The sequence below is a fragment of the Cupressus sempervirens genome, chromosome 3, assembly GCF_028749045.1.
Source record: "Cupressus sempervirens isolate cs-2001-9-10 chromosome 3, ASM2874904v1, whole genome shotgun sequence".
In the NCBI taxonomy this organism is placed as follows: domain Eukaryota; kingdom Viridiplantae; phylum Streptophyta; class Pinopsida; order Cupressales; family Cupressaceae; genus Cupressus; species Cupressus sempervirens.
In genome coordinates, this window is record NC_143120.1 from 907,338,204 (window position 1) to 907,482,382 (window position 144,179).

General features: G+C 34.9%; 1 protein-coding gene across 10 annotated transcripts; it reads left to right on the plus strand.

Annotated features, from left to right (window-relative positions):
- Window positions 1-30,569: 30,569 nt before the first annotated feature.
- Window positions 30,570-106,272, plus strand: LOC149569727 (katanin p80 WD40 repeat-containing subunit B1 homolog KTN80.4-like). 10 transcript variants are annotated; one of them, XR_016362796.1, is made up of 19 exons: window positions 30,570-30,806; window positions 31,022-31,410; window positions 32,387-32,517; window positions 32,798-32,915; window positions 33,042-33,268; window positions 33,454-33,556; window positions 47,402-47,472; window positions 70,527-70,601; window positions 70,722-70,865; window positions 70,979-71,168; window positions 71,436-72,377; window positions 83,986-84,045; window positions 84,163-84,299; window positions 84,492-84,621; window positions 104,698-104,772; window positions 104,996-105,108; window positions 105,389-105,505; window positions 105,592-105,660; window positions 105,781-106,272. XR_016362796.1 is itself a non-coding variant. In XM_089822449.1 (19 exons), the coding sequence occupies exons 2-19, from the start codon at window positions 31,389-31,391 to the stop codon at window positions 105,842-105,844; spliced, it is 2,784 nt and encodes a 927-aa protein (XP_089678575.1). In that variant the 5' UTR covers window positions 30,570-30,806; window positions 31,022-31,388; the 3' UTR covers window positions 105,845-106,272. The 10 variants fall into 10 exon arrangements, 8 of the variants coding, with proteins under 8 accessions (XP_089678575.1, XP_089678578.1, XP_089678580.1 ...); XM_089822449.1 differs by having other exon boundaries at window positions 84,496-84,621; XM_089822452.1 differs by having other exon boundaries at window positions 84,166-84,299; window positions 84,496-84,621.
- The last annotated feature ends 37,907 nt before the right edge of the window (window positions 106,273-144,179 follow it).

A 144,179-nucleotide genomic window follows, 5' to 3' on the forward strand; every position in this document is an offset into this window, starting at 1 on the left:
GCTACGAGAGAAGAATTAGATCAGATTAAGAAGAATGATACATAGGAATTGGTTATGCATTGGTCCAATGGTACAAAGCCCTATTATTCATCTAGAATGGATGCTAGATGATTCCTCTATGGGGGAGTGTCTGTGCTTTAGCTAAGTCATGAAGGACTCTTGGTAGTTGGTATTTAACAATGTCTTTGAACACTTGAGCTTGTTGAAGATATTTTATAGTAGAATTGACATAATGATGCCTTTTTTATTGATGTCAATGGGGGAGAAGATGTACATGAAAAACATATTGTGGTACATTGAATGGGGGAGAAGATGTTTACATGAAAAAACTAGAGAATTATATCTACGGGGAAGCAAAAAAATTGATGAAGAGTTGTTCCTGAGATTTTGATTTGATTGATGAAGAGGATTTGAAAAGAAAAAGCACAACAGTAGAGTTATACATTTGGTATTCATGGAACTTAGATTCTTTTCATCTATGTTGCTATCAATGCCAGGGGGAATTATTAGTATGAATGTTGATGATATTCCTATGGGGGAGTATCCTAGCATTGCTAGAGCATTTGGGAAACTGTTGATATGACCACATGTTGCATTCATGGCAATATTTATCATTCATGTCAACATACTAGTTATTTTTTGAAAACTAACAAAGCAGTATATAGAGTTTGAGATCATGAAGTTTGAGGATTGAAGATGAGGTTAAGCACAGTATAGGACATGTTCTGCAGATTGTCCTAACGATTTGGCTATAGGTGCATATATAAATTTGAATATTGGTGATGGTTATTGAAGATATATATAGGCAGAGTTTTTGAGAAGTGATTTCTGGTAATTGGATTGTATCCCCTAACAAAGATAGGCTATAGTTAAGTGTAGTTAGATAGAGGTAGAAGACACCACGATGATGATGTGAGTGAATGTGCAAAGTATGAGGTTGTACATGTCAGGATTTGTGAAGACTATGAGCCGACAATGTTATGTAATCATGAAATGAGTGTTACTCTATCTTAATGAGGTCCTATTGTAATTATAAATTGAGAAAGCCTCAAGATTGACTCAATAAATTAATTTAAGGAGTTTGTATAAAGCAAATTTGTCTTCCTTGTGATTAAGGACGTACATGATATTGAAGTAAGTGAATGCAAGCAAATTGTAAGTACGAGTAAGTGACCTAAGGGAATTGTCTGATGCAAGTTTGTGGATCTGGTACTGAGATCTAAGAAGTGTTTGGTGCAACAGAAGCATAGTGAATGAGCAAAGTGATTATATTTGGTAGAGAATGCTAGTGGACAGTTGATCATTTGGTATTGTTCCGGCAAGAATAATACTAAGGTCAGTTGGATAGTGAGCTTGGTGGTCTTTCCCTTAAATTTGTTTGGATAGTGAGTCCTTTTGTGTTCCACAAATCCTAAAAGGGTTGGAATATCCTCACATGGATTCGAAGTCTCCTAATAGGGACTGATGTATACTGAATGTATTTCATTGACTTCTAATAGGGTCCATCCTCCAACAAGGAACATTTATATTAGAACATTTAACAAATCTAGTGGTATTGTGTATGGGTGTCTTCTTTTGGTTATTCCATTTGTTGATTACATATTTTAGAGTTGATAAGGTTAATAAAATTTGTTTTGATTGGATAACTGATCCCCCCCACTCATCTCAGTGGACTTTACTTTCTAACAAATTGAACGATCACTCACATCATAAGTCATATAATAAAAAATGTATCATAATTCAAATGCCTTCAATACCACAATAACAATTTCATATTGAACATAAGAAATACCACAATAACAATTTCATATTAAACACAAGTATAAACTAAGCTAGGTGCATCTTACAATGCCAGTGTAAAATCATAACACAAGAATTGTCATCTAATCAAGTAGAACACAATTAGCCTTCAAAACCTATGACAAAAGCCTCAAAAGGTCTAGAATAAAAATTTCATGTCTAGAACTAGCCACAATACAATAATTCTCATAGCCAGGTATAGGGCATAAATAACTTATCAATGCAAACACATAAATAAGATCCTCCTAAAGGTACAAACCTCTCATATGTCCAACCAAAACATACTATACAAACAAATATCAAACCAGACATAAGGTAACAAAGAGAACATCCCAAGCCAAAAGAAGGCATCACGAGGGATCTTATCTAAAAACATAAAAGCACAACTAATATAATGTTAAAGACACATCCATCGGTATATCGTGCAAAAAGAAAATGGGAGAGGAACTATAATTCATCTTCATCTTCTATACATAGAGGATTACAAAAATGATTTCCTTCATTCCCACTTTGGTTTGCATCGTTTGAGCATCCTTTTTCTTTCACACCTTTTTTAATAAGTACCACACACACACACACACACACACACATATATATATATCAACAACCATAACAAGATGCTCATGCACAATAACACTGAATATGTTAATTAGAGAAACCCTTGATCAAAGGGAAAACCTTAGTGGGGATGGTACCCACAAAATGAGGCACTAATATAAATGTTCCTTGTTAGAAGATGGACCCTGTTACAAGTGAATGGAATACATTTAGTACATATTAGTCCCTTCTAGTAAATTCCAACCCTATTAGGATTTGTGTCAACCCTGTTAGGAGTTGTAGAAGCTAGATTGACCCATCGTCCAAAAAACTTCAAGGGAAAGATCACTGAACTCATTATCCAATTGATCTCTATATTATTCCTTTCAGGATAATAGAAATGAATTGTACTTGTACTTCCTCTTCCTCTGTCATGTCAACTGGACTTCTCTTCTTATTCTGATCTCTATACTAGATCACCAATTTCACATCTAATAATCCCTTGGATCGCTTACTCGCATTTACTAAATAATCTACTCTTGCTCGCTTGATCTCAATCACAATGCATACTTACAATCAAAGAAAATACCTTCCTTTATACCATGTCCTCAAAATATTTCCTTGAGTTGGCCTTGAGGTTTTCCCAATTAATACAATAGGACCACATTAAGATAATATAATTACATTACAATTACACAACACCATCAACTCACAGTCTTTACAACTTCTCACACATGCAACCTCAGACCTTGCGCACTCACTGACATCATCATTAGACTATCTAATATCACTATCTAATCTCACATAACATAATTCTATCTCTATTAGGGAATACAATCTATTCATTAGAAAATTGCTTCTCAAATACTTTGTCTATATACTGCTCTCTATAAATCAAGCATATCTTTTGCATGTCTTCTATTGGAATAATTTAGAATAACTAAGAGGGGGGTGAATCAATTATCCAAGGTCCAAATATACAAATAAAACTTTTTAGTACTTAACAAATACATGTGCATGCACTGATCATCCAATATCTCAAACCATAGTATATTACTATCCTAGGTCAAATGAACTTTGTAAAAATGTAAACATGAAATACCACAAAATCATTCACACAATTTGACACAAAGATTTTACATGGTAACCCAATTTGGGAAAAACTACTAGTAACATGCTACCAATTTTCACTCTTCTAAAGTGAACTCTATGAGGAACCAACTCTTTTAAAGGTTATAATGCACACTATTAAATGTGACCTTGACTAAAGGATTTCAATCACCCTGTTAGGAGTGAGCCTTGTTGAGAACTTTGGAACATTCCATTAGAATGTCACCCTGTTAAAGGATTTACTCATGACTGTTAGGTCAACCTTAATCCAAAGGATTTATCCAGACTGATACAGTTGTTAGAAAGTAACAATAGGACTTGATCTGATAACAAAACAACTCACTTGCAAATTACAGATCTCTTATTCAATCCTCCATATTTCTTGGCATTCAATCATCTTCATCTCTGGTAGCTTGTTCACCCTTTAAACGTTCACCTCCTTAAGCCTTCTTGCTCAGTATGCCAAATGCGGATTCATTCCTTTAGCCACCAAATGAAGAAACAACTCAAGACTCCTTGTCTCTCTCTGGTTTGTACTATGACACTTTGCTTCTGGCTTGTTATCTCCTTATATAAAGAATTTTGATCTTTTTTCACTTCACCACAATCGTCCATCTTAGGGTTGGGTTAGATTCATCGAATCTACCCTCTATTCCATTTTTTCCCTCTAGAAACTTGCCTTACAATCCTCTTCAAGTTCATCTTCAAAAAAATTATATTGAATTTTGTGCCACCATCTCATCATACTTATCTTCCACACACTCCACACAATTCAAGAAATCAACTTTGTCAGCTCATATTCGTCAAATCTTTGATCAAACTCATTTTACTTCCACTCAACAATAACATTTTATTTGCTTGGCAATAACTGTCTTCTGATGCTCAATCAACACTAGGTTACTCAGCATACACTGAGTTTTACTAGTGTTCAAGATGTACTAAACTTCCTTCGCTTGGCACCTACTAGATTTCTCTTTGCTTGACACATACTGAATTTCCTCAGTCGCAACTAACATTTTGGTTGGCCTGCACTGACTTGTTGACTTCCATTGTTTGCTCGGTTGGGCTTGGTAGAAACATTTCTTTTCTTAGCCTTCTTCTTATCTTTGCTCAAGTATCCTTTCATTGTAGCCTTAAGTAGATAAACAATACACTATTTCATCAAAGTCTTACTTGGTCTTAGTGCTTCTTTTATACACCATATAACTCAACCTTTCTCTTGTTACTCGTGTTGTCCTTTCTTTTCAAATCCTCTTCATCAATCAATCAAATGATAGCATTCAGACCAAATTAGCAATTATCTCACTAGCAATTAGTAGGTTTGACGTCAATGACAAAATAATGATTGTTCCATGATATGTTACATTAGTCTCCTCATTTCTATACTTCAATAATCTTCTTCATTTCAACAGTCTTTGACTTATTTGATGTACACTTAATGTCATCATCATGACATAGTGTAAAACACGTCCTTCAGTACGCTTGACCCGATCATCAATTTGTTGTTTGCATGACCTTGTTCTTTGTCTGCTACTCTACTAGTCTTCACAAAAATGTTGCTATGTTGACATCAATGACAAATATAGTCATGAATGCAACATGTCAATCATGATAACAATCTTCCACGTGCTCTAGCAATCCTTAGGATACTCCCCCAAAGGAATAGCACCATCATTCATGCTAACAATCTCCCCCTTTAGCATTGATGGCAACATAGATAAAAAAACATCAAAGTCCCAAGAATACCAAACTAAACTTTATTGCTGTTATTGCTGCTCTTTTCTTTTCAAATCCTGTTCTTCAATCAAATCTGAAATTCTCTGGAGCACAGCTCTGTTTGCATCTCTTTCTTTAGGATTGGCATCAGTTGTTCATGCTCTAACTCTTAAGAACTCTCAATCTTGACATTAACAACTCAATCTCTCCCTTATCCATACATAGGATATCTCAATCTCTCCCCCATTCATGATACTTCTCTGTTCAATCTCTCCCCCATTGTACTAAGGAGATGTTTTTCATGCATTCTCTCCCCGACATCAATGACAAAGGCTTCATTCTGTCAATCATCTGCTCCAAGTCTTCAATCAACTCGACTGTCCAGAGAGATTATTCTAGACCAACTACAAAGAGTCCTAGATGACTCTTCTCATCTCATATACTCCCCTGTACATGAAGCATCGGCATTCAATCCAGTCAAATAATAGTTCTTTGTACCACTAGACTGATGTGATATCTACATCATCTACTCAGAAGTAGGCAGGGCATATCCCCAAGCATACCTCGTAAGTACTCAAATGTATCTTTAGGTTAGGGCTTCGTAAAGATATCTGCAATCTAATCTTTTGTACTTACATATTCCAATGTGATTTATTTCTTTGTAAATTTCTCTCTCAAAACATGATACTTGATGGATATATGGTTAGTCTTAGAATGCAACAAATGATTCATAGACATACTCACTATACTTGTGTTATTGCAATGTATGATAATAGGTTCTAAAAATTCTATCCCAATGTCCTTCAACATATGTTTCATCCACATCATCTGATTACAATTGTTTGTTTTTGCTACATACTCTACTCTAGTTTTACTTTGTGAAATACAATCTTATTTCTTGCTTAGCCAAGAAACCAATCTTCCTCCAAGGAAAAATGTTCCAGCACTAGTGCTTTTTGGTTGTCCATACTGCTTGTCCAATCCACATTAGTATAAGCACACAAAGTGAAATCACTTTATCTATCATACCATAATCCATAATCAGGTATACCCTTTAGATATCAAAATATATCCTCTTTACTACTACATAATGAGATTCCTTGGGATCATCTTGAAATCTTTCTACTATCCCAACTACGTTTGCCATATCTGATTTGGTGTGAGTGAGACATTGCAAATCTCCAATCATAGGCCTATACTTCTTCTGCTCAACTGTAGGTGTCTCATCCTTGATAAATAACTTATGACCAGTTATCATTGGTGTACCAACAAGCTTACAATTTTCTAAGCCAAATCTCTTCAACAAGTTTTTTAAGTACTTAGCTTGTGATACGAAAATACCATCTATGTTTTGCACAATCTGTAAACCCAAAATTTTTTTTATCTCTCTAATCATACTCATCTCAAACTCATTCTTCATATCTTCAACAAACTTATCACTTGCTTCATTGTTACCTCCAAAAATTATGTCATCGACAAATATTACAATGATCAATAAACCATTTTTTATTTCTTTCAAGTATAAGTTACTGTCTATTGTACCTTTAGCAAATTCTAGTTTTGCCAAATACTTATCCAATCTTGCATACCAAGTTTTAGGTGCTTGCTTTAGACCATACAATGTTTTCTTTAATCTACATACCATATCCTTTTCTTTTGTTAAAGGAAATCCACTAGATTGGTCAATGTAAACCTCTTCTTCAACTTCTACATTCAGAAATGTTGACTTTACATCCATCTGATACACTTTGAATTTCTTACTTGCTGCATAAGCCAAGAACATTCTTACTACTTCCATTCTAGCTATAAGGGCATATGTTTCTTCATAATCTATACCTTCTTGGTGTAAATATCCTTTGTATACCAATCTAGCTTTTTTCCTCACAACTTCACCTTGTTCATTCATCTTATTTCCAAATACCCATTTAGTTCCTATAATATTCTTGTATTTAGGCCTAGGAACCAATTCCCATGTCTCATTCTTCATAATTTGATCTAGTTCTTCCTTTATTTCTTGAATCCAATGATCATCCTTGCATGCCTCATCAACACTCTTAGGTTCAACTTGAGAAATCAAACATAATTCCTCGTGCACTTTGTTTCTTGTCATTACTCCTTTGTCTTTGCTTCCAAGAATTTGTTTCGTAGGGTGGTTCTTTGCCAAATTCATGTTTAGTGTAGGAATCTATATCTCTTCTCTTGGTTCTATTGTGTGTTCTTCTCTTTGCTCAACAATTTGTACACCATTCTGCAAATCATTGTTAGTCTCAAAGAAACTTCAAAATTTTCATGGTTAGCCTTTGGATCGACAATAGTCACTAAAGCTATCTCTTATTTTACTTCCTCTTTCTTAACCAATTCAAGCTCATTATCTATATCATCACTATCATTCAAGAAGTTTATATACTTGCTTTAAATTCTTCAGCATCATCGGACAGTGAATTCTTTCTATTTTTTCTCACTCTCTTAGGACATCTGGATGAAAAAAGACCAAATTCTTTACATGTCCAACAAACAAAAAATTTCATACATTTTGGTTCTCTTTTCATAAGAAGATCAATACCTTACTTGATCTTCTCGTCTTCTTCAAATCTAGATTTGTCTTTACTTGTGATTCTATTCTTTTGTATGTAACAAAAAAAGGTTCTCGATTTGGATACTCAATGCTTTTATCTGTACATAATAATGATATCTCACCAAGAAGCTCCATCTTCTAAATATTAAAATTACCTCTATATGATTTAGGAATTTCATTTTTGAAGTGATCCACCATTGATCTCCCAAAGCTATTAAGCTTTTATTTTCAAGGACCTGATGCTCTTATACCAATTATTAGAAAGTAAAGTCCAATAGTATAACTGAGGGGAGGTGAATCAGTTATCCAACTATTATAACATTTATCAACCTTATTAATCCTTAACCATATGAACAATATAATCAACAATTGTAACAAGATATTCATATACAATAACACTATATATGTTAACTAGGGAAACACTTGATTAGAGGGAAAACCTCGATGGGGATGGTACCCACAAAATGATGTATTAATTTAAATGTTCCTTGTTAGATAATGGACCCTATTAGAAGTCAATAAAATACATTTAGTACATGTAAATCCCTATTAGGAGACTTTGAATCCCTATTAGGAGATTCCAACCTTGTTAGGAGTTGTAAAAGGCAGATGGACCCACTATCCAAACAACTTCAAGGGAAAGATCACTAAACTCACTATCCAACTAATCTCTGTATTATTTCTTGCTAAATAATGGAAATGAATTGTACTTGTACTTCCTCTTCCTCTGTCCTATTAACTAGAATTATCTTCTTCTTTTGATCTCTATACCAGATCACCAATTTCATATCCAATAATCCCTTGGATCGCTTACTCGCATTTACCAAATACTTTGCTCTTGCTCGCTTGATCTCAATCACAATACATACTTACAATCAAGGAAAATACCTTCCCTTATACCATGTCCTCAAAACAATTCCTTGAGTTGGCCTTGAGGCTTTCCCAATTAATTATAATAGGACCACATTAAGATAATATAATTACATTACAATTACACAATATCGTCATCTTACAATCTTTACAACTTCTCACACATGTGACCTCAAACATTGTGCACTCATTGACACCATCATTAGACTATATACTATCACTGTCTAATCTCACATTACATGATTCTATCTTTGCTAGGAGATACAATCCATTAATCAAAAACTACTTCTCAGATACTCTATCTGTATATTTCTCTCTATAAATCAAGAATATCTTATGCATGCCTTTGACTTACTTGATGCACACTTAACCTCATAATTAGGACACAGTGTAGAACACATCCTTAACCATGCTTGACCTGATCATCAATTCACTATCTGTAAAGTAGCAAAATATTGGTACTTCAGAGAAGACAAAATGCATGGCTCACAAAGTTGTGATGACTTCACTATTTCATAAGGTAATTTTTTAGAAGCTCGCGATATAGACATTTATCACTAATGACAAAAAAAGGAAGGTTTGAAATTGTGATTTCAGAGGACCATTTGAAGGCACCTTGCAAGATTCTAAAAATTTATAACTTTGGCAATGGTTTCAAATGTGATGCGAAAAGGAGACAATCACTTTTTGGGATTTTAAAGGTCAAACCATTAATTTGAGCACTTGACGTACAAAATAAAGTATGTGAAGATGTGACAACTTGGGAAAATTATGAGGTGGATGTGTGTGCAAAAAGTAATAGACCATAAATGAAGAATGTAATGAATTAAAGTCTTGGCAAAAATGAGTTTTTCATACTAAGAAAATGAATAAAGTTGAATAAGAAGTTAGTGGCAAAAGCTCAAAAGTTTTCTCGGCAAAGTGCAGAAAAAATAGTAAGTTCAAATCTTCTCTTATCTTAGTCCAAATTTCTAGAGAAAAATGTTAGTTAAAAGGGATACTAGTGTTAAATAATGTAAAGAAGAATCACTGAGAAGTTAATACATAAAATATTGTTGGAAATATTTCTTGGTTCATCTTCTATTGGTCAAATATCTATCTTTTTAGATGAACTCAAAGACTATAGGGATGCCAACCTTTTATTGCATGGTAGATCTTTATTATGGTATTTTTATACAAACAAGGATAGAAAGGAACCAAGAAACAACCCATGGAGGCTAGACCTAGGAAAAATTGTAGTCCCTAATGTATTTATAGACATAGAGCTCATAGATGCTCTAGCCAATCATTATGAGCCTACTATTGGAACTTTGAGAAAGATGGATGCTATGTTGTTACTAGTCATCAAAAAATCTTGTATTAAAGAGTGTTTTGGGCTTAGTACTCAATCCCTTACAAAAATTTATAGGGAACAAAATGAATATCATAAAATGATCATATTTTGCAAATACAAAGAGATTGCACATTTCATGTATAGAGGCTATATTAACAAGATGATGTAAGTTGATCATATCGGGCCTCATCCTGTTGAATCTTTTATGAATTTTTTCAAGTATACTTTTAATGCGTGGTTGCAACTATTTCGAGCAGATGAGAAATAGAAAATTCTACTAGATTACATATACATGTTTATGAAGATTCAAAACCCTCACACTTATCTAGAATTTGACTTTGCTATTGAAATTGACAAAGCCTTTCGCAATCAATTGGTTAGAAGGAAGACTTCTAAGTATTTTAAGAATTACTCTTTGATTTTCTTCTTATTTATCTATTAGAACACTAGTCAATATATGAATTCTATGAAATTAGCTACAATTGATGAGGAAGGTAACAAACAACCCATCTAGTGCTGGTGTCCACTCTAGGATACACATGCAAAGGATGGTGATTTCATAGTGTTCAAAGATGTATTTGTACACTGGATAGTAAGGATGCCTAGAGGTACTATCACAAGGTTACACAACAAATCAAGGACATACTAAGACCCACAGAACATCTAACTGTTAAAGGTTATGAGTATAACTTGGGTGATTGGATTTTCAAATCAAATTACACATTAATAAGATTGTATGGGTGAAGGCAGTCACCTCATAAACTCCCTTTTCTTGTCCCGGAGAAATTAGGTTTATTAGAATTCATATGGCAATTGTTGTGGGTTGAGAAAGGAATAGCTCAACCAAGAAGGAAAGATAATATGATGCCTCATTTTATAAAATTTGATGGTTATATATAGTTCGGTACAATATGATCTAGGAAGTTCAATATTACATCATGAACATGTACTCGTTAGTCAATGACAAAGGTAGGATTATGATCCCGAAGGACAATTAGGAACATGAAAGCAAAATATACTCAAAAGTATGTGAAGACAAGAAGATTGGAGAAGGATTTGAGTGAGTTAAAACCTACTAAAAATACTCATACCATTGTGGTTCACAAAACTCTAGTTGTTGACATTGAAGAAGATTAGAACAAAGAGGTGACTCTAGAGGTTGATCATAAGGACTATGTTTTTAAAACTACAGATGAGATTCTTGCCTACAGAATGAATCCTATTTTGGCCAAATATGACAAGGTATTTGAAGGGTTCAATAATATTTGCAATATGTTGGATTTCTTTGCAAAAGGAAAAAACACACTTTTAGACATAAAGAGGAAATGGGACCTCTCTAGACATGAGTTAAATAAGCTCTTTGAGGACAGTAAAAGAGATCCAGATGCCCCTTCGCAAATGAAAGCCACCATTGATTTCATTGATGATGTAAAAAGGAATCTGAGTTACACAAATCAAGAGCAACAAAATTTGGAAGAAAAATTAAGGGCAATCGCTTTTGTTGATCATTCATGTTTTCCTACCATTAAAGATGAAGAGGGTAAGATCAAACAATTGGAGAATTGGAAACATGAACTTATAGTATTACCCCAAGAAGTGATAACTAGGTTTGAGGGGGAACTAAATTTCCAATTGGACTCATTTCACATGTTGTTGAACAAAGTGATTATTATGGAAACAAAATTTACAAAATTCATAATAGATGCTAAAATTGCTCAAGGGAAGAAATTAGTTGATCTGCAAGCCTTTTCTCTACTAGACTCAAAGTTTGTATGGCCTACACATGCTCAAATTGCCAAGTAGATTGATGTTTATTTGGAAGTCCCTGAGGATGTAGCTACCACTAGAGATGAAGAAATTGAAGAAGTTTGAAACAACTTCCAAGTTTTAAGCTATTGTTTTTCTATGCATTCAATTATTATTTAGTTAAAAGTTATGAAAAGGTCTAAAGCTATGCTACACCTTTTCATTTTTTGAGAAAAAGGTACCAAGACCTCTATTTAAGAATCAAATATTTTTAGCAGATAAAAGGGGAATATAAGTTTTTTCATACAAGATGGTATATTAATTTTAAAAAAATACATTATGAAGTAATTTATATTTTTATGCAATTACTTGCTTGGATATGCAACTAAACCACTTTGTTGTATTTCCTTATAAATGAATTTAATACAACAATGCTTTCTTTACATCTATTTTGGCATATGGTTTTCTAATTTCTCATGTTCTTCATTTTCCCTTTGGATATATGGTATTGTTATGGTGGATTAGACTAATGCATGATCTTGATTATCATATATTCTCATATTGCTCTATAGTATCTATATAATTGGTCTCTTTTGGTTGGGGTTAAATTCATTTAGACTAGGGATTGCATTTTTATCTTCTTTGTCTAATAGTTGATGGGATTCACACTGTCTCTAAAGGTTTGATGATATGATTATGTGGGGGTTGAATCTATTCCATCCAATTGGATTAAGTACTAATCTTTGCATACTTCTTATAAGTTGATATATACATTTGTAGATCAGTGAATTTCCATCCGCAAGTATTGTACAAGTTTATTTTCAATATTTTATACACATTCAAATCATTCACACATTTGATTTCCCCTTGAGAATACACTTTTATAGTCAAGAGTACCAGTTATAAGGTCTATATTAGTAATACTTAACTCATCTCAAGAAATAAAAAGATAAGTACAACCACCTAGGTTCTGCAGAGCCCAAAGTGTGGAGATTGAATAATTGAGTTTTAGCCTCCAACGTTGGCCAACATTGTGTTGGAATTCCCAACATTAAGCAAGCAAGGCTTGTAGGAATTCAACCAGCAATTTTGAGAACCAACATATTAAAGACTCTACTGGGGAGAGTTGCTCACAATTCAGATTGTGAGGCTAGGTTTAGAAATTTCAATTCCACATACCAAAGAGAGAATTTTTTCCCACTCTACTAGAGAGAAGAACCCAAAAGATCTAGTTGAGTTTTCCTTCAAAAAAGGTGGTGACTCTATTCAAGGAATTCAATGAATTTATTAGAAATTGAAAGAAGTAGAATTAGAAGTTTTAATTATGTACACAATACAAAGAAAATCACTAATTCCTAATGGTATTAGACCATAAGATCTTAGAAATTTTATTTACAAACGGGATGGTTTGTGTTCAACCTTGATCAATGATGTACCAAAGTTTTATGGAAGATGACAATAATCAATAGTTAACCATCTGAATGCATTCTATGCTTTCATAAATGAAAATTAGATATACAAGGAAGGCAAAATAATAACACTTCTTTCTAAATCATTGAGAGGTGATGCAAGGAATGAAATAAAAATCTTTAGTTTCTTGAAGTATCTCATCATGGATGTAGCTGGAAAATTGTTTCTTTATACTTTTCAAGATGTTAACATATAATATTGGAGCTATGAACAAGATAGCCTAGATGATTCTCAAATTGAGCAAACCTAGGAAAGAAATCAATTCATGGAAAAAGAAGATGAAACTCTTGACAAAGATGAAAGTTTAATGTTAGTAGAGGAAGAAAATAAGAAGAATGTCCCAAAAATTGATGTTTTTTTTTCACAAATGAATTGTCCAATATATGATTAGCTAGCCTTTCGTAATGAAAAGAATGAATACATTGGTGACCCAATATATGATAAAATTGACTTTGATAATGATAACTCAGAACAACATGACCTCTATATAGATGAAGTTCATCATCCTAGCTACTTTAGAACTGACAGTCAAGATCAAACAAGAATTACTGTGAGAGAAAATCATCACAACGAACAAGATTGTTAGAAGAAAGTATGTATGATTGTGTGAAAGAGACAATCTAAAATTAGTGAACATAAGAAAAGAAGACAACAAAGTGTTGAAAAAGAATGTTATTTCTAGCAAATAATACTTGTTGAATATTTCTCATATTTGAAGTACATTTGTGAATAAGAAAACATTAACATTAAGAATATATTATCAAAATGGAGATAGTGAAATGTTGAAGATTATCAAAAAATTTGAATTATGCCATTCATATAATGGCATGCCCTATAATTTTAAAGATTTGCTAAGTAACCAAACCATACTCACGAGATACATAAAAAGGAGATGTCGAAGCAATATACTAAAGAAAGGAATGATTTTATATAAACAACACAAAATCTTTAATTGAGGTAGAAATTAAAGATCATGGTCTGCTCCTCCAGAAGATAATTGGGATCTCATCATGCCCCAAGTAGAGATGTGTTGCTAGAAAGAGCCACTAGTAGACCCTAGAAAAAATTTTGCTCAAAAGGAAGTGATTTAATGCATTTTTTGCCATCTCGGAGAAAGAAGTCAAGATATCCACAAAGTATCAAAATATCGATACTTTGGAGAAGAAAAAATGAATGGCTCACAAAGTTGTGATAACTTCACTATTTCGGAAGGTAATTTGTTGGAAGCTTGCAGGATAGCGATTTATGACCATTTCGCTAACAACTAAAAAAGACAATTCCAAAATCATGATTTCAAATGACCATTTGGAGACACCTTGCGAGATTCCAAAAATTTACAATTTTTGAGATGGTTTCAAATGTGATATGTGAAAAGGCAAAAATTACTTTTCAGGATTTTAAAGGATGAAGCATTAATTTGATAACTTAAAGTACAAAATAAAGTACATAAAGATGTGACAACTTGGGAAAATTATGAGGTGGATGTCTGTACAAAAAGTAATAGACCATAAATGAAGAGTGTAATGAATTAAAGTCTTGGCAAAAATGAGTTTTTCATACTGAGCATATGAACAAAGCTAAATGAGAAGTTGGTGGTGAAAGTTTGAAAGTGTTCTCGATGAAGTGTAGAAAAAATAGTAAGTTTAAATCTTTTCTTATCTTAGTCTGAATTTGTAGAGCAAAATGCCAGTAAAAAGGGACACTCATGTTAAAGAATCTAAGGAAGAACACACTGAGAAGTTAATACATAAAATATTGTCGAAATATTTCCTGGTTCTTTTGGTGGTCAAATGTTTGTGTTTTTTGATGAATTCAAAGACTGTAGGGATGCTAACCTTCCACTGCATGGTAGATCTTTGTTTTGGTATTTTTATGCAAGCAATGCTATAAAGGAACCTATAAATAACCCATGGAGGCTAGACCTAGGTAAAATTGTAGTCCCTAATGTGTTTGTAAACATAGAGCTTATAGGCACTATAGCCAATCATTGTGTGCTTGCTACCAAAATTGTGACAAATATGGATGGTATGTTGTTACTTGTAATCACAAAATTTTGTATTGAAGAGGGTTTGGGGCTTAGTAATCAAGCCCTTAGAAAACTTTATAGGGAACATTTAAAGAATGAATATCAGAAAATGGTAAAATTTGGAAAATGCAAAGAGATTGCACATTTCATGTATGGAGGCCATAATAACAAGATGATGTATGTTGATCATATGGGTCCTCGCTCTATTTAATCTTTTATGAATTTTTTCAAGTATATTTTTTATGCTTGGTTGCAATTGTTTGGAGAAGATGAGAAATAAAATTTTCTACTAGATTACATGTACATCTGTATGAAGATTCAAAAGCCTCACACTTATTTGGAATTTGACATTGCCAGTGAAATTGAGAAAACCCTTCACAATCAATTGGTCAAAAGGAAGACTTCTAAGCCTTTTACGAATTACTCTTTGCTTTGCATCTTAATTATTTATCAAAACACCAACCAATTTAGGAATTTTATGAAGTTGGCTACAATTGATGAGGAAGGTAACAAACAGCCCATCTAGATCTAGTGTCCACTCTAGGATACACATGCAAAGGATGGTGATATCATAGTGTTCAAAGATATATTTCTACAGTGGATAGTAAGGATTCTTGGAGGTACTATTACAAGGCTACCACAACAAACAAAGGACATGTTAAGACCCAAATAACATTTAATTGATAAATGTTATAATTTTAAGTTGGGTGATTGGATTTTCAAATCAAAGTACACATTAATAAGATTGTATGAGTGTAGGGAATCGCCTCATAAACTCCCTTTGTTTGTCCTTGAGAGATTAGGTTTCTTAGAATTTATATGGAAATAATTGTGGGTTGAGAAAGAAGTAACTCAACCAAGAAGGAAATGTAATATGATGCCTCATTTCATAAAATTTAGTGGTTATATAGTTGGGTATAATATGATCCATGAATTTTAGGATTGCATTGTAAATAGTTACTAGTGTTGTCTAGTGTGGAGTATGATCAGTCCCCGAGTGGGAGATTGTTAGTTTGTGGTGACTGATTAGGAAAGTACTGTACATACTTCATAATTTTTTTTCTGGGACTAAGGAGATGTGTCCCAAGACACAAGAAGAGGAGGATAAGATGTCCAAGGTACCCTATGCTTTCGTTGTAGGAAGCTTGATGTATGCTATGGTATGTACAAGGCCAAATATTGCACATGCAGTGGGAATCATTAGCAAGTATACGAGTCATCCCAAAATTGAGCTTTGGAATGTAGTTAAATGGATTCTCGAATATTTGAGAGGAACATCCAATAAGTGTTTACACTTTGGGGGCTCTACTATTGATTTACATGGCTATGTTGACTTAGATTTGGTAGGGGATATAATACCAGGTGGAGTACTACAGATTATGTCTTTACTATTGGTGGGGCAGTTGTGAGCTAGGTTTCTTGGTTATAGAAGGTTAATGCTTTATCCACTACAGAGGCAGAGTATGTTGCTGCTATAGAGGTAGCTAAGGAGATGATATGGCTTCAGTTCTTCTTGGAAGAATTGGGACACCCTCAGAAGGATAATTATTTGTTTACAGATAGTTAGAGTGTCATTCATCTTGCAAAGAATTTAGCTCTACATTCAAAGACAAAACACATATAGTTGTGATACCATTTTATTTGGTCACTTTTGGAGGATGGACAATTAAAGCTAGACAAGATGCATACAGATGACAATCCAACATATATGTTTACAAAGGTAGTAACAAGGGAGAAGATGAACTCCTCTTCAACTTCGGTTGGTCTTCTAGACTGGACATGAATAAAAGAACAACAATGTTTGGGCTAGTTTGATCCAGTGGGAGCCCCATGTAGTAGTAGTATTGCTACAAGATTAGTCTCCAAGTGGGAGATTGTTGTCTACTATGGATTCTAATCAGTCCCCAAGTGGGGGATTGTTAGCTTGTGGTGACTAATGAGGAAAGTACTGTACATACTTCATAAATTCTTTGGGGCTTGGGGCCTCACCTTGAAAAAAAAAATTGGGCTACTATTCGTCATTTGCCAATGACACAAAAATTTGGGCTACTATTTGCCATTCGCCAATGGCACAAAATTTTGGGCTACAATTTGCCAATTGGTTATTATTTATATTCACTAATGTATGGCCGACATGTTGTAACTAATTTTAACCCTAAAGTGGGAAAATACTTGTATAAAAGGGGTTAGGGTTAGGGATTATTTCATTGTTGTGATGCAAAAATTGGTTCTTGCGGCGGTGTTGAGCTGTAAGGGATTACAGATTGTAATTGGGTTGTAACCATTGGATCATAATAATATCAAACTTGTTGTTTGGTGGACGTAGCCCAAGGATTGGCTGAACCACATTAAATCTTGGTGTCTTGTGTTCTTTTCTATGTGATCATTTATTTTTTGATATTGGTTATATTTGCATGTAATTGTTATTTATGTTTGTGGTTTAATCCTAACAACTAGTTGGTCAGTGACAAAGGCAAGGTTACGATCCCGAAGGACACATCAACTTCATAAAGGCTAGATATGTGTTAATTGATGGAGGAATAAACATTATAAACTAGATACTGAGAGGGGAGGCGTGAATCATAATCTAAAACACTTTTCATTTTCACAGATTCATCCGCATCTATCAATAACTTGTGCATGTAAAACTAGTAATGAAAATCTATTGTAACATATAAGTTTGATCAATCACATGCATTAAAGTAAAACACATAACATTGTATTTGTTACCCAGAAACCCTCCAAGGTGAAGGTAAAATTGGGGTGGGGATGACACCCACAAATCTTCACTATTGTAGTAATAAAGTTAACCAATTAAGGTTACAATGTTTGACCATAAAATATGGTCTACCCTATGAGGGGTTTCCCTCATTAAAAGCTTAAGAGACTGCTAGGTCTCACCTTGTGAGATAATTTAACACTTGCAACAAAGTAAGGACTCTATTAGGAGATTTACAAAGATATGTTAAGACCACTTTGTTAAGAGATTTGCCTTGATTCAAGTCTATTGAAACTAATTTGGTACCTGACTCTCAATTTTCCCTTTCATTTCACTGTAATGACTAGGTCACTTGACCAGTTAGATGATAACAAAACCCTTCAATGACTTCTTATCTAATCTCAATCCTTTTCGCACATAAACTCTTTCATCTCCTTCTCTCCTGGCATGTATATGATCTAGGTTAAGAGCATTGCTATATAAATATTTATGTAAAGAGTTTTCTAGATGATTCCATGTTTTGCCTCTTTATCCTAATTGTCGAACACACAACACAGGGATCTGTGATCCACAACATGTAAATATTTTGTAATAACCTCTGACAGTATTAACTATTTTATAACAACCTCTTCAAAAAATAAAAATATCCCTTCCAAGTCAGTCTGATAATCATTTTGCCTAAAACTATGTTCCATTCCTGACTTTCATGTAAACTCAGTGTAGCTCGGCCTTTACTATTTCATGATGCTTGGCATTGTTGTTGCTTAACCTTCATTGTGCTCGGTATATACTAGGTAACACGACACGTATATTCTCAAAACTTTCTCAGTCATTGATGACTTGCTTGGTCGTTGATGAACTTGACTCGTATGCAAAAATACTCTGCGACCCAAAAACTTACTTGGCTCCTATAGAGCTAGGTACATATGTACGTGACTTGGCCTATATAGAGTAGCTTGGGTGTAGTGATGATCGTCTAAATCTGCCTTGTAAATGACTAAGTGATTAACACTAATAGACAACAATGGTCAAAGATACCAACAATATGCTCATCAATTAAACAAGAGAGATAATATTATCAGAAACTCTAATGATATACAAGGAGCATATTAGAGGTTAAAAAAATGGAGTGTCTTATTAAAGGTACAAGGACAAGGATTAATAAGGGTTTAGCTCAATTTTAACCCAGAGAGGACCTAGAAATAATTAGGATTGAGAAATGTATTAAAGATCTCGATAAATTACATCAGGAATATGTTGACTAGGAGAAAGGTGAGAAGGTCAAATATACACCTCCTCCTCCTCAAGCCAAAAAGAGAAAATTGACTATTATAGGATCAAGTCTTAGTCCCTCTACCCCTATGCCTCAACAAGAAGAAAGGACTAATACTCCTTAGGTGTCATATGAAGATTTAGATGATGAAGGGTGAACTTAAATCAATAGTATTTTGAAAAACCTAAAGGAAGACAAAAAAGTTGAATCATCAGAGTCACCTCCAAAGTCTTACGAGGAGAAACATGACTACTATGCTCAAAATATGGAACTTGATGACCCAGTTAATATGAAGAATGAGAGGGAGGTTATTTCTCTTATATTCATTGAACAAGAGAACTTGATGGAAACAAAAGAATTCAAGGACTTTTGGATAAGGTATAAGATGAGGGATTTTCAAGAAAGAAAGAGCAAAAGACTTGAAGGTGTTGATGAATCCCAACATGTTGCAGTTCTTTAGCAAATGATGGATGAATTACATTTGGATGATATTTTAGGTAGCGAGGAACAAGCAAGGAAAATGGTAAGGAAGAGTGGCATATTAATTCTTCTGTTTTTATTAGATCAAGTTAAGAAGCAAGAAGAATCAACCTTTGTATCAAAGTTTGAATCACTTGACAAAGTTGAATGGACTAGATATGATCCAAAGATACAAAATCTTGCTGCTTGGGTTACATTTAAAGGAAATAAGCCCAAAATTATTTATATATCCAAGGGAGAGGAAGGAATGACCCTATTACAAACTGTAGATAGCATAGACCTTGTGCTTGTTGCAACTCAATTGACACATGAATCCATGCTCAATCAAGCCCAGATTAGACACATGCAAGAAATGATTAAAGAATTGTTAAACAAGAAATTGAAATGAATTAAATAATAATAATAAAGTATGTAAAGACAAGACTATTGGAGAAGGACTTGAGTGAGTTAAAACCTACTGAAAATACTCATGCCATTGTGGTTCATAAAACTCCAGTTGTTGACATTGAAGTAGATTAGAACAAAGAGGTGACTCCAGAGGTTGATCATAAGGATTGTGTTTTTAAAACCCTAGAAGAGATTCTTGCCTACATAATGAATCTTATTTTGGCAAAATATGATGAGGTATTTGAAGGGTTCAATAATATTTGCAACATGTTGGATTTCTTTGCAAAAGGAAAAAACATACTTTCAGAAATAAATAGCAAATGGGACCTCTCTAGATATGAGTTGAATAAGCTCTTTAAAGTCACTAAAAGAGATCTAGAGGCCCCAACACAGATGAAAGCCACCATTGATTTCATTGATGTTGTAACAAGGAATTTGAGTTACATAAATCAACATCAACAAAAGTTGGAAGAAAATTTAAGGCAACCGCTTTTGTTGATCATCCATGTTTTCCTACCATTAAAGATAAAGAGGGTAAGATCAAAAAATTGGAGGATTGGAGACATGAACTTGCAGCATTACCCCAAGCAGTGATAACCAAGTTCAAGGAGGAACTAAATTTCCAGTTGGACTTATTTCATAGGTTGTTGAACAAAGTGATTATTATGGAGACAAAATTTTAAAAATTCATAATAGATGTTAAAATTGCTTGAGGGGACAAATGGGTTGATTTGTAAGCCTTTGCTCCAGCAGTCTCAAAGTTTTTATGGCCTACACATGCTCAAATTTACAAATGGATTGATCTTTATTTGGAAGTCCTTGAAGATGTAGTTGGCACTAGAGATGAAGAAATTGAAGAAGTTTGAAATAATTTTCAAGCTTTAAGTTATTTTTTTGTTATGCATTCAATTACTAGTTAGTTAAAATTTATGAAAAGATATAAAGCTATACTACACCTTTTCATTTTTCTGAGAAAAGGTACCAAGACCTCTATTTAAGAATCAATTTTTTTTAGGAGACAAAAGGGGAAGATAAGTTTTTTGATACAAGACTATATGTTAATTTACAATAAATACATTATGAAGTAATTCGTATTTTTATGTAGTTACTTGCATGGATATGCAACTAAATTACTCTGTTGCATATCCTTATAAATGAAGTTAATACACTAATGCTTTCTTTACATTTATTTTGGCATATGGTTTTCTAATTGCTCATGTTCTTCATTGTCCCTTTGGATCTATGGTATTGTTATGGTGGATTAGAGTAATGCATGATCTTGATTATCAAATATTCTCATGTTGCTCTATGGTATTTGTCTAGTTGGTCTCCTTTGTTTGGTGTTAAATTCATTTAGACCAGGGATTGCATTTATATCTTCTCTATCCAGTAGTTGATGGAGTGCACATTGTCTCTAAAGGTTTGATGATAATATTATGTGGGGGATGAATCTATTATGCCCAATTGGATTAAGTAGTGATCTTTGCATACTTCTTGTAAGTTGATATATATAGTTATAGATTGATGAAGTTGTGTCCACAAGTACTGAATAAGTTTATTTTCAATATTTTATACACATTCAAAGAATTCACACATTTGATTTCTCCTTAAGAATATACTTGTTGACTCAAGAGTATCAATTATAAAGTCTACATTAGTAATACTTAGCTCGTCTTAACAAATAGAAATATAAGTACAACCACCTAGGTTTTGCAGAGCCCAAAGTGTGGAGATTGAATAATTGAGTTTCGATCTTCAACATTGGCTAAGATTGTGTTGGAATTCCCAACATTAACCAAACAAGGCTTGTAGGAATTTGACCAACAATTATGAACCAACACACCCTTCTTTATCATTGACAGTATTGTGTCAATAGTTATTATCACAATTGTCCCATCTATGTTTGTGAAGTAAACCTTATATGTGATACCCATAGTAGCAAAGATAACATCTATATATCTAATTCTATCTAGAGTCAGACCCATTGCTAACTTTTTCTCTAGTTAGCTTCATGACCTCATAGTTTTAAGTGACATTTATAGCATAGGTATCTCCATCATTACACGTTTATAATAGCTCAAAATAATTATCTTGTAATGAGATGTAGTTTGTCTAGCCACAAGTAATCACAATGAACTATTCTTAATCCCATTCTTATGACTTATTCTTGATAGAACAAGGGAAATCTACACTACACATCCATTCTCTTCTCTCTCAAAGTAGAGAGTTCTACCTTTATGTTTGACTAATTATATATAAGATGTCCTTTCAAAACCCCCCCAACTTATGATGATAACATTCTTTCAAAAAAAGCATAATATATCCATGTAAATCTTTTATTTGAATCACACTTGATGTATCATGAGATAATGTACCGACATTGTTAACATTGCTAGATATGAATGGCCTTTTTTCTGAATGCAAGATGAGTTTTATCCATCACATTTACAAGCTTATGTGTTTCCATAATTCTCTTCAAGGGATTCCAATAATTGGTTAAAACAAAAAATCTTCACTTGGGTTTCCCTACATTAAGCTCTTCACACTTCACTAGAGTTCATTCCACATTGGGAGCCAAATCAAGGTAGCTAGAGAGACTTGGGATGATAAGAATAGTTCCTAGAGGTTGCATATACCTTTTCAAAAAAATAAGTTTTTATTGAAACCAATGACCAAAAAATGAATCCAATCATTAGTCTTATACTTTTTCAACATTCATGAAATGGTTATGTCCACTTCTAAACAAATGCCACCACTGTGAAATGTTTTCCCATCTTATCGATAATCGATTAACTTGTATTTAGTGTGTCATGAAAATTTAAAAATACACTAGATGATATTTTACAATGCTTGTACAACTAATAACCAACCTCTATATTATAGGGGGGACTTAGGATCTTATATTGAATTTCCCCCTCGATGCATGCATTCAAATTTCTAAAGAGTTATGTATACCATTAGAGAGTACAAATGTATCTACTATTTTTTCTTTTGTGATGTAATCATATTTTTGAGCCCAAACCTTATTGTTAAAGTATCAGATTGTATGATTTGTATTATTTAGAATAACTTCTCAAGATACAGGTAGAATATAATATGGAACAAAATTCTCTGGAGGGTGATTATAATTACTGAGATGTTTTAGATGAAATTACTGATCTATCAAAGCATCCACTTGAAGACTTGTAATTATGTGTTTGATGTGTGTTTGAAGATCCACGAAGGTAATGGTATAAGTATGCGGGAGGACAAAATAAAGAGTCACGACTGATAGGCGTGACTTACTATTAACTTGATACATTAGTTCATTGCTACCAGAATATGTTAAGTCGCTAATACAAGTTAGCAAGGGTAACGATCTCATTCACTTTAATTATTATATATTATTTTGTTCACTTTATTAAAATATATTTGTAAGTTGAATTTGCGTGCGCGCGCGCACACACACACATGTATGATTATATTTTAATATCTAAACATAAATAATAATAAGATAAGTATACACATGATTCATAATTAGATCCTTATAACTAATCTATACATTAACACTCCTTCTTAGATTAGTAATAAAAAATACATAGAAGAAGTCTTTGATCAGAAGACTTCTTAATGTCAGATAAGGTTGATTCATCGATGAAATGATATTCATCAACTTATATTTGACATCATATAACACGAGAACTGATCCATTAGAATATCTACAATATGATATTCACCAAGCTCTCGAGAGTAATGGCCTATTAGAAACATCAATTTAATGATGATCACCAAGTACTTAGTGTGGTATTGGCCTATCAAAATATTAGCGCAAGATATTTACCAAGTACTAAAAATATATCTATACAAGCAACTTGTAGATAATCAAATTAATGATATCAAAAGCCTAGTTGTTGATTTATAAGATAAAGCCTTTACATGAAACAATTTCACAAAATGAATCATGCTACAAGTTATTGTAAGGACATCACTTTACAACAACTTCTCCCGATACAAGTGAAATCATTTTGAAGTCATCACTTCTTAATGATTAACATAGGATTTATAAATTTATAATATATAAAATGTACAATAATCAATTTCTCTAAGACATTTTCTCAGATTTTACAATCATACCAAGTTCTTTATGAAAATGCTCCACTTTTGTTTTAGCAAGTGGTTTGGTAAGAGTGTCTGCAATTTGATCCTCTGTACTAATATATTCCAACTTGATTACATCCTTCTCAACCATGTCTCAAACATAGTGGTATGGTATCTCAATGTGCTTTGATCTTTTATGAAACACTGGATTAAGAGATAGCTTGATGTAGCTCTGGTTATCACAATAAATAGTAGAAGGTGGAAGTGGCTTCCCAAATAATCCAAATAGAAGTTTCCTCAACCATACAGCTTCTCTTGCTCCCATAGATGCAACTATGTACTTGGCTTCTGTAGAACTCTGTGCTACTAAAGACTGCTTTCGACTAAACCAAGATATCATTGCTGAACCCAAGGTGAAACAACATCCTAAAGTGCTCTTACGATTCTTTGAATTTCCTGCCCAATCAGAATCTGTATATCCTCTTAGATTTAGTTCAGTTTTAGTGTATTTGAGACCAAATCCAATTGTACCACTGAGATATCTAAGAACGTGTTTTGTTGCTACTAAATGAGTTTGTTTAGGTTTGCACATGAATTAACTAAGAACATTTACAACGTAACAAATGTCAGGTCTTGTGTTTACCAAATACATTAAAGAACCAATTATTTGTCTATATAGAGTAGGATCAACACTTTCAGAATCTTCAGTTGCTTCTTTTAGTCTTTCGAGGTTTGTTTCCACAGGAGTTTTCATTACCTTGCTGTCCAATGTGCCAAATCTATTGAGAAGATCCAGAGTATACTTCCTTTGGTTTAAGAAGATTCCTTTTGAATGTTACCATACTTCTAGTCCCAAGAAGTAGTGCAGTATTCCTAGGTCTTTCATTCCAAATTCAGATATGAGATCTTGTTTACATTTTTCAATTAGATGATCTTCTCCTATAATCAAAAGATCATCAACATATAGAACCATAATTAACATATCCCCCTGTAGTACCTTGTAATATAAATTTGGATCTGCAATTTTTCTAGAGAAATCAAGTTTAGTTAGATGATGATCTTTCCATTCATACAAAGCTCGGGGAGCTTGTTTGAATCCATATAAAGCATTTTTTAATTTGCATACATGAGATTGTTTATTTTGTACTTCAAATCCTTCTAGCTATTCAAGATAAACTTCCTCTTCTATAACACCATTCAAAAATGCAGTCTTTACATCCATTTGATGAATTTTCCATCCCTTGGATGCAGTAATGGCTAAGACGGTTCTGACTAAAGTGTATCTGGCTACTAGAGCAAAAGTTTCCTCATAGTCTATTCCTTCCTTTTGAGAAAATCCTCTTGCTACAAACCTTGCTTTGTACTTGTCAATACTTCCATCTGTAGCATGTTTAATTTTAAATAGCCATTTTGAGGAGACAACTGATTTATCTTTGGGTTAAGTAACAATATCCCAAACATCATTTTTAAGTATGGATTTGTATTATTCTGTCATGGCATCTTTCCAATGTTGATGTTTTATTGCTTCTTTTAAATTAGATGGTTCAAATTTGGAGATTTCACTCATTAATGAAATGTAACTTGAGTATATGTGAGGACTTTTTCTTTCCCTGATGAAATTTGAGGGAATGGAATTGTTTTCTTCAATTAGCTTTCTGGCCCATAGTGGTCTTTTCTTTTCCTCAGAGGTGTGATTAATGTCCATGGGTTCAATTGTTTTATCTTCCTCCATTACAGACTTTCTCTCATTATTAGAGTTTTGTTCTTCTAGAGTTTCTTCTAGGGTTTCTTCTAAATTTGATTCATTTTCATCTTTAGATCTTCTAAAGGCCAAACCTTCATCAAATATTACATCTCGACTTAGTTCAATATTTCTTTGTCTAGGGATATAGATATAATAAGCTTTGGAAGTTTCATTATAACCTACAAAGTTTCCTTTCTTTCCTAAGGGCTCTAATTTGGTTCTCTTCTCTTTAGGAATGTGTGCATAGATAGGGCAACCAAAAATTCTCAAGTATTTAAGATCAGGTTTCTTCTCAGTAAATGCCTCTTTAGGGGTCTTGAATTCAAGATGAGAGCGAGGAAATCTATTTCGAAGGAAAACAATAGTAGATGAAGCTTCTCCCCAAAGAAAAGTTTCAAGATTTTGATCATGAAGCATTGCTTTAGCAGAATGAACTATTGATCGATTCTTTCTCTCATCTATTGCATTTTGTTGAGGATTATAAGGAACAAAACAATCCCTCTTGATCCCAATAGTTTTATAGTAATTTATAAAGATATCAGAAATGTACTCTTTACTATTATCTGTTCTTAAGACTTTTATTTTCTTTCCATAAAGGTTTTGTACAAGGGCTTTAAACTCTTTAAATTTTGTTAGGATTTCTTTAGATTCTTCACTTTTAAGAAAATAGATCCATGTCTTCCCAGAGAAATCATCCACAAATATGATAAAGTATAGAGAACCTCCTAGAGAAGGAACTGACATATGACCACATAAGTATGACTGAATAAGTTCTAGAACTTCTTTGGATTTGGTTTGTAGTTTTAATATTCTTCCTTGGAGCACAACCTTTACAGGTTCCTTCATGGTATGGATAAAGTTTGGATATACCTGTTACCATTTTTTCTAGAGAAGGTAATCCTCGAAAATGAAGATGACCTAGTCTCCTATGCCATATCTCATTTTCTTTGAAAGAATCATGAATTAGAGCTAAATGAGTGAGAGAGTTAACCTGATAAAGACATCCATGTTTGGAGCCAATCTTGTATGCATTTTTTATGTTAGAATTCTTAGGCCAAGCTAAGACCTTTCCTTCCATAAATGTAACTCTGAATCCTTCACCTTCAAGAGCAGAGATAGAAAGCAAGTTTCTTTTTATATGAGGTACATATAGTACCTTAGTAAATTCAATTGTTTTCCCTAATTTTAGATGAATAGTACATGTTCCTATTCCCATTACGGGATAGCTTGTATCATCTCCAATGGTTACTTCATCAACATAGTCTTCTTTGATAGAGTCTAACTATCCTTTAAAACCTATAATATGTCGAGAGGCTCCATTATCAATTACCCAAGTACTTGATTTGGTTGACGCTTCACTGGAGAGAGCTAAATAGAAAGCATTGTGTTCAGAATTTCCATTTGAGTTTTGAGTGGTTGCAAATGAAGCTCGTGGTTTAATTCTACTAGGACATCTAGATGTTAGATGTCCAATTTTATCACATCTAAATCATATCATTTTGGAGAAATTAGGTAGCTTTCTCTTTCCTTTGAATTTTCTTTTCTTGTTATTTACTTGAGTGGAGAGAACTTGTAACTCTTCTTTTGAGGAGAAAACGTTTTGGCCTCAAGCTACTTGCATACACTCTTTCTTGTATACAGTTAGCTTCAAGTCTTTCAAATTTAGGTAGTTTTGACCGAGAGCATACCCCTTGTCTGAAGGTATCCCATGATGATGGAAGGCCTTTTAGAGCCATTATTGTTAACTCCTTTCCATCAGAGATGTGTCCTATGGAAGAGAGTTGATTTCAAAGTTCAATTATTCTCATAAAGTAAGAGGAAATTTTCTCTCCTTCATTCATTTTAATATTTGACATTCTATCCTTTAATGTGATGATCCAAACAACATTATTTATCTCAAACATATTTCCAAGAGCATTGTACATCTCATGTGCAGTGTCCAGTTCTGAGAGTACAAGTAGAAGATGAGTTTTAACACCGTCCACAATAAGTTTCATAGCTTTATTATTGTCACTCTCCCATTTTTCCAATTCATCAATTCCTTTAGGTGGTGGGTTAGAATTTTCAATAAACTTATTTAGACCACGTTCTTTTAGTATAAGTTTTAGTTGTAATTTCCAGCCTGCAAAATCTGAATCACCTTCTAATCTGTCTTCCAGCCTCATATTGTTCACCATATATATATTTTTTATAGTTATTATTTGATTAAGGTTTGATTTCAAGATCACTTTTTTAAAAATCTGCTCTAATACCATGTTAAAGTATTTGACAATATGATTTGTATTATTCATAGCAACTTCTCAAGATACAGGTAGAATATAATATGGAACAAAATTCTCTGGAGGGTGATTATAATTACTAAGATGTTTTAGATGAAATTGCTGATCTGTCAAAGCATCCACTTGAAGACTTATGCAATTCTGTGTTTGCTATGCGTTTGAAGATTTGCGGAGCTAATGGTATAAGTATGTGGGAGGACAAAATAAAGAGTCACAACCAATAGGCATGACTCATGTTTGAGTCACGTCTATCGGGCGTGACTTACTATTAACCTGATACGTTAGTTCATTGTTGTCAGAATATGTTAAGTCACTAATACAAGTTAGCAAGGGTAACGATCTCATTCACTTTAATTATTATATATTATTCTATTCACTTTATTAAAATATATTTGTAAGTTGAATCTGTATATATATATATATATATATATATATATATATATATATATATATATATATATATATATATATATATATATATATATATATATATATATATATATATATATATATATATATATATATATATATATATATATATATATATATATATATATATATATATATATCCTATGTATACTTATGTTATTATTATTAATGTTTAGATATTAAAATATAATCTCTCACACACACACACACATGTATGTGATTATATTTTAATTATATAGTGTGTGTGTGTGTGTGTGTGAGAGAGAGAGAGAGAGAGAGAGAGAGAGAGAGAGAGAGAGAGAGAGAGAGAGAGATTATGTTTTAATATCTAAACATAAATAATAATAACATAAGTATACACAGGATTCATAATTATATCTTTATAACTAATCTATACATTAACACTTTTTAATTTTTTCTCTTTCTTTATTCACATTAACTTTCCTTTTCTCTAGTGTAGATCCCTTTATATTCCTTCCTTTGTTTTCGAGGTAGTGTTTCCATATTCATTACAACTAAAGCATGTCGGCCCATAATATAGTGTATTCTAACTCCTCTTGACACTAGATCCACATTCAACATATTTGTGTCCATACTTGATGCATTAACAATAGTACCAATTGAAATGTTGAACATTCCTTGTATTGTTTGCATCCACGAATCATGTTCTTATAGTTCTACTTTTTCATTCATTTGCCTTGTGATCAAACTTCTAGTAACCATTACATATATTTTTATTAGAAGTTTGTAATCTAAATTAACTTCTATATTCACTAGCTCTGTAACCAAACTTGTAGCATGAAAAATACCTACCATCAAAGGATGACGAGTACGTGCTCGAGTATGGCTAAATCTTTTGACGTTTCTCTTGTTCCATTTAGGATAAAACATTATTTTATCTCCTCTATTCCTACTAGATCCATCTTTAGTAATTTGTTGTTCTTTATCTAAAGATTTAAAACTTTCTTCTTTGTCAAATCCAAACCTCCCTTGGTCTTTAGAAAGTTTCTAGAAACTAAGCATCTTGTAAAGAATCTCATTGCCACTTTTGAACTTTTGAACTTTTTCTACTTATTCATATAACACTAAAGTTATTATTATTATTATTATTAGTATACTGACCTCTTCTTCATGCTTGATGTAGTTAATTAATTTGCACAAAACACACACAAAATAGTTAAATTTATAAGCTCAAGTTCAAAATAACATTGCAATTTAAAACTGAAAGTCAATTCATATCCTCAATTGACTTGTATCATTGCAATATTTAGAAAACTGACTTAAAAAGATAATCTAATAATGTAAAAACAAAAAATTATTTAAATAGAAACTCTATTTTTATAAATGAAAGAATACAAATTAAGTTCAATAAAGTTGGAGTTGGAGTGCCATCTCAATCACAATCATATAAAAGGACCACGTGCTCAAAACACCCACATAAGAAATAAAATACAATCTCATTCTATTCCAAACAACTAAAACATAAAATTCAAATATACAAAACTTAATTTTCAATGCTAAACTCTATATTTGTCCTTGGAAATTATACCAAAATTTGAAATTAAGAGTACAAAAAGAAGTGGGACATCCCACATAGGGCTTGGGGATTCGGAAAAGGAGCTAACCAACTCTCAATTTTTTTACAATGCAACATTCAACCAACTAGCCAAATCAAAAAAAATATAATATCAATGATTACAATCATTCTAGTACCTCCCAATAAGGTTTACACTATTGAGTATTGTATTAGTTTTGAGATTTTCAATTTAAAAAAAAAAAAAGGTTGTTTAAATACCAAAGCGAAGTCAACATCCATTAAAAGTGTGTTACAAGATGCGTACTATTTAAAAGAAAAAAGTGTGCAACTAAGACTAATCATTACGTATGAAGCCGATATAATTTCTGATTTCTATTTGGACATAGTAAATCCAATGGAAGTTGAGAAATTCATCTATACGGCATGTGTGTATATATAGCGGAGATATATACAGACAATATACACATTTCAAAAATTGTATTTGGAAATGGCCAAAAATGTCGCCCTCTTCGATTGTAGGCTCTCCCAGTAAGCTTTCCGCTTTTACTGTGAGTATTTAAATGTATATATTAAAGCAGCGATAGACAACAAGGGGGTGAGGAGCCACAGTACACAATTCAAACATTTCAAGCCAAAAAAAGAAGATTCAGATGTTAAGGACACGGCAGTTGCAGAGAAGAATCAATTAAAAGGCTGAGGTAGGGTTTTAATCTGCACAGGCTATTTACAATGTCTTACTAGGGTTTGAATATTTGAACGTCTGCATTTTCTTGTGTTTTACCCTTTGAAAACAATCCACCAGAAAGGGACACACTGTCATGTTGCACATGCTATTGTCTTTGTGCTGTTGGATCTGTTCACAACTTCAGCCCTTCCAACCTCATTTCTTTGCATCTGCACTTTTGCCTGCCAGCCGCAATATAATTATCACTGGTAGCAGCAGAGGACGAGATTTGAAAACAATACAGTGAACTGAGGGCAATTGGAAGGGATTTGTTTTGGGTGTGCAAATGTTAGCAGTTGCTGCAGGTTTTGAGATGGGGTGGGTTTGGTGACTTGCTTTTTCGGGAATTCCCGGTGTTCGGTGAGATTTGGGCCTGTGGAGGTACATTGAACTGCATTGGCCGCTTCAGAGCTGATTGTTACGTGCCAGGGAGGACGTTTTGCGTTGGGTTTGGATTTGTGTTGGTGGGTATTAGTGACTCGGGAGAAAGTTATGCGAAACCGGAGATCACAGAGATTAGGATTGATTACAGGGCTTGTTTTTTCTGTCCCAGACAATGAAGCGGGCTTACAAGTTACGTATCCTAGGCACGGAAGACATGCCTGTAGGAAATCTACGAGTTCTTAGAAACACACTGCTTGGTACCACTATATTTTTGCTCCGTGTTGACGTGAAATTTGCACACAAAAGATTTTACATGATATCATAGTAAATGGCAGCAAAAATTTGAAGGAATATATTTTTTGTTGTTGGAAGTATTGAATAGTGATAAATTTTCTCTTTCAGAAATAAGATATATGAAACATAAGATTACATCTGGGGAGAAGCTTAGGAATACTTTAACTCCTGTACACTCTGACAGTGCCTTAATTCTATAAACATCTAGAAACTATAAGGGCAGGTTTCTACAAAAGTAATCTAATAGTCCGGTGTATTTTTTTTGAGGGCGGGGATCTTCTTACAAGCTTTAAACAGTAGCAAATGTTAATTTTAGATAATTAGGAATATTTGTAATAGTATTTTAAGCTAATGCAAATTCGCTAAGAGCATAATATTTTCTTTTAGTCTATTTATTAATGCTATGCAAACTTTGTGTGTGGAAATTATAAGCTGAATTTAATTTGAAAATTTGGGTGAAATTAGGTAACTGGGAAAAATTGAAGACTATAAGTGTTTTTGTTTACGAGCATAGACTTATTGCAGTCTTAGTTATATTAAAACTAAAAAACAATGTGCAGGCATGATTTTTGTATTGAGCTTGTCAGGTAAGCTGCTGAACAGACATCCAAGAACTTAAGTTTTTCCTGGTATATATTCATTGAGTAATTTCATCTATTTATTTGAACAGTTTTTGGGAAGAAATCAGTTTCCAGCACCATGGAAAATGTAATTTATCACTAATTTTATAGATTTCTCGTTCTTAGAGAATACTAATTGTTTAGTCCAGGAACTTGATTAAATGCTGCAGTAGCAATTTTATAACCAATCCTGTAAGTTTTCAAGTGTCATAGATGTTGGAAAATGTTTTTGTTTACCTTAACCTAGTGATTTTAGAGGAGTTTGTGGCCCATACGTCCAATGTCAACTGTCTCAAGATTGGGAAGAAGACTTCCAGAATTCTCGTGACAGGAGGAGAAGACCACAAAGTGAACATGTGGGCGATTGGAAAGCCGAATGCCCTATTGGTTTGTTGCACTTTTCTCTTTGTTTTGCTATTTATTGTTATTTTTGAAAACAATATTGATAATCATCTTTCACTTTTACACTTTATTACAAATGGTTGGGAGCAATGCGTACATGCTTACGCGGGCCTTTTTTTTGGTCTTGCTTGGTAATTGTTTAACACCAATATTTTCCAGAAAATGAAAACCAATCTAGATGTATTATTGCGAATTATGTTCAATGCTATGATAAAACCATTCTTCAATTACTCTGCAATAATTCATTTTATTGTGAATTATACAGAGTTTGTCAGGTCACACAAGTGCAGTTGAATCCGTGGCATTTGATTCCCAAGAAGATTTATTAGTTGCTGGAGCTGCAAGCGGCACAATTAAACTGTGGGATTTGGAAGAAGGAAAAAGTGAGTACATTCGACTGCCTTGTTAAGAAGATAAAGAAACACAAATCAGTGCTGGTCATGTTTTTCTGCCTTAGGTTTCTTTATAAGATCATATAATCAAATTTAATGGGTTGTATTCCTTTACAGTTGTTAGGACCCTCACCGGTCACAGATCCAATTGCATATCTGTAGACTTCCATCCATTTGGCGAATTTTTTGCATCTGGGTCCCTAGATACAAATCTTAAGATCTGGGACATTAGACGTAAGGGTTGTATCCACACTTACAAGGGGCACACTCGTGGAGTTAATTCAATCAAATTCAGTCCTGATGGTCGTTGGGTGGTTTCTGGTGGGGAGGATAATGTTGTGAAGGTATGCTTGATACTATCTTGTTATTTGCCTGAATTATAATAGTTTCTGAGGGTTTGACCTTTTTATGAAAGGAAGTATGTAAGAGCTTAAAGTATCATGTTTGTTTTAAAAATATTTATGCTTATTGAATGGCACTCATCATTGCTTATTGAATGGTACTTATCATTAGAAGATTGTTGTGGCAGTTATGGGATCTGACTGCTGGAAAGCTCATGCACGATTTTAAATGCCACGAAGGTCAGATTCAGTGCATGGATTTCCATCCTCAGGAGTTTCTTCTTGCAACTGGTGAGTAGAACAATTCCATTCCCATCTTTCTCCAATGGTTTCCATCTGTTTGATTTGCAATATTGAAATAATTTATAAACTTACGTACTTCTTTATAGCACTTAAGTACTTAGCTAAATGATATGTTTTTCTAGGGTGGCATAATCAACTCTAATATTTACAAAAATGGGCCTACAAAAAAGCTAAAGTCCTGCTTGAAGCAAATAGTTGGTTCAAACAAGGTCAAAAACATGATTACTTGGATTCATTGTTACAAATGGGAAAAATTGCAAAAAAACGTATGTTACATGGGGATACGTTCCCTACTTTGGTCGTCAGGAAACATTTTGGAAATGTGTCCACTGCTGCCCCCCTGTCCCTGTCCCCAAAACATTGTTCAACATTTTAAAAACTACCACAAGTCAATGTTTTTCTTAAGACCTCAACGTAGAAACAAATCCAAATGGCTTTTGACATTAACTACTGGCTCTAAGCTGGCGCTAAATTGAATCTATTTTCATGCATGTATCAAAGTGTTGGAATTGTAATCATATTTGTGTGTCAGACGATAGTTTTTGATTTCACCATAAATATTGTCGTTAAAGGTTATATAAAACTTAGAAAGATACACACACACTCATGCACACGCATACGCATGTGCACGCACACACACACACACATATATGAGAAAAATCACGACTTGCCCTGAAAAAGGTTTATTTGGAGTGAACAATCACAGTTTCTTGATAAACATGTGGTCAACTTTTTTGAACATAGAAAAAGCACAAGTTTGACCAGACGATTTACAGTTTGTCACCTAAAACTTTTGACTTGTGATTTTTTTGTGTTTTTGCTATGCATTGCAATTCCTGTGCTTTTTCAGATTTCTCTAGTGTTTTTTTCCTGATCTTTTGATAACCTTAACCCTAAGTCGAATTTGATTTTTTCCTTGATTAATTGAAAACGTCTTTTTTTGGTTTTCTTCTGATTTATTCCTGAGAGTGATTTTTTGCTACCATACTCAAAGAGTTTCAATGATACAATAGTTCTGGGAAGTGTATTGCTTGTTTCAGATGCTTAAACTGTGACACTGCAATGCAACAGATGCCTGTTATAGGTTGGTTTGAGTTAGATGATGATAGCTATAAACATAAATTAACTGTTTCAGCTAGCTTCATATAGAATTAACACCAGCTCTAATACAAACTGAAGGATGTGCAATGATAACACCGAATAAGCTTCCTTCTTTCTTCCTTCCTCCGTGTCCTCTTTCAAATGAAGTTCTATTCTCTGAGTCAAAACTTTTCATTTCATGACACTATTCATTGAACTTCACTAATTTTTTTTCTTTTCTTGGTAATAAGATATTTTTTATTAATAATTTAAAAAGAAAATTGCAAAGCATAAGTTCCTCATAATAGACATCGAGGTTCCTTTTTGAATGATTACAAAAAGTCTCAAAAACATTCCCACCTAACAAGTGGACACATTACTGCTTGTCAAGAATGATTTTACAATGCATTGTGAACAAGCAGCCAACTAGCTGAACCAACCCTGAACTGCAAAAGCTCAAAGCTGTAACTGTAAGATTTGGTCATCACGAATAAGGCTCCACAAGAGTTCTAAATTTGTCCTTTCTTGGCATTCCTGAGCCCTGGCTTCTAAGATGCAAAAATTCCACTAGATTTGATGGTGTCATTTCTGCCAAAAATCCCCATGGAGTCGCCCTCTGTACAATAACCATTAGTGGAAAACGAAATTTTAAAATCTAGGTGATTATGCCTCCACCCATAAGAAATTATGATGTCAGAGGGATCATCATGCTCAGCATAAACAACAAAAAGACACACAAGGCTACCTCTTTAGGTTTCAACCAGCAATTCTCTCCGCCTCCATAAAAAATTCTGTTAACATCTTGTGTTTGTTCTTCCTCTTTAACATTTTACACATACAAAACATAAGCAAAACCCAGGAACACTTTGCCTTATCCATGTCACTTGGAAGATTTTCATGGTTGTTCCTCTTTGAGCGTAGGGGGAATAAAACCCCAGATTGTCTCATACATCAATGGATTGATTTTCTATTCGGGCCAATTCTCATCTTCCCTTTGCCTGTGAGGGTCTTGGGCTCAAGCTTGCAAGCATCTAACCATGTCCGCTTCGTACTCATGCTCCAATGAACCTTGTTTTGCATGGCCTTCACATCTTCATCAAGTACATGCATCGTGACCAGCATTTTGAGCATGCAGCACCCCACCTGCGCTTGTTTGAATTGCACATGCCTTTGGCCTTCTGTAAACCGTGACACAAAGGGAACAAAATTTGTTCCTTCAATTCGCTCAATCCCCAATTTCTGCTCACCAATCCACAATCCCACTTTTGGAGTGGAGAAAAGTAGAATTTCCTCCATTCCAATCCTAGACCTGGCTGGAACCAATTTTGTCATTACATTTCTAACCCTTGTTTTTTGTTCTCCAAGTCGGAGATCCCAAGCCATAATCATGGAGTAGACATCCGTTTTTGTGTGATGTCTGTTTTTAACCTCAAAAAACATTTCACCCACCACTCATTTCACAATTCCTGAAAGGAATTCGCGCCTGAATGCGAACACACCAGCCAGTCTATTTTTTTGCTTGACCATAAAAGGGAGGTTGCTAGTTCACTTTTGTAACGGAGAAGGAAGTTTCCATTTTTTTTTTACAAACTTAGTGCCGCCCACCTCTATCTTGAGGAACAAACAAGTTAGCAAGCAAGAAAATGGAGAAAAGAGTTGTGGGAGCCTCATTATGAAATCTTAAAACAATCTGCCATCTCATTAAATGCAACACGCCTTGCTAAAATGTGCTCATCGTCTCTTGGTGGAGACCTTTATGTTTGTGTTTAAGAACAAATGAATTCAATTTGATTGTCACTTGTGAGAGGCAACCATTTTCAAACACCCTTGACAGTCAATCCAAAGTTTACAAGGTAAATAAAGCAGCCCATTGTTCAAATTATTACTTGTGGAAAGTCCATCCTTTGCAAGTAAAAGAACCTTTGTGAAATTTTCAATCTCCACTTCATTAATGCTCAAATTCAGAGCCCAGTTGGACGTTCAGTCCACTTTCTGATTGCCTTGTGTATGGATGCGTGTCCCTTTAAAATCCTCTAGAGTAGCTAGTTCGTTATTGATGTTAAGAATGTAGTTTTGGAGTTGCTAATCATCCAGTGAGGCTATTATAATTGCGTTGATTATGATGAGGAAATTCCCTTCGATATGTAGCTTATTTGCCCCTAGTTTCTTGGAGGCCTTGATGGCTAAAAGAGCTTCTTCTGCTTTTGCCACATTATTCGTACTGTCCCTTAATCTTTTGTCTCTAAGCGCAATTAAGTCTCCTAAGGCATCTTTAATGATAAATCGTGCCCTTGAAGAGCCTGGGTTACTCGTTGAGGCCCCATCAAAGTTGCATTTCCACCATCCCCTAGGAGATTTTTCCCAAACTACCACCTCTTTAGGACCATCAACAAAAGTATGATTAACCATACTGAGACCATTCACAGGGAAACTTAACTAAGTTTTAAGTTTTGTTATATTTTAATTTTATTTTGTTCTTTTATATTTTAATTAAATCCTATCTCAAAAAGGGCACATTTCAGTCTGGCTCACCGAAGATTGCTTGTCCTCAAATAATATCAATTTTAATCTTGTCAATTGGATTCTTCGCCAACATGAAGGCCAACCCTTGGAGATTTGCTATCTTTAAATTCTCCTTGTTACTAGTTTCTGGTCTGTTACTTGGATACAATTGATGTTTCTTCCTTCACTGTGTTTGTGATAGTGTTCAATCTTTTGTATGCATCCTTTATATTGCTTGGAGAACCATGTAAGATGCTGGGAGCCTTCCCTTTCCAATCAAGCCCGATAAGACTAGATGGATACACAGTCATTTGGCTTCTTGGCCCCACCTAGGGTTGGTCTATTTGCTGGGGGGACTCAATGTTGCTACCTCACTTATGAGGATCTATGGTTTCTTTTTAAAATGATTACTCGATGTTGCTAATTGATTGTATGCTCGATTTCTTTAGGGATTAATAATTAGTGGATGAATGAGGGATTTATTCTGATGGACTTATGAGTGATGATAAGTGATCCTTCAACACTTGAAATGAATTCTCCTTTATATGTTTTTGGTGAAATGGTCACCGCTTTTTGTTGTTGTTGAAGGTTTAGCTTTATGGCTTTGTCGCTTTGGTTAAGAACCAAGGATCGAGGGGTATCCATTCCACCAAATTCGCCCAGGGCACGATCCTAATGTCATCCCTTTTTGATGTTAGGGGCCTTGTATTCAGCAAGACTTGATCCCTGGTGGGATATTTGTGAGCCATCCAACTTCACCAATAGACCAAGGGCCCTTTGACGTCACCACTTTTCATAAGAGTTGAGTCAACACTTTTTGTTGTTGCTTTTGAGAATACTATATTATCCCCCAAACTTATCTCCCTTAGATGTCCTCGAATGAAACCTTCTCTCCTTTATTCCTTTCAATGAGAGGGAGAGTCACACCTCTTCATCATGTTTGCCCTTTGCAATGGCAACATCCTTTCATAATTACCATCCTTCAAAAGAGTCACTATCCTTCATCATTTTTGCCCTTCGAGAGTTCACAACCTTTCTTAAGTACCACCCTTTGAAAGAGTCACAGCCCTTCATCATTTCTGCCCTTCGAGCAATTCACAACTTTTCATTATTACCAACCTTTGAAAGAGCCACAACCCTTCGTCATTGATGCCCTTTGAAAGAGTCAGTTCCTTATTCTCTTCCTATTCCTTTCTCCTTCCCCAATTAATTCCTATGATCCCATCTTTATTCCTTCCTCCATGTCCCCTTTCGAATAAAGTCTTCTTATCCCTTTTATATCTCTTGTTTGAGGGAGTCACAACTTTTCATTTCATGCTTTTTGACTATTTATTAAACTTAACTAAATTTTAATTATGTTATTTTTAATTTAAATAATTTTTTTATTCTTCTAATTATTATTATAATCCTATCTCAAAATGGGCACATTACAATATTGCATCTAAAACAACTCAAGGGCAGCCTTCCATTATTGACATATACCTTGACATTCTTCTTCTTTTTAACAACGTGCTCCCTATCTAGCTGTGAACTTACCAATCTAGTCAACATATTTTTGAATTAAACCAAAATTCCTCATTACCAAGGGGAGTTTATATGAGGCAGGTAGATCAAGATGTGGTGATGGATTTAGTAGTAGGGTCAAAGAATAGGGAGTAGGGGCCATGAACAATCCAACCTTGCTAAAGAACAAGGGTCTATGCATTTGTGCAAAATCGCAATCTTTAACTGAACTAACCTGTAGTTAAAAAAGCAAATTCTTTGGGATGCGAAAATTAAGGGGTTTAATGTAATGACTCTTTTTGTAATATTTTAAGTATTGGCCTAAAATCACGATTCCAGTTAGAATAAGGAATGTAATACATTTATGAGTGCGCATTTACCTCTTCAAATGCCCTTTACAAGAGAATGTCAAGTCTAGGTTATGCACACAATATTAGTCACTAAAATTGACATAAATCTAAGCTAGGTACCATGATATCACATAAACATCATTCATATTAAAATCCAATTTAGGTAATATTCATGCCTATTGAATATTTTGTCATTGATGTCAAAGATCTGCATTAGCTACTTGGTACCCTGTTTGAGCTTACTTGGTTACTTGCTTGAGCTAGTTGTTTGTTTGCTTGAGCTGCTTGCTTGTCTACTTCACTTGCTTGCTGGCTTATCTTGCCAGGTCAGATTGCCAGGTCACTGTTGATTTTTTAAAAGGGTGACTACTACGGAATTTTGAATTTGGCAACTTCTATAGAATTTTAAATATGACAGCTAAATTAAATGAGCATTAGCTGTATTCACAATGTTTTGTACGACTTCAAAATTTGTATTCACAATGTTTTGTACAACTTCAAAATTTAATGATTGGCGTTTTTTTTCTCTTGGAAAAAAATCATTAATATATTCGACCTTTTTTTGGTGCAATGGCTTAAGTCCCAGCAATGGTGGCTTTTTAATGGTTTTTGCATTTAGGAGCTGTTTTTATATTCTGAAGAAAGCATATATACTTCAGCCATTTCTCCCTTGGTCAGAGGGTATAGAGCAAAGTATGATGATGAGGATTGAGTGTCTTTGACATTAGAATCATGGCTAATATTGGGAGGAATACTTTTGAGATAGGGAATACTTATGAAATAGTCCAATTTGGAGCCACGTATATTGAGTATTGTTGGTCGTAGCCCTTAGTTGAAACTGTTTGCAAGAGATTTGTGGTGATTCTATGTTTGATTCAAGCGTATACATTGGTGCCTAAGTTGACTCCTCCTTTGGTCATCTGTTTCTCTTCATTCGTCTGAATATGGCCTGAGTTGTTCGTCCTCCTTGGTGAGGATTTTGGCATGTTTGGGTTGATTATCGAGTCTATGTGTGGGAAGGAGATTAAGAAAAATGGAGGTGAAGCTTGAGACTTTATGAGTCTTTCCCTTGTGCCAATATCTTCCAATTGTTGGAATGCAGTAGTTTAGACCTGTGTAGATATTTTTGAAGTTTTTTATCTCTACTCATTTTTGCACTGTATATTATTCGACACGGGACTGGAACTCTGAGCCATTTGGTTGTTCAATGCATCTTAAAAATTTCTTAGCTCTATCACCTGATTTTCATATTGGTGTATGCATCATGAAGTCAGTGTTTGTCTCTTTGAATTCTGCAAAAGTCATTTCAGATTGGTTGGTGTAATGAAAGGGGTGTTGTGTAACTTTTGCATGGTGATTGATGTGCTGAGTGAGTTTTGAAAAAGTGATATTAAGTTTTGCATTTGAGCTTGTGTGGTAACTGAAGCTGGTTGTTCAAGAAGGGTTGGAGCTCTCATTGAGTTGGTGTTCACTTATGTAATTTGGGTTGGTGCCCATTGTGTTAATGAAAGCTCGTAATGTCCCGTGTTTTTTTTACCCAAAAGGGTTTTACACATTAAATTGGTGTTCTCCTTGTTGATTTGCGCCCTCTCTATTCTATTTTTTCTTTTATGTGGTTTCATTTGATTAAAAATTCAAAATATTGATCCTCCCCAATGTAGTATTTTCTGTGTGCTTTCCAATTGGTATCAGAGCAGGGTTCCTTCAGAAAAAGAGCTTAAATGCTTGGAGGTTGATCCTGATTGCACACATTGGTTCTCAAGAAGATTTGATGGATGCAACTATGCATTTTGGAGTGTTCGAATGCGTGCTTATTTAATGTCTCTTGGTTTTGATGTTTGAAATGGTGTGAGGATTAGTTACACAATTTGTTTAACTCCTGCAGATGTTGATGGGAAGAATGCATTTTGAAAACAATGCAAAAACCATGAATGCAATCTTATATGGTTTGTTGGAGATAGAGTTTGTGAAAAGTATGCATTGCAATAAAACTCATGAGATTTGGGAGAAACTTTAGAACACCTATGAAGGAGATGACAAGGTAAAGAAGGCAAAGATTCAGACTCAAAGAACGCATTTTGAGAATCTTAGGATGCAGGAAGAGAAAAACATTTCTGCTTATTTTCTGTGAGTAGAACTTTGTACAGGTTCATGATAAGAAGTTTATAATATGTTAGAGCTACTAGACTCAGACATTATGTAAGCAATTGGTTATGTTGATAGATTTCATGCAACTCCTAAGAACACTCATTTTCATGCAGTTAATAGGATCTTCAAGTATCTTAAGGGTATTATGGATTATGGGTTCTTAAAGGTTATGATTTCACATTCATAGCTTATGTAGATGTAGATTGGGGTGGTTCTATTGATGATATACAGAGCACAAGTAGAGGTGCATTCTTTTTAAGTGTCTGTCTTGTATCTTGTTTGAGCAAAATCAAGCTTCTATTTTATTATCTATAGCTGAAGCAAAGAACATTGCAGCAGTGTCTTGTTGTACACAAGTTCTATGGATGAAGCAAATGCTGAAAGACATTAAGGTAGAGTATGACCATCCTATATCTATCTTTTGTGACAATAGAAGTGCTATTAATATCTGCCAAGCCCCAGATTGCAATATATGACAACATAAGTGCAATATATCAACAATTTAAGTTGGAATATGTTTCTACTAAAGAATAGAGCGCAGATTTGTTTACTAAGCCTCTACTAAAGGAAATGTTTGAATTCTTGAGGGAGAAGTTGGGAGCAATTTCACTTCATCCTTAAATTGGAGTTTGACTTAGGGGGAGTTTTCATTGTCATATTATTTCACACCCATTCCAATCACGTAGGTTGGTTTCAGTCATTGATGTGAAAGGGGGAGTAGTTAGGGGAAGCAATTTTTGTTTCATTTTGGTTGCAGATAGAGTTGACATCAATGACAAAGGGGGCAATTGCTGAATTTTTTCGCTGATGTCAAAGATCTACATGAGTTGCCTGGTTACTTGCCTGAGCTACCTGGTTAGCTGTTTGAGCTATTTGGTTGCTTGCTTGGGCTACTTGGATGTGTGCTTCAGTTGCTTGAGTTGTTTGGCTGTCTGCTTGAGCTAATTATTTGTGTTCTCGAGCTGCTTAGTTGGTTGCTTGTCTACTTTACCTACTTATTAGCTTATCTTGCCAAGTTAGATTGCCATATCACTTTTGAATTTTCAAAAGGTTGACTTCTATGGAATATTAAATGTGATGACTTCTATGAAATCTTAAATGTGGCGACTTTTGTGGAATTTTAAATATGGCAGCTAAATTAAATGAACATTTACTACATAGTTACAATGTTTTAGACAATTTCAAAATTTAATGATTGACATTTTTTTCCTTGAAACACTTTTATTGATTTATTGAACCATTTTTTGAAGCGATGACCTAAGTCTGGTGATGGTGACTTTATAATGTTCTTTTTTTACAGTAAGGATCTGTTTTGTATTCTAAAGGAAACATAATTACTTCAATTGTTTCTTCTTTGGTCATAGGAGATAGAGTCTAGCATGATAATGGGGATTGAGCTACCTTTGACATTGGAATTGTGGCTAATCTTGGGAGCATTTTTTTGAAGTATTCAAACTTCTTCGTAGCCATGTACATTGAGCATTGTTAGTCGTAGCACTTAGTTGAAGTCGTTTGCCAAGAGATTTGTAGCGATTTTAAGTTGACTCCTTTGTTGGTCAACTATTTGTTTTGATTCATCTAAATGTGGCCCTTGTTGGAGCTTTTTGTAGTCTTTAGTGAGGACTTTGGTATGGTTGGGTTGATTATCGAGTCTATATGTGAGGAAGGAGATTTAAAATAATGGAGGTGAACCTTGAGATTTTACGAGTCTTGCCCTTGAGTTAGTGTCTTCTAGTTGCTGGAAGGTGTTAGCTTAGATCTATGTGGGAATTCTTGAATATTTTATCTCTATTCATTTTGGCACTGTGCATTGTTGGACGTGAAATTGGGATTCTAAGCTAGGTTGTGGTTTAATGCGTTTGAAAAATTTCTGAGCGCTATCACCAATTTTTTAGATTGATGTATGCATCATGAATTTGGTGTTTGTCTGATGTTGCAAAATTCATTTCAAACTGGTTGGTGTAATGAAAGGAGTGTTGTGTAATTTTTGCATGGTGATTGAGATGTTGAGGGAGCTTTGAAATCGTGTTATTAAGTTTCGTATTTGAGTTTGTGCGATAATTGAAGTTGGCACTTCGAGGAGGCTTGGTGCTCTCAATGAGGTGGTGCCCACTTATGTAATCTGGGTTTTTGATAATGAAAGCTATTGATGTGCCATGATTTTTTACTCGAAAGGGTTTTTCATGTGAAGGTTTGGTGCTCTCAATGAGTTGGTGCCCACTTATGTAATCTGGGTTTTTGATAATGAAAGCTATTGATGTGCCATGGTTTTTTACTCGAAAGGGTTTTTCATGTGAAGTTTGTTCTCATTGTTGATGTTTGCTTTCTCTATTCTATTTCTCTTATATGTGTTTTCATGTCATTAAAAGTCCAAAATACTAATTCACTACCCTTCAATATTTTCTACATGCTTTTCAATTCCAAATTATATTCATACAATAATCTCATTAGGATTTCATTTGAACCATTTGCAAGTTGAAATATCAAGGTTGGTCGCTTTTGTATTGCAAGAGCATGGAAGGTGGGTCGCCTCACCATCCCTTAGTTCACCTTGGAGGTTGGCTGTCCTTTTCAATGAAGCCTGAACGATTTCGGGTCCATCCCAAGTCATGAGCATGGAAAGCTAGCTGTCCATTCCATCTCAGGGTGTTAAACTTGATAAGAAGCATGAAGGCTGGTCATCTTCATCTCTTGTGAATTGGGATGCTAGCTGCCCTTCCTATCTCCATCTCACCGAAGTTCAAAATGGATTATTATATGAATCTACTATTACGTGTAAATAACAAAGAAATAAATTATGTGAGGTATATCTATGCATCTATTTATTCCTATTATAATAATACACTTGTCTCAAATTGGTATTATGGCTAAAGATAATATTTATGGCTGTTTCAATTTTGCTCATTTTCCGTTATCCCTTCATGCTTGTTGATGAGTGTTTTTGCACTCTACAACGCAAAATAAAATACATTGGCAAGATCTTTAAGTCATTCAACTATTATTAACTTTCCATTCGATCTTTAGCTCTTGATCATTTTTGTTATGACAGTATCTTTTGTAATTGCTTATATAAGGAGTATTGCTCTTCCTTGTTTAGTACAACATTCAACATTCAACTTTCATTTGGAGTTATTTACAACTAGTGAAACTGAGGGATTCACCCCCCGTCCAAATAAAACAAAGCCTCAAAGTACTTATCCCTGGGATGTTCCTGCAGCAGGTAGTTGGAGTACCAGAGTACCGCCATTTCCTAACCAGGTCGCTACCAGGACGAATACTTGAATATCTATTTGGATTGTGATTTTTGAGTGTTACTATCGTGTATGAAATATGTTGAATGTTAAATGGTTTTGGATCGTGTTACAATTTTGCAATGTTCAAGTATTTCAATTTGGTATGTTATATTGAAACATCATTTCATAACTAACATTTCAAGGTCTATATGTATAGTATACACCACCCCCCGCCGTTGTTGCGAAATTGAGGCCCTTTGTCCCGTCATCCCAGAAACTCGTCCCAGCATCCTGACATAGCCTAATGCCAGTGTTACATTGTTTACAACAACCAAACCTTTTAAACAACTTGCTGCAATAACCAAAAGAATAAAGAGTTACTTGGGGACACGTTCTCAGTTTTTTTTCAGGCTTCTTTATTTTGAGGATGATGTATAGGGTGTATCCCTATAAATTTTGCATATTGACAATGAATTCCTATAAGCAATTTGGCTTTGACTCATTTTTCATAAATTTGCCATAAGAATTCATCTAGTTCTTACATGTTAAGGTTATATAATGTATACATGCTTGCTTTATCCATGTTTTCAAACGATATATTAAATTTTCCTTTATATTTTAATTTTCCCTAATTTTATATAACTATCTCATAAATGGGCTTGAAATCAGCATCTTGAAAACGTTCCCATGTGCCACAAAAACTCAAGGTAACCTTAGAAAAAGACAACTGACATGGATCCCGATTACACATTGTTGGACAAAGTCTTATGAGGAAAGACAAAATATGAAAGAGGTGCTGTAATTGTATATTTAAAATCACCTAAGAATTTTGAAAATAGCATCATTGAGATTCTCCTTGGGTGATGTATTCTGTAGATGCTTAACTCAGTAGATTTCCTAAAAAACTTGTCCCCATCCAGGTAGGGCTCCTTGAATGCATGCATTATCATGTAAAATGCTTGAAATCTTCCATTTCAGTACGCTCCAGGTTGGTGTCTTCAACCATCATCCACATTGATAGAATATTTGTTGAATGGATGCATTATCATATAAAAACCTTGAAATCTTCCATGTTAGTATGCTCCAGGTTGGTGTCTTCAACCATTATCCACATTGATAGAACATTTGTTGAAGGGAGAGCTTCCTTAAAGTTGAACTTCATCCTTGCAATCCTTGATAAGTTCAGAGTTTTGACAAGCTGCATTTGATCTGAGGAAAAGATGAATAAAATAATAATGTCCATTAAGTGACATGTTGAAAACTTCTTTTGGAGTAATTAAATCCAAGGCTTTTTATGCATTTTCAGGAATTTGATCTCTTGGACTTTTGAGAACTTGACACGCTTTTAATATTTCAGAAGTTTGAGCTCCCCATGGATTTCATAACTTTGGAGTGGTTATGGAACTTTTTGAGATTTTATCCCTCTAAGGAATTTTAGGACATTTTGGTCTTCCAAGGAATTTGAGATTTCACCCTAGAAAGGAATGTCGGAAATTTCACCTTGTCAAGGAATGTTGGAAATTTTGAGTGGTTGGGGATTTTACGAGGTTTAGGATTTTAGTGTGATAAGGAATTTTTTTAGGAGATTTAAATTCCCATCAATTTAAAATCTCCACCCAAGACCTTTTGCACTGAATTTTTGGAAATTTGGCCCCAGTAATGATATTTCTGGTTTTTTAGCTAGAGTTGGGATCTTTTCCTTGACCAACGTAACGTATTTTCCCGACAATTTAATGTTTCAGAAATATAACTTTTGCCTGACTTAGGAGTCGTTTGCTTGATTCATTGACTATAGAAACTCATTGCTTGAGCAATAACATAACCTTTCTTAAGCCACAATAATAAAAACTTAAAAGCTCTCTAGAAAAAGCGCCCAAACGGTATAGCTGGAAATGGTAAGCCAAAAGGAAAAGCAACACACCAGAAAGCAATTACAAAGGAAGGAAGGAGGTCGCTGTTTCAAATGGATGCTTGTGCCATTCCAAGGATTGTCAGTGCTCTTTATTTTAGCAGACAACAAAATATGTGCCAAAAATTATATCTAAACTTATACAAATCTGTTATGGGGAAAGCCTGGTGTTTACTTTCATGGTCTGCCCCATGAAAAAATTGCCACATTCATGTAGCGGGTTTATTGTGTTTTTGCATTCTGTGTAAATTAGGATATCCACAGGATCGACTGTTCTTTACGTTTGAGGTGCCACAATGGAGACAGGGGGAGGGATGGAGGACAAAAAGTTTTGTCTAAGTCCACTAATGGTGACCCCATCCACTTGGGAGTCATTATCCTTTATATTGACTGAGTTCTGTCTTACTGTTGGCTTCTTCCAGCCATGGTCGACTAAAGGATTATTCTTAGAAGCCATTTCCAGCCATTTCCTTCCAGACCTTACATTTGCTCTGGTTGCCCTTTGTTGTGCACTGATTGTGCTGGTCAATATTGCGGTGATTCTTCTTCTTACGCTGTCCATGCTTCCTTGACTTTACCTTGTACACTGCTGTTACAAATGTGGCTCTTGTCGAGTTGTTATTTTTTACATAATTTACTTTTTTCTGAATAGTGATCCCTTCATGTCAAGAATTAAGTATTAAATTTTGTTCATGTCAATTTGTGCCTTTTTTTCATTACCTTTACAGTGCAACAATGTTTATGTGGAATGGGTTGCATTAATTTTACTGTTGTTATCAAATCTTGTTCAGAGTCTGTAAGTATTGACTGCATTACTGTTTAGAGAGATGTAAACTTATCATTATATTAACATGTAGAATGGGCTGCGTTAATTTATCATGTTTACTTGATATTTTTCAGAATCTGTAATTATTTTTTTGCTATGTAGAGAGATGTAAACCTAGCATTATATAATCAATATCGTGACAGGAGTTTGTTATGAATTTGAACCACCACATAGTTGTCTACTTGTACTGTATCTTATGCTCAGGATCAAATTTAGCAGCTCTTACATTTTGATAATAGATAGAACTGAAAGATACTAATGCATATTCTTTTTCATATCCAGGTTCTGCAGACAGGACTGTGAAGTTCTGGGATCTTGAGACATTTGAGCTTATTGGGTCAACCGCACCGGAGGTGATGTTTTAGAATGACTTTTATATAGTTACGCAGATGGCTTTATTGGAAAGCCAATTGTTTGAACTTCTGTGACATTAATATTTCTAGGACTTGCTTATGAAATTGTGAGCCTGCAAGCTTTCAAGCATTGCCTTGAAATAATTTTGGACTGAAATCTTTAGTATGAGATCTATGTAGCCTATCTGAATAATAGAAACTAAAAACTGCAAAGACAGCCTTTTCTGATAGTACATTAGTCCCAAAAACTCTTATAAGTCTTCTATAAATATTTTGGGGATAATGGCCTGTCACCTCAAGACGCCAACTTGTCCCCAGTTTTTGAATTGATTATGATGGTCTTCCATTATAATTGTTTTGACAGCCTTCTCTGACGTAAATTTTGTCTAGGCCTTTGCCATAACTTCTGTCTGTGAACTTGTTTGCTCCTTCAATCGGGCAATTGTCGCCCACAGTTATCATTCATTGTTCTTTGTGAAGCATTCCTGGGCAATAATCTGTCAAACTTATGATCCCAAATTAGTATTAGGTTTCGTATCTCACTTGAGTTTTGTCTGAAGCATCATGAACATCATGAATGCCTGTAATTCGTTTGATTTTATGTTCATCTGTTAGTGACGAAGTCAAAGGCGTGAACTGTTACACCTTTTTTTTATTTTAGGCCAGATGACCACTTTCTTTTAATCCGTAGGAGTTTGGTGTAATTGGCTTTTGGAAGGTCAACATTCAATTAAATGTATCTCCTTGAATATATTTCTACTTAAAGTAGTTATGTCCTCTTTGATTTTCACACTTCTAAAAAATATCTCCGTCTCAAGTTACTGATTTATATAACTAAACCTTATCTACTCGCTCAAAATTATTAGCAATTGGCTGTTTAACAAAATAAACATATACCAAGGACAAATATCTTGATCCTCCTCCATCTGAATAAATTGTTGGAATTTGGACGAGCCAATGTAATTTCTAATCAATACATTATTAGTATAATTAGTTAGGTTTGGTTAGGGTAAGTTTAATTACTAAGTTGTCGGTTTGGATTCTGGTTGGTATGTGAGTTTGACATTTGGGTTTAAAATTCGTTCAAATTTTTTTGGGCTGGGTTCGGGTTCATTTTCAGTTTGTCAGTACAAGTTTTTTTTAATAATCAATGAAAAAAAATGCTGCAGCAAATAAGTGCATACACCATATGCTAATATTAAAGCAACTTAGAAAAATACACCTCTACATATATTAATGATTTAGTTTGAATGGCATTGACAAAATGCCACAGTACACCACCATATCAATGTTTCAGTTCAAAAACAGTAATGTCAACATTATTAATCAGTCATACGTGATCAAATATCATTGAAAATCCTCAAAGAAATTATCATTATTAGGCAGTTGCTGATTAGAAGCCCATTTAGTGTCACTAGCATCAGTAATCTCAGTTGCAGCAGCCCAATTAGTGTCACTAGCATCAGTAATCTCAGCTGCAGCCTTAGGATGAGCTTCAACATCACTATGTATCTCATGATCACCATCATCAATTGCAAGTGCATCAAAGTGGGCTCCCAACTTCGGAGACTCTAGCTCAACATCCCAATGTTTTGCTTCCCCTTTTTTATAGGTGCCCTGTTTGTGAGTTGTGAGCCTAAAGTTTGAATGCACAGAGACCAAGTTATATGCCTTCTTGGACTTTAGTCAGTTGCAGTTTATTCAGTGGATTAAGGAGTATGTGCTCCAAGTCCTCTTAGATGATGATGAACTGGCAACCTATCAAGATTTACAAATTTCAAATTATAGAGTGAAGAGTTTTGAATATTTATCAATAAGAAATTAGAAATTAGAATCTTAAGATTAAAGAACTTACTTGTGATAAAGTTTTGATGGCAATGGAGTGCAAGTGCCAATACGTTTGCCCATGGAAGTACCACCGTTTATGAGCACCGACATTGTTCTTGTCATCAAGAGTTTCAAAACCAAAATCACCGGTTACGAAACTCATAAATTCAGACATTGCTCAGGTCATAGGTGCTCAAAAAAGAGTCTTCAAAGGGCTGCCTTATACCCTTGAGCAACATCAGGATCTTTGTATGGGGCAACTCTTGTGGTATGGTTTGTCTATTGTGAGAGTTTGGAGGTGGCCAAGGACAACAAGAATTTTGCATAAGAGAAGTGACAAGCCTGTAATGTACTCAAGGGAATTGGAGGTATGGGAGAATGATGTGATGCTGGAAATTATGTGCTAAGTGACTGAAAGCACAGAGAGAAATGTGGAGAGTTGAACCAGTGAAGACATATCCAGTTCAGCATACATGGTGAGGCTCCAATCAAAAAAAAAGTAGAGAAAAAGGACGTTGTAATAAGGGATGGATAAATTGGTTCAATTCTAGTCAAGTGATTGTTGAACAGAGGCTCTGAATACAACATTAGGAAGCTGTACCGCTGTGTGGCAACAAATCCCAGTAATCTATTCCCACACACAGTCATGTCTAATCCCAGCCTACCATCTCCTAGAAAGATTTTAGGCAACTAACTGAGGGTAGTATGCCTACAGTTTGACAAATGCTATGTTCATAATTATCAAGGTACGTGGGAATGTTTCAACAACAACAAGTCTTCAAATCTGCAAATAGGTGATTTAAGCAGCCCATTACAAAAGTTGCGGTTACAGTCATGGAAGATTTGAAAAGCAGTGTTTTCTTGGAGGCATTTAACAACACATTCAATAGTCCTCAGCTAAGAGACTTACGGAAAGAGAGAGATTTTGGTTGGTTATACGCCCTTGGGTTGCAATTATAACAAATAGAATCTTCAAATGATGTTTAGAAACTTATTTGACCAATGTAGAGCAGGCAGATTGTAGACTCTTAAATTGGGCATTACAACCTTTAATGGTGACTTTGGTCCAGCCTAGGTTTATGGAGCATCCAGATAAACGGGTTAACCTTGTGATTGCTTCTTGTCTCAATGATATTATATGAATATCATCTCCTATAATAGCCTACAATGATGTGGTGTTGAAGAAAGTTTTGCATCTGATAGTGAAGAACTTGAAGGATTTACAAGTTAAAAGAATCCCTTTGAGGTAGGAATAGATTTGCTCGAAATACGACGACATTGGTACGCCTGATCATGTTTGTGGGGTTCGTAAATACGAGGAGGAGGCTAAAGAAATTCAGACCAACACACGGGAAAATGTAGACAAGATAAATTCAGATGTGGATAAGGCACATACAAGTTTCTACGTTGGTGATTTGGAGGTTAGTTTTGACAAACATGTTGATGAGGCCATCTGTAGTCGAAGTAATAGCATGTCTAGAGTCTTTGTGTGATGAACCATATGTTTCTCATACACACAATATAAATTTAGAGGAATAATCCAAGATGACATTGCAAAATGATGAGCCTCTTCAACATGACAATAATGAGATGCATGCCTTAAAGAACCAGTTAAAGGTTAGTGAAGACATGGTTGTAGCATTTTTGGTACGTCATGACATCACTCACAAGATGGTTGAGGATCTCTATAGGAAGGTTCAAAAGGGAGTGGAAGGAAATTGGCTTTTTGGTGATTTGCAAGTAGTCAAAACAGCCCTTGAATCTATGAAATCATATTATTTATGTTTGCTTTTCGACAAGGATTATATTCTTAAGCTTGTTGAAATATATGTTGATTAGTTGAATAAAAGAAGGAATGAGATTTATGGAGCTCAATGGGGAGCTTAAGTATGCTCATGAGACATTGGATGATATTCAGATTCTTCTTCAGGAAGCAAAAAATTAGGTTAGGATCACAAAGCGTTTTTGGGAGCATGAGGGTAAAGAGAGGCAGGACTTTTTCCAAGAAGTAATTGATGAACTTGATAGCATTCAATAGACTTATGACTTGGATAGTTGTTCCAAAAGGCCAAGTACCAAAATTGTAGAGCACATTCAACTTGTAAGCAACCCCATGTTTGAAGTGGATGCTGATTGGACTTCTAGTAATCCCCTTTTTGAGATAAATGAGGGAACTCTTTTTGATTGTCATGAAGAGGATGATCTTGAGTTAAGAATATTGGATCTAGATATAGTTCCTAGCGGTGAATCTTGGTCATAGGATTGGTGTGGTGAATTGACTATGGTTGCTCGTCCTTTGATCAGCCCAAATATGGTTCCCGATTTCAACCCATATAAGAGTTGGATGGATTTCATACATCAGCCATTGAATAGATCTTGGTGGATTATTGATGAGACTTATGAGTAGCTTGTTTCTTACATCAACTATTTAGGTCGGGTTGTCACCATCTACTGGGTTATACATAGCGCCTTGATACATTTTTACCTCATCATATTAGCTGGTCATGACAACAAGGTTTGGGATCCAAGTGTTGACTGTATCTATCTATGGCATTTTGAGGATTTTGTTGTAGTTCTACACACTTTGAGACCGGATGCAATTATGATCATAATTGTACAGCCTACAGATGCAGCAATACTTCATAGATTAACATGGGATCCAAGGATCTGGTTGATGGATGGGTTGCAGTTTGACACTGTGATTTGAAGTGCATCAGGATTTGTTTTCAGATTGGGCTACAAAGCTACCTGCAAATTCATATGGGATCCTGTTACTAATTGCTTGAGGACAAACAATCTGGAGGAGGGAAGATTTCTAATGTCCCTTTTTTGGGCCATTAGAAAATTTAAAGACATTCATATAATATTAGAATTGACTATGAGAGCGTGGGTTCAAATTATAAAAGGTCAATTTAGTATTATAAAGTGGGCTAAAAATGACAAGGAAAGATAAGACGAAAAGACAGGAAGGGAGTCAAAGGGTGACAACTTTGAAGATTAAAAGGAGAGAGGCTCATTCAATAGGGGATGCTTGGTTTATGATTCAGATTTTAGTTGCTCTCTTGTGAGAGTTATTTCGAAAATTTCAGCTTTCATCCAGTAGGAGGACGAAAACCCTCATGCTGGAAGATAGTGGACTCAAACCCATTGTTCGTGAAGACGTCACTTCAGGGGTCTCGCATGTGCTTACATGTTCTTTTCTTAGTATTCCAATCCGACTGTAAACTTGTGTTTAAAGATTGAACTTTTGAATAATAGTTATTTTATTGCTGTTGTATAATGCAATAACATGTTTTAAGAATCTACCGGTTTAATAAAGCAACTTTGTATGTTTGAGTTATGAATATTATTTTGAGGAAGCAACCAGGTAAATATCTATTGGGGATATTTCGGTTTCTCGCATCTTTCCATCCATTCGATACTATTGTCACACCTGTTTCGGTCCATGAATCCTTGATGGGCAGCATGGCAGCCTCTACATGGGTCACGATTTCAAATCCACACATAATCTCCTCCCCTCGGCATTGGTCAAACCATTTCCACATATTTCCATAATGGGGAACATCTGTCGATTTTATAGTGGGGGTTTCCGGCGCCAAAACCACTTCCAACCATTCCCTTAAAGTTGAATCTAGAAACAAACAAAACAACAATGCAAAAAGAAACTAAACCTAGAGAAATTATTTTATTTTGTAAAAAATGCAAAAAAAAACAACTTTCATTCATACACATCAGATCAAAATGCATCTGCAATCATATTATTTTGTTACAAATTAATACATATCAAAGAACCAAAACTTGGAGTAGCCAAGACCAACTTGACTCGTGAATCAAATCAGAATCGTCTACGAATCGACAAAGTGAGAAAACCCTTGAAATTTGGAGATTTTAACGAATTAAAACTTTTTCCATGCACCCTTATTGAATATAACTTAAACACACTATAACATCATCAAATAGAAGCTAAAATACATAAACAAAGAACATGAATAATAAATCCATCACATACGTAAAATGTAAATTGTAATTTGTAGCTGAAGTAAATAGAAAACATAGCATCATATGACAGATATATAGAATTATAAATGTTGTCAAATCATAAATGTATGTAACATGAAGATCCATAAAACCAATGACATCAAATCATAAATGTATTTAAGATGAAGATCCATGAAACATGTCTATCTGTAAACTAAATGAAAAGACAAATCTATTTGCTCTAGCTCTAGCTCTAGCTTAAGCCTATTACACCTCCTCTCTTTTTGTCATACTCAACAAAAAGGTCTTTTAGGGTTATACGAAAGAGAAATGTGGAAAACAATCATTAAATAATTTGTATTTTTTTATGTTTGTAAGTTGCCCAATTGGGTTGTCCAATTTTTCTATTCGATTCATGTCGATTCATGGCAATTCATGCCAAGAAATCACCGATTTGATTCATCGATTCACAAAAAGTCGCCTGGCTTGAGTTGAGTCGTTGAATCACGTGAATTATTGTGATTCTCATTATTCTATTTGTAACATGCTAAAATTTCAGGAACTAATTAATTCTTAAATAAAGAAATCAGATCCCATTCTTAACCAAATGAAAAGAGATATAGTTAAACAGTTACTCAACTTCTTCATATGAAAAGGAAATATGAGCTAACTATATTCTATAATTTTAAAGTAATTAGAAATTAACAACCATCTAACTACTAGCTCACATGTCATTTAGATATTAACTACTATTTCACTTTCAGTGCATATTAGAAATATTCTAATGGTAGCAACATAAATTAGCAAACGAAGTACAAAAAGAAACATGAAAAGGGTTGCCAGAAATTAAGCAATTGATGTCATAGAGTTGTACAAGCCTTGGCATCTGGAAGAGAAGAGAAGCATTACCATGGGCTTAACCTCCAAACTGCGGACCCTTAGTATCCTCACACAATCTCCAATGATAAAGGCCATCCCTACCTTGGGAGTTGGCATGGCACACCCTTATTAAGCCACTGAGCATCTTGGTGTTAGAGTGTCAACTAGTCAATTGTTGAGATTGTGGACACATTCCAATCAGCCTATCTTACAATTGCTAGTACTTTGACCTTTGGTGATCATGGTGGCAAGCACACCATTAACTACCTTGGCCAAGGATTTCGAATGAGCAACTTATGTGCCCGATCACCCACCGCTTGACTTGACAACAAAAAAAATACAAGGATTTCTATGAGCTATCTTTATGCTTGATAAATATTTAAAAGACCATAGTTCAAAGTCAAGAGAATCTTAAAAAAAACAAATAAAGGTGGCAACATAAGCCTAACCCATGACTTAGTATATTAATTTCATTCCTATATATTCATGCTTGCTTGAGTAATTATGATATATATATTGAAGTTAATGAAAGATCAACCCCACAGCTCTCAAAAAACACCTACATGCAAACACTTGTCACAGAGAAAGAGAGAAGCAAAAGCTATGGAGGTTGGAATTGCTAGATCCATAGATGAGAGTCATGAGACATTCTTGATGAGCAAGAAGAGAGATAGCTATAATCAAAAGTGAATGAATAAAATTACAAAGAGATCAATCCTTATAAAAGGACATTAAAACCCTAACAGGGTAAAACCTAGGTTGCATGATAATAATTAATAAAAGAATTAATTATTATATGCCTAAAGTTTAGCTTAAGTAAACTATAGATAATAAGTGAATTAATAATTAAATCAAAATAATCTAATTAATAAGGCAATATCTTATTACTTTAACACCCCTCTTAAGATAAACTTAGGGAGTAGCCAAAAACCTTGAAACTATTGCTGAAAGCAAATTGGGTTTTGGCAATAGGGCTTGATGAGGTACCCGAGCACAACCAAATCTCTGTAAAGAGGAGAAATAGAGAAAACCACATGGGAAAAACCCTACTCCAAAAAGAGATGAAAAGAATGTTTTAGAACATAGGAACAAAAGATGATCATGAAGAACACCATTGAAGCATGAAGCTGCAAACACTACCAAACTGCTGATTAGAAGAACCTTCAATGTATAGAACATGACTAGGTAGAGAAGACTAAGTCTGAAGAGCTGATCAATCGAAGATGGAAGGTATCTTCATGGCCTCCAAAAATAGGAATGAAAGAATGTCTATATTATAAATGATCCATCTCACTGAAATGCATAGGTATCCAGTCACTGCAATTCGCTAGTACATAGGATCAAATACTGAATACGTAGCTGACTCCATTGAACCAAGAAAGAAATGGAACCAACATAACCCCCCTATAATGCTGAGAGGTTAGACATGAACAGTGAAATTGAATGCAATATCTCCTGCAAAAAGTAGCACTAGGAACATTGAGAGTGCAAAAGAAGTACAAACACCTATAATGGCACATGTCATCGACACATCATGAGACTAATGTCATGGAAGGAACACTCACTTGACAAAGGAAGATGGCGAATATGGCCAACATGAAACCCCCCAAGGCACTTTATAATGTAGTGCAAGTACAACAAAACACAAAGATGTCCAAGATTCTAAAATGCAATAGAGTGGCACTTTATCTCAGTGTGTTTGCAAAAATACTAAAAAAGGATGTCAACAAAGATAAAAAAGAGATATAAGGCTGATACAACAGATAGTACAACCCATGAAAAATCATCAGAAACAACAAAATTGATCCCTGGACCTGAAACAATCAAGATATCCATCAGAATGCAAAAAAACAAAAAAATTGAATGGGATGTGTTTGGAGTAGAATCTGGAAAATAGAATGTCTCAAAATATGTCTATTAGAGTGCAAAAAAGAACTTCTGACTTTGACAGCCAAAATAGGGCGCCAAACAACATCAACAATCTAAATAAATTGCACCATCATGATGGGCTCAGAATCAACTTTTCGACACTTCTTTCAGATCGAAAAACAGAGTCCAGATGAGCAAGTTATGGCCAAAAAGCCACATGTATGTCAAAAAAGTGTTAGAAAAACAAAAAAATTACCACCTCAGGGTTTGTGCCAAACCACATCAAAAAATGAGTTAACAATATTTGAAATTGCTTTCGGGAAGCGTGTCAGTTCTGTACCAAATTGCCTCGATTTGTGCACCAAACATCTCAATTTTTGTACCAAAATCATAAAATTACTTCTCCGAGATACATGCCAAAAAATCAGAAAATCTCCACATCGGGAAACATGCCCAAAAAAATAAAGAATCACCACCTTGGGAAACGTGCTTTATCTGGTAGCAATACTTTTTAGCCTCAAATTCCAGCTATGTCCAAATTGGACAAATTTTATGTGAAAATAGGGATTTTTGGGTGCTCTGAGCTCAATGGTGATGTCCGTTTGGGATCAAAATGTACCAAAAAATGGTGACCCCCCAGATTCAATACAAAAAAACTCTAAAAATGTAACCCTCTCAACAAAAGGCACAGATCTGAAAGCCAAGACAAATTTCTCATAAATAGAACAGGGGCATGAAGATTTGGAGCTTTGGTACCATGTTGAAGTTGATGAAAGATCAATCCCACAACTCCCAAAAATCACCTACATGCAAACACCTAAAAAGAGAGAAGTAAAAGCTATGGAGGTTGGAATTGCCAGATCCATAGATGAGACATTCTTGACGAGCAAAAAGAGAGATTGCTATAATCAAAAGTGAATGAATAAAATTACAAAGAGATCAATCCTTATAAAAGGAGATCAAAACCCTAACAGGGTAAAACCTAGGTTGCATGATAATAATTAATAAAAGTATTAACTATTATATGCCTAAAAGTTTAGCTTAAGTTAACTAGAGATAACAAGTGACTTAATAATTAAATCAAAATATTTTAATTAATAAGGCAATATCTTTATTACTCTCTATATATGTGTACATATTTCATACCCACCCAAGTATGAGTACGGACGTGATATTACTATACTAAGGCATGATAGCTTGCAAGGTATATATCTATATATATATATATATATACACACATACGTACATATTTCATACCCACCCAAGTATGATTATGGACGTGATATTACTAAGACATGATAGCTTGCAAGGTACACCAAGATCATTCCACAATGAAGGTAACATTTCTTATTTAGTTCTTTATAGTGTTTTGCTTATTTGGATGGCTCATGGTAGTCCTTGTACGTACTTGCTTGTCAAGCTGTTCTAGTCCTTGGTCTAGGTGGTTAGGCTCATACCTGTTGGCCTGTTGGTGGATTTGGATGTCCCCTTCCTAACTTACATTTTGGCAACACTTCCCTTGTCGTCATGCTCTTGCAAAATGGAAATGGTCCTATATAATAATATATTTCCAATAATTTGAAAAAAGTAATAAAAAAATGGCACAGTCATTTTAAATTTCTAAGGTGTTCATTTTCCAAATTCATCTCAGTGGTTAACTAACATGTCACATAACACACTTATAACCAAATTTACATTTCACAAAAATCAAAATATCATTAACTACTTTATTGATAAATCAATTGCACATGACCCATAACTCTTAACAAATTTACCGAATAGCTAACTTCACATGAGTTTTCCAACGGATAGAATATCATTTAATGTAGCAAGATTTGGGATGTAACACTATTATATATGCTCTCATACATCTTGCCAAAATGAACTAAGTATACAATAATAAATTAAAAAAACTAAAAATTAATCTATAAAATTTACAATTATAAAAAAAACTGTTACAAACAGTTTTTTTTTTTTGAAAACAATAAAAAACAAACAAAAATACCTGAAGCTGCTTTGAATGCCCATGTTTCTGAGTTTTTCCTTTATTGACTGCATTTTTGTGGCCTTCATTCTTGAGTTTTTTGTTTACTGACTGCATTTTTGTGCCCACATTTTTGTCTTAGCTCGTCTTTTTCTACCCGTGTATGCCTGTAACTCATCTTTTTCCTATGCTTATCCTTTTCCTCCAACATTATTTGCTATGCTTGCCGTTTTCCCGCCGAGCTTGCGTTTGCTATGTTCATTGTTTTCCTGCTGAGCCTGGGTTTTTTGCTAATTTCGGGTATTAAAAAGGAAACAAGCAAAGACAATACACGGGTGACTTTAGCCTTTAGGTTTAGCAAACTAAAGACAAACAAACAATTCATGTCACCTCAAATTTGGTCAAACAAAAAATCCATGTCAGTTTGGGTGTTAAAAACGAGATCCATGTCAGCTCAAATTCAGTCAAACAAGAAAATTTGCTCAAATGCAAACAAATTCGTCTCCAACTTGCTTGGCAATTTTAACATTTAGTCAAATTCATTGGTCATTTGACCAGGGTCCTGCTCGATGTTTTGGCAGCGAATATGTCAGAAAAAAGCGAGCTTGAGTTGAATTTGAATTAGCACCAATTTGACTTTCAAATTCAGTGCTAGACCACCAAATATGGTAACTTAGCTTTATTTTATGCAGGTACAATAATCAAAGCTTGTAACAGATTGCCTTTGTTTTGTTGAAATTGATAATGGGATGGACTATATGGTTGAAAAACTAAGAACCATAATGGAAGCCAAGGTGCCTGACCTAATATAAGCATTTTTCAAAAGGTGCAACATATCATTGTTGACTGTTGGAACGAGATGATCATGCCCTTGCAGTTGCTTGATCGTTGACGTATCAACAGAGATACTTACATTGCCAAGGTGAGTGGCACCATATAGAGATGAAGAAGTTGGTGTTGGCGAGTGTTGTCTTGATTGAGTTTGGGCACTTCATAATTTGAAAGAATTTTAATGTTTGTGCTTTTCGAGACAAGTATAAAAAACTTATTTTCTAGAGCTGAATCATGTGCATCCATTAACTCTCTGGTCTCTTCTTTGTTTGGCTGTGTTTTCTTTGAATTGTATTAGAGCATACTTTATTTTATCTGGGTACAACGATCAAATCTTGTTAGAGTTTGCCTGTGTTTTGTTGAAATTAATGATGGGATGGACTAGAGTTCAAAATCTCATTCTCGGCGAGGCTAAAAAAAAAAATATCTTGGCAAATGTCAGAGAGAAAACAACAACTTCGCGGGAAAATATCAAGAATTTTAAAAATGGCTTTAATTTAATTAAAAATGCATTTTTTTCACAAAATTAAATAAGTAGATGCATGAATTCAGTCAGTAAATGAGTAAACAAACCAAACAAGCTGATCTAGATATATATAAATGCAATAAGTAACAAAATCACATCCTCATGTGGAATGCCGATGTAGTCATAGACTCTGAACTTTGAAGCAAGCTACAAATACCAAATTGTCTTTATCAAAATATAAGAAAATACAAATGTCAAGTTCAATATGAAACTAGTCTACATCTTCCTCTTCCCCATTCCAGTAGTTCTAGTAAAAACTATGAGAGAGGGAGGGGGTCTAGCAGCTCTAGCCATAGTAGTCGTTTGTGGTAGTGCCAGTGTTGGCCCTGGCAATGACTCCTTATCATCCTTATCCTCACTATCACTGTGCTCATTCTCACTGTCCTCACTCTCATTGCCCTTCTCTTGAATGTCGTCTAGCCCCATTGCAAAACCATCCTCCTCCATAGCTTCCCTCTCCAACTCATATATCATCCTTCGTGAATAGTAAAGGTTGCTCCTGTGATGTCCAATCACCAAAAGGATCTATGTCATCCAGATCAAGTGGCTCAGTTGTTGCTGACATTACCTTTCTTATGTGCAACTTGAGGTTATAATGCACAAAGACACTATCATTTAGGCGTTTTTGTGCCAACTTGTTCCTCTTCTTTGTGTGAATAGATTTGAACGAGCTCCAATTACGCTCACAACTAGATGAGCTACAAGGCTGACATAAGATGCGAAGAGCAAGCTTTTGCAGTTTTGGGACATTATCATCCCAATTTTGCCACCAAGCATTTGGAAGATAAATACTAAGGAGTTAGAAAGCAAGATTAGGACAAGTTTTTGTAGCTTAGGATTCATCTACTTATCATGCATGTGAGAGACTCCAAATTTCAAATATTGTTCCTAGGGTCTGAGTGTTTTTGCCTCTCTTTGCCAAGGCTGAGGAGAATAGTTTTCCCGTTGCATTTTGGTATGCTTCCATCTCGAGCACAATGAGGTCTCTCACCGCAATGTTAAGTACCATCCTCTGCATGCATTTGCTAAAGCCCTCCATGACCTCTCCACTGGGATTTGCATATGATGGAGAGAAGTGGTAACAAGGGTTGAGGAAATACCTTGCTGCATGAATGGGTTGGTGGAGCCGATTTCTCCATCTCCTATCAATAATATCCCATATGGGCTGAAATTTTAGGCTCTCTCCCTTGTACTTATTTTTTATAGCTTCTTTCACCCTATCCATGGCCTCATAAAGGGACCCCATTGGGGTTTGTTCCCCATATACCAAGCGGAGAACTCTAACCAAGGGCTTCACCACCTACAATTGAAAAGTAGAAAACAATTATTAATCAGAGAGTAGGGTTATAAATTAATAATGAAAGGCTTGATTAATAAGTACAAATTTTTTTTTCCAAATTTTGAAGTTTCCAAATTACCTCCATGATTTTTGTAGCTCGATCAAAAAAATAGATGTCAAACACAATGTGTGCAACGCTCTGCCCATCAACCTTCTTTGAATAACTTGACTATAGACATTTTGGACACACAAACATTTGCCTCAAAGGATTCATATGATGAACACTATGCAACGTTGAAAAAATCATTGCAAGTCTTGTGACTGCGGGTCTAACCAACTCCTTGTCTTCGGTGTAGTCTCTCATCAAGCGAAGGACCCAAGGGTGATTTTAGATATATTTTGTTATCTTCCTTGCTTCCTCTACAACCGGTTTCACCCAATCCAATTTCCCTATATCCTCCAAAAGAAGGTCAATAACATGCGCTACACAAGGAGACCAAAAGAGTGTGTTATGCTTTTCTTGTAAGATCCTACCCGTTGCCACATATGCCATCGCATTGTCGGTTATGATTTGCACCGCATTTTCAGCTCCAACCTCCATCACAACATTCTCTAGCATTCAAGCCAAAGTCTCAACCGTCTTTATCTTGTCTGAGTTATCCAAGGATTGAAGAAGACTACTTGATCCTTGCAAGAAACTAAAAAGTTGATGATGGTACGGTTTCTTCCATCCGTCCATTCATTTGAAAGTATGGTGCAGCCATACGGTTTCCATTGTAACTTTTGCTCTTCAACCACATCTTTACCCCTAGAAACAACATCTTTCAACAATTACAAGCACAAAAAAACAAGAAGAGATTAACTTTAAGTCACAACTTTGATTAAGAAAAATTACTTCCAACAAAAACAAGTAAATTGTAAAACTGTAAAAGTATTAAAGTTTGAAACAAGTGAACTACCTCCCACTCAAGGCTGCAGGAGTAGGTGGCTTGTTGCCCTTTCCCGCTACCATACAACCAGTCACAAGATTCAGGAAATATGGACTCATTGCAGCATTGAAGGAGAGCTTGTTAAAAAACCAAAAATCATCACATTGAATGTCAAGTTGCTCATGCACATCATAGTTCCATCTAGTACCCTCCAATGATGGTTGTGCTCGAGGTGTGTTTCTATGCACAAAATAACCATCAATTGAAGAGTTTTGTGGTCTACCAGAACCAACAGATGTTGAAGTTGAGCTCGAGGCCTTGCCATAGGTAGGTGTGTTATGTACTGTAATGAGCCCAAGCTTCTGTGCGCAGATCCGTGGGCCACGAAAAGAGCCCACTATCCCCTCAAGTGCTTCTTCTTCTTCATCAAGGGTGATTGGGATACCTAGTCACATGACACAACCCGCATCATTTCATTATGAATCATGATAATTGTTTTAGCACAATCATTAGTCGTGATTAGAAAATAATAAATGAATCTTAAAAGGAAACATACCTGGCGATTCATAAATGGCTGCCCTCATGGCCAATTTTGCCTTTTCCCTTTTCAACTTCTTCTCGTCTTGGGCACTAAGCAAAGCTATCATCACCCTTTTTATTTCCTCCTTAGTCACATCACAAACCCTTGTGTCACACTTTTCTATACCAGCAAGGTGGTACTTCAAACGAGATGTGCCTCCACGGATTTGTTTTTCACATTTCATGCATATGACACTATTATACTTTGTTCCTTTAAAGGCATATTTCAATGCAAAGTCTCTAGCCCCTTTAGGTTGCGTGCCTATGAATCCAGATGGACATGCTATGGCACCATTGGGAGATGCTGCAACTGACCAGATGTAGAGGAAGCCATATTTGCTGGAAAATTAGAGAATAAAACAAAAAATGTATTAGCCTTTAGGTTTTGAAATTATTGAGAAAAACTTGATTGTTTTTGGAAAAATTACAATAAGATGGTGTTAGGTCTTTGTCATTACACTCTAAAACGTATTAGAGAACATTACAAATGGTATTTCTAGAGTTTTAATTAAGTTAGATGCAAGATATGCAAGTATGAGAAGACAAAAAGAAGTTTAACTAAAAAGAACAAAAAATTGAGAAACTTACTTGTGGATCTAGATTTGCTTGGGAAGAGCTTTGAATATGCTCCTAATCCACTAGAAATCGCTACAAATCAATGCCAAACTTTTAGGTGCTGCTCCAAAACCCTTCTCCTCCACCCAAGATGCTGAACGCAGCAAACAAAACAATAAATGATGTTTTTGCGTGCAGGACTTTATTGGCACACTGCCTGCGAGAAGACTGCAAGTTATTGTGAGAAATTGACGATATATTGCCAAGTTATTGCCAACTTCTTGCTGCGAGAAGTTCAAAATCTCAGCCCCCGAAACCGCGATAAAATCTCAAAATTTCTCGCCGCTTAGAACTTCTCACAAGAAGTTGATTTATGGCCGATATATCAGCGAGAAGTTGAACTACGGGATGGACTTTATGGTTGAAAAAACAGGAACCATGATGGAAGCCAAGGAGCTTCACATAATATAATCATTTTTCAAAAGGTGCAACATATCATTGTTGACTGTTGGAACGAGATGATCATGCCCTTGCATTTCTTTGCATTTGCTTGATCGTTAAAATATGAGCAGAGATACTTTTGTTGCCAAGGAGGGTGGCACCTTATAGAGATGAAGATGTTGCTGTTGGCTATAAGATTGCATTCATAAGAATATTCCCAAATGTAGATATGTAGAGTGTTGTATTGATTGAGTTTGGGCACTTTATATCTTGAAAGAATTATGATGTTTTTGCTTTTTGAGACAAGTATAAAAATGACAATGTTAACTATCTTTTTTCTTTTCTGACAATGCAAACAACCTCTGAAAATTCTGGTAAACGTTAACAAGAATCATGTGGTTTTATCTGACTCACAAGGTAAGGTTTTGATCCCAGTTCTCTTGTCCAGTATCCTACACCAATTGGTCATCTCACAGTTATGCTGCTTTAGGCTAGAACATTGTGTGTGATCACTCACAACCAATCATTGCATTACCCAAATTTTTTTCATAATTTATAAGCAATGTCACACTTCATTGGGCATAATCAACTCCTAGCAAATGATGGCTAATTAGTAATTACAAATAATTTCAACACTAAAGAAAATAAATTAATAATAGAACATCACAGACTGTTGGGGTTTAGGGTTTTGGTAGTGTTAGTGTTTGCTAGGCTTGTTTGGCTGCCTCTTATAATGTCAAACTTAGGCTATCACACTTGTATAAAAGTATTGTGAGTTTGAGCATGGATTCACAGTGGTTTGTTCACAAAAACTGTGAATCTTGAATGGTGATCAAACTGGTACATAAGATAATAGCTTGAGCAAGAAAGTTGGTTTATATGCTTTAATAAAAAAAAGAAAAATGGCTATGGTAATTGAGTGCATCTGAGTAAATGGGTGGTTGTAGCCTTCTTTGTCTAAAATTAAGGTGGCCACAGAATCAGTGGGAAGCTGGACAAGATGAAAAATAGTTTGGGCTTGCTTATATCATGAATAGTAGTAGCGTTTGCTATGTAGCACAAGCATGCTGACCCAGGGAGACTCACATGGGATAATGGATGCAGCAGAAACACTTAGCTGTAAATTTTTACATCTTTGATAGTTTCGTATTGTTGACACGTGGGAAACATAGTTTTTAGCATTTTTTTAATTTATGGATTGCATCTAATCTCCATGTTCTTATCAAGTATTGCAACTATTGGAAGTTATTCCTCTGACTTCTCAAGATTCTCATCGATCAATGTCTCATCATCACAAGAAATGATCAGGATTGCAAATTTGAGTTCCTACTATAGAAAATTCAGTTATTACATTAAGTGGTAGAGAGCCTTTCGACTGCTATTTACAAGAAATCCACATGTTCACTTTTCTATAAATTGCAAAAATATCATTTGGTATTATAACTTAGCTAAATTATAGCTTAGATGCCAAATATTTTGCCAATGATGCATTGATCTCCTTAAATTTGTGAACCATTTGACTTTCAGAAGTCACTAAGCTCTAGATGTTCATCCCCATTCAAATTATTTTGACCTACTCCATTTATAAATAATCGCAACACTAAAGGTAATCACATTTTTATGTCCAAATGTGGAAATCATTGAACAGTATAGGCTTTTGGACTTTAGGATTTTGGTAGGGTTATTGTTGTTCATGCAGGATGTGCTTCCAGGAAGAACTTTCTATGCACCATTAGTAAAGTATGCAAAATGCAACTTTGAAGATATCTGTTAAAGTTTTGGCATTTTTGTAATCTCTCTCTATCCAAATTGAACATTCTCGATTTTGCAGGGAGAGTTTTAGTAGTGGTGTATTGCTAGGCTTGTTTGGGTGCCTCAAATAAGTTCAAACTTAGGCAAATACACTTGTATTAAAAGCGTTCTGAGTTTGAGCAATAGATTCACAATTATTTGCTCACAAAAATTGTGAATTTTGAATGGTTAGTAAACTGGTGCATGGGATAACAGCTTGAGTAAGAAAGTTGGTTTTATGCTTGAGGAAAAAAAACAAAAATGGCTGTGGTAATTGAGTGCATCTCAGTAAAATGGGTGTTTGTAGCCTCCATTGTCGAAAATTAAGGTGGCCAAGGAATCAGTGACAGGCTGAGCAAGATAGAAAACAAGTGTGGTTTCTTTGATTATTACATGACTAGTAGTTGTATTTTTCATCTAGCACAAACATGCTGACATAGGGATATTCCCATGAGATCATGGATGCAGTAGATATTAGATAGTTTCTATTTACTCTCTCTTCCCTCTTTTTCTAGAGGTAACTCTTTTTGTAATGTTTCTATAAACTCCTTGTATTCGTTATGGAAACTTTCTTGTTCTCTCTATGAAATATTTATATTTCTCTCTTTGTTCATTATAGAAACATTCTTGTGTGTTCTTGTATATATAAATCATTTATAATCTCTATTTAATAACACATTCGTTATTTTACCATATTATGGTATCAAAGCTATTTTTTTCCGAAAAATAATTTCATTATTGAAATTTTCTAATTTATTTTTCGAAATAGGTTTTGAATATCTATAATTTTTTCTTGAAATTTTTAGTACGGGATTTTCAAAATCTTTGCCTAGGTGTGTTCATTTTTTCGTTTTTGTAGGAATTTGTTTTTTTGTGAGCCTATTTTTCTGCAATTTCTTGGCTTTTTTTTGGGCATTTTCAACCTATTATTTTTGCACAATCTTCTGCAAAGGGTGGCTTGTAGGGTGTTTTAAACCTGCTGTCTCTGATTTTTGTCCAACAATTTCATTTTCCACCACTTTTTGATAGTCAAAGCTGCCATTTTTTGGGGTTTTAAAAATGGGCCAGGGTTTCCTACGAAACTCTCATATTGTTTGTAGTTTTGAAAATCTTTTTGCAAATTCTTGGAGGGATTTTCCAAATCTCAACTGGGTTGGACTCCGTTTTTCTAGGTGCATAAATTTTTGTGCCTCGATTTTTGGGCCAACGGTTTTAGAATCGAATATTAGATTCTTTCTAGGTTTTTGAGCTCTCTTTTGGGTGTCCTTCCATTTTTTCTAGTTCTTCCGTCAATTTGCCTCAAAGTTTGTGCCTTTTCAGATATTCACGTTTTTTTGCATTAAAAATGTGTCATGGCATCTCTCACCAATCTCCTCTTAGAAGGTAGTCAACAATTCAACATAAAGCACTACTACACTTGGAAGTAGAGAATGCTTGTTTTGGGTACTAAGACTCGTTGTACCACAGTGAATGCTACTCAAGAGAAGTTTGATGAGCGTAATTGTGAAGTGGTTATGCTTATTAAGATTTTAGTTACTGATTATCAGCTACCTCAAGTGTCATTTGGCAAGATAGTTGCAAAGATTTGGACAACACTGAAGGATCTCCACAAGTCATCAGATAAAAGCAAAGCCTTCTTTCTGGAGAACTAGCTATTCTCTATTTTTTTATTGATGAGCGCATATCCTTGTAGGAACATCTTCTAAAGATTAAGGACTTCAGAGATCAACTTGAGGTCATTGGCTGTACACTGGAGGAAAAGGATATGGTGGTCATTACTTTGAAAAGTCTACCATCATCCTATGAGCACTTTGTTGAGACTCTCAACATTACTGCAATTAATGTTTACATCTAATTTCTAGATTTGTGCACCAAAGTTTTGCAGCAGGACTATTGGAAACAACAATTTGGAAGCAGTGCTCGTTCATCTTCCTTTGAACAAGCTTTTTCAGCCCAATCCTTTGACAAGGATAAAGGCCCATTTCAGTTATCTGCTTAGTCTCAAAATAGTTCCAAGAAGAAGCAAATTCGGTGCAACTATTGCCACTAATTTTGTCATGTGATCTAAGAGTGTAGCACTTGCCTTGCTTCTGACCAACGGAAGCAGGGAGGGTCTTAGACACAGACCAACATTGCAGAACATGTAGACCTCTTTGATCAACCCAAGACTACCTATAACGCTTTTTGAGGACATGCAAATTTTTTTTTTTTGAAGATAGATTGACCGTTAAGGGAGGGTATTACGATATTAGATAGTTGCTATTTACTCTCTCTTTCGTCTTTTTCTAATGGTCACTCTTTTTGTAATGTTTCCATTAACTCTTTCTGTTTGTTATGGAAACATTCTTGTGTATACTTGTATATATAGATCATTATCTTTGTTTAATAACATATTCATTATTTTACCATAATAGTAGAAACACTTAGCTATGGCATTTTTACTTCTTTGTTAGTTTCCTGTTGTTGAAACTTTGGCAAACATAGTTTTTATATATTTTTTCATTTATGTATCGCGTCTAATCTCCACATTCTCATCAAGTATTGCAAGTATTGGACGTTATTCCTTCGATCAAGGATGACTTCCCTGGAGCCTTATCGATCAATGACCCATCATTAGAAGAAATGATTTGGATTACAAATTGGAGCTCCTAATATAGAAAATTTAGTTATTACATCAAGTGGTAGAGAGCTCTTCCACTGTAATTTACAAGAAATCCACAAGTGTTCTCTTCTCCTTCAATTGCAAATATATCAGATAGTATATTGTATTATAAATTTGCTAAATTATAGATTATATGCCAAATATTTCTCCAATGATGATCATTTATCTCCCTAAGTTTGTGAATTGCCGATTTTCATGAGTCACTGAACTCTAGATCTTCATCCCCATGAAAATTATTTTGACACAGTCCAATTTTTTATTGTGTTTCATATCTTTATTTTTATGAAGTGGTTCTTTCACCAATCCCTTAGTTTTCATCGTGCAATCCTTATATGTTGTTTCTGAAGAATGTTTTGCTTGTTACAGGCTTTCGCATGGCCATATTGAATGTTTTTTGCAAATTTGTTTTCCCTTTTTTGAATCTTTCTACCACTCTCCAATGTATAAAATGTCCACATCAGCATTCACTATAATAGACTCCAGCAGATTGTTTTTGATTCAAAAGGTTCTTAGGATTCTTAAAAAAGTTTCCTAACTTTGGAAACCAGTACCTAGAATATTGTGTACGAAGACTACATGTTTCAAACATGCAACTGTCAGCAGGCTTAAGCAATTGATATCTTGGAAAATTTGAAGTCACAACAAAGTAATCTTACATAAGTTCTTGAAACGGCAATAATTTTTGCTGTCTTTGTGGGGTTTGATATAGTTCCTGGTCCATTATGAGTCTGGCCGTGGGTACACCTCTGGTTTGTCATGAAAATGCCTGTCTGGCGTCTGCAACATTGATAGGGCGTGGCTTCAGTACTTGTCAATTTGAAGAGCTAGGAGGCAATCTCCATTGCCATTTAAGGGATATGATATGTCTGAGGTTATCAATTTTTATATATTTTAGACTCTATTGTTTGGGGAAAGCAACAACAAATGTATTTCACCGGTTAGAATAATTTTAGCATAATATTTAATATTTATATAAAATATACATTTATATTATTACATATAAATATAAACTATAACACAATATATAATTAATATTATTATTCACAGTTACTGGGGGTTGAATTGCTTGGAGACACCAGAGACTTGTACTGGTAATGGTATGACTAATTTTAAAAAATAGGAGACACGGTACTTGGAGATGTTTTTAAATTTTTTTAATAGAATTTAATAATTTAAAATAAATATTATAACATAGAACTTTGAAAATAAAAATGTTAAATCAGTCACTCAAGAAAAGGTAATAGTGAAGGCAATTATCTGTAGAGCTTTACAATGACAGGAAATCAGTCATACAACTGTTATTGTCCCTTGCAAAAAGTTTACATTAGCAGTAGATCTGATTGCTATAACCTTGCATGGATTACTTGTATCATCCAAATATCACCATGAAACATCATGCAGACTTATTTTATTTATTTGCCTCCCTTTTGCCTTCAGTTTTCTTGTGGGAGATATTAATTTCCGGTCGAGGGAGACCTTAGAGGCAGATGTCGAAAGAACCCTGTGTGTTGGGAAGCTTCTGAAGGTGTCTCCAGTGCTGAACTTGAAGGCACATCTCTAACTCCGAGATGCGTCTCAAGGGGTGGGAGATGGGTCCCCGGGTAACCATGATATTTATTTATTGTTAAAATATTTTTGGCATATTGAATATTTATATATATTTAATAGATTATTAGTATAACATAATATTTTTATATGATATATATATATATATATATATATATATATATATATATATATATATATATATATATATATATATATATATATAGATTAAATGTATGATATATTTAATATTTATATTATGCATTAAAAAATATTGTATATACAAATTATATATTATGTTATTTTATATTGATATTCTAAGTTACCAGATTTGCTCCCAGACCTCTCCAAGTCAGGCTTGATTCTGAACAAATTCAGCTCACTGTCAAATTCGTTACTAATTCTTCCACAGTCACCAAAATTCACTGCAAATTCTGACAGGAGGACCCGGAAGGAATTTGGAAGAATTTGCATTAAAATTGATTTCCAGCAGACAAATCTGAGTCAAATTCTGTCCAAAACATCTTTTTTTTTGACTTTTCTAGAAAGTTTTTTTTGTTTATTTTGGTCTAAATGAATCTCAAACCCTAAAAGCAACCACTAAAAATGTCAAAAGGCTTATTTTATATGTCATTTGTGCATTTGTGAATGATAAAGAAAACTTACCTCCATTGCTAAACTTTCTTGTTTGGTTGCCATTGCTCAAGGATTGTTGATAGGTGATAATTTTTGCATGCTTTAAGCTTGTTTGCGAGCTATTTTTATCTTGCCTTAATATTAGCATAGTGGTGTTTATTTGCTGCGACATATACATATACATATAGATATACATATACATATACATATTAGAAATATATACTTTTGTATAGATGAACCCAAACCCAACCCAATTTATTTTTTATGAATTTCAAATCCTCGAATCTGAATCCATTTCCCGAAGCTGTATCAGAAGCTGAACCCATATCTGAATCAGCAACTTAGATTATATTTACTATTTATTAATACTTGTTTAATATTTATCTGTAATTATTTAAATATATGTTTACTGTTTTATATATATTTACAATATGAGACTTGAGTATTTCATTTGTGCAAATTATGAATGAGGAATTCAAATATCCTACTTATTGCCATTCTTGAGTATCATTGCACTGGGTTCCCATTCCAATACCTGCACCTTTACACAAATTAGCATCTCAGGAAAAATATGCATGTTCTGTCAGACAAGTGGAGACATGATATTTCAAGAAGCTTTATTATCACTATTGGTTCATCGAACCCTCTTGGTTATATATTTCTTTTATTTTTAACTACTCAGGCTAGATATTCAATAGTCTATAATATATATGATATAAGGCCTCACATTTATTTTATTTCAGACAACAGGGCCTCGTTCCATGATTTTCAATCCAGATGGGAGGACTCTTCTGTGCGGACTACATGAAAGTTTGAAGGTCGGGGAGTCTTTGGTGAACTCCATCAAAGTGATAGGATATTAAATGCTGTCCTCGTATCAGTATCTTTTAAATCAATGTTTAAGTTCGATTATTTTAATTATCTTAATTGGATGGCAGACATTTTCTTGGGAACCTTTAATATGTTATGATGCGGTGGATGTCGGATGGTCTAAACTGGCTGATCTCAGCATACATAAGGAAAAGCTTCTTGGTTGTTCGTACAATCAAAGTTGTGTTGGTGTGTGGGTTGTGGATATTTCGGTATGCAGTAGTCGCTTCACTTTCCAAATCCATGCATTTATTGCAGATTTTATTATTATGCCTGACATGCATTTGCACTATCATCTTGATTCATTCAATTTGTGATGCTTCAGCGAGTGGAGCCATATGCTGCTGCAAATGTATCTACAACAAATACCCGCAATGAAGGGAAGTTGAATTCCAGCAATCATCAATATGTACAGCATTCTGATCGTAATTTAAAAACTTCTGCCACAAGGCTTTCCTCAGCACAGAGTTCAGAGTCAGGAAACAAGGAACCTAAAAATGCTGTATCGGTTACTGGTATGTTATTGTGTTACACATTTTTCATGCCATTTGTACCTTTGCTTTTATGGTCTTTTCTTTTTCATTCTAAACATGCTTGTTTTGCCGTATTCAGTTTTTTCCCTGGTCTTTACAAACCCAGAGGAGATAAATGTATTTGTTGCTCTATCTATTTATATCTTGGTTTAATTCCATATTCTTTATATTAAATGGTTTTCCATGTAGTTGTTTGTTGATGACAATCTTGATGATCAAATGGATTTTTTTTCCTCCTACCATGTGTAGCTGCAGAAAGTCCTCCAAATCCATCTTCACAAGCAGGAATAACATTTGCCTCAAAGAATAATTCTGCAAATTCAGGATCATCATATGTATCTACTCCAAAGAAGACTAATGTGTCTAGGGTGCAGCCGGTGACCAGTTTTCACACATCATTAGGTAGGGCTGATGTAGCTCCTGTTGTTGTCCCCAGAAACAGTACAAAGATGGACATGGCTGCGGATTCCAAAAAAGAAACAAACACATTAGGCAAGGCTGATGTTATACCTGCCATCATTCCCAGAAATAGTGCAAGAGTGGAAACAGCAGCAGATTCCAAGAAAGAAACAAACTCGTTTGGTAGGGCTGATGTGGTGCCTGTTATTGTTCCAAGAAATAGCGCAAGAGTGGAAACATTGGCAGATAACAAGAAAGAAACAAACACATCAGGTAGGGCTGAGGTAGTGCCTGTTATCGTTCCTAGAAACAGTGTAAGAGTGGAAACAACAGCAGATTCCAAGAAAGACATGAACACATCAGATAGGGCTGATATTGTTCCTGTCATTGTCCCTAGAAACAGCGAAAGACCTGAAACATCACCATATTCCAGGAAAGAATCAAACAATGTTGGAAGAATGGCTTCCAACATGGGATCATCAAAGTCAGCTGATCTCTTGAAACCTGGTGGCAGAAGAGATGAAGCTGACAAGATAGACCCAATTGATCAATCTCAAATGGCATGTCAGAAATCAACAGTGGGCAATGAGAAAGCTGACAAGAACATTGGTAGACCTGACCAAAGCGTCACATCTAGACTTGACTCTGCTAACACTAATTCAACAGCAATCAACGTAGGAAATCCAGTAGGTCCCAGATGGATTGGATCAGCCAAATTTAGAAGAAATTCATTTATGGAATCAATTGACTTTCCGCATGATGGAATTTCAATGCATCAATGGCCAGCACCTGGTAAATAGTCTTTTCTTTAGTTGGAAGTTTGCATTTTTTCCCTCTTTGGTGAATAAATGCATTCTGCAATCCTGTATACTAGGTTATATGAAGCTGTCTCGTTTTATCATGAACATGAATGGGAAAGCTTGGTATCATTCAAAAGTGCATTTACTTTTCAGCTTTTCTTTGAGAGTCATATAGAGTTTTATTGATATGTTATGGTGTTGACTCAGTTATAGCATATGTTTATCTTATAATAGGATTGAAATTTGTGATTTAGTGTATTTAATTTTGTGTATTTAGAACTGTTAAGTCTTTTAAGGCAGCATGCTCTTTCATCATAAAAAATTGGGTAAACACTTTTCGCTTACACATATGCACAGGTCTGTACAAGAGTTAACGGCAGACAAAATTAATCGATTTATAAATGCTGTACTTAGCCAAAATGTTTCTGCAGACTGAGCCAACTGACATCAATTTTATGCATATTGGAAATTTTCTTGGTTTTCTATTTTTCAACAGAAAACTCCTGAATTATCAAGTGTAAGAGATAAATGCAGAATTCAGTTTCTATGAAACCCCTGAATCCTGATTAGATCAGTGCCTAGTTGCACTGGAAAATACAGTGGTGAAGCAACATGATAAACAAGAAACTATCTTTATTTTTATATTTAATAAGTACCTGGTAAACTTTTGAATGCGACTGGTCATGCTGGCATGACAGGCCCTTCCGGTTCCACATGAAACACTTTTTCTTTGGAGCTATGAATTGGTGAGGCCACAAATGGGAGACCTCATCCCTAGTTAACCAAGCTAAGGCTCAAATCTGCAAGCTCGTTGGATCAACGTGGTATAAACCTTCAATCTCAATGGTCCAATAGAGGTTTGAACCTTGGTGGAAACAACACTACCACCACTTAAACAACACACTAATTGGTGAGTGCCCCCTTTTTAAGACTGCATGTAACGCCTCGCAAGGGAACCCAAGAGAAATTAACCTAAAACATGCTACTAAGTTTACAGAACAATATTTTTCTCAAGAGATTACAAACAACAATGTAAAACAAAGCGGAAGCAAAGTCGTTAACGTGAGATAACACATGCACATAAAAGTAACCCCTAACATTAGAATTAAAATCCTACGGGTTCCATATGTAGAATTACATAAATAGTTAATTAATAATTAAGATAAATCATAGTACAAGGTATCACATCCATAGATGAACATTTCTATTTATAAAATTTATTTAGATAGTTTAATATTCAATGTAAAAATCTCAATCTTAAATAATAATCTCAAAATATTTATTATACCCAAATATTAACATTCAACATTTATGAAATATATATTAGAAACATTAAAAAAATCATTAATTAATAAACATCGAATCACATTTAATATTTATTAAATATAAACTAAAGTTAAAATTATATTACAAATTCCAGGGGTTCCATAACATAGAATTACTTAATGTTAATTAATGATAAAGATAAATCAGAAGTGCAAGGTCTCACATCGATAGCTGAACATTTCTATTTATAAAATTTATTGAATAGTTTAATTTTCAATGTAAATATCCCAATCCATTAATAACTATAATTTCAAATTATTTATTAAACCAAAGTCTTTTAACAAATATTAATAAATATTAATATCTAACATTTATGAAATATATGTAAAACTCATAATTAATAAATATCAATTTGTCTTCGGTACTGCGTGGGTTGGTGGGAGACTAGAGCTGTGGTATAGCTCTTGCCAATTGACCTATGCACCTAGCCCAATAAACAACAAAATTTGAAGTATAGGGACTACTACCACTAAATTTGTTTCACATAGCTTCAAATCTCTATCATCTATGATTTGATATGAATATTACTACCTGTCTAGCTGGCATTCACAGTAAAATATCATTTTCAGATTATTAGAGGTATCATGGTAAAGTCACTCTCGTTTAAACCAAGGTCAATACAAATGCTACATTGTATTATGTAATAAGATTTTACAGTAAGTCTGGAGAACCTCTTTCATGCAGTTCAACTTTTTAAGAAGAATTACTGATTACAATTCAATACATGGTTAGCTAGTGGTCATAATCCCCTGTAACATCTACTAGCTTAGGTGGCCTACTCTGACAGAGTGGTCTCGGCTTGACTATGTAACAAGTTACATTGTACCTTTGGCATCCATGATGAAACAGAGAAGGATTTGGAGCAAAGGGAAGAACTTTTTACCTATGGCAAAGAGAGCAAAGCTCAACCGATGAATGATTTGCAACCAGTACTCTTCTATATCTCTTCTACAGGCTGTCTTACCTTGCATACACAAAAAGAGTTACCATGATCCATGGTTAAGCACATGTTCCAATATTATGATGTCTGAACTGTGGGTACACATGCAGTAGAAACTTTAGACATTTTATATATGTTGTTATAAAAAACACATTGCGCATAAATGTTTAATGTCTCTGTTCAAAGCATGCAACCACTAGAAGAATGAGACAACATTTATAGAGGAATAGTGAACCAAGTAATAAATGAATAAATACATGTAGATGTGTTGGTGTGTTCATGCAAAATCTGTAACCATTTTTGCCCATTCTGCTTCTGTTAGAAAGTCAACTGCAAGATCTTCTGACAGCTACTGCAGTGAAGCTGCTGAAGGTGGCTCTGCAATATATGATATTTCGTTAACAGACGTCTCTGACTTTTACTGTGAGTGAGGTAATACAAAGCACTATTTACCGTTCCAGAAGTGGGGAAATCACACTCCATGATACTTTGCCCAAAAACATGGACTAAGGAAAGGAAACTCTGCATCCATTTGTATTTATTTCTCAAAGTATCATTACCTTCAAATGGGAAGAGTAAACAGTATTCATGTTGAAGAGCTGCAAGTGTATCTGTTACACTATTCCTCACATGGTTTATGCGGGTTTCCAATTTATTTAGAATCCTACAAATGTTATCAATCCCTTTAAAGTATTGTTGAGCTGTTTTACTGAAAATTGTTGCTTCTGTCGGGGATCATCATTGATTTGCCACATAACTGTTAGGAGTTCATGGTGTTCACGTTGGTTCAAATAATGTGTGAATAAATAGGTTTGCTATAGTTTAAATATAATCCATATTGTTAAGAGAAGGAAATAGACTAATACTTTTATGTTCTCTCTGAAGTCCAATAACAACTTCGTTGGAAACAGTTGATACCTCTCTCTCTATATAAAATACTTAACTGATGATACATAAGCAAGCCAAAGCTCATATGAAGTTTTACATGTATCATGCATGATTTGTGCTCTATTCCATGTATAGACTGTTGTGGTAACTTCTTCTATCCAATGAACATGAGATACCTTACTTTAAAGCAATATAATTATTGCAGTGTCAAGTATTATTCTATTTCTTCTTTTTGCAACCCCATTCTGCTGTGGAGTCCTAGAAGCAGACATTGACCTAAAAATTCTATGCTCTTCATAGTATGCACTAGACATGTCTGATGTGAATTATCTACCTCTATCTAACCTTAAACATTTGATCTTCAAAACTAATTCATTTTCTACTTCCATTTTGTAGATCTTGAAATTATGAAAGCCCTCATATCTCACTTTGAGAAACGTAACTCACATTGCTCTAGAGTAATCATGATCATAAAGAATGAAGTATCTCTCACCATAGTGTGTTCTTGTCTTAGTAGGACAACACATATTTGTATGTACCAGATATAATGTTCCTTTAGCTAAGTGTGTCTTTCTCTAAAATCTATTCCTGGTCTATTTATCCATCACACATTCCTTGCACATCATGTTAGTAGGCTTCACTATCTTAGATAGATCTGTGTCTTCATTTGGATTACCAATCCTTACTGTATTATCAAATTTCACATGAAAAAATCTCTTGTGCCACAACGAACAATCATAATTTTTTTCAACAAAACAACTTACTTCAATTGGATTTAACTGAAATACATACCTCTGGTATTTGCACCACATGCATTCATGTTTTCTGTTTGATCTTTGATTGTACATCTTCTATCCTTGAACTGAAAATGATAACCCCTGTCTACAAGCTGGCCAACACTTAATAAGTTATGCTTCATTCCATCAACAAATAATATGCTTCATTCCATCAACAAATAAGACACCATCAATGTTATTTTTCCCATCAAGAGTTAACAACTAACCATATTAGGATTTTGATGGGGATGCATAGTAGGATGCCTGAGGACTGTCCCCGCAACTGAGCCCAAGAGCATGGAATAATCATACAATTCAATTTGACCCCTTGGCCCACAAGAAAACCAGCTTGGGGTGGCTACTTAATTGAGGGGACTAGTACTGCTGCATCTCCCTACGAAATGTTTCACATCGATTCCACATACGATTGCTCCGTGGGAATCAGATAAGTAATTAATAATCTTATAATTCGTATAATTATAAGGATTCTTGTAAAATTTACTCACAATTTAATACAGAAGCTGATATATTACTAAATTCTTGTTAGGATACTAGGAGATTATCTTCCTCAACAAAACCCAAGGGCATGAATGAGCCTCCAAATCATAGGGGCCCTTGTCCCACAAGAAAACCAACTTGGGGTGGGGTTCCTGATATGAGAAGATCAGTACTACTGCATCTTCCTAACAGATTTATAAGTAAATAGTAAATACAATAATATTGCATTTGAATCACTTTCCTTAATATTTTAGATTGTTGTTGTTTTCCGAGTTCTATATAAATCAGTCTTGATCATTTGTGTGTTGTTGAATGATTGATAGATTGAATGAATTTCTTTGAGTGTAAATTTTTTGAGGTATTGGTGAGTGATGATTAAGTGATTGTTGATTAGATGATTGATGATGCTGGTGAATGGTGATGCAACCAATGCTGATTTGATAAAGTTGTTTGCTGATTGATTGTTTGCTTGATTTGATAAGTGATTTTTGAATGATTGGAATGATCTCCTATATATATATATATATATATTATTGAAGCTAACTCAACACATAATGTCATCTTCTTTATAATGGCAAGGCAATGAAGAGTGAAGACAACGAAGGGTCATCACTTTGTAATGACAAGACAATGAAGGGTCAAGACAATGTTATCTATTCCAGGAGGAATTTATATGATAACAGATTGACATTCTTTGATTGTTTGTATATATAATATTTATATCTAGATAGGTGCTATCATGAGGGCTGGAAGTTCGGCCTAGTGTTTGGCAAAATTGTAAATTTGTCTTCTGCTCTTTCATTAAATATAAGTGATATTTTTTTGTGGCCGGTCTTTTCTCCCTCAAGTTGGAGGGTTTTCCCAGGGTAATTACTTTGTCTTATTGTTTATTGTTTTGTTTTGCTTTGCTGCTTATCTTCATTTCTGGCATAAAACATTAACATGGTATCAGAGCAGTTATAATATTTGTGCCTGTGATTGAGGAAAGAATCAGAGTTTCTATTCTTAATATGGCATTGAGATTGGAGTCCATTTAATATATTGGAGGGTTTTTTTATGGCAAATTGACTTGCACACTTTGATCTGGAAGAGGCTCAATTTTGATTCCAGCAACACATTCACTGTTGACATTTTCTGTCAACAGTCCAAATCCACTGTGGATGGATGAGCTCAGACGATGCACCATAGGAGTTTGGAGAAGGCAGAAGTGATCTGTTGAAAGTGATGGATCAGTGATAATATCAAAGCCATTTTGACTGGGAGAAGCTTTGCATTGACTGATTCATATTAGATGTAAAGATGAAGTGTGTTGGTAAGATTGTCGCTCACAGTTGGTCATTTAAAAAAAAAATTCTTGTCATATAGAAATAGTATGACCTCTATGTGATACTAAGTGGTTGGCTATGGCATTGATGAATGGTGTAGAGTATTGGACCTGATATCAAGTATTCCTGAGAAGAAGTTCAAAAAAGAGTCTGCATATGTTGTGAATTGTAAAGATATTTTTTTTTCATGAGCCACCATCAGTTGTTGTCCCCACATGCTTCTCATGTTATTGAATTTTGTGGCTAGATGACTGTCGGCCTGTGATTCTCTTGGTGTTTGTATCTGCTTTTATTTTCTATGATAGCTGAGACTCTCAGTAGATTGTGAAATTGATTGAATTTGAGCTTGGAAAATCAAACACATCATGAGGAAAGAGGATTTCAGAGATAGAAGGTAGTTTTTTCTTGTTCATTTAAATGAAATTGTTGTCAAACAATTAGTGACTATAATGTGTGAAGCGGTCCATTCAAGGGGTCATCTAGTAGTTTGAAGGCTGCTGTTATGATTTCTTTGGAAAATTTGACAATTGTTTTCATAGAATCTGTTATATGGTGTCTTATTGAGCACAAAATTATAGATCTTGCTTCTTACAAGCCTGTGGTGTTGTGAGGTGTGCAAGATAGGAGTGTCATCCCAAGTAAGCATCATGCATTGTATTTGGTTGGCGAGATGGCTAAACAAGATATATAATGGATTGTTAGTATGTGGTGCAGAATGAATTTAATCTCAAGTTTGGGGTCTGTCATGATTTCTTGGTGTAGCAGGAAGCAGACCTCTGTAGTACAAAGCACTGCAGAAGCTGAATATATTGCAACTTGTGTAGCAGCTTAAGAAGCAGTGTGGCTTAGAAAGCACCTTTTAAGATTGTTTGGTTAAACATTGGAGCCAACTGTCATGCTGATCACAAATACCCGTTTTGATGTCACTTAAAAATATATTATCATATAGTAAACGTTTGACTGCAATATATTTTATAATGCGGTTGAAAATAAATTTAGGAAAAATGAAACCTGAATGCAATGAATGCTGTTTCTACTGTTGCTCAACACTGAATCCTGTCGCTCAAAGTCATTCACAGATCTATCACCATTCACTTTTCACAATTTCTCACCAATGCCATCGGTGAATGCCGTCACTCACTATGGTGGCTCACTAAACAAATAAAATGGAAAAAGACTGACTCGTGTCCATTTTTAGTCTTTAACTCTTTCCGGTTTTTACTTTTTTCGTTTTTCACTTTTCATGGTTTGACTTTGTTTAAAGTCTGATTGATTTATTTAAGAAAATAGGTGCGATTTCATCTAAAAACCCCCTTGTGAAAATGAAAAAAGCGGTCCAAGTATAACCATGATTTAATTGAGAGGCCTAGTGACGCCTGATATATAGCAATATTTGGGATATATCTGTGCGATTTTCAACTATGCAGCTTGATTAGATGAGCTGCAAACTAGTGTGCAAGGAGGTGTGCAGCTAGCTGGTGACCATGACAATAGTGATCAAGCACACCACAAGAGGTCATGTTAATAATGTTCCATTTTTTAGGGTTGTCTTGCGTCCAACTTTTTGCTTATCCATGCTAAACTGAGTTCCATGGAAGCATTGAAAAAGCAACTACAGCTTGTTTTTACTTGCTTTGGCTTAATCATAAAGTTACCATAATCTATTTCAGTAGCAGAGGGAGGTGGTCCAAAGCTAGTGGCTTTTGTATCCTGCTCCTTGTTTGTAGCTTTGATGATTTTCACTCCCATTTTTGCACTTTATGCAAACCATGACGCAGAGAAAAATGCTTGAATTCTTCACAGGATTGTTTATTTCATATAAGGGGCCGGGGTAGTTTAGATTCTCTCTCTTTTTCCTGGCTTCTGTAGTTTGAACAGCTCTCTTTTGTCAGGTCTAAGATCCTTAAATAATACCTAGTGATACAGCTCCTTTTCTTCCCCTTAAGCTGTGGTTGCCAGATAGGGATTGGATACGTGTATACATGATGTGGGTACGGCCATTTTTTGGGGGCAGGGGGCAAGGTACGCTTTTATATATATATATATATATATATATATATATGAGGAGTAAATGCTTTAACCTGGAGCTATGATTCCTGGACATAGCTAGAGTCTCTCAGCATGTTGGTTCTCTGACCATTCCTGATCTCCAGAAACTCTGATCAAGGTGCCCTATAGACCATAGAATGTCTAGGTTTACTCATCCTCCCTTTGGCATCAGTGATTCATGAATGCCATAACCATTAAAATAGTATCTTTCAATTTATAGTTTTCATTGGCAAAAAAACTTGATTAGAATGAGGTTATTTCTACGGTTTTAAACACTTTGACCAGAAGCTATGATTCCTGGGCAAGAACTATTCCTGAGCGTAGCAAGAGTCCCTGAGCAAATTAGTTTTCAAACCATCCCTGTTCTGCGTAGACTCTGATCAAGGCACATTATAGACCATAGAATGTCTAGGTTTACTTGTCCTTCCTTAGGTGTCGTGGATTCACTCATGCCATTGCATTTAAAATTGTATCTTTCAATTTATAGTTTTCTTCTGCAAAAAGAAAAGTTCAGGAGGTTACATTTCGGGTCTTTTTTTTGAAAAAAATATTAGGATTTATTATTTAGGGATTTGTTTGGAGGTCTGAATCTCAGGAAAATTTCGGGACAAAATTTCTAAATTTGGAAAGACACTGCTAATTTTGCACAGTTTCTGATTCTGGGATGTCGTACCCAAATTGGCCTGATTTTTTCCATGATCCGGTAACTTAGCCTTTAGCCTTTCTGACCTCCTTGCTTGAGTCAATTGAGATGTTATTTCATCAATAGCAATATTGTCCTGTACAGCTCTCTTAAGTGCCATTTTCTATAACGCAATGTTGCAATTTCACTGAATTACATGTTTAAACATTACACCCATAGGATTCTGTATGATTGGGCATGGATTAAACTAAATTACTAATTTGGAAACAGACAAATTAGAATTCAAGGTTGATATCTTTCTGGTTGCAAATCTGAACCAGTTCCTTACTAGGGCACTAGAAATATTCAGTTGATATATGGCTCACCATTCTTGCTAGATATTCAGTACAAATATTGGAGGGGTCAGAATTATAGATCCAATTTGAAAGCTTCATTCCAACCCTTTCTCAACCATCAACAATTCAATTTTGACTCAATTAAAACTAGCAAATCTCTACATTTATCCAACATACAATTTATATCTAAAACCCTTTTGACCAAAATTTTCTCAGCGTTAACCTAAAAACTTAGAACAAGTCATTGGATGCAAACTCACTGTCCAAACAAGCATGCATTTCTCTGTGATTTCCCATTCTTGAAGTGCAAATTCAGTTTCTCTGCTTAGTCTTTGGTTTGCCAAATACAATCTGGATGCGTAGATACATCGTGATGGTGAATAATGAAGTAAAGGCCTTGGATATATTGAACTTTGAAGGGAGCAAAGCTAAGTTGCTGAATCGGGATTGGGAAAGGGCACGGATACGTGGGTGCGAAATGCTGGTACGACAGTTTTTTTTTTTTTTTTGAGGTGTTTGGTATGTTTTCGGTACGTTCATATATATACATAGGCATATACATATCCATATCCACATCCATACATATATATTATACACACACTCACACACATTTACTTATCTATACATATATATGTACAAATATTCAGCTTAAAAATAGAATTAATGTCAGAATGCATATGCTAAACAAAATCATTACAAAATTCAAATTTTGAAACATATCATTCTAATTTAAATTCAGTTTTCAGTATCAAAAAGAGCAGACTAGAATCTCATGATAGATAAGTTCAGAGTTTGCTAATCAATAGTGTAGATCTTGAAAATATCTAAAAGATCAAACTAGAATCACTGAACTTTTTGATATTTAGAAACGCAAGTTCCATACAAAGGAGATTCGTTTCAGAATCCAATTCCAGTACATTTCGTACCTGGAATCACTTGAAAAGTCTCATGATTCAGCAACTAAGGAGCAAAGTGATTAGGAAGGCACACCTTGGCTTAGGTCCTTCCTTTTTGAGCTTTGCTCCATTTGCGTATTCAGACAGTTCTTAACCTTTCCTCAAAAGTTTCTGAATCTTTTTTACACTTTCCAAGCTCAACTTGTGGGTCCTGTCTCTGTGTGTGTGTGTGTGTGTGTGTGTGACACTAGACAACAACTGAAACATTTGGATCAACTAGATTGCAATAGGGCGAAGAACATCTTTTAGAATTCCCCAATACTTGATCAAATAGATTGGCTATACTTTTCTTCATGTATTTACTAATTGACTTTCATTTACTTTTTGCAAAGTTTGAACAGGTTGTCAAATGGCCCTGCCTTCTGAAGTAGGACTTTTTGGTTGATGTGGACTCGCACCATTCTTCTTTTTTGTCTAAGATCAATTTTGCTTGGAGAAATGCCCCGTGTAGTTTTTCAGCCATCCCTGTCCCAGAAATGTCCCGTGGACAGGGGATGCCTAGGGGGCTCTGACTTTGACTTCTAGAGAAACATTGACTTTGACTCTCTCAGTAACACAAATTTAACATATGAGTTCTCCTAATTCTTATATTTTAAGGTTCTATTATGTATAAGTGCATACTTTATCCATGTTTTCATATGAATATTATAAATTTCTCGACATATTTTAATTTTCCCTATTGTTATAGAGCCATCACCGTGCCGTCCCAAAATTGGCAAAAAAATTGTTGTCTCGGAAACTCATTCCCCTTTCTGCTGCCTGCTTGTCCTCAGAAACTTGGGGTAACACTTTCAAAGATCAATAGCTGTCACTGGTTCATCTTCCAAGATGTTTTACCATTCTTACAAAATTGTGAATAGCCAATCAAAAGCTTTCCCTTACAAACTGTAGGGTCCCCCATTTATTATCTGTAATCATCTGTATGTTGAGTGAAAGATCAATGGTGCACATGCACAGGATCATCAATGAGACCACCTTATTAATGCAACTTTCGATGGCCTGTTTATTTGGACTTAACCTTTCCACCCCACTGATTTGGTTTGTATCTGACATCTTGTTTCCTTCTCAACACCCGTTACATGCACATTCAGTCTTAGAAGGATGACCAACCTAACCTGTCCATGAACATGTGAATGAAGAAACTTAAAACATTTAATAAATTAATAAGCTTTGCTTGTTTTCTTTCCTTGGAGTTAGTGATGTATCTGCAAATATCCAGTTGAAAGGCTGGCTGAAAAGCATTTGTTCTTCATTTCGGTTACAAATTTTTACATTGAATCAAAGTGAGATAATTTTTAATGAGTAGCCAGAACCATTTCTGATATAACTTGAGCAAAGTATACACAGGAATTCGCAGAACACCACAATAATCCTTGAGGAGGCCTTTACAGAAACCTAATGATATCAGTTGGGTTATATTCAGGGACCTACAGAGCCAGATGAAACCAACAAGGGTTATTCATTACTCATATAGAAATTTTGCCTAAGTTGGTGTATATATTTGGTGTTTTGGTTTGTTTTCTGTTTTGTCTAATTTGTGGTCATGTCTGTGAGGAGTGTTTCTATAGGAAGAAATTATCTGTTAGGAAAATGATGTTTGTGCATGTGAGTGTAATGCATATCTACGGAGGATGCCCTTTTTTTTAGATGCAAGATATTAAATCCAGTCATTGAATTTATTATATATTTTGATATTTTTGTTTTCCCTAAGTTCAAGTTTGAAGCTACCTTGTTATAAATGTTTTCCATCTATTGTGGAGTATGTTTTTATGCCTGAAGAGTTTCAGAAAAAATAGTAATTTTGTTTATTATTTATAACTAGTATTTTGATTGCAAAATTCAACCTTTTTTTGTCACATTGTAGACAATGGCAGCCTAACCCAGGGAGTACAACAAACAGCAGGAGTTGAATTTTCGAAAAGAGGTAATAAAAAAGGTTAGCTTTGATAATATTTGCTCGCTGTTTTCTCTTGATGTCTATTCTGTGTATTTGTAGACATGGTTTGTTGATAAGCTGATGCAGTGCTTGCATATATATCAGTAGTTGAACCTGGGCGTGCACGTGCTATAGCTGCTAGCTGGGAAAAGCGACAGAGAGAAAATATTACAGATGCACATGTATTGCCCAGTAATTATTCCACCCCATCTGTGGGGTTGGATATGAATTCATTCGTCCCTGTATGTAAATTTTATCCCCAATTTGGATAATACATATACTATTAAAACATGAAAGTCAACAATTGCTTACACTCATTCTGTTAACAATAATTGTTTAGATTTTCTATTCTTCATCTGAGATGCGCTATCTTGTGACATATATTGAGATCCAGACTTTTTCTGCTTAAACTCTAATATTGATTTGTGATTAAGGCAGAGAGGAAGCTACGGGCCTTCTGAGCAGGACTGCACTGTTGGTGATGACAGTGGTGCTATTGAAGACCTTATGCAGGAACATAATGCATTTATGGGTGTACTTCATACCCGCTTGACAAAATTGCAGGTAATTGTGGCTTTATTAGCATTTTCTGGGAGATATATTTTTTTTCTTAAATAGACGATGGTAAATTATAACACTTTTATGATGGCATACCAGATAGAGATGTTGGAGAATTATATGAAACTTAGATTGAAGTTGATATTTTGCCAATGGGCCACATTTTGATTAAAACACTTTTTTCCCCGTCAATTTCCTTATTGAATTGCAGTATCTATATATGGACTGCTAGCTTTTTAATATCTGGCATGGTATTACATATATATAATATGACACATTGATATTTCTTGAAGCTATATTTAAGAAGCTCTTGGTGTTATTAAAGTGAATAATGAATTGCCCTTTAAATGTGTAGTTCATAACAGATATCAATAAGTCACAATATAAATATCGTTTTCCATTATTGTAATTATATTTTTCTTCATACTAGTTAACTTATGTCCATGTTTTGTTCCTTCCCGGGTTTACAATATGGTTTATTGTTCTACTGTTTAACTTATGAGTGGAAGGTGAGATCAGTTTATTCGCCGATGAAGATTTCAGTTGTAGTATTTCTTCTTTCTTGAGCTTGTATTTTAATTATGGTTTCAATCAACTGGATAAACATACTTCTGTCAATACTTTTTTTCATAAAGGGTTGTAGAGAGTTTACAAACATGATTCGAAGAGCATCGATCATCAGAAAACATACAAAATATCAAGTCATCATAGCCTGACAAAGCAAACATAGAGTCAGGTTAAAAAAGATGGATCACAGATTAATTACTATTAGTGACATGTCGCATACTCAATAATGTTGTATATTAATCTCAACCAAAAGTACCAGCAATATTTCACATGGAGCTCTAATAGACAGATTCCAACCCCATCTTTTTAATTTTTTAAAACTTCTTGTTCTTTTCTTCAGCATCTATAATTTAGCTTATATTCTTGGTCAGTTCCACTGCTGGGAAGGCAGATGAAGGCACATTGTCTTCTGTCAGGAGCTCGCACTTTTGTAGTCTTGCAGCCCATGAGTCACATTTGTCCAAGTCTACTTTCAACCTACGACCTGGTTACTTTCACATTTTTTCTTGTGTGACATGTTGGGTTCTTTAGCCCGTGGGACTTTGCTTGTGTTCGTGGATGCCCTTAGTAGCCCTTTTTTGTTTGTTCAACAGCTCCTCTTTGCAACCTGTAGCTATTTGCAGAAGTTTGGTTTTCTATATCCTCTAAGCCCGCGTTTTGAGCTATCCCAATTGAAGTTTTTTTGCTCAAACTTCTCATGACTAGGGTTTCTACACTTCAATTCTAACAGCCTGTGACCTACGGTTTTTATTTTTTTGACTGATTGGTTTTTTATTTTTCTGACTGATTTTTTGGTATTAAGATTAGGGGTTTCTCTGCAACCGTCTCTGCATTGGGATCCATTCTCCAAAATGTGTGCCAGGGTTTTGAGCCGGACTGTTTCTATGCTTTGGTCAGTAGCTACTGTCTTGATTTTTGTGCCTTCACAAGGTTGACTTGTTTGACCTCAATGATAATGATGACATCTTTGACCAACATAATGCTGGAACACAATCAAAAGTTCAACAGCTGCAACTGCAACATGTGGAAACAATGCATGTTGGCTAGCTTTGAGTATCTACGTCTTGATGCAGTCTTTTTGGCTACAACTCAAACTACAACAACTAGAAAAGACCAGGACACATATGATGAGCGCAATTGTGAAGCGGTGATGCTCATCAAACTATCTGACACCAATGATCAGTTGCCACAAGTGCCGTCAGACAAGAAAACTGCAAAGATCTGGAAGTACTTGAATGATCTCCATGAGACCTTAGATAAGGGCTGTTCTTTCTCAAGCACCAACTATTTTTTATCATGATGGATGAAGATTGAGAAAATTTGCGATCAAATGGAGGCTATTGGTGATATGATGGAATGGGAGGACATGGTAGTCATTACATTGAAGAGTTTGCCATGTAAATTTGAGCATATCATTGAGGTACTTAAAATTAATTCCACCAGTGTGGATATTAAGTTTCCAAATCTCATTTACTTTTGCTTCTGGATTTAACTATGTGCAAACTTTTACCATCAATGTTTCAAATCAGACTCCATGATTCATCATTAGGATGAAAGAGCTACTAGAGAGAAATAAGGATCACCAAGTGTGATCCCAAAAGTTGATGATAAAAAAATGCACATAATTGAATCCAATTAAAAAAAGTAAAAGATTAGTTATGCATTGTGGAAATTTGATCTCTTTAATTCCCTAGTCTCATTTACTTTTGCTTCTCCATTCAACTATGTGCAATTTTTCGCCATCAATGTTTTAGATCACACTCCTTGATCCTTCATCAGAATGAAGAAGCTATAAGAGAGAACTAAGGATCATTGAGTGTGATCTGAAATGTTGATGGCAAAAAATTACACAGTTGAATCCATAAGCAAAAGTAAATGATTAAATATGAGCTATGGAAATCTAATCTCTTTAATTTCCTATTCTTTTCAACAAGTTTCTATAGCAAGATCGATGGAAACAACAATTTGGGTCCAACACATCCACTTCCCCTACCGAACAAGCTTTCACAACAAAACCCTTAGACAAGGACCAAGTCCTTGCAACATAAGGGACTAGGTAAGTCTCAGAAGAATCCTAAGAAGAGTATTCAATGCAATTATTGTCCTAAGTATGGCCATATGATTGCAAGAAATGATTTTTATCTAAGCAATCTAGACAGGGAAGCTCTCAGTAGAAGGCCTATGTTGTGAATTTTGAATAGGAGTTTGCCTTTTGTGCATACATGGCCAAGTGCCCATACGATCATGTGAAGTCATTTGCTTGGTACATTGACTTTGGTGCCTCTCAGCATTTCACACATCACCCAAATTGATTTACAAAATACACACATTTTACTGATTCAATGATCTTCGGAGGAGGCTAGAGTATACTGTTGTTGGAAAGGGCAACATTTAGATCACATTGGTTGAGAGAAACTTGATATTTCTCAATGTATGCTTTGTGCTAGGTATAAAGGTCAATCTATTGTCACTTAGTCAAATAATGCGTCATTTTCCATAGCTGGATGTAGTCTTTAGTTCACGCGAGTTCAATATTGTTGATGGGGAGACTAGTACCAGTTGTTGTTGGACTTGAGGATTGTAATATTTATAGACTTAGGAGGCACACCATGGCAGCCAAAAGTTCTTCCATCAGCAATCTCTAGCATCAACAATATGTGCATTTGAATATTCCCTATCTCTTTTACTTGGCTCAACAAAGTCTGGTTCTTAGTTGACTAAGATTCAATTTTAGAATCATGGAGTTTGTGGTGCTTGTTAGGTTGGAAAGCAACAACAAACACTATTTTGGTATGGTGACACTTGGAGAGCATCCAAGATTTTGCAGATGGGGAGATTTGACTACAATTGTTGTTGGACTTGAGGATCGTAATATTTATAAACTCAAGAGGCACACCATGGCAGCCAAAATTTCTTCCATCAACAATCTTTGGTATCAACAATATGGGCATCTGAATATTCCCTATCTCTGTTAGTTGGCTCAACAAAGTCTGGTTCTTAGTTGCCTGAGATTCAAGTTTAGAATCACGGAGTTTGTGGTGCTTGTTAGGTTGGAAAGCAACATCAAACTCTATTTTGAGATGTTAACACTTGGAGAGCATCCAAGGTTTTGCAGATGGTTCATGCAGATGTTTGTGGATTAATGAACACTCATTCAGTCACCGGATCAAGGTATTTTATGTTTCTATATGATTTTTGTAGATGAATGTGGGTATAGTATCTGAAAAAAAAATTAGAGCTATTTGCCATGTTTCAAAAGTTTTATGCCTTAGTGGAAAAAGTGTACAATTGTCAAATTGTCACTCTTAGGTCTAATAATTGAGGGGAATTTTGTTCTCATTTCTTTGATTTTTGTGCAACACATGACATTAATCTTATGAATAGGTCTCCTACATAGGTTGCTAATCAGACAACTTCAAAGGAAGCATGCCTGGGAAGGAAGCCTAAAACTAGTCATTTGAAGGTCTAACTCTGCTGCTTATGTTTGGACTCTAAATGCCAAGTGCACGAAACTTGATTCCAAGAGCCAAAACTGATGTTCATAGGCTACAATGATAACCACAAAGCATAGTTTCTTATTGATGTAGACACCAATTGTCTCATATTCGATCGTGACGTTGTATTTGATGAAGAATGAGAGCCCTTTCAACTTTCTTCTCTTGTTTTGAGCCTTGATGATTAATCTTTGAAGCTTAAGGATTTAAGTGTTCTTCCCTTGGGTCCACCTAATGAGAGGGATTTAGATGACTTTAGTTTGAAGTTCCCTAGGCATGGTATTGCACCACCCTACTTTCCTCAAGCAATTTTTGATATGCATTGAGATGACTTCATTTGTGGCACTTTAGATGACAATGATACTAATTTGAATGTTGGTATGTCTATTCTCTAGCGTAATGTGATGTCCCCGTTTTAAGATAAAATTTTAATAACAATTAGATAATATTATATTATTAAATATATAATGATAATAGAGTCATGAAAATAAGAAATAATAATTAAATATATTAAATCTATTATCTATACAATAATATTTAATAATAATAAAATTACAATAAATGAATAAATAAATAAAATAAAATACAAGAGAGAATATTGTAGAAAGTATGTTACCTTTTTAAATATGATTTAATACTAGATGATAATGAACACAAAATAAACAATTTAGTATAGTGTAATATACATTAACTAAATCTAATGAAAAGTCAAGGGATTTGTAATAAAGAGATGTGACTTCTTGAAGTTAAGATATAAAAGGGAGGAGAGTTCATTTTAAAGAGAAGGGAAGAAGAAGAGAAGATAGGAGTAAAAGAAGGATACATAGAAGAAGAAAAGAATGAGAAGAAAACAATTAGTTGACTTTTTCACAAGGTTGTAATGATGAAAGGACGCGACTCTTCGAAAAGGTTGTAATTATGAATGGTTGCGACTCTTTGAAAATATTGTAATTATGAAGTGTTTGACTCTTCAAAATGTTTGTCATTATTAAGTGTTGTGACTTTTCGAAAGGATTTTCATTACGAATGGTTGTGATTTTTTGGGAGGACATAGATGACAAATGAAACACAAGTTATAAATTAGTATTGAATAAGAAAAGAAGAAGAATTTTATTAAAAGGAGAAAATATAACAAGGTAACAAAAGAGATATAATCACATACCTCTTGGCATATATTTAACGTGAGAAGCTAGACAACTCTAAAAGGTGGTAAAGGCATCATAAAGGCATGCATATAAGGCATGTTGTATATTCAAAGTTTTCTTTATATGTGTGGGTGTGTTTTTATTTATGTAATACCATTTGAACTATATATACATTCAAAATGATATTTAAGGTTTATATATATTTAATAATGGAAATTCACATAATGATAGGGACTGCGCTCATCTCTAGATGAATAGCTACGTGCCAATGAAGGGATCGTCTCTATATGAATGACAAATATGGGATAAATGGAACCTTATAGTGCCAGTGTGGGAGGTTAGTACAAACTTGTATGAATGGTTGTTGTGCTAGTGTGAGAGATTAGTGCAACCTCGTATGAATGACTAGATGAGATTGTAGTGTTGGTATGAGAGATTAACATAATCTCCATCTGATTGACACCATGGCAATTACTATAGTCCCTATAATGTTGGCATGTGAGATTTAGAACTAGTATAATCCTTATGTGTTAGAATATTTTGATGATGTCAACATATGCATATGTGATTTGCCTTGGATAGAGGATGTCCCGTGGAAGAAGAACCTTAAGTGGTGCACTTTAGAGAATATGGTGGAATAACTAAGGGTTAGGAAGCACGATTTGATGCCATCTTTAAGGTTGGGCTTAGGATAAAGGGTAGAATATATAGTTAGAATTGTGATTTGCATGATGATGAACTTATAGAGGGTAGATCAACTAGGCACAAGAGGAAGCAATAGAACTCAATCCTCTTTGCTCTTATGCTGAACATTCACAGTGTTTCGCGACACATGACATTAAGCATCAATTTACCACACCTTGCACCCCTAAATCGAGCAATGTTGTTGAGTAGAGAAACCATAGAATCATTGAAATGGTTCGCTCTATGTTGGAGTACATAAATGGTTCGATAAATTTTGGGCAGAAGTAGTCTACGCTACAATTTATCTTCTGAACGGGTCTTCCACACAGGTTGCTAATAAGATGACTTCAAAGGAATCTTGCATTGGAAGGCAGCCTAGATTTAGTCATTTGAAGGTCTTTGGTTCTTCCGCTTATGTTTGGATTCCAAATGCCAAGCTACAATGATAACCACAAAGCATATCTGCTAATTGATGTAGATACAGATCTCATATTCAGTTGTGATGTTGTATTGATGAAGAATAAGAGCCCTTTCAACTTTCTTCTTCTTTTTCAAGCCTTGATGATCAGTCTTTGAAGGCTAAGGATTTAAGTGTTCTTCTCTTGGGTCGACCTAATGGGAGGGATTCAAATGACTCTGACTTTGAAGTTGTGGAGTCTCCAAGGCAAGATATTGCAGAGTCTGTTCAAAGGGCGATTACATCTTTTATTTGAAGTATCATATGTTCTCTTTTCTGGGGATGTGGATACTACTAATTTGGATTTAGGTACTTATACTCTCTAGCGTAAGGGATACTCGAGACCATTGGTGATTTGCACGATGAACTTATAGAGGGTAGATCAACTAGGCACAAGAGGAAGCAATAGAACTCAGTAATATTTGCTTTTATGGCCAACGCTCACCATGTTTATGAGTTTCATTCATTTCAAAGGCTGATGGAATACTTGAGTGGGAACAATCTATGGAAAGTGAACACCGTAGTCTTTTGAAGAGCTACACTTGGGTCTCATTTGATCCTCCACCAGGGAAGAAACCCATTGGCTTCAACTGGTGTGTAAAATCAATTATAAGGCTGATGAGACTCTTGATAAGGTCAAGGCTTAGTTTTTTCTTAAAGGGTTCCCACAAGAGGGCATCGACTATGAGGAGACATTTTCTCCCACAACCAAAATGAACACCATTAAGCTTGTCCGAACTATTTCGGCCTAGTTTGGATGGATAGTCTGTCAAATGGATGTCAAGAGTGCATTCCTCATGGTGAGTTGTAGGAAGAGTTCTGTAAGTTTCATCCTCCATGTCTTAAGCTTGCCGAGAAAGAACACTGGGTATGGCAGGAAACGGGCTCCTCGAGCGTGGTACATAAGAAGTGAATTACTTAAGTGATCAAGGGTTTTATAGGAGTCCTCGTGATCCCAATTTGTATGCTCAGAATACTAGATTCATTCGATATAACAGACTTGGGACTTCTACATGACTATCTTGGTATAGAGGTTTTGTAGAAGAATGACCACATTTTTATATATCAGTCAAAGTATGCCAAGGGTTTGCTGGATAAGTTTCAAATGCATGATTCCAAACCTACATATACACCTACGGAGAAAGGGTTGAAACTATCAGCTAAATCAAATTCAACTGTGGTGAATTAGTGTTCAAGCAACTAGTGAGCTACCACATTTTTATATATCAGTCAAAGTATGCCAAGATTATGCTGGATAAGTTTCAAATGCATGATTCCAAATCTACATATACACCTACGGAGAAAGGGTTGAAACTATCAGCCAAATCAAATTCAATTGTGGTGAATTAGTGTTCAAGAAACTAGTGAGCTACCTCATCTATGCCACTGCCACTAGACCTGACCTCAGTTATGCTTTGAGCTTCATCTCCCACTTCATAACAACCCTAAAAGCTGACCATTGGGCAGGTTTTGTTGCTTACAAAAAGTCTCTTCTGGATATTTCTTCCGTTTGGGAACATGTGCAGTCACATTGATGAGCAAGAAGCAGCACACAGTTAAGGCAGCTTGAGTTTGAAGGATGTTTTCTGACATGCAAATGTCTCAAGCAATCCCTTTACCCTTGTATTGTGACAATCAAGGGGCTCTGAAACCTTCCAAAAATCCAGTTTTCCATAAGCTGACCAAATATGTTGAGCTTCATTGTCATATCATCAGCATGCTTGTAGAAGATGGATCAATACAGTTGCAGTATGCTCCAACTAGGATGAGACTGCAGACATCCTCACCAACTCTTCGAGTCCAAACAAGTTAGTATGATTTAGGTGTGAAACTTGGTGTAGTTTATAGAATGACTATTAAGGGAGGGTATTAGAGTATTTAATGGTTATTAATTGTATTTAGTTACATTCAGCTTAGTTTAGTTTTTTTAGATAGTTTATATTTTTGTCGCTAGTTTACAATTGTTCTTTTATGGAAACATCCTCTTGTAATTGCCTATTAATTGTAACTTCTTTTTATTATTTGTCAAGCAATTACCTTAACACTCATTCAACACCAGTTAGAGAACTTATCTCTAATATAAGCTTTAAGATGTCCCTCATCCTCTTCTGAGACCAATGCCCCTTATTTCTGCAAAAAGAGAAATAATAAAAACATATAACACACAGCTTGTCTATGGTAGATTAATTGTTTGAATCATAGTTTGCAAACTCTCCGAGTACTCCCCGAGTTTGTGAGTACTCTCCATTTTTTTTGTTGGACGAGTACTCTCAAGTTCAACTCTCGCATTTTTATAGATACAAAAAACTAGGGGTAAAAATGTCAATGCAAATAAAATGATGGTTGAAATGTATTTCTCACATGCTGTTTTTGCTACAAAACCATGCATTTTCTCTTTCAAGAGGTCCAATTTTAAATTAATATATTTTGTGATTGAATTTTACAAAAAAAATGTGTTTCTTAAGGAGAATTTAATATTTAGTTCTTTCTAAGTTGCGGAGTTTTTTGTCGAATTTTCTCCGGGTTTTTGCCGAGTTGAAAATTTTGGGCTTGTCGAGTACTCAATAAGTCCAAGTGTGCAAACTATGGTTTGAATACTCCCCCAAAGTGAAACAATTTCTAAAACCTGAAAACCAAAAGGAGAAAATGACCTACAAATTTGAGAAAATCAGATAATGAGAGCTATAAAGAGGAGTCGGGAAAGAAAAAAGAAAGGAACAAAAGAGAGGAGTAAGATTCACAGTCGGTGTCTGTTGGCAACTCTAAAGAAAGTGATGAAGTTGGTGGCACCAAAAAGGGCCAATCCTTGTCAGATCTGGATGAATGTTATTGGGTGTCAATTGATTTGGCCCTTGTCAATATTGTTAGCTTTTTAAATTTATTGTCAGTTATCAGTGACTACTACAGTTGGCCATCTTTTGCTATATAAATCCTATGGTAGTATGATCATGATATACATTAAATCAGTGTTCTTTTATTTTGTCTAATTGTTAGAATTCAGTAATTCAGATCATAGTTCCAAGAATCACGGCGATTCATGCGATTCACGCGATTCAGCGATTCGATTCAAGCCAAACGATTTTTTGTGAATCGGTGAATCGAATCAGCGATAAAGGGTTTATGAAATAATTTACTCACTAAATTTCAAGGGTTTTTTAAATTTTCCGATTCATGGCCGATTCGATTCCGATTCATGGCCGATTCACGATTTGATTCGGCCTTGCCGATTTCGATCCGATTCCGATTCTTGTTACTTTGATTCAGATAGCTATGATGCAGCTGATTGGGCATTAAACTATTTCATCCTCCTCTGCTTCTTCCATCCCCTTTTCCTAAGTTGTTTCTGGTTAATCAGAAATTGATCCCAGTACATATGGTCCAGTAAAATCTAGAGTTGTATGGTCATGCTGTACATTAAGTCATAGTTCAAGATAACGTCAACTTATCCCGGATAAGTTATCTCAGAGAAGTTTAAAAATATCGCAGAGAACTTGGTAAAATATCGGTGATATTTCTCTATTTTATCGCGAAAAATAGCCAACTTATTGCTTGCAGGCCTGTTATAGGCAGGGATGACCCAAAAAAGGGGAAAACACTTTTTTTGATTGGAAAAACAAATTTGGAGATGAGAGAAAGAGGAAAGAGGAGAAAGAAGGCTCCATCAGAATTGTGAAAACAGATTTTTTGACTGGAAAAACATATTTGAAGTTCCCGATGTTTTCCCGTGAAGTTTCCAACTTATCTCAGATATTCCCAGTACTTTTTTGGCCCTTGGCGATAAGTTGCCCACAATGATATTTTAAACTGTGCATTAAATCATTAATTTTCAATTTGCCTACTAATTAGAACCTACATTGTTGAATCAACCTTTTTCCCTGCTGATTCTGGGTACGATACGCCCTGGAATTGGTCACCATTCAGAACACTTGCAGAATGGACCAGAGCTTACATTTTATCAGGCTGACACTTTTCTTCTCTGCTGGACAAGCCTGGGAAAATTGAACAGTGCTGTGGTGTTTTGAAGCAGGGTCAGGTGCTTTTTTATCATGTAAAAAAATTGCGCTCACTTAAATAGAGCCCTAGACTGCATATATTGTTTCCAAAAAAAGGTCAAGCTGTAACTGTTCAACTTTTTAAAAGTGTGTGACGTACCGGAAAAAGAACAAAAACAGGAAGCATGTCCCTTATGCTCCTCTATTGGCTGCATGATCCTCCTTCTGCTACCCACAACCAGTCACCGGGTAAGACTACAGTTGCAATTTTCATTTCAGTATTTTAAAGGATTTAAAACAGTGTAGCTGGATACTCCTCTTTCCCTCCTTGGGCACACGTATCCCTGTATCAGATTTTGACATGTTCTGCCTTGGCCTGGAGTTTCCAATTGTGTCAAATACCATGTGAATTGTTTAAATTTATTTGTATAAACAAAACCTACACCAAATTGAGAAAGACAAATGAATTGTTTTTCTATTTCAGCAGCCCATTTTTTTGTTTTTTTCGAATGCAACTCTACTATTTATGCATATTGTAAAGTATTAAATAAACTTACAGTTATTATGTAGCATTTATGTGTCATTTTTTTTGAAGTAATGAAGATCTTCTATAATAACTTGGAAAATTGTGTTTAAAATATGTGTACGTTCTTTTAAAAATCTATGTTATATCTAGATGTATCCATATTGAGGGTCTTGAAAAGTGGCCATATTCGCATTCAATACTGTTTCCATATTTGTATCTATATCCGTGTCCATGCAAGTTTGATTTAATTTAATTTTTAATTTTTTTCTATAAACTGTACAAAGTTGAAATGTTTTCATAAGTATCATGAATTAAATTTTTTAAAATCGTATTGTTATTAAAGTTAAAATCAATATATTAAAACTAATCAATTTACTTTTTATAAATATTATCAATAATATATAATTAATATACAGTAAATTGTAAATAATATTAATAGTATATTATTTTTAATCTGCAGCATACAGAATTATTAATATATTTACAAACTGTAGGTTATAGATTTCAAAATCTACATGCAGCTGAGTATATATAATAAATTAATATCTAAGATACCGGATCTTCCCCCTGGGACCTTTGGCTTCCAGTCTACTTCGAACGAGTCCAGGTGCAGGTTGGGTTTCCTGTGGGTTTGGCCATGCTGAAGTGGAGGCGAACTTGGGAGTATTTGCTCTCTGTGGCAGAACCCAGGAAGAATTTGGCTTTTAAAAAAACATCTTTTTACTTTTTAAAATGATATGGAACTATGGTGGAAGGTTCTAGGAAAAGGAATCATGAATACGTCTGAAGATACTGTGATATGGAACTTATTTTTGAAGTTGTTCTGATCATAAATCCTATGCTGTGGAATGTAAGCAGTGGTACTGAAGCCAATGTTGGGGCAATGTGTGGTTAGAAATATATCCTCTTATCAATAAGGAAAAAAGTTGAACAGATGAGGAATAAATTGATACCAGTATTTGGAACCCAGATTACTTTGTTAAGTAATCACCTATAAGAGGAAGGAGCCAGAAAATGTGTGAACCAGAGCAGCCAGATCCAAAAAGAATGGAGAGAAACAGCTTAAAAGCTAGAGGAACCACTCCAGATCTATCATATATCAGAAGGAGAAAGCAAGCTTATCTGAGATGTCTTAAATGAAAGAATGTACTGTCAGAGATGGCTAGAAGATTCTGAGTGTCAGAAAGATGAAAGGTCTATAGAGATGGTGGTTCTCAGCTAAGCAAGAATGGGCAGCATAATTGGCCGCATAAGGGCTTATACCATTTTTAGGTTGGCTGTAAAGAACAGGAGCTCAACAGAATCAAATCTTAACAAAGTTCCCTTGGTCCTTTAGACTGTGTATGCGACTATCATCAAGGATTGATCAACCACCAATTAATACACTACAGTTTTTCAAGAAGATCCTGGAAATGTTAACTGTTGACATTATTATTTTTGAACTAAAGCATTAGTATGGTGGTGCATTTTGGCTTTTTGCTATGTTATATGAACCATAGTTTAAAAATTCCGTATCGGCAATATCTCGACTGACCCAAGGATTTTGAAAATCTCGGAATCGGCTAAAGCTCGGCAAAAAAATTGGCAATAAATCGGCAGTTTTAGCGAACATTTGAAAATATACAATTTTTTAAAATATTCTTAAAAAGGTATACATACACACCAAATTTGTAGAACATATAATGATTTGAGATATCCACCATATATTGATCAAAGTTTTGAGTTACAGTAATTCATAGCAACAAAAACTTGCTAGTTTAACATAGTGATAGAATCATATACCCAAAAGCAAGTGGTACAACATCTGAATATAAATAAGTTCAAAACATATAGAAGTGAAACTCCATGAAACTAAAACTTTGAATACTTAAGTTCAAGTTTTAGTATCAATGAAAACTAAAACTAGCAATCATAAATTGTGTCTACGAGTAAAGCTCAAAAGAGATCACTGCTGCTGGGTGGGTGGTGTTGAAGAAGTTGTTGTGGCAACATCCTCAATAGGTGCCTCAGGCTCAACAGAAGCCTCTGATGGATGACCAAGCTCATGTTCCTCCTCACGTGCTGCCAAATCCGCATCCCAGTCATTTGCCTCCATCTTAAACTCAACTAGCTGCTCATCTATTAATAAAGGACCACCCACAACCGCATCTGCATCCTCACCATCAGGGGGAGCAATCCAATTTGCTGAATATGGATCAATGTCATCCAAGTGAAGTGCTGCTCTTGAAGCTTGCCCTTCCACCTTCTCGTGCAAGCAAAGGTTGTACTTCACATAAACACAGTCATTCAACCACCCAAGTTTAATTCCATTACCCAAGTTTACTTAATGAACCCTTAATAGAATCACTGTTCGATTCCATTGCATAAGTCTAATAAAATTACTGTTTGATTCCATTGTTCAGTCTAAAGGCAGTGATCTGACTGTGATATAAGCTGATATCTATTTTGGCAGGGGCTTTGTTAAATTCATTGATCTTCAGACATCTTCTACAAATGTTTACATTTCTATAGATGATTCTATTTGGGCAGATTGCTGAAAGAGCAAACTTCTAATCTGCAATCTTGCCCTCCCTTATACCTAACTCAAGGGGCATGTTCATTGAATGGACAATGGACATGTCCCTCTCTAGGTTGGCCTATTTAACAACATAATTGTTTCCTCAAGATTGGTGCTCATTCCAAGAGTTACTAATGGTTAGTAACTAACCAACCATACTAGTAAATAAGAAGGCTTATAAAAGCCACAGGGAAGATGCCGATCTGTCTAGAGGGGACAATATGTTTTATTAACCAATACTTTAAGGGAAGTCATGCATCTAGATCAGACTGATCTGAAAATCAGAACACTTGTCTTGTCAAAGTTACAAGGAATTAACACTCCCTCTTAACTTGATAAGATAAGTGATAGAGACATATCTAGCAACATCAATAGAGATGACTAAGCATAGATATACACTCTATACCTTTCTGAATTTCAAGCATGATGTATCATTATACAAATGATACCTGAAAACACATGATATTACAAATCTTGTAATATAAGTTATCACTAGAGCTTGTGATCAAATCACTGAGCATCGTTCGTAATACAAACTATCAATTCACCTAGGCTTGTAACACAAGGTGTTTGACAAGGCTTGTGATATGAAGTACTACCTGAACTTGTGATAACAATATTGTATAGAATGCAATTCTCAGGATAAAGACTAGAGAATAATTAAATTCTCCCTTTACCAAAGTTGTGATGCTGGAGATTAAGAAATGTCACTGTCACAACATGATCTTGATTTCATCAAGATCTAGATTCTACCAGCAATCCATTACTAGAATGCCTTACACATGATAAAATACAGAGAATAATTAAATTCTTCCTTTATCCAAGTTGTGACTCATAGGCACTGACAAGCTCATATCACAACATGACCCTGAATTAAGATCTATCAGTACAATGGATAAAATCCGGAGAATAATTAAATTCTTCTTTTATTGAAGTTGTGATTCATAGACATAGAAATGCCTCCATCACAACATGATTGTAATTTCATCCAAATTTGCCAGTAGTTCTCTACTTGTTTGAACATTATCTCAGAGATCGTCATCTCTTATAATGTCTTTATACAAGTGTTCATTATTTCAGAAATCGTCACCTCTTAAATAACAAACACAAATGGTGAAGCCCCATAACAGTCAATATCTTGACAATAATATAAATTATCATAAGAATACAAAACAATTCAATCATTTCTGGATCTTTCCTGAGATGATCACTCTTAAAGAGGTTTGATAAGAATACCTGCTTTCACTGCAAATTCGTGTTGGAAGATTCTTTTCTATTATTGCAAACTGATGGTGCAAGATTGTTTGCTGAGAAATGCTTCCACACCATGATGTTTATAAAGGTAGGCCCATCAGATGGTTGCTCGCTTTAGATTTTTCAAGACTCCTACTGGATATCAAATCTTCCCAGCTCCTTATTCAAGGTTGCCTTGATGAGATGTCAGACTCCCTTTGAATCCAAACTTCTTTCCTACAAGAACATTCTTAAAAAAACAAAATCAAGGCATATACTCTTTTTATAAAAAATACAAATGAAAGATATTATAGACATAAGGTAAAAGAAGAGCTCAAGTACAGTAGATACTTATCTTTCCATCATAACCTTGATGAAAGCTTTTGTACTTTATGAGTATACACTATCTTGACATGGTACACTCAGTCTGAGTTTGTATAACCTAGATCCTAGGGAGTCAACTTGATCTTCTAGGTACTCTCATTGACATATAACCTTCTTATAAGATGATATTTGTGATTTTCTGCTACAAATTCTTTATTAGTCGGGAATCAATAAAGCATGGTCTACTACCTCTGAGTCAAGATTCACCATTGCAAATCATTTAGCTCCTCCTTTTGTTAGGAAGTCATACCATGCTAATATCTGTGATCTTAGTGTCACAGCATGATGTCACTTTATTCCCTGCTTTCTAAGAGAACCAATACTAATAATCTGAATAGGCATAAGGTTATATAGAATGCATCTTTTCTAAGTCCACGATCATTAACACTCCCTCTTGGACTGGAGGGAAGATCAGAAATGCCTTGAGTAAAATGTTTATCTTAATGATCTGTAGTCTCGTGATGTAATCTTTATCCATGTGTATCTCATCGAGTTATCTTCAATGATGAACTCCCTCTCAAAATAATCAAGTTTGTCTAAGATGATAGAATCATTTGTTCTTATTCCAAGGTTCCCTTTTACAGTGGATCAAACTTATTCTGAATGGGAGTTTCCGACATTCGGCTTGCTGTAAATTCTCCAAATGTCTCCATATCTTATGATTAAAAAATCAGACTCTCTTTGATTTTGAGTCTTGATGGGTGCCAAGAAAACTTTATAACTTGATGCCATCTCTCCTTCTAGAAGAAGACGTAACCAATTACCAGGAACTGACACACAATTCCATATACTATTGATCACAGAATGGAATTCATCAATCAACCTGGTACGTCAATTAATCATTCGCATTACTTCAAATAACAACAATACACGTCCTTTCAAAATTATTGTGACAAATAAATATATAAGTTCCCCTTTTTACTTCACAATTTCAAATAAGGCTCCTAGGCTTCATGCTAATTTTGAAATGACAATATGGATTCTTTCTAATATTTAGCAAAATATAATGGAGCTTGCCACAAAGAATCATGGCCATTCATCAACATCAGTATATCATCTTTCAGAAATATTATTCCCATCCTTGGCAAAAATTGACTCTTTTACAGACAATTAATAATGTCCTCAACTTAATATTTCATTATATTCTTTGAATATGACAAGGTCTATATCAAATCACCGTACGCCTTCAACTTGTAACTCTAATATTCCCTAAATCATCTGAATTGCACAATGACACTTCAAGGTGAGAATCGTGGACAAACAGTTCAACGATCATTAAGAACATTTTCCTTTTAGGTTATCGCTTCTTTATTAAGAAATGAGTTTTTCTTCAAATAAAATATATCTAACTCCACGCTATAACCAACATTCCACGAGGAATCATTTTGGTACAATCACATTTGACTTTATGATCAAAAAACATTTAGATGTTGGTCGTAGCTTATTCCCATAGCAAACCTATCATACATTTCAACTCATCCAAGGGCAATGATATCATGTCAGACTTAAAGGAATTTTATATTTTTCTTGTTCTCCGTATTTTCGAGGATTATAAAGGACATGGCCTTATTCCTATTTTGAATCCCCAAAATATTGATGATGTTGATTATTTTATCGCCCTATGTATCTGATGTTCATAATGATTGTGTCCTCGTAATATTCTCATTAATCTGAAGTTGTCTATTATATGCTTGTTCTCACCACTGCCGGTTTGGACAAATAGTACATTGATAGCACAAAATGTTGGTTGCATGCTTGGTTGTGTCCAATTTCTTCTCTTTGTTTCTACCCGCTAGAAGAAGAACGATAGTCTAAGCATTCTCCAAATATGAGTCTGTTTGTAAGTTCCTCCAATGAGAGCGGGAGTAATGTCATTCCTATCTTCCGTGATCTGTCGTTTAACTCTACTTGCCTTTCCTTCCCTCTTGCACCCCTGAATGGATTAGATTCAGGGCCATGCACAAATGATGTAATACTTGCCAATGATTTCCTTCTCAAACTTATCTCTCGTGAATCTCTGATTTAGTGATAACACCATTGCTTGAATGTCTCCCTAGTACCCTATGATTTGGATTCCAGTGAAAAAAATTATCCTTACTGGAAAGGATGGTAGTGTTGTCATTTTATCAATTCCTTGAGATTAACTCTGACTAGTTCGGGTGCATCTAGCGGAAATATTCTACAAAAAAAATCCTCCCATCTTTGCATATATTCAATCCTCCATAGAATGTTCTGCCATTTCCTCCTAAACTTTGCTCTTCAGATCTACCTTCTAGTTTGTAATACTAATTTGAAGGAACATGGCTCTAATACCATATTAAATTCATTGATCTTCTACAAATGTTTACATTTCTATAGAGGATTCTATTTGGGCAGATTGCTAGAAGAGCAGACTTATAGATTTCGGTGTGTCTTCTAATCTGCAATCTAGCCTTCCCTTATACCTAACTCAAGGGGCATGTTCATTGAATGGACATGAATGGACATGTCCCTCTCTAGGTTGGCCTATTTAACAACATAATTGTTTCCTCAAGATTGGTGCTCATTCCAAGAGTTACTAATGGTTAGTAACTAACCAACCACACTAGTAAATAAGAAGGCTTATAAAAGCCACAAGGAAGATGCCAATCTGTCTAGAGGGGACAATATGTTTTATTGACCAATACTTTAAGGGAAGTCATGCATCCAGATCAGACTGATCTGAAAATCAGAACACTTGTCTTGTCAAAGTTACAAGGAATTAACAGGCTTGACAAATGGAACCTTTTTATCTTTGAAACATATTCTTTGTGCCAGAAGTTGGAATATACTAAAAATAGTCCAGTTGGTAAAATAAAAAACTGGGAAAGTTTATGGTATTTTTTTTGTTCTGGTACAATTGTAAGTCTTATTGTATCATTACTTTCAGATTGCTTTTTAAATCGCACCCGGGCATTCTAATCCACGCTGGAATTCTCCAAGGAACAATGTTACAAGACAGCTGTCAGATATTCCAAGAGATTAGTACGGCCTTCTTCTAATATCATTTTATGCTTTTTAATGATTTTATGGATTATCCAGTCATAAAACCGCACTTCAAAAAAGCAACCCCAGGTTGTACTGCTGTCAAAAAAGTATGTCTGTAATAATAACATGGATGGTCTGTCTTCTCACTCATGGTTTGTGTGTGACTTAACTTTTTTTTCTTAGGTGGCTGGCAACCTCTTCAAAGGTTATGCCTTTTGTAAATGCAGCTCTTTTTTTTGACTATGAGTTAGTACATTTGATTGAAACTATAGACTAAGAAGAGGGATTTTGAAAGGGCTCCACCTTTTACAAAGAATGGAACAAATAAATAAATCAAATGACGCTTTCTAATTGTTGGCATGCTGAGTTGCTGGTTCAGGTTTGTGTTCGAAGAACTGGTTCATCATTGAAATGGGGTTTGGGTTTGTTAGTACAAAAATATTGTGTGTGTGTGTGTAGCCTAGAAACATGAATTAAGTTTAGAATGCTACATAGTATCATAAAACGAACAAAAACTCTATGAATTTGGAGTCGGCATCATTTCAACATCAAAATATCAAAATGATAATATTGAGTTCAAGTATTATTGTTTTGACTTTCAATAATGGGAACTTTATATTAAGTTTCAGTCATCTAATGAATTATCTAGATCTTCATCATCTTCTTCTTCTTCATCAAAGGCATTAGTTGATTCACAAACAGTGCCAATGCCAATGGGATCAGCTGCACTGATAACAATCTCTCTTTCGAAGTCCTCTAATGCTTATTACTTTTTCACTGTACAAAGACCTTGTTTGTTTGCAATTAACATCCTACTTAAAAAATGTCATAAAAGTAGCTTGCAACGCCCTTCACCTATTGAAAATTTTGTTCAATGTTTGAAATATGAATTATCACTGTGGAGAGCTACTAATCAGACGGTCCATTATCAGCAATCAGTTATAAAAATTCAAATCTTAAGGGCTAGTTTAATTTGATGTAATAAATCTTATTCAAATTCTGTAATAATAGTTTTCCGCACTAAACTATAGATGGTTTCTAAGTAGAACTGTACCTGGTTCACACTTGGTCTTCCCTGGTTCAACCTAGGTTCAGCCTGGACAAAGCAGACTGCCTTGGTTCAAACCCTAGTCAAGCCCACAGGTGAACCAAGACCAAGACCAAAACCTGGACCACGGACCAGTTCAAAATTGGCCTGGTCTGGAGGGCCGGGGGGAGACCAGGTAACTTAGTTGGCGGGTAAAGGTAGGTCAGAATTTATCAAAATTTGTTCACTACATAGCTTTTCTCAAATCCCCCCCACCCCTCTTGCTCTCTCTCTCTCTAAAATTATAACCAGTCAATAAAATAATAAGTACATATAAGGGGAGCCAGAAAATAACAAATGGGATTTCTCTCATGTTTGAATTTATTGCTTAAAAAAATCACATCAACTGTTTTTCCTGAAATTGGTTATGCCCAAGGATCAATCCTTTATATTGACCACCTTTGTATTTTAATTTTTATTGTTTCCCATTTTTCTTTGCCCAGGTTAGGCTTGCATTTATCATGTATGGACTATTTTGTATTCATCAATTGAGGATTTTGTTGTGCAATAAATACTTGCTATTTGTTGAGGGTTCTTAAGTTTACAGATTAGTGTTTAGAAGCGCATTATAAGGATAGTAAATGATATTATATATAGAAGCATGAAGTTTCCGCCGTGCATAATGATCTACGTGTTGTTTATTTCTGGATTTGACATTGTAGATGTTTATAAGTCCATTGTTTTGGATAAAACACTATGATCCATCATTAGGGAAGGAAAGCATGAGAAAAGAGAAACGATGATGGATCAGAGTTTGATCCAAAACATTGGACTTGAAACATCTACACAGTCAAATCCAGAAATAAAGAACAGCTAAAAGTTATATATAATTATATCTGATCTCTCTGACTTGGCAGTTTGGCTTTCATGAATTTCATGGAGTGTGCCCAATGTTTTGAGCTGGTATATTTTCAGATGTAATGTGATGGGGTTGATCTTTTTCCTGACAGGTAATACTACGCTTTTGGCGAAGGAATGACCTGAAAGGTGCTATAGGGGCATTGGGGAAGATGGGGGACAATTTTGTAAGTATTCTCTTCATGGTGGTTGTTGCTGTAATGCCCAGTTCTTAAAATTCTGTAATGATATCTTTGTTTATATTTTTACTTAAAACTTTTTAGCTGTGTCCCTCCTAGCATCATCTGATGTTTGCTGGAATCGTTGAATATATATGTACATACTGGACTTATTGCTAGAGGATCTGTTTGCATTTCCTGGTGCTTGGTTCTAATGATGAAATTTATGCAGGTCCTTACTGATGTAATTAGTGTACTGATTGAAAGAAGTGATGCCTTCACTCTTGATATTTGCACAGTCCTGCTTCCATTACTAATTCGATTGCTTGAAAGTGAGATTGACAGGTACTTTGTTGTACGATTCATTATGGAATAAGATGATTGAACCGTGTACAAAATTTGAAACTGAATGCATTGTGTTTCCCAATCCAATATTCTACTAGCCTCATAATTATCAGATGATTTTAAAACAATTTTTCTTTCTCGATGTGCTAATTTTGGTTTCAGAAAGATTGCACTGTTTGTTTGAAGCTGCCCTAGGATTTTAGGAAAACTGTTTGAAAAGCTTTCATGTTTGGGAAGATCATGCTACCTTATTTTCTTAATTTTTTATTTTGAAATGTAGACACCTTAGTGTATCCCTGGAAGCTCTGGTAATGCTAGTGAAGACCTTTGGTCATGTTATTCGAGCAACAATTGAGGCATCTCCAACAATTGGAGTTGATATTCAAGCAGAGCAAAGGTGTAGTTAGGATTCTCTTAGTTGTTGTTTAAGCTGGTTGTCCTGCTAATTTTAGCGTTTTTAACCTTGTAGTGAAATCTTGACAGGCTTGAACGCTGTAAACTATGTTCCATTGAGCTGGAAAAGGTCAAGCAGATTCTTGGTCCTTTGAGCAGGCAAGTCACACAGTCAATTGCTGTTTTAAATTGGTAGATTGTAGTTTGAAATTAAGGAGGAGAGTTTTAAAATTGCTTATTTCAAATTCTCACATGTTTGTTTACCATGTTGTTATGCAGCAGGAAAGGTGGAGCTATTGCTAAATCTTCCCAGGAATTGAGTGCAGCTCTTCAAGAAGTGTGAATATACCATAGTCTGTCTGGCTGATTTTTTCAACAACAGATATTTTAAATTCGAAGGCAACTGTAGCATGGCAAAGAGTAACACTGCATTGTATGCAAGAATACCATGGAATGGTGGATGAATCTGCATGACAGCACACCAAATTGAATATGTTTTGACAGGTCAATTGAGTTTCAACCTATTCCAGTCTTATTTGCGACGCCTTGTTTTGTATATTTTTGGTGATGGAAAAATTTAATTAAGGCTAAGGCGGTATTTATTGTGTGTGCTAGTAGAGAATTGTTGATTAGTTGAAGCTGCAACTAACATTGTTTGAAATATAGCAGCATGCTTCAACTATTGTTGTAATATTTACAATACCTTGGTAATGCCCCCCATTGCTGTTACATATTCAATGCAATTGCAAAAGCTTCAATTGCTGCCCCCAATTTCTACTCCGTGCCAATGGAAATTGAAGAATTTCAACTCAAGGAGCTCATGGCTAAATATTAGATATTAGATTAACTAAAAATGTAGGACTTACAGCATGACTTACAGCATGCATACTCTTGTTTTAACTCACAAGAAGCATGCACTAACCATTCCAGTGTTCATGCTTTAAAGAACTATAATAATGTATTTTCAATCTAGGCAAATGTGGTCATCAATGAGGCCCAGAAGCTTCGTGGCACTTTACTATAAAATGTTGTCATCGAAGTTTTAATTGCACGTAAAGCTTATTTTGCAGTGCCTGCATTAATTCCTTTGGTTGAAATATGCTCTACTTACACATAGTTTTCAAAAGGTACATCACAAAACTCAATGTTTTAGATGATTAAATTGATATAATGATATATACAATTAAACCAACATCACTATTTAATGTATGAGGCACTAAACAATCATTCAGAATTCACTGGCTTACCCATGGGTGGGGCAGTTGTGATGCACAGCAAAAAGCTGCAAGGTGAGCCATATAACACATACAGCTTGACAACAGAATAAGGTTTCTACGGAATTGTTTGTGTGACGGTATCACAAGTTCAATGTATCCCCAAGACTATTGGTTAGTGCGTAAGAGTAAAGTGATCCATCATTATGAATTCAATGGAGGCGTGCCCCTTAAAAATAATCCAATCATTATCCATCCAAGACAAGAATGTACCAGGAATTTTAAAATCTGCCTGTTCAAGCAAGTTGGGGAATATTTCTTGTTGCTGTAGTATAGCAGGGATGGGTAGGAGTGTAATTGCTACGAGCTTGGTAAATGATGGCCAAGGCCAAAATCCAAAGATATTCTATTTGGAATTTGAGCAGTGATCTGTTTGGCTTCAAATGGAAGTCCCAGTGATTGATTCCTTAATTAATCTGCATGCAATATTTGTTAGGATTAATGAGACAAATTATAATTACATTCAAATATATCCAATATCAGAAAATAATAAAAGAGAACAAAAGACAAAGATATAATGTGGTTCAGCCAATCCCTAGGTTGTGTCTACCAAAGAAGTCCAATATTTTATTATTCAGTGATTGCAACCTAATTACAATCTGTAATCCTTAATAACTTATATTGCTGCAAGACGCTATTATTGTATCACACTCTATGAAATCCTTAACCTTAAGCTATTTTATAGAAGTTTTTTTGCCACTTACGTCAGCCTGTGGGAGAATAGCTGATAAAACAACTCCCAATTTTTTTCTTCTTCTTGAAGGGTACACCTCTGAACCCTTGACAGTTGTGGGCTATCACCCACAGTTGTATTGGGGACTAACACCCCCAAACTCTGTTGGTGGGTATTGCCCACGACTGGTTTGGGACTATCCCTTGTTGATTTTCTAGGATCGTTTTTGCAAATGTAGTAACATTGCCAATTTTATTGATGTGTTATAATAGCAGATTTTTTTCTCATATAAATATGAGAAAGAGGAGACATGTCTCTATAGTTAATCATCATTGGTTAGTATATTTAATATAACTAACCATATATATAATATATAAAAATTATTATATATATAATATAATGTGTAATATATATATATTATATATTATAATAATATGTATGTATAAAGAATATATATGTAATGATGATTTACCATTTATAATGAATTTCATGATCATATCAATCTGATGGAACTATAGTTTAACACTCCCTCTTAGTTAGGAAGGATTGATATAGAACATACTATGTTCTTGAGTATAAGGAGATATCATCTCACTATGATATCCCTAGAATGGCATATCAATATGAATTCATTAACACACATGTAAATTAACATATTGAATTTACTTCAATACATTATGAGGCTAGAATCCTCAACACTCCTTTAGCAAAGGAAATTGAAACAAGTTCAACTTACACAATAAGGTGTAGTCATTATGTTTTAAACTAAGAGAGAAAGAAGAAAGAAAACATAATGGATTTTCATGGTGTCCGACTATCGCCCAAAAGACCCATGAAGGTTATCAATGTGTCCGGCAAAATCTAGCCCAAAGAACAAAGATAACCCAAACTTTCAAAACAATGGGTTTTCATGGTGTCTGGCTATTGCCCAAAATACTCATGAAGGTTATCAATGTGTTCGGCAAAATCTAGCCCAAAGAACAAAGATAACACCAAATTCAACCATTGTTTGAAGACAGATCAACTAAAATAAAGTCGTCACTTTATAATAGGATTAGAACACAGGAAAGGTCCTCACCTTTCACAAGAAAAGTCGTCACTTTTCACAATACAAGCTTGCAAGCAAAAAATAATTTAATATTCATGAATATATAGTTTAATAAATGCATTTACAACAAGGTCATATCAATTTTATCTCTGAAGTACACAATTTTAACTTTGCAAGAGGCTTGGTAAATTTAACTCATCCTTGTGATAAGTGCACTAGTATCACAAGATCACATGACATAAGTCATTGAGCATTTTCTACAAGAGTAGATTTATCACTGTATGCATATAGTCATCAACCATATGATGTTAGTGAATAAGTGCATAAGAACAATAAACATTAATCATATCAAGTTTACCTCTGAAGTGATATGGTCTACTCCCTCTGAATAAAAAAATGTTCACTTTCGGAGCTTGCATAATAATCTTGGTAGCAAACATACCAACTTTCTTTTTTTGCAAGAACATCTGTACATATAAAGGAAAGGATCAATGCAATTAACTCTTATAGTACTTATAAGTTTATAACCAAGAAGAGAGAGACTTTAGTAAGTAGATAATTGTAATACTCAAGAGTAAGAATTACTTATCTTTCTATGACAATCCATAAACGTCAAATTATTAACTCTCCTCTCTAAAGAAGGTTTCAAGTGGGAATTTGAACATTGTTTATTATAATTACCCTCCACAATGTGAAATTCCAACTCTTATATCATCAAACAATTTTACATACTTGGTATCTAGAGTATGATCATGCAAGTTATTTAAGGATCTTTTCATTTTCTTATGATGTTCACAAGGTGTAGGCCCATTAAAATCATTTTGCTACTCATAAAAACTTTTGAACTCCCCTTGAATATTTTAGTCTTTTCAACCTTCAGGTGATAAGTCAATACTTCCTCATTATGTACATGGAGGTAGGCCCATCAAAAACACGAAGTCACACCCATGTATTTCCAGACTTCCTCTAATTACAAATAATCCATGCTCCAACGTTGCCTAGAAGAAGTGTCAAACTCTCTCTTAATAAAGAAGAATACTCAAAACCTCGATCATCATTGATATTTGCTTCAAGATTCTTACATTATTCAACTTGATCCTAATAAGACTAATGAATTCTAGATCATGACTTCTTTGGAGCTACTTCATAAGATTGAGTCTGCACAATATCTGGTAGTATGTTTGCACATGAAGATTCAAAAATTGTCTTCTTAGAATATTTGGGAATAGAACATCTCTTCTAATGAAGGTTCAGGTGAGAATGACACATTGAATATTATTCGCCCCACAATGTAAAATTCCCACTCATTCTTATATTGTTTTGTATCAAATATGATAACTTCTGTCTAAGTTTGAACTTTCTCTTTTTATCCAATGAAAATATAAACATTTATTTAGCTTAATAGTAGAAGCAAACACAAATTGTAGTTTTGTCAGATTGATATGATCATGAGATTCATTATAAATGGTAAATCATCATTATATATATATATATTACACATTGTATATATATATATATGGTTAGTTATATTGAATATACTAACCAATGATGATTAACTATAGAGACATGTCAAAGTATCTTCAAGGGACTTGATGGATTAGTTTTATTGGAGCATAACTACGAATATTTATTGCAATACAAGTAAATTGAAGGGTCAAAGTATCTTCAAGGGAGTCGATATACTTGTAGTTGTATTGGAATTCTTTTACTCTAAAAACTAGTGCTTCAACCAACCACAACATTTTTGTTTGTAGGTTTTAGATTTACCAACAAGAGCTCTATTTGAGTAGAGTCTTTGCCTATTGTGAAACACAAGGAAAAATTATCAAAAAATTCTTTCAAAGGGGAAAATGTGGAAGATTATTGTCAGTACAAATTGATGATATTACATTTGCTTTTTAGAATTGTACCTACTTTTAGTTTTTTTAAGTTATTTAAATACAACTTGACAGAGTTTGGGCTTAAAGAAGTTGTCAACTACGTTAAACAACTATAGTTAGAAAATGTGATTTTGAACAGATGGATTACGATTCAGCTAGTACAATTACAAATTCATCTTGATAAGGTAAATTTCCCACCATGCGTGGCAAGAATAGTTGAATTAAATCTTTAATGTTTTATACCATATAAACTATCAGATAGAGATAAGTTACAGTGATTTGGAAAATAGTACAACATTCTTTTTCTTATGTTATGAGGATGTTTTTTTCCATTAAATTAATTTATTTTTTAATTCTATTTTTTATTGGTCTTTATTATCTTTGATAGGGGTGTAATTAAATGTAATTTCTACTTTAACTTTTTCCACATGTTAAATTTCCACTTCCATAGTTTTAGTGCATATCTAACACATGCATGGACATGGTATTTTGGGAGAATTTTCATGTGCCTTGTCTTTGCTTCCAAATTTTGCATTCATGTATATACTAGGAAAAACAACAAACATGCTTTATCTTTTGATTCACCATATTCTTTTTTGGCAAGCGACTTTAGGAAGCAACTACCTTCTTTCCATAGTAACTAGTGGAAAGCAAGGGATCAAATCTTATCACTACGGCTATGACGGTCTTGTAATTTTGTTTGTTTGCAAATCTTTAATAGACTACCCAAATTGCTTAGACTTAGGAGCTTATTCTTCATTTGACCAAAGAGATAAGAAGCATTGCGTATTCATTAGATTTCAACTAAAGAATCAACAAGAAGTACGTTGCATGTAAAAACATCCAGTTTGCAAGATTTGTAAGATTTTGCAAAGTCAAAATAACCTCACCATTTATACAAAGATTGTTCATGATTTAATTTTTAGTGATAACATTTGGGGAGTCCCACTTAGCCAATTCCTCCTCACCATTTTTATAGATACTTGAGGATTGAATTGTAAATGAAAACATTGGTGAGAACTCATTTGCTTTAATTTGTTTACCTAAGTCAATGACTTGTTTGACAATCTCATCTTTGTGATATTGGTATCAAGATTTCATTGTGTGATTTTGAGTGAAACTCATCGACACATGTTTCATGAGTAGTGATTCAATATGAATCCATCTCTCATGAGAATAAATGGAACGGTTAGCACTCATTGGATCTAGGTGATGCTCACATGGGTGAAGCACCGAGACTTCTTGGGAGGTCACCCATCCCAGTACTACTCTAGCTTGAGCGCGCTTAACTACAAAGTTTCCTCCATGGTTAAACCCAAAGCTTGCAAATGGGTTTGCAAGCTTTGGGTTTGACCATGGAGGAAACTCTACCCCATTTGCAAGCTTTGGGTTTAACCATGGAGGAAACTCTGTAGTTAAGTGTGCTCAGGATGGAGTAGTACTGGGATGGGTGACCTCCCGGGAAGTCTCGGTGCTTCACCCCTATGAGCATCACCTAGATCCAATGAGTACTAACTGTTCCATTTATTCTCATGAGAGATGGATTCATATTGAATCACTATTCATGAAACACAGGTCAATGAGTTTGACTCAAAATCACACAGTTAAATCCTGATAGCAATATCACAATTTTACTTGTTGTGGAAATTATCTCATACTTATCAATCTCATCTTTGACAAGCCCATCCACTAGAATGTTGTACAATCGTAGGTTATGAGTACATCTAGTTGATTTTGTCAAACAATTTCCACGCAACATTTCCTCTATGTGGAATGTGAAATGGAAAAGGGGCATGACTTGGAGACATTATCCATAAATTTCCATGCAACATTTCCTTGATCAAGAATGTGAACAAGAAAATGGGCATGACTTGCAGACATATACCACAAATAATTTGCAAAAGAAACAAAGTACAAGATACTTAAAAAGTTGAATGAAAAAAATCCTATCAGGATATCAAAGGGACATTAGAGGCGCATGATCTGTTCCTCGACAACTCTTGTAATGACAATGGTCATAAATTCTGATCAAATATTAGAAATGGCCTCCCAAAGCATCCATTTCTTGATTCAAAGCTATACTCTAATCTCTCTTTTTTCTCGCCTCTTTTTAGTCTCTCTTATTTCTTGCCTCTTTTTGTTGTAGTTGTCTTTTAGTTAAATCCTAATAGCAACATCACATTTAATTTTTTTTTTTTTAATGGAGGGTTTAGACCTATGAGGCAACCTAGTGAGGCACGAGGCTTGTGAGCTACCAACCATCGAAGGCTACTACTGAAAGATTTAGGAACCTAATACAGGCCCACATGTGCCTGAAACCTCTTCAACTTAGAGCCAAGGACTGAGGGGCATCCACACTGTCAAAATCACCCAGGGCAAGGTCTCGATCTAATCCCTTATGGTGTCAGAGCCTTGCACTTAGCAAGACTTGATCCTTGGTGGGCTCTTTGTGAGCCATTCAACTTCACTAGTAGACCAAGGGCCCATTGACAACATCACAATTTTCTTTTAGTTGATACATGATAAAGGGTCAGTAAGGGCTAAAAGTGTTTCTACAAATATGAAACCAGTACTACGATAACACTATAGAGAAGATTTGAATAAAAGAGAATGAAAAACCTAGGTGTCCATGAGGCAATGTATAGGATCAAACCTCGGTACTCTGTCCCTTTTTGGACATTGACATGCAACAAAGGCTACATGAGTTTCTACATTTTTCCACTGCCACTCAAGCTTCTCAATGAAGCCATGGATGTCACCTATGCAGACTATAACCCCATTAATTTTGAGATTGCAAAGTTCTGATATAGGTACAAGATTCTAGGTCGTTATGGAATTCATGACATGTAACTTTCTACACCTACATTTCCACGACATTGAGCAAAATACCATGGTAACATCCTATTTGCAGAGCAATTTTCACATTGGACCAGAGCTTTGAGGAAGATACTAGAACCAAGAGCAAAATTGATCCTAAGCAATAAGAAATGAAAAATTATAGTCCAACAATATATTAAAAAAAGCATTTTAAACTTTAGAATGTTAGATTTTGTTTATTATAAATAATAATACAAACATGGTCTAATGAAAATATTAATTTCATAGGCAGGGAGTAAAAAGTGATGCTTAAATGCAACACATCAATTTTGAGATATTTACATGTTCTATTTTATAATTGATAGTCTCAGGATAGATAAAGACTATACATAAACAATCTTTCTTTTGGCATTTGAACTGTGCTTTTTATGTGATTATAGTGAAGGCTCTATTTTTTATGCGATTATAGTGAAGGTGATCATTGAAATTGTGTAAGTGTGTAACACATGCAATTTTGTGCCTAAAAGTTATTTATTTGGATTAAATGTCAAGAAGATTGTGGGGAATTGTGAAAAATGTTTCGTATTTGCTATTTAGTTTGACCAAATGTCAAGAAAGATTGTGTGAAATCTAGAGAAATGAATTGTAGATATCTTAGAATGCCTAAAATCCAAAATCCAAAAATTACAAATGCTCTGATACTAACACAAGAAACTAAAATCCCCAAAAGAGGGTAGAGCACAAGCAAAGCTTCGAAGCTCCAATGTCCCAATTGGTGTAAATGTACAACAAAAATAAAACTTAAAGAAGTGATTAGAGACATGCCATATTATTTTCTATTAATTAAGATAAAAATATAAAATTAAGATATACAAATAATTAAAAAAAAATTGATTTAGAAAATACAAACCATGACTGCAACTAGTGACTAAAATATTGATTACAAATTATTAACAACAAAATGGAGCTGCACCCAACCTATTTGAAGCTTCCTAGAGCTCTTAAAAATTATCTAGAGCAATCACTACTCAATAGACAAAACACATGGTTGCCATTGCAATATTCTTTGAATCACACAAAGCATAAGAACATATGTTTCGTTGCTGCACAAAAACCATTCTTCAAGTTCACAACTAGTTGATTATCCCCACTTACATTCTATTTGTTTGGGTTGTTCAAATTCCAAACTCATTCAAATTTCAAACTTACATACCAACATGAATTCACTCAATTGTTTTTGTTGTTGTTCATCAGAAGCTATTTGGGTTTGGGCAACATTAACTCATTGTTGGGAACTGAAATGTAGGTCAATCGTAAAAGAGGCTAAGAGCAACAAATTGAATTTAAATTAATTTAAAATTCTGACACTCACCCTTTGTCTTGAGTCGACAAACAAGATCAATTTTGATTCAAATCAATTATGTTTGAATTTCTTTGTAGATGCTCAAAGCTTTTTTTGCTCAATGACTTGGCAAAAATGTTTTCTAGTTGCTACTTAAATGTACAAAAGTTCATTTCTATTTTACCATCTCAACCATAATTCTAGTGAAATTATACTCTATTTCAACGTGTTTTCTTTATCCATGAAACATAAGATTTTTGGTCAAAACTATTGATGAAACATTGTCACACCAAATTGTGGATTCATCCTCTTGTTCTTCCTTCAAATCTGCATAGATTCTTCTTACCAAATAGCTTGACGTGTTGCATTTTCTACTATATGCCAAGCCTCTATTGTAGATAGAGATATAATATATGATTTCTTCAAAGCCAATGATAATATATGGAATACATAACTGGATGTGCTCTTCCTATTATCAACACTTTTTTCCTGATCACTATCTTTATAACCAACTAGCCCAAGCTTATTTCCTACAATATATAAAATATTATATCCTTTGGTACCATTCATATACCTTGAGATTCTCTTACCCATTTACCAATGAGAGTCTTTTGTAATCTCTATAAATCAAGAAATCAAACTTACTGCAAGCATTATATTAAGCCTAGTTGCTGTCAAATACATTAAACTTCCAACCACGATTTTATACATGGTTGGATTCATATTGCTTCTACAACCTTTCTTGCTTAACTTCAAACAAACGTTGTTGGTATGGGTGCAAACTTATTGTTCTGCATTCCATTGTCTTTAAGATCCCATTTGATTTTTTTTTCACAAGAGATTAATATACCATCATGTATTTGTTTTACTCTCATGCCTAGAAAATACCTCAAGAGACCAAGTTTATTTCAAATTCTATTTTCAAGACCTCTTTAATTATCATCCCCAATAAAATCTAAATCATCTACATGCCAAGCAATAATTAAAATTTTATTGCTAACTACCTTTATGGAAAATATTGGACTCTTCATCTCTTTTGCTAAAGCCATTGCTTATCACATTGTTGATTTACAAATTTATTATCTAACTCTATTTTCTAACACCTGGACCCGATTATAAACACAACCATAGTGGAACGAATCAGGTAATAACAATTACTGATTAGTTCTCTATTTTCTAAGGTGGCGGCTACCTTCTTATGATTACAATTTAAGCAAAAATTTCAGTTGTTGCTTTTAACCTGAAAGCTTGCAAAGATATTTATGTATTCAAAGCAAGAACTAAGAACTAAATTTTACTATAAACTTAATCAATCCAACATGAATCCGCTCATAGATGAATTTGTTAGAGTAAATAATTATTTATTCTTTTACTTAAGTTTACTTAGGTTAATGCATTTATTTAATAGTTGTAGTTGATGAGTTGTTGACAACACGAGAGTTTGTTTCTATCTAGTCATACTTATCTTCTTACCTTGATTGAGGATATCCCACCTTTTGTGGACATATTCTTAGTTGTCATTCTTATCTCTTAGCACTTTCTAGCACTTTCTAAGCTTGTTCTACAAGCTTCTTAGAGGCCTTTATAAATAGGCTCTCACTTTGCATTTTTGTACAACAATTTCATTTCTCATTGTTGCAATATAATTTTTCTTTGTTGCTTCAAGCTCTTGTTCCTTCTTTGGTTTCTCTTTGACATGTTATTTGCATGTAGGTGATCTTGGCACACTGTGAAGTTGGCTTTTATCAACTTCTACATGGTATCAGAGCCTCCTTGTTGCTTTCTAGTTCGAAGGATTTTTGAAGCTGAGATTTGGAAACACAAACCCTAGTTTGTTTGTGATATTTTCTTCAATTGGGAGGAAAAACATTTTTTCAGTATTTGGAGAAAAAGGAGAGAGAGGGTTTGACATAACAGATGTGACATTTTTTGGGCTTTTTTCTTTATTTTTTTGAGGTGCAACGACAACGATTTAGAAAAAATAACTACAGAGGCGATTTTCAAATAGCGATATCTCCCTCATATGGACTCATTTTTTTGAGCAATTTTTTTTTGTTTTGGGGTAGAATTTCGTGATCTACACATTGGTGTAGGAAGTTTGACATCTCTATTCCTCACTTTTTCTGCAACTCAAAAATTCCATTTTTTGCACCTTCAAAGGCTTCATTCGGGCTCATATGGACACATATTTCAATGCTATTTTTAAAAAAAGTGCATGATTTATTGTCTACTTTCCAGATCTAGAATCAGTTTGGAGTAATATTGAACTCTTATTTTTGGTGTTGAAGTAGAGGCTTCAGTTTCCTCCCTCTCTACATCTGGAATCAAGGTTCTTTTCTCAGTTTTTGTGCTTTCTATAGTTGTTTTCTTTAGTATTCGAGGGATATCTTTATACGTTGTTGGGGGGGGGGGGGCTTGTTTTTTTAGTGTAATTTACTTCAGAATAGACCCTTTTGCATCTGTCTTCTTCTCTCAATGTTGGATCATTCTGTGACCCGGCTAATGCCACACAACCATCACACCTGGAAAGCAAAAATGACTAGGCTTCTCATGTCACGAGGTTTATGGTCATGTTTGGATGAGAACCAACCTGTTCTGCAGCGCCCTTTTGAGGTTCTTCAACATATAAACAAAATGGATGAGGCCATGAGATTGATTGCATTGAACATCTCATATTGTCTTCTGTTTCACTTGGATGGTTTGACCACTCTGTGGGCTATTTGGATGAAATTTTAGTCTTTGTTTGGTACAGTGAATGAGTTTCAAGCACTTCAGCTTGATGTAGAGTTGACATCTTTGACACCTACCGACTTTTCGACCATTGAGGACTTCTTGATGAAGTTCAAATCTCTACGTACACTTTTGCAGGGATGTGGGAAAACCAAGACAGATGATGAGTGTATCTTTTTGGTACTCTCAAAGTTGAGGGGACAATATCAAATCTTCTCTTCCACTTTCTACTCCACTATGGATGCCTTGGGTGAAAGATACATGATGCCTTCATTTGAGATATTTTGTGATCGATTAACTCATGAATAGTCCAAGATCACTCAGATGGATTCACTTTTAGGTTCATAGTCGCAGGCATTGCTTGCCGAGGATACACCAAAGTAGAAGCCGAAGCAGATATCAGATTCCCCTTCTACTGGTTCGTCATCTTCTTCTAAGAAGAAGGAGAAAAAGAAGACTCGAACTCCTACCTGTTCATATTTCCAGGAAGGATCTCATGATGAGGCACATTGTTTTTAGAAGAGATTTGAAGGCTACGAGAAACAAATTGCAGATTTGCAAGCTCTTCTTCAGAAGAGCATTGTTTCCTCTCCATCCTCTTCTACCTCACTGGGCTCTACTTTTTAGTCTTCTTCCACATCTTTGACATCTACACCAGATCTTGAAAAGGGTCATGCATTACAGGCATCCTTTGCATCCCCTTCACAGGTCCCTTGGATACTGGATTTAGGTGCTTCTCACCAGATGACATCTTCTCACTGTGTCTTCTCTACTCTTGAGGCTTCTCCAATTCCTCATATTTGCATGGGGAATAACATTGCCTTACTAGTCTATGGGAAAGGTTCAGTTAGCATTCAGGATGGTATATTCAATGATGTATTGTATGTTCCATCTCTGTCTGCAAACCTTCTCTCGATTTCTCAGATTACACGTAGTGGATCAAGGAAGACAATTGAGCTCATTGCAGATTCAACCTACATTTGGGATCATGCAATAGGTCTTATTGCTACAGGGGCAGTTGATCCTTCCACCCGTCTCTACACCTTCTTGCACTTTGGTCCACCATCTCCATTTTTCGGAGCACACTTCTTCTCTTTTGCAGAGGCATCATGTGGTGTAGTCAAGATACTTGAACCTTTGTATTATTCCTGAGATCCTTGTTTTGACTTCCACACCACATCTAGTTGAGGTCTTTTCTCTTCAGTAGGATTCTTCTTCTGCTCTGCCTGATCCTCTAGCTCCATTCATCGAGCCTCCAAGTGCACCTATTATGGATTCTATAGTGGACATTCATGACAATATCAACATACCTACCTTGGGGATTTCCTTTTAGGATCCTCATATTTTCTCCTTTGAGCATCAACTAGGCCTTCTTGTTTTCCCTCTCATTTAGGAGTTCCCTTGTTTTGTTCCCTTGTTTACTCCGCATTGGAGTTTCATTGGTTTGATTATTTTTCCAGGGGCTCCATTATTTTGGGGGGGCTTTGGCATCTTTTCTATCTCTCATGGGGGGGCTAATTGTACTTATGGTTTTGAGAGAGTCTCTTGAACCATTTTGGTGGAAGTTGTCCTTGGGGGAGGGTTTTTCCCATGAGGTTTTCCCTCTTTCCCCATTTTCAGAGGTTGTGTTTATTTGCATCGTACATGGGTACCTAACATGGCCTTGTTGCCAGGACCCATTCTGCATTTCATCTTAGTTTTTGTGAGCTTAAGGCATCCCCTAAGTTGCACTTGAGGGGGGGTGTTAGAGTAAATAACTATTTATTAACTATTTATTCTTTTACTTAAGTTTACTTAGGTTAATGCATTTATTTAATAGTTGTAGTTGATGAGTTATTGACAACACAGGAGTTTGTTCCTATCTAGTCATACATATCCTCTTACCTTGATCGAGGATATCCCACCTTTTGTGGATGTATTCTTAGTTGTCATTCTTATCTCTTAGCACTTTCTAGCACTTTCTAAGCTTTTTCTACAAGCTTCGTAGAGGCCTTTATAAACATGATCTCCCTTTGCATTTTTGTACAACAATTTCATTTCTCATTATTGCAATATAATTTCTCTTTGTTGCTTCAAGTTCTTGTTCCTTCCTTTTTTGGTTTCTCTTTGGCAAGTTATTTGCACGTAGGTGATCTTGGCACACTGTGAAGTTGGCTTTCATCAACTTCTATAGAATCTTCCACATTCCACATATAAAAAATATAAAAAACTTCAATGATTCATCTATTGTTATCTCCTCATGAAAATCATTCACACAATTTGATTCAAAGATTAAACATGCATAACCTCAATAACATCCAAGCAAAGATAACTTTAATGGCTAATATTCATCAATTGGCTAATCTCATGCATAATTTGGCTTTTTTTTTTTTTTTTGGTACTTTTGGGGTGGCCATGTTGCCTACACTTTATGAAAATTGGGTCCCATGCTTAAGCCAATTGCAAATAATAATACCAAAGTATTTGTATATTAGTGATGATTTCGCCAATGTAATCTATTTTTTTCATGCGGTAAATTAAATATTTTTGTGCACAATTTTCAATTATTGTCGTAATCGATGGCCATTTTCGCCAATATTTGGTATAAATTTAAGTTAGGTTACAAGTTAAGTACATAGATTCAACATGTGTCTCTATTCTAGAAACTATCCATGAAACTTTTTATCTTTTCTTAGTTTGGCCCGAAATAGATTTGATTGGGGACACGTCTTTATTTATGGAACTTTCTTTAAAACTTGGTATCCTTTTAAAAGTTTGGCCTAAAATAGGATTTAGGGCATTGATTTAGGATCATCAAACAATTACAAATAATAGAAGTACTATCTCCAAACCACCATTCAATAATTTGGAGGGAAACTGTAATGATAAAAGTGGGCTAAATTTAACCTTCAATTTTGATAATTAATTAGGATCCATATAATAATAATAGTAATAATAATTAAAATTATGGTTTCTAGGTACATGTAATTCTTTCCATGATTTTCATCAATAATAAAATACTCGCCAGGATTTTATAGAATTTTCATACAATTGAAAAAAAATTGCCAATAAAATGACATTATTTCATACTCAAAAAATAAATTCGCCAATAGAAATTAATTCTTTTCCCTTGAACTAATGATTGATTTGCCAAAAAAAAAAACTTTTTTTCCAAAGGGGGGTTTCTTAAAGTTGTCCCTGCATCCAAGTTTTCATTCACCATAAAGCATAATATAAAACATAAATTTGAATAATTCTAATGAATAAATCAAAATTCACCCAAAAGATCCTAGAAAAATTCAACGACCACATTATTAAATGACATGAAGTAACAATTTCAAGAACTGTAGTTGATAACTAGTTCCTTTTTAAAACTAAAAAGAAAATAAACTTTAAAACAAATTGAAATCATGAAACTCATGAAGAGTTTCCAACCCATGCATCCTCTAAGCCCTGTGTTGATGTTTGGTAGTTATAGTCAGATAAGCCTGCGATACTAAACTATTCAATCGATTATTTATTTATTTAGTTAATATCATGTGATATATACATATATACATATATGTACATATATGTATATATACATACATATATGTACATATATGTATATATACATACATATACATATATACACATATATGTACATATATATACACATGTACACACACATAGATATACACACACACACATAAAATTGTCATTATACTAATGAATAGACATGTCCCTTCATGGGACATGTCGCTAGTTGGTTTATTCTCAAATATAAATGTAAGAGATCATTACTTGTGGAAAAAATATGAAGTGCACATATTTTAGGCAATGTATAAAGCATTAAATATTACTTGATGCAAAGATACATGAATGACACATTAGAATACCCACATTTAACATTTTATCAATACATAATACTATGGAGACTTGCATGTGTTTCCAACCCACACATTATAGGAAATACATATAGTCAGTAAAATAAAAGAAAGACATCAAATAGTAAATGGAAGCATTTGAATTTAATAAGTTTTATCATTTTCCTTGCCTAGCATTGGAAAGGGGAGAAGTGGATAACCGATAAACTCTTCGTTTGTTCATTTGATATTCTATTTACCATGAATATTGACTTGCATGATAGTCACTTGATGAATTCAAAAGGGTAAATAACTTAGATACTTGTCCTACTTTCAAGGACAATTGACTTAAGGTTAGGATTTGGACTCAATAATTATCTCCCCTCTTTTACCATTGACATACTGCAATAGGGCATGCTCATCCTAGCAATTCAGGGAAGTTGATGTCTAGTGTATATGAGCAATGTTAGTATGCTAATAGAAACCAAATTTAAATAAAGCTTCTAAAAACTAAACAAAATTCATAAACTTCAAGATAGACTAAGATGAGCTCTCAATTGAGAATATGAGCCATTAATGGACTCTCTCAATAAGAAGCTCTCTTGTTGAGTAGCTTTATCTAAATGGATAGGATGTATGATCAATATGCTTCCAAAGGCTTCAATGGATGATTGTGGATTTTTGGTGTGGATAGATGGCTTTAGTATGGATTTGGCTCTCAAAATAGCATTATAACTTTACTTCATGGATTGTGTTCTTTTGCAAAGGGGAAGGATCCAATTTATAGGCAAGAGGCTTGAGGGATTGAGGGCTAAGATGCAAGGATGGGAAAAAGCTCATGGAGGGCTCAGATTGCATGAGAAGAGAGCACATGGATTGTGCTTTCTTATAGCCAATCAAGGAGTGCCACATGTCACATGGTGAGAGGATGGAGGAAAGGGGAAGGATGAGTCAACAAAGGAGGCTCAAAGGATAAAATCTTCATAAAGACCCTCATAATGACTTGTAAGAGCAATAAAAGGGTTTGTAAGAGTCATTTATGACCTAGTGGACTTCATAAAGTTTTATGGTTGAGATATTTTGAGGGTGATGAGAGCAAATTCGACTTGGACTTGATTAGAAATGTTTTAAGCTTGTTTAGGCTTGTGCAAATGATTAGAGGATGGATTAGGATGGTTTAGGATTAGCTTAGGGATAGGCAAGTGGATGGCATTTAATGAGGGTGGGTGAAGGAGGAGATATTTGTTAACTTTGGCTTGGGTTAGTAAGTTTTAACCCATGTTTAGGGAATGTGACAAGGTTAGGAGGGGATTAGGATTAGGTTTAAAGACATCTTCTAGAAGAGTCTAGATTTTTGGATGAGGATAAAGACTTTCTAGAATAGTCTAGAATTTCCTAGGATGAGGATGAAGACTTTCTAGAAGAGTCTAGAACTTCTTAGGATGAGGATAAATTAGATTTTTAGGAAATAAATAAAGTTTTATTTATTTCAAGGGTTTGGGTTGAGGAGATATTTATTAAAATTTTTTTAATAAACATGAGGATTAATATTTAACTTTAATTAAATATTTTGAGTTGGGATTAGGGGTAGGAAATGATGGGATTAGCCTTTAATCAAAATTAAAGAAGGATTAGAAGATTTTGGAAGAGGTTATTGGTCATAAGGAAATTGGCCAAGTTTTGGGCAAAAAATAAATTTTTTATTTATTTTAGGATTTTTGGTCAATTTATTAATTAAATAATTAATAAATAATTAATAAATAAGAAAATAATGTTTAAATAAGATTTAAACATTTTTGGGAGGGATTCCTTAATTAAATATTTTTAATTAAGACAAAGGGATTTAATGGCATAAAAATAAATTAATTAATTAAATAATTAATTAATTAATAAATGATGATGTCATCAGAACTTTTTCAGAAAATAAAAATACTTTATTTTCTAAAGGATTTTTAGGTGTCTACATTTTGCCCCTCTTTGATGTGATGCCGCAAGTGGCATGGCATCAAAGATAAGAAAATAAGATGCCCAAGGCTAGAGCAGAAGATGAGAGAATGGACTGTGAGATGCCCCCTCAAGAAGGTAGCGGGGAGAGAAAGCGAGGCTCGATGGCTTCTTGAAAAGTACAAGAATCTCGGATGAACAAAGAAACTCAGATTGGCAAAGAGCAGGGGCTGAATTAGCTCAAACTCTCACTATGAGAGAATGATAAAGGGAGAATCAGAGGCACAAGAGGAAGCAAGCTTAAGATCTCAGGGATTGCAGAGGATGAAGGAGCGGAGCGCTATAAAAAAGAATCCAGGATGGGGAGATGGATGAGGGGATTAAAAAAGCTGATGCAACAGGATTTCAAAGAGTCAGATTGGCGAAAGATGGGTTTCGGAGATCCCTAGGACTAGGATTGTGGATCTCGAAAGATGAGGCTTGGTGGATTGATTTGGATTGGTGGATCCCTAAGACTAGGATTGTGGATCCCTAAAGCTAAAGGTGAGGAGTGATTCAAAGAGATACTGATGCATAAGCTGGGGTAGGAGAGACAGATGCTGGATATGGATGGGGGATAATGGAGATGAAGGAAAACCATTGAAGCTTTTTGAGCGGGGGGATACTTCAAAGAGAAGTACCACCATGTAGTTGAGCACTAGATTTGCTATAGGACTATTGGTTAATTGCCAAGGTTACCAAGAACATCAAGGCCTTTTCACCAACCGTCCAAAGGACTAAGGAACTAACTCAAAACAAACATGCAAGGATTGCCCCAGTAGCACACATGATTTTCGAAGGAAGCAGCATGGAACCGACACTGGGTAACCCACAAGCAGAAAAGAAAAAAAAACAAAAGACATGATCAAGACCTTACGCTTTGATTGCCCCATTCGCAGCATACCATGATATGGAAGATCGTGGCAACTTTGAGGAGGGAACAAAAAGATTGTTTGGAAAAGATACTTCAAGATCCAAAAGGGAAGATTCCAAATCAAAAGAAAGCAAAAATCCAAAAAAGAACCATTTGCCAACGAGATGGGTAGGACGAGATACTAATGGACCAAGATCAGACATGAGGAAAGCTATATCCTACAAGGATCTATCGGAGAGCACCTAAGCTGATGGATCTGGATGAGTGATGTGTCTGGCAAGCTGAACTAAGAAAGATAACACTTTGGTGATAGGAAATCTAGCTAAAGGATGCATTGGAATAGCTAACCAAGATGTGCGATGGGTGCAAGATGTTGATCAAGAACGAACTGACACGAACGCTGGATAGATACAATGGTACTAAGCTAAAGAGGATGTACAAGCTAACGGACCAAGATATTTACAAGCTGAAGCTAACCAGGATAGTTACAAGCAGGCAAAAGCTCAGGATGATAGGATAGCGGGATGGTTCGATGTTGTGCAAGATGCGAAAGCTAAGGGTGGGGTGATAGCGAAAGATATGGATTTGGCAGGATGCATCCAATGATGATGAGAGATTTTGTGACCAAGGATAGCTAGAGGAGCAGGATGAGATGGCTAGATAGGATGGTAGATAGCTAGGATTATGATGGATATAAAGAGATGACATTGGGTTTGCATGAGGATAGCCTAGAGCTAGATACCAATGACAAGGGAGGATGGACAAGACAAGATCTCCAAGGAATATAGTGCCCCCAATCAGAAGATAACATGTGGAAGGAGGTCTTATGATGGATGTGATAGGATTGAAGCTAGGATGGAAAAAGTTGAAGGGGCTAGGGAGATGGATGATAGCTGAGATGATTGGTTGAAGCTGCATAAGATTAGTGGACGGTGTGAGATGGAAGCTGGAGGATGGAGGATAGGTGGATAGATTGGAAGATGGAGTTGGATGTCAAGAGATGACCAAAAGCATGAGGGTGATAGGCTAAGCTGGGGATGGTGGGATTACGCATGACACTTGTTTTCCAAGTTTTCATCATGGTACTTGTCCAAGGCGCTTGAATTCCCAAGTTTTCACCAGTGGACGCTTTATTTTTCTTTTCTTTTTTGACTTTTTGACTTTGGACTTAGCTGGAATGATTTTGGCTTTCTTCAGCTATTTTGGCTTTTTTGAGATTTTTCACTAGCTGTTGGAATGTTCAATTTTGTTGCTAGCTGTTGGTACACCGGATGTGTGATTTATGCAATAGATCGGATTAGATGGGATTGATGGTAGGAGATGGAGGGATGAAAATGCTGGAAAGGAGCATGAGATGGGGATGCTTGCAAGAGCAACATTGGCACATGTTGGAACGGGTGTGAAAAGAGCATATGGGGGATAGATGGTAGATGCGGGCGTGATGGAGGATTTGTGGAAGCGTGCTTGGGGATATAGGCACCCAAGATGGAGTTAGGAGATGGGGGACATGAGTCACTAGATGGGGGATTAGCAATGGTGGATGCCATTATGCATTGGGTTTCAACTTTTTTCTTGGGGATCCACATGGTTTTGGATTTTCTTTTCATAGGCTTTTGCATTGTTTTGCATTCTTTGATTGGATTTTGCCTTTTTGGAGTATGCCTTTTAGAATAGACATATGATTGCCTAGGATGTGGATTTTTAGCTTTATGCATTTTGAAGTTGGCATTTACATTGCTGTGGTAAGCTTTGGGAAGATGGTTAGGAGAAGCTTTGTGAGATGGAGAGGATATGAAAGAGCATGTAGGGGGATGATGATGGATGATGTGCCCTGATATGTGCCTTTGTTGATCTTGCATAGGAATGGATGGAATAGGATTTTTATGATGGCTGATAGGAGGATGGAAGATGGTAGATTTTGGGACATAGGGACCCAAAATGGATTTAGCGGATGAAGGGGGGATATGGTAGGTTGTTTTGGGTTGTAAAGATGGTGGAGGGGGGATGACATAAGATTTCTTGAAGGAGTGATGGGAGGTTGGCATGGTGGGCTTGGAGATAGGCTTGGTTTGGGGGTGTGGTGTACCAACACCTTTAGATGGTGAGCCTTTGGATACATATCCAAGACCATGAAATCCTAGATTTTTTTGTGCAATAATAGGCTCTCTGATTCCTTGCTCTTGTGGTCCTAAACCTTGACCTTGATAATGCCATCGATTGAGCATTTGAACAAGCTGAGGAAACTTTTTGCTTGCAGAAAATGGTAGAAGTGATTTATTAGGTGTATTGCAATGAGGAGATACTGTTCTTAATTCTTCTGCTGAGAGAGGACCACCATGGATGAATGTAAGTGAACCAAGAGGGTAGATTATAGATGGTGGAATAGCTTGGATAGGTGGTAAGATGGAAGCATGGAGCGGGGGAGATGGAAGGATAGGATAGTGATGTAGCTGGTGGGATGACAAGATATCTTGTAGTGGAGGAGATATGGCTCGAGGTTTTGGAGATGGAGGAGATGGTGACTGCACTATGGATGGAAGACATGGTACGATGATATCTTCATTTATGCTTTGGGGGATGTCAACATGCTTTTGGGCAGGATCTTGATAGGATTGGTTTGGAGTGGATGGTGCGATAGGAGGTGAAGGGATGGATTCTTCAAAGGTAGCGGATGGATAGATGGGAGATTCAGTAGTGGAGATGGGTGAGTAGAAGATGGATGCATAAGGGTCATTACGAGAGATTTCGGAAATGCTTGGAGGCGATGTGGATAGGATTTGGAGGGATTTGAGAGGTGGTGGGATTTTGATGCTTGCGGGAAGTGGAAGGATTTTAAGCAATTTGATGGATGGTATGGGGATGATAGCTATGGGAGATGGAGGTGATATTATAGATGGGGAAGCTTCATCACTGACTACTTCACATGGTTGGATTAGATGACATGGCTTATCGACTGTTGGAGGCAGCTTTTCTTGTATTTCCTCTAGGAGATTCCTTGGAGACTCGTGTGTCGAAGGTGGAGGTGGATTGACAGGAATAGCTAGTGTGATGGGGGTGGAAGATTGGAAGCTTGGTTGATGGGGTGATGGAGGGGAAGCTGGAATATCAGATGGCATGACTAGATAGTTTGGAATAACTCTTGGATTTTGGGGGATGCTTGGGGGAATGTTTCTAAGGCTTTCAAAATACCCGTCATAGTCAACAAGATTTTCTTCATCATTGGAATAGGAGGTGGCAGGAGCAAGGACAATGTGACCAAACACATCATGATAGGATTGGTACTTCATGCTTTGATGGTGAGTTTGATGGGGATGGGGTCTTGCATATGGATGAACACGGAAGCTCATGGTTGGATTTGGATTAAGCATAGATTTTGGATTGGCTGATGAAAGATTTCCTAGGGAGAGTCAAAGCTATATGACAGACCTAAGGAGAATTGGCTGGAGATTTTTGGCTTTCTTGTGGGTGGAAGACTTTAAGGGTATGCTATCAAAAAGTGAGAGTTTTGCTTTCCTATGTGCAGGATTCGTGGTGATTATGTCAACTTAAGGATAGACTAGTGATCCTATGGCATGACACGAGATTGACCACTTGAGGATCCCAACCTTTAGCTCAAGGTGATGAGGGATACAAGTGACAAAGCTGGATTACCCTAGACAATGCTCTGTCAAAGGGATAACCTTGGTGAGATTGGTTGATTTGATAGGATTGATTGGATAGCAAAATCTAGCAAAGTGACAACAACTCTTTAAAGGCTTGGGTGATTTTGGATTGGATTTCTAGCTGGCTGGGGGGATGATTTGGATGGACTTTGGATTTGGGATTGTTCTAAGGCAAAGAACTAGATAGATTCGGTTGCATCGGGGGAGCTTGGATGATTTTTTGATAAGGCAGTGACTACACTAAGTATGCCTTGAGCTGGGAGATTTCTGCTTTTCTGAGATTTTGACCAAAGTTGGCAAACATTCATTCAAAAGCTATGAACAAACAAGCAGACAAAATTTTGGAGCAAGCACGTCAAACACACCAACATCCTAGGAAGCTTTCTACAAGGATGAAATTTGGTTTAGCTAGGGAGTCCTCGATATACACAAGGTACGTGAGGCCCAAATCCGTAGATGAAACCAAAAAGATGTCACACAGCCGAGAGGAGCGGTAACCCACTTCTCCTCTTTCACTTCTCAAGGGTATAAAGTTCCTTGAGGCTTAGCCCGAGTGACAAAATTTTGATCCCAAGAGAGGTGTCTTTGGATTCACCTCCCGATCTTTATACTCCGTCGGAACGCTGGAGTTGAGGTCGTCCCAAGGGGTGATGAAATCCCCAAGCAGGCCTCCTAAAAAGCTAAGACAAGATTTTGGATCCTAATCTTATGCACCCAAGATGGCCTCGAAAGACGACAAGGGGAGAGAAGACTTGGATGATCTTGGGCTAAAAGACAGAATTCTTTTCCAACTGACGCTTAAGTTTTTTGATCTAGACTTTGCAAGCACTCATGTTTAAGATACAATGTTTATTCCAACTTTGAAGCGTCGACAAAAATTAAATTGATCGAAGAATGAAAACAAGAAGAAGAGTTAGGGTCAACAAGAAAGTAAACCCGCGTGCCCGGAGGCCCTCCATGTCAAGTATCGATTGATTTTTTTTAAGGCATTCAAGATTGAGTGTGAGTTTATTTTAAGCCCAAAACAAAGGTGTGTGAGATTCGATTTCAAGCGCGCGCCCGGAGGCCCTCCACGTCAAGATTTGTCCAATTTTTATGCCCAAATAAAGTGTGAGCGAGATTAATGTGCATTCAAGAAAAATTTGATTTTAATCCATGGCATTCAAGAGTGATTTTAGCAACATGCATTCAAAGAAAAGTGGTTAAACATTCAAGTGTTTTCTTTTGAGCATTCAAGATTGAGATTTTGTGTGTTGTTTTAAGAACTTTGAAGTGCTTTGTTTTAACCCTAGATCATTCAAGATTGTTTTTGGACTCAAAAGTGAAAATGACTCTTTGGACTTTGCTTTTCATTCAAGATTTTGTGTTCTAGTTTGCATGTTTTAAGCCCAAAAATGATATTCCTAGATTGTTTTGATGCATGAAAATCCTAAGAAACATTCAAGATTTTGCAATAAGACATTTGTTTGGAACAAATAACAAAGTTTTTAGGACAATTTTTGGCAACCATTTAGGACTCTTAGTTTTCATGAGATTTTTTAAAAGAACTTTAGTGTGCACTTAGTGTTGATTTTGAACCTTTTGAAATGGAAACTTGAAGTTCTTTTTAAATTCCCAAAAATGAAGTGTTCCTAATTTTGCATGAATGCATCTAAAACCTTGATGTTGCAAGGATGCAAATGATTATATTGGTTTAGTTTCACTTGTTAAAAGATTTTTTCTTTCTTGCAAATTTTTAATTTTTTAATGGATTTAAGTATGATTTGGGGGTTCATTTTAAGCACTAAAAAGAAGTGTGTATGATTTTGCTTCCTTAACAAAAAAAAATGGCCAAGATCTCCCACAAGAAGAAGAAGAAGAAGTAGATGGAATAAGAAGAATATAGACAAGAAGAGAAAGAATAATCCCAAGTGCTTTCTCCACCTATAAGCTTGAAAAATCTGCAAACACTATGAGATTGACTATGAGTTCCTTTGTCTTCTTCATGCTCATGTAGACCTACAAAACCAATTTATACAATCCTACCAATCAAAAAAATAAGAAAAATTAGCCAAAATCAGCAAATGACATACAAAACTTGACTAAAAAAGCTAATGAAGATGACCCATGCGGGGTCCCACCGGGCGTGCCAAAATGTATATGAGCAATGTTAGTATGCTAATAGAAACCAAATTTAAATAAAGCTTCTAAAAACTAAACAAAATTCATAAACTTCAAGATAGACTAAGATGAGCTCTCAATTGAGAATATGAGCCATTAATGGACTCTCTCAATAAGAAGCTCTCTTGTTGAGTAGCTTTATCTAAATGGATAGGATGTATGCTCAATATGCTTCCAAAGGCTTCAATGGATGATTGTGGATTTTTGGTGTGGATAGATGGCTTTAGTATGGATTTGGCTCTCAAAATAGCATTATAACTTTACTTCATGGATTGTGTTCTTTTGCAAAGGGGAAGGATCCAATTTATAGGCAAGAGGCTTGAGGGATTGAGGGCTAAGATGCAAGGATGGGAAAAAGCTCATGGAGGGCTCAGATTGCATGAGAAGAGAGCACATGGATTGTGCTTTCTTATAGCCAATCAAGGAGTGACACATGTCACATGGTGAGAGGATGGAGGAAAGGGGAAGGATGAGTCAACAAAGGAGGCTCAAAGGATAAAATCTTCATAAAGACCCTCATAATGACTTGTAAGAGCAATAAAAGGGTTTGTAAGAGTCATTTATGACCTAGTGGACTTCATAAAGTTTTATGGTTGAGATATTTTGAGGGTGATGAGAGCAAATTCGACTTGGACTTGATTAGAAATGTTTTAAGCTTGTTTAGGCTTGTGCAAATGATTAGAGGATGGATTAGGATGGTTTAGGATTAGCTTAGGGATAGGCAAGTGGATGGCATTTAATGAGGGTGGGTGAAGGAGGAGATATTTGTTAACTTTGGCTTGGGTTAGTAAGTTTTAACCCATGTTTAGAGAATGTGACAAGGTTAGGAGGGGATTAGGATTAGGTTTAAAGACATCTTCTAGAAGAGTCTAGATTTTTGGATGAGGATAAAGACTTTCTAGAATAGTCTAGAATTTCCTAGGATGAGGATGAAGACTTTCTAGAAGAGTCTAGAACTTCTTAGGATGAGGATAAATTAGATTTTTAGGAAATAAATAAAGTTTTATTTATTTCAAGGGTTTGGGTTGAGGAGATATTTATTAAAACTTTTTTAATAAACATGAGGATTAATATTTAACTTTAATTAAATATTTTGAGTTGGGATTAGGGGTAGGAAATGATGGGATTAGCCTTTAATCAAAATTAAAGAAGGATTAGAAGATTTTGGAAGAGGTTATTGGTCATAAGGAAATTGGCCAAGTTTTGGGCAAAAAATAAATTTTTTATTTATTTTAGGATTTTTGGTCAATTTATTAATTAAATAATTAATAAATAAGAAAATAATGTTTAAATAAGATTTAAACATTTTTGGGAGGGATTCCTTAATTAAATATTTTTAATTAAGACAAAGGGATTTAATGGCATAAAAATAAATTAATTAATTAAATAATTAATTAATTAATAAATGATGATGTCATCAGGACTTTTTCAGAAAATAAAAATACTTTATTTTCTAAAGGATTTTTAGGTGTCTACATCTAGTACCTGCAATCTGCATAAAATTTGAGCATGTACATATACACATCATCTAAACTAAACATGCAATGGTAGGGAGTGGTGCATCGTGTAGATCCCTACTAGTAGGTGACTATGACTTCCTCCTTCAACCACATCAGAAATGTCAATTATAAAGTAAAACATACAAGTACACCATACACATGCAAGTATGGGATAAGTAACTATAGAAATTGCATATAAATCATCCATCTATCTATCATTATGAGATAACTGAAAATCACTATGTGAACATACATGTAACATCATGGAAAGAGTAATCATGAACACATGAAATAACTGAGTATCAAGTAGCTCATCAAATATATAATTGAGTATGAAATAACATCCAATCAAATCTGGTAATCGAGTACCGCTAATCATCAAACATAATCATAAAACTTCCTAAAAGAATTTGGCGATACAACATGAAAAACAAACTAGGGCTAGGCATTACATCCATCCCCTAGACTTAGGCTTACTCATGGAAGCCTACAAGAAAGATAAAAACTCTAGCACTCACTGTGCGGGTCCCATTGAACCCTTTCCCCCTGTAGGAGGATAGGAGTCCACTGAAAATGCCCTCTGCGATCTACCCATATCTCCAATTGTGGGTTCTGAAGCTGTAGGTTTGTGATTTGAGAACTGTGGTTTCCATTGAGGACAATGGGAGGACTTCTAACTGCATTGTTTGCATGAAAAATATTCTCCATCAAAACTCCTCTGCACTCTACGTGTGTTGAACTACTGAAAACTACCCCCACTAGCAAAAGAATGAGTACTTTGTGATGGTTGGTCATACTGGTTGTGCTCATTGCACCGAGAGTACAAAGAATCCCTAGAGTGTGAACCACCAACACCACTTTGTGCTGGAGGATAAGATCCTCCCTGCTGCTGTTGTTGATTACCTCCTAAAGAAGAAGGCTTCGTACTACTACTAGCTCCTTGATTAGCTTTGGACCTTGATGCTGCAATTGCTCTTACAAAATCACCATGTCCCAAGGTGACTTTTTTCCTCTACAAGATTAGCCTGATGTACCACATCCTTGATGGTTTTAGGTTGGAAAAATTGTACACAACTGATAAGACGATTGTTCAGATCCCGAATGAAGTGCTGAACCATTAGTGGTGAACTATTATTGGTCCTAGCATAGGGCATGATTTCATAGAATTTTTGTTCATACTCTGCCATGGTCATAATATACTGCCTCAGACTATGGAATTGATCTACCCTCTAGTGGTGCCATTCCTCTTGTAGGAAGCATTCACAAAAGTTCTCAAGTAATAACTCCCATGTGATAGTGTTCATGTTCACCGCCAGTTTCTTCTCCTCAATGTTCCAACATGTAGCCCCAAAGAGCTCTAGGTGGGTGATGAAGAACCTCACTTTAACATTAGAGTCAAAATCCTGCATTGCAAAACATCTATCTAAAGCAATTAACCATTTCTCTACCAAATACCCTGTACCAAACCCAAAAAAAAAAGTTTAATCTTGGACCTCTATAGGTCCTTCATCTGAGTGACCTTATTCGACCTTTGTCTATCACCATGGAGGTCTCTCCGAGGACTCTTGGATATCTGCCTCTCCTCATTCTCAACGTGATGTGATTCCCCTTGATCAACATCCTTTGGTGGGGGTAGGTGCTCTAAGATCGTCCTCATCATCTATCTCAAATTAGTCTCCTTTGAGTTAACATGCTCTTCTCTATGACTTTCCTCCCTATTTTCCTCTTGGATGTGACTCTCTCTATGAGTTGAAAGAGGAAAATCATGTCTACCTCTCCCATGACCTTTACCTCTACTTGCACTACGAACCCTAACAATGGATGTAGTCTTAGACACCATCCTCCTATAACACAAGAAAGAACAACAAAAAATCTCACAAAGTCAACAAAGGCATACCACCTTAAAGCATAATCATAAGAAAATATGTCTGAAAATCAACTCAAGGGTTATTCAAACTTTTCCTTTTTCTATGTTTCAAGAAATTGAGTTTGAAGTTCAAAGCATTCAGATTGTAATAGATACATAAAATTATTTAAGTTTCATTTCAGTTTGACTAGTTGACAACTAGTGGCATTCCAATATACCCAAAGCTCCCAATGTAGAAACTCAGACTCTGATACTAGATGTAACGCCCCGCCAGGGAACCCAAAAGAAATTAACCTAAAATTTCAATAAGTTTGCTGAACATTTTAAAAAAGAGAGATAATAACAACAAGAGATAATATAGCGGAAGCAATAACTCACATACATCCAAGCATCATAAACAGATTACATCTCTTAAGGGTCCCATGATGTTGAATTGCATATATAAATAAGTTTTATTAATACTAAATCTGATACACAAAAAATCCATATCAAAGAATTATTACAAGTACAATTCCAATTCAATAATATACAATTACATAAGATGCCAATTGGCATAATCAGAATGCATAATTATCCACTGTACAAGTCACAGGGTATGAAAAGCTCAAAGAATAAACATCAAGGATAAAATACATCTTCTCATAGTAACTCTGAAAATTAGACATAGTATAACATAATTAAACCCTACATCAGAACACAATATCAGAATGAAAGAAATAACTGCACAAGACATCCAACAATGACATCCAACCGTTGGATCTCAATGGTATAAGAAAAATTCACTACCATCCGACCTTGTGGAGCCTAAATGGCCCACTCCCACCATGTTTAATAGATAGTCTCAATTCCCATACATGTATCAATCCCAAAGTCGAAACAACATTTAGGTCAAGGATAACCTGATAGCAATCTATCTCAAAGGTACCAAGACACAAATGACGTCTAAACCCAGAGGCAAAAAAGACACGTAGGAAATCTACTATGTAAGTGGGAAAGTGTCATTGCATGAGCCAACTCTAAGGTTACCCTGGAAGCCTCTCTAGACTTCGACCCCCTAGTGTCTTTATGTGGCATTATTATCCTTTTGTAGAGATAAGGCATACTAAAGAGAAAGGTTGCAACCAAGCATCCTCTCTACTCCCATCCTAGCCTATACTAGCACTCAAACCATGGTCGAGGAAACACTAACTCTTATTAATTCATTTTACTCTCATTTAGTGAAATGTTATCACTTATTAAAACAACTTACAATGGGTTACTCAAACAACTTCTTTAGAGCTTTGACCTCCATTGCAAGCCACTTCCCAACATACACATAGATTACCTAGCCTAAGCTCACGAAAATTACAACTCATAAAATTACAATTTTCACCCCAGTCCTTTACAAGAAATTGGAAAGTACCTATAAACAATTCACATTAATCACCTTAGCCCTATACGAGCAACTGGAAAGCACTAAAAGATAACTGATTGAAAACTCAAAGGTTACAACAAGATAGTCACAATAATCACCTTAGTTCAATACAAGCAACTGGAAAGTAGTAACAAACATCTAATAAAAAATTATCATAGAAATACGTGAATACATCACCATGGTCGGGTATAAAAGATCGTGACCACAATAATAACCATAACATCATCACAGAATGAAACTCCCTAAGCCTCTAGTAAACATCTTGATTGGTCAATGTACCAAGTCAAACCCAAAGCCAACACCAGTAAACCACATATTAGGATAAAACCACAGACATAAATAAACATTACATGCAAATATAAATAATAAAAGAAAATAATAGATCGCATAGAAGAGAACACAATACACCAAGATTTAACGTGGTTCACCCAATCCCTTGGCTACGTCCATCAAAAAGAAAGTTCAATATTATTACGATCCAGTGATTACAACCTGATTACAATCCATAATCCCATACAATTCAATACCGCCGCAAGAAACAATTTTCGCGTCACACCTTATGGAAAAATCCCTAACCCTAAACCCTTTTATACAAGTATTTTTCCACTTTAGGGTTAAAATAAGTTACAACATGGTGGCCATAAAATGTTGATAAAATAACTCCAAAGTTAGGCCAGGACTATTGGGGGTTTAGGGGTGGAGCCCTCGAGAAATTTTTTCGGGGCTTTTTTTATTGGCATTTTATGGCCGAAATGTTGTAACTAATTTTAACCCTAAAGCGACAAAAATACTTGTATAAAAGAGCTTAGGGTTAAGAATTTTTCCATAAAGTCTGATGCAAAAATTGCTTCTTGCAGCAATATTGAGCTGTACGGAATTACAAATTGTAATAAGGTTGTAATTGTTAGATCATAATAATATTGGACTCATTGTCTGGTGGATGTAGTCGAGGGATTGGGTGAACCATGTTAAATCTTGGTGTCTTATGTTCTCTTCTGTGCGATCTATTATTTTATTTTATTGGTTATATTTGCATGTAATTTTTATTTCTATCTGTGGTTTTACTTCTTTGTCAACTTCAAATGACCAGGTAAAGGTGTGCTGACAGCCTTAGCATTCTCCATAGAGAAACATTGCAACACCTTCGCAATATAATCAACTTGAGATAATGTCAATTTCATGTTCTTTCTATCTCTACAAATCTTCATACCAAGGATTTGTTTTGTTGCCCCTAAATCCTTTACAACAAATGCATGTGCTAACTGGCATTTCAACCCCTTAATGAGATCCATGTTAGACCTAGCTACAAGCATATCATCAACATATAAACATAAAATAATGTAGCTATCATTATCCAACCTCTTAAAGTGAACACAATGATATGAATGACACCTACTATATCCATGTTCATGCATAAAACTGTCAAATTTCAGATACTATTGCTGAGGTGCTTGCTTCAAGCCATATAAACTTTTCTTTAATCAACACACTAAGTTCTCCTTACCTTTGACCTCAAATCTCCATGGCTAAGCCATATATATCTCTTCATCCAAATCACCATGAAGGAAGGCTGTTTTACATCAAGCTTCTCCAAATGCAAAATCTTCGGTAGCCACAATACTTAAAACAATGTGAATAGAAGTCATCTTAACAATAGGAGAAAATATCTCATCAAAATCAATGTCCTTTTTTCTGTAGAAATCTTTTTACAACTAACCTAACTTTAAATCTTTTCTTATCTCCATCCTCTTCTTTCAACTTGTAAACCCACTTATTATGTAAAGCCCGTTTACTTGTAGGCAACTTGCATAAATCCCAAGCCTCATTTTCCAGGAAAGAGTCCATTTCATCTTTCATTGCAGACTCCCATTGAATCTTAGTGTCCACCTACACAACTTCATCATAACATTAAGGTTCATCAGAATCTGTTAGTAAAATAGAATACAAAGAGGGAAAAAATCTTTCTAGAGGTCTACTTAGCCTTGTTGACCGTCTAACATTAATTGGTGTGTGTGGTATTTGTTGTTGCGGTTGTTGCACATCATGAGGAATTGCTAGAACATCATCTTTTGGAGTATCATCCAACACTACATAATCATCTTCTTTCTTCTCATTTTGCTGCAATAGACCTTTGTACAACACTTTCTCATTGAATATGACATCCTTCTTACAATTTTATGATTCTCAAAATTCCAAAGCCTATAACCAAATTCATTAATACTGTAACCAACAAATACAAATTTCTTTGACTTAGCTGCCATCTTGGTTCTATTTTTAGAATCTATCTGAGCAAATGCTTCACAACTAAAGGTCTTGAGAAAATAATAACTCACCTTCTTACCAGCCCATGCTTCCTCTGGAATATCACAACCCAAAGGAGTAGAGGGACCTCAATTTATCAAATATACAATAGTATGGACAACCTCTACCCACATGTTTAAGGGCAACCCAACTTGCAACCTCATGCTCCTTGCACGCTCCATTATAGTCATGTTCATGCATTTAACCACTCCATTTTCCTGTGGAGTCCTTGGAACAATTTTCTGTCTACAAATACCATTAGTAGAACAATAATCTTCAAATTCATGACTACAATACTCACCACTATTATTAGATCAAAGATATTTTAATTTCTTACAAGTCTCATTTTCAACCAAGCATTTCCATTTCTTAAAAGTTTGAAATACATTAGATTTTTGTCTAAGGAAATAAATCCACACTTTTCTAGTTGCATCATCAATAAATGTAACATAATAATGAGAGCCACCAACGGAAGATATCTGAGCTGGTCCCCATACATATGGATGCACAAGCTTTAATTTCTCACTTTTATTTTCATTCCCAGTCTTTACAAAAATCACTCTTTTTTATTTTCCATACATACAACTTTCACAAAAATCCATATTAACACATTTTAGACCTGGTAAAACTTGCTTTGAATGATGTACTTTCATACTTTTCTCACTCATGTTCCCAAGTTTGTTGTGCCACAACGCTGTATCAGAATCTACATCAGCTATTTGTTCTCCCTGCTCAACTGCAACAACTGTTCTTGAACATTCATCTTTCTATGTAAAAATCAAAGAAGAAGGAACATTATGACCTGTACAAAGATATAAGGTGCCTAATTTCACACATTTTGCTACTACAAGGGAACCTTTTGAAACCTTCCAATTTTTATAATTAAAAGTAACTACATGACCCTCATCACCAAGTTGCCCTACTGAAATTAAATTCCTACCCAACCTTGGAAGATGTCTCACCTTACGTAGCCAATGATTCTCATTCTGCAACTTAATCTTAACTTTTTTTTTTCCAACAATATGACAGGGTTCATTATCCCCCAAATAAACAATCCCAAAATCCCCTTGGACATAATCAATGAAATAACCTCTATGAGGTGTAGCATGAAATGAAGCACCAAAATCTAAAACCCATGAATCATCAACACTTTCCAAAGACAGAAGCAAAGCATCCTCTTCGAATTTGTTACTTACCACATTTGCCTCATTGTTCCCTTCTGGTTTATCTCCTTCATTTTTCTTAAGTCCAACAATCTTTCTTCTTATGCTCCGATTTCCCACAGTACCAATAGTCGTTTGGTCCTCTCGATTGATACCTTTTCTCCTTTGATTTTCCTCTTGATTTCCCAAGATCTCTAAATTATTTCCTCTCTCAGTCGTTCTGTCTCTGCTTTTTGCGTTCAAAGCACTTTCTGATGTAGATCCACCTGAGATTTTTCTAAGAGTTTCCTCACTCAAAATAACACCGATCACATCATCATATTTTGGGGTATTAGATCTAGAAACATAACTACTCATAGCCATTACCAAGCCATTCCAACTTTCTGGCAAAGAACACAAAATCAAGAGAGCCCTAATTTTTTCATCAAAATTAATACCCACAAAAAATAACTGACTAGTAATAGTATTAAACTTATTTAAATGATCTGCAACAGATCCACTTTCTGCCATCTTCATATTAAATAAACGTTTCATGAGAAATACCTTATTTGAAGCAGAGGGCTTTTCATACAATTTCATTAGAGTTTCCATCAACTCTTCCATCGTCTTCACTTTTGTAATGTTGAAGGTCACCGATGGTGCTAAGCATAACTGAATGCTTCCAAGTGTCTTTCTGTCTAAAATCTCCTAGTCCTCATTTGTCATAGTTCCCTGGTTCTTAGTTTTTCCTTCCAACAACTTCCATAAATCCTTCTGATAAAGATAGTCCTCCATTTGCATCTTCTATAATTGAAAGTTCTTCCCATTAAACTTGTCAACCCTTAGCTTACCCTCATCTATCATTGCTCCCACTCAATCGTGAGACTCCTACTCAACTGTGAGAGACATTCCTGCAGAGGATAACTGAAAAAACAACCTCACTCTGATACCACTTGTTAGGATAAAACCATAGATAGAAATAACAATTACATGAAAATATAAACAATAACAAAAAAATAATAAATCACATAGAAGAGAACACAAGACACTAAGATTTAATGTGGTTCACCCAATCCTTGGGCTACGTCCACCAAACAACAAGTCCAATATTATTACGATCCAGTGATTACAACCTAATTACAATCTGTAATCCCTTACAACTCAATACCACCACAAGAAGCAATTTTCGCATCACACATTATGGAAAAATTCCTAACCATAAACCCTTTTATACAAGCATTTTGCTGCTTTAGGGCTAAAATAAGTTACAACATGTTGGACATAAAATGCTAATAAAATAGCTCCAAATTTTTTTTTCTTGGAGGCTCCGCCATCGAACCCCTAATAGCCATGGCCTAACGACCCCGGTTGTATTGGGGGCTGCTACCCCCAAATCTCCACTCGGGGCTCGACCCGACCCCAAACTCTACTAACGAATTATGGAGTATGTACAACACTTCCTTGATCAGTCACCACAAACTAATACCACACATCGCATAAAGTACATAACAAATATAGCTTTCATAATTCCTTAGGTTTTGAAAACATAAAAGTTCAATTTTCACTAATGGGTTTTCAAGTTTTCATTTTTCAAAAGTTAATCAAAATCAATAAAAGTTTCATATGTTGTATTGATCAATTACGAGTCTCACGTTCGTACCCACAAATAGATACATCTTAAATTTAGTCAAATAATAACCTTTATGTGACATATATCTATGTTTAAAAATATATCCCTAAAAGTACATTTACTAAGATTATACAAGTTTCCCCTCCATAAATAAATTATCTTTTATTAAATCAACAATAGATTAAAAAAAAGAAAACAAATCATATAAAACATTGTGGGTTTAAAACTCGATTCCCCAAAAAATTCCAATTTAATAAAACTATTCTAAACTATAATTTTATCTATTTTAATTATATATAATATAATTCTTAAATTAAATAACATATTTGAATAGAAATATTGTTGTAGCAACTATGAAGTTGAAGATGTAATGAGTTTCTTCTAAGCAATAAGAATACCAATACTTTCCCTATGGATGTTTCCTTGAAATATTGTCAAATACATAGTAAAATATATATATATATATATATATATATATATATATATATATATATATATATATATATATATATATTTTATAACATAATAAACATATATAATTATTTTTATATTTTTGTTAAAGAATTAAATTTTTTTTTTATTAAATTATAATTTTAACAACCTTAATTAAAGGCTGGCTACCCGCGACAACCTTTGTACTGGCTGCGGTAGCCTTTGGGCCTGCTATAGTAGTACAAAGTTTGCTCCTGCCAACCCTTTGGCCTGCACACAACAGCTAAGCTGACAACATGGAGGAGAAGATGGGGGGAGGGGAGGTGGGGGGTGGTGGCCCACCTCCCAATAATTTAATATTAAAAAAAAAAAAATCGAAACCAAAATTCAATGCCCTCCGCATAAACAATTTCATTTTTATTATATTTTTATAACTATCACAGTAATTATCAACTACCGTGGTAATTATATAAATATATATATTTTTGATAAATTTCCAATATAGACCTAATATAGCAACTTGGTATAAACAATAAAAAATAATAAACAAATCTGGTTTTCTCTTTTCCAAAACCCCCATCTCGATTACAATCAATTCAATTACAAATCACCAAATTTACCAATCATGGGTTTCCAATCTTAAATTTGTTTACAGATGTTTTCAAAACAAAGAACAATAAATTCACAAACAAGGGTTTTAACCCAAATCAAATATTGAGAACAAATCCACAACAAACACGGAGAAGACAAAGATTTCAAAGAGGAATTTACTGTCAAAACTCAACAAGATCCTACCTGGATCTGATGCTAATTAGAGCTAGCAAGAAAATTCCCTTCCTTTCGAAAGTCCTCTTTCTCAGAAATTGACTCCTCCAAACTTGTGTGTGGAGAAATAAGCTTTAATTTCTTAATAAAAAGCTTTCTCCTTCTTAGGGTTTTAGTTTTGCAATCACGCGAAATCTTTTTCTTTAATATTTTATTTTATTTTAATTCATGTACAAAATTTTTACATTTTAATTAAAATAAACTTTATTAAATTTATTCTCTCTTTTATTAAATCACTAGACGTCTTTAATAAAATGTTTATTATTTTAACTAATTCTCATACTTAGAGTTTATTATAAAAATGAAACTTCTAAATAAATTATTATTAAAAATTAAAAAAATGTAATTACGCCAAAATTAGAACTTTAATTAAATCTTTAAATTTTATTCTTTTATTTAATTATTTCTTAATTAATTAAATATAATTTTTTCTTTATAATTTTTTTATTAAATTAAATCATTAAATTGTCTTTCAATTTGATTTAATTATAATTGAAAATCACAATAGACCCGCAAAACAAAATACGAAAAATCCACTATAATGGACAAAGTACTACATCAAACTCAAGGGTCAAAATCAAAAATTCACATCACTTGATGAATTCGGAAGGGTAAATAACTCAGATACTTGTCCTACTTTTTAGGACAATTGGCTTAAGGTTAGGATTTGGACTCAAGAATTATCTCCCCTCTTTTACCATTGAGATACTATGATAGAGCACACTCATCTTGGCAATTTAGGGAAGTTGATGCTCAGTATGTGCAATCTGCATAAAATTCGAGTATGTACATATACACATAATCTAAACTAAATAGGCAATGGAGGGGAGTGGTGCATTGTGTAGATCCCGACTAGTAGGTGACTACGACTCCTTTCCTCAACCACATTAGAAACATCAATCATAAAGTAAAAAATACAAGTACACCACACACATGCAAGTATGGGGTAAGTAACCATAAAACTACATATAAATCATCCATCTATCTATCATCACGAGATAATTAAAAATCACTATATAAATATATATGTATCATCATCGAGAGAGTAATCATTAACATAAGAAATAACTGGGTATCAAGTAGCTCATCAAATATATAATTGAGTATGAAATAACATTCAATCAAATCTGATAACCAAATACCGCTAAACATCAAACATAATCATAAAACTGCTCTAAAATAATTCAACAATACAACATGAAAAACAAACTTACAAAATTCTAATACCTTGACAATTAGATTGTATTCTTTTAGAATAAATATAAAATCTAAAATTTCCATCCAATCTTTTTTCAAACAATGAAGTAAAATAGAAATCAATATATACTATAAAAAACTTTGTAGATCTTATCTAAATGTGAAAATGAAGCTTACATTCTTCTTTGTCTCAAATAAGCAATCCTTGTCCTGCATTAACTCATACATCTTAATATAGTGGTTTTTATTCGGTACTACTATAAACACAATTAAGTTATGAACTGATATCTGTGAACTTTTCATCCTTATTAAACTAATTGCTATGGCACACTCGAACTGTTTTCTATTGTACACTTAATTAGACATAAGACATAAAGCATCACATTATTCATATAGAAGGCTCCAACCATTTAAGCATGAAAAACTTCCAAGTGAAATAAAAGATACCCAAACGGTGAACAACAACAAAAATTGCATACACCTAAAATTGTCAATGTAACGTTGTTTGGGCAGGCTCTTGCACACACCCAAAATTGTTAACTAAACATTTTGGGGCAAATTGTATACTACATTTCTAGTGACAATTAGCTTTTCATGAAGCTTCTATTAATGGGATTACTCTTGCTAATGGATGTCTTCTCTTTTCTTAAAGGCCTGCAGGTAATCTCTTCACTTCACAAATCAATGGGATTCATCTTGCGAATGATCTCACCATTATGAAAGATTGTCTCCTCTCTATTTATATACCTCTTTCCAACATCTCTTGGTAGCTCCTATAAGAATCTTGCTTCTCAAGTCTTATCTTTTGATGGAAGTTCTGAATGAAAGAATCTGCCAACTTATTGATTTCTTCTATACTCTTGTTATTCACATCCCCATCAATCTTTTGCATGCTCAAACACATACCCATATCTCTTTCGCTTTCTTGCTCATGATGATCATCCACGAATTTCTCTTCTGTTAAAATCCTAGGATGCAAGGGTGGTGAACTTAAGATTATCCTTCTATGGCCATTCATCTTCTTCTTGACTGCATGAAAAATAACAAATTTTGCTTTGTTAACATCTTCTTTTAAAGATCTTAGAACTTGAATGGCCTGTTTTGCAATCTTCATTTCCCTGGTAATTCTTAACATAGATGAATAATTATATATGGCTCTGGATTCCTTGTTTATCACAGAAAGTCGCTGAAAATTTATAGCCGAGAAATGATAGGCATGGTACAAATCAGAGATGAGTAAGATTATTTGGTGGAGTTTATAAAATTGTTACACGTTGCCCAGCAATTGCTCATTATTAGGTAGGAAGATTGATCAATAATTAAAACAAAAATGAAAAAAAGTATTTTGGGAATTGACATTTTGGTTTGGAGTGTTTGAAAAGTTTCAAGAGAGGATAAAATTTGCTTTGAATTATTGCTATGCTAAGTTTACTTTAGTCCATGAAAGTTAAAGTCATGTCAAATCAGATGGACCTTACCAGTCATTCTTTTTATACTTAGTATTGCAGTCACAATCCTAAGGCACATGTGGCCATGATTGATTCAGTTTTGGTGGCAAAAAAAGGGTCTTTAATAGAAAAGCAACCTATGCTTACTTTGGTTATGATTTATCTAATTGATAATTTGTATACTTTATAAAGATATAGAATCCTTGGGTGGTTATTAAAGACCAAAACTTTTTTATTTTAATGTAGCATATTTGGATTTCGGTTTTTCCCTTCTTCGAGTTGTATCAATCTACTTATGTCATTTTGACACCTATGATTTGCCCACCATTAAGGATTTCTTTGTGTGACGAGTTGTCAGTGACTTGACAAGAGATGCAGCACCGAGCATTTAGAGGATCTCACATCAGAAGTCATTTACAATACAGCAATGACAATTGGCCTTGCTTTTTGCTTTGAGGCAAAGATCTTAAGGCTATCAGTCAACCTTACAAAGGAAAGCTTTTTATACTTCTGCAAATTTTTCTTGTGTATCATAAGTTAAATGATAAAAAAGATTTAAATTTTTAGTGTTAGTAAAAAATGTTTAATGTTTTTGTGGGTATCATAAGTTAAATGATAAACATTATAGCATTATTAAAACATGTTTGAGATCAATT

Bases quoted from the DNA above. Each gene is read 5' to 3' on its own strand.
- LOC149569727 (XM_089822449.1), top strand. From the start codon at position 31,389: ATGAAGCGGGCTTACAAGTTAC. The intron at 47,473-70,526 runs GTGATGTTTTAG...ATTTTATTTCAG, and splicing joins TTGGGTCAACCGCACCGGAG to ACAACAGGGCCTCGTTCCAT. The intron at 105,109-105,388 runs GTACTTTGTTGT...TTTGAAATGTAG, and splicing joins CTTGAAAGTGAGATTGACAG to ACACCTTAGTGTATCCCTGG.